Genomic DNA, 135,986 nt, shown 5'->3' with positions numbered 1-135,986 from the left:
AAGATCAATTTGAATTATTTAACTAAATAACAAAGAGAACATACATGTTACATACAGTATTGTTTATTATCTGGTAGAACCATATGCTGACCAGTGGTCTGTGCAAACTGGGTAATATTGTTCACGATTTAGATTTTGGCATATTGTGTAGAACCATTCCGTAGCTAAAACCACGTATTGAATATATTTTTCTCTTGATTTTTGTTTGTGGTTGTGATTTTGGTCCATTGCCATGTATCCATTTATCCTTGAATATTGATAGGATATTTTTTTCAGAAGTATTTGTTAATTTCAATTTCTTTAACAGGAACATTTATATCTTTTTCAATTGATTCAGTTTCATTTTCAGGTTCTCTGTCTTTAGTTTTACATGTTTCTTCTGTTGAATCTTCTTGAATTAACACTTGTGCTGGTGCAAAATTGGAACAATCAACTGTGTGAGGATCATAAGGATAAATCCCAGATTTTCTAAGTGCACTATGTAAATTGCTAGGTGAAAAAAAGTAAAATTACAAAAATACCGAACTCCGAGGAAAATTCTAAACGGAAATTCCTTAAGTAAATGGCAAATTCAAAAGCTCAAACACATCAAACGAATGGATAACAACTGTCATATTCCTGACTTAGTACATGCATTTTCTTATGTAGAAAATGGTGAATTAAACCTGGTTTTATAGCTAGCTAAACCCATCACTTGTATGACAGTCGCATAAAATTCCATTATATTTACAACGATGTGTGAACAAAACAAACCGACATAATAGATAAAAATGTCAAAAATAGGGGTACATCAGTCAACATTGCGTTATAATCTCAATTACTACAAAAACAAGCAAATATGTCAACAAAGACAAACAAAAAGGCATATCGACAAAGCACATTAGCTAAACGAAAGACAAGAATACAAAAATTTACCATAGCACAACAACACAATGACGGTATGTACAAGTACCGAGCCACGTCAAATGAATCACTACAAAATCAAGCAAATATGCCAACAAAGAAAAACAAAAAGGCATATTGACAGAGCACATTAGCAAAAACGAAAGAGAAGAATACAAAAATTAACCATAGCACAATAACACAATGACAGGATGTACAAGAACCGAGCCACGTCAAATGGATCTTACCAAAATAGAGTAAACAGTAAAAGTAATAATTTACAAAGACAAATAAAAGAATAATATAACACGTTATCAAGATACCCCTTCTGTGCTGACTGTTCTTGCGTTTGTTTGTACTGTATTCCTGTCACGTAGTGTTGTCAATTTAGCGGTATGTTTAACATTGCCATATAAGCGGGAGGTTTGTCTAGCCATAAAACCAGGTTCAACCCACCATTTTTTCTTAAAAAGTCCTGTACCAAGTCAGGAATATGGCAGTTGTTATCAGACAGTCCGTTTCTATGTATGTTGACGTTTGCTTTTGTTGTAGTTCAGTGTTTCTGTTGTTCCGTTGTTTTCCTCTTATAGTTGATGTGTTTCCCTCGGTTTAGTTTTTACCCGGATTTGTTTTTGCTTAATCGAATTATGACTACTGAACAGCGGTATACTACTGTTGCCTTTATTTACAAGCCAGACCACATATATTTTAACGTGTTATTGGTTGTGAACAGTTTTGCCGCACAAATTTGTGGCACTCATTATTGGAAATATTTTCAAAAGGTTTAAAGCATCCTACATCCATAGGTTTGAGAATGTGGCTTGTATGTGCAAGTAAGACGAACAAAATTATATTTTCATTTCCGGCCCATTCAATTAGTTCTAATAATATATCGGATTTATGTCAACCAAAAAGAATTAATACTAGGACATAGGATGTGCTGTGAAGTATGTATTTCAAAAGATGATTTTCCAGGTAATTGCGGAAAATATCAGTATTAGACCAGTCGCTTTCTAAAACATCACCGTCTGCACCTGATGACTTATTTTCAAGAAGTTCTTGTCTCATCCTGTTACCAGGAAATACAAAGAACGAAGCACTGTGGCCTTGTGCATTTCCACACCCTAAGACAAAGTTTTTGACCCCTGCGGTAATAGCTGGAGGTGTAGATCCTGTAGCTGCAATAACATATGGAGACTTATGGTTAGTGCATATTCTTTTTCATCAACTTTTTTCTGGTTTATCAAATAGATCATATTTTTCCAAAATTTTGAGAAGTTCAGTGTAATAGTTCTGTACATTGCCCTCAGATGTAGCTTTTGCACGCTGCATTTCAAGACTTCTAGGTTTGAGGATTTTTAAATCTAGTCAACGAGCCATGAAGTTTTTATACCACTTTGTAGATAGTGGATGTTCACTGTCCCTTAATCCTTTGTAAATGGCATAATTTGTTGCAATATCTATAACTTCTGACCTGCTGTAACCATATCCCACTCTAGCCATGAGCTTCTGATGATTAACAAGATCTGCTTCTTCTTCTTCGTTAGATGAGAGAGCTGGTTCTGACTTGACAGCTTCATGATTTACATAACCACTCAGTCTGTGCCGTAGAGTAGCCTCAGGTACTTCATATCTACGTGCGGCAGTCCGGATAGGAATGGCTTGTTATTTTACTAGCTGATATGCATTATTCATTTGTGTTAGTGAATAGTTTCTGTAAATATTATTTTTTAATCTCAATTTAGTTGTTACCTCTAATTTTATTAAAATTTAATACATAATTGTTCAAAATTTATGAAAGTGATATATATTCCAATATATTTGACCATAAAAGTAATATTAATAAAACAGCACTGATACAATAATGCAATAACAAATGCATACTCCATACATCGGATTGAAAAAATCGATAAACAATAGAAATTTATATTAGCGACAATCATATGTTCTACAATGATACCCGCTTAAATGTAAATACACATCACATGACAGTCACGTGACTTGAAAAACACAAAATGAGAAAGCATACGTCTATATACTTTTATTCACGAAAGTGGATATAGGACTGACAATCACTCCGGGAAAGGTAGGATGTTTTTGACCTTAATAAAATGGCGGAAATTGCTTAGTCTTGAACATTTTAAGTAATAATTACCTTTCTGAGCGGAGTTTTAGGTATCTTCGTTGTAGTCAGACGACCTTCACCATCATGTTATGAACAGCAAATGTTAATGACGTCATGATTTTTGTTTTAGAAATATAAAACCGAAAACTAACTCGGTGCGTCATTTCTGGTCCGCGTCAAAACAGGTACCAGGACGATATATATATACAAGTCTTAATTGAAAACAACGTTCAAACCTATGATTGCGTTGGATAAAAACCGCAATTTTTATACGTGTGCATGCAGAACAAATTTCTTGTTAGAGGGGTCTAAATACAGCACAAACAACATTTTCCAAAAGACCAAAAAAGTGAAAAAGTATATTTTAACAAAACGCACTAACAGGTCGAACAACAAATGTTCTTAAACCCTGCTGACTGCCATTGGCTGTTGCCAAATAAACGGATCACCGATGTAATAAATAGATCGTAATTATCAATTTAATACTAAACAGAAAACAATAAACTTGCGGAAAAGATGGTATACCGCAAACAAAAGGTGCAAAGGTATTTGTACACCATATCCGGATTTCGACAATTAATGTCTCTTCAGTGATGTTAGGAATCGAAACGGTATTTCGAAAGCCATACAATTTACCTCAATTTGGGATAGACTCTTGAATTTTGAGGAGTCAAAATAGGATTAACGGATCATATAAACCCGAAGGCAAATATAATACAAGCCACAACGAAAAAATATAAACAAGTCTAAATTGAAAACAACGTTCAAACCTATGATTGCGTTGGATAAAAACCGCAATTTTTATACGTGTGCATGCAAAACAAATTTCTTGTATATATATATATCTTTTTCCCGAATATAATCTAGAAAACTTTTGTTTATTCATTCATTCATTCAAATCTTTTCATTGCTTTTCAATACCATATTGTTGCAATAATGCAATAGAGAATGAAAACGGGGATTTTTTTCAATAAACAAACACGCGAAGGCGGTGTTCAGCGAAATGACGCCAGACTAAACTCCGAAACAAACAAATGAACCCAAAATAAAAAAAAAAAGACTAACAACGTTGGTTACATCCACTTCATTTGGTGGATAGTTGAGACGTCTCGTTGGCAATCATATCACATCTCCTTATTTTTATACAGAAGAAACTAAGCAAAATGGTAACGACTTATATAAATTAACAAAGTACACCTATCAGTTACTGATATCAGACCAGATTTAGACCTCAACTAAACTGATCGAAACATTATGTTTCATCATATGAAAATCAATCACAATCACTCTCGTCAGGGGTTTAGAATAATGCCATCATACTGTTATGCCCAAGAGTAGGAGTTAAGTTTGATAGGTTAATATGTATAATGTTTCATTCTTTTCTTGTGTTGCTCAGAGAGTTCATTTCTACTTTTATTTTCGTGTTCCGCTACTCTGAGCTGCACTGTTGCATATATATATTATGAACGAAAGGACTGTGAATATGAACACGTTCTATTTCAGGTATCGTGGCCGTATTATATTGTATTGTATGTATTATATTATTGTTTATGGGAAATAGTTAGGACAGGGTTCGTTCTCACTGTTTGACCAGGGGGTTACCTTGACATGTTCCGAGCTTTAATTTGACCTGTATATCGCTTGTCCCGTTTGTTCACCTGTTTTATCGATTTACGTTAAGGGTCTATATTGTAACCAGGGTATGTTTTCCCTAAGAGTTATCTTTGATAAGCCCATATCTCCTTTTTTTCTCTCGACAGTTGTACATTCCCATTTGTATTTGCGCCATTTTCTATATAAATGCCGTGGGAACTTCCGGTTATCTAGACCAATCAAAATTTACAGAGATGGCCTAGTTTCCAGAGCCCTTTACTATGTATATGTGATTTCACAACCAGTCACTACGTTAATTTGCCGGACACACTTATCCGTATAGTAACGGACACACTTTCTGTGTTCGCGGACTTCCGGAAGTATAAATACGGCTTTTGCAGACGATTCTGGCAGTTCACAGCTCACGGAACCTTTACCATTGTTTCAGTTCCATAAACCTTAACCAGAGTGGACCACCTGTGAACCTTTCAACTTAAAACCATTACCAGGTTAATAATCCCGATATATAAATATATTTTGACCTAACCATGTGACCTAGATCATTTACTACGAATACTACAACTTTTTCTATGTTTACGTACGACAATTAACGTCCAAGGGGGGTCCCTGTACTGTTTTTCGCTCTGGGGTATTTATTTATGATATATATTGATATTTTATGACTGATCAAATAGTCATTGTTGAAACTATAACTGTTTTTGTTATATTTCATCTTATTAAGAATAAGAAACCAGTGTCTAGACTGCTCAGTTAAACTACCAAGTTATTTGCAAGTTACCATTGCAGTTTCACAATTACCAGTGAAAGTTATTGATAGGCCTGCTACCAAGGTGTATCTTGTACCTCGTGTTTAATAATAATAAAATATACACTCACAAAAATATTAGCTTCGTGATGCTCGACCAGGGGCGTTACATTTGGTGGCAGCGATGGGATACGAATTATAAATCCAGTTTGTGATTATTTTTTTTTGACATAAAGTGAAACATAAAATTAAGTAAAAGTTTAAATTTGTATGCACTCTACTGACATAAAATGAGTGTAATAAGCACAGTTGGATCTGAAGTTTCAAGTGCTAGAGAATCACCAATTTTTAGTGGTTGAAGTTCCCATACAAATATGACCTCTCCTGAAATAGTGTCACCATCTGTGGTGCAACCACCTGATTTTAATACTATACAAACCAAATTTGATGTATTAACTGGTATTGTTAGCCATTTACACAAGGGTTTAAATGACCAAGCTGAAGAGAACCAAATACTCAAAAACCAATTTGATAATTATAATGAATCTATCAATAGAAAAATTGAAAACGTGTCATCACAATTTAACACCAGATTAAGTGACATGTCAAAAGAATTTGAAACAAAGTTAGAAAACCAATCTATGGAAATTAGCACAAAATTAGAAAATAATTTTGTGAACATTCATGGTAAAACGGGGAAACTCACTACAGCAATAGAAAAGCAAGCTGATTATATTTTAGAAAAGCTTTTCCCTTTAAAAGCCAGTTTTAGTGATAAACCATCTCCAAGTTCAAATATTGATACCACACATGTTGCTAGTTCTGGTCCTAGTGTGCATGAAATAAATAACCAAAATAAGTCAAACAACCAAAACATACAAAACCCTGAAAACCTAACGTCAGGTCATGTTGCTAGTGCCTTCGTACCTATTGAAAATACTAAGACCCCACCAAGTACAGGCATGTTTAGAAAATCAGTACCAGTTACATGTCCGCAGATTGACAAACCAATAAATGTTGCCTCTAGCTCAAGTGTTAGTTTGAATAACCATAATTCAGGAAATGTTGGCTACACCAAACCCAACAGTTATGACGGGAAATCAAACTGGTCAGATTATAAAGTGCATTTTGAGATCTTTGCACAATTGAATGGATGGTCTAGTGAAATTAAAGCTTTAAAATTAATTTCTTGCATGCAAAATGAAGCACTTGCGGCTATTGGAGATATAAGTACTAATTGTCCACCATCCTATAACGAGCTAATCAATACTCTAACATGAAGGTTTGCACCAGAAAACCAGACTGAACTGTACAAGACTCAAATTGACACAATAATTAGAAAAAGGGGGGAAAGTTTGCCTGAACTTGACCAGGACATTAAAAGACTTGTCCGTTTGGCTTACCCAAAAGCACTCCAAGAGCTTTTAGATAGTCTTGCTTACCGAAGCTTTAGACAAGTAATGAATGATTATGATCTTGCTTGGGCTCTTACTCAATCAAATATTGATGCTATTGATGATGCCCTTAATTTGGCTCTGAAATATGAAGCTTTTCATTCAAGCCATAGAAAACCAAATTTATGGAAACTTGCCGAGGTCAATGATGTTAATACCAATTATACTGCGCCAAAAACCCATTTTAAAGGGGGCCATTCAGGAAAAGGGGCATGCTATTATTGTGGGGAACCAAAAGGGATTGTAAAAAACGCATGACCGACAACAAACAATTTATTCAACAAATGAAAAGCGGCCAATATAATAACAAACAAGGTTTTAACCGACCCAATAACCAAACAAGAAGGGAAGTGTCTACAACAAATTCCTCAAACCAGGGAAACTGTTAGTCACTGGCAGAGAGGGTCACCTCCCAGCTGAACCGTGAATTCTTAAAATACCCAATATTTTAAAAGTGAAAACTCATGATCATGATGGGTTATTCATGAAAGCTGAAATTTGTAGTAGAATCATTCATTGTTTAATTGATACTGGGGCATCTATGAGTGTTTTTTAACCCCAAAATTTTTTGATAGTTTACCTGAGCAGTGTAAAACCAAGTTACAACAATATGAAAATGACTTGAAAATGGCAGATGGGCATAATGTTAGACCATTAGGCACAATTAAATTACCATTATTAATAGATAATCAGTACATAGACCAACTTTTTGTGGTTGCTGATATTGATATACCCGTTGTACTTGGGTATGATTTCATGTATAACAATCGCTATGTGATTGATGTACCAAATAAAAATCTTTTATTGAATAGTTAATCTGTGGACTGTCATTTAGAGAGTCAAATGTCTAAGAACAAGGGTGTCCTTGTTGCAAAATCTATTTGCACATTCAAGGGAGATAATTTACCTTACGTGTCATGAATGTGACTGATTTGCCCCAGACCTTATATATAAATACTTGTGCTGGTACAGCTGAAACTGTATGTTCAGAAAACATTCTGGGAAAAATAAATGCAGAGCCTGATTTAGTTTTACCTGAACATATGCAAGTTGTGATGGAAAAAAAGAAAAATAATCTTAAGGTGGATCAATACAAAATTGTAATAGACCTTTTGAATGAATACTCTGGAGCCTTTGCAATATCCAAAAATGACCTGGGTAGGACAGACATATTTCAACATAAAATTAATACAGGCGATGCTCATCCTGTAAAACAAAAGGAAGGAAGTTGATGACGAAATACAACGAATGCTTGAAGGGGGTATTGTACGTCATCCCCTGTCACCATGGAGCTCCCCAATTGTAGTTATTCGCAAGCGAGACCAGCCAATTCGCCTGTGTATAGATTTTCGCTTAGTGAACGATCTGTCTATTAAAGATAATTTTCCCTTGCCGAGAATAGAGGACTGCCTTGACGCTCTAAGGGGAACCAACGGTTCAGTACTCTCGATTTGGCTAGTGGCTATCACAAAGTAGGCATGGACCCCCAAGACGCGGCTAAACAGCTTTTGTTACCAGTAAAGGCCTTTTTGAATTTAATCGTATGCCTTTTGCTTTGTGTAACGCCGGTGCAACCTTTTCCAGACTTATGCAGTTTATTTTATCTGGGTTACAATGGGAAATATGTGTAGTCTACCTCGATGACATCATTATTTTTTTCTAAATCATTTGAGGAGCACATTACCAGGCTCCAAGAAGTTTTCGATAGAATTCAGTTGGGTTGAAAATTGCTCCTAAAAAGTGTTTTATTTTCCAAAAGAAAGTGTCATTTTTGGGACATGTTGTAAATGCAGAGGATATTTCACCAGATACCATTAAAATAGAGACCTATGCCAACCAATGTTAAGGAAGTTAGAAGTTTTCTTGGAACCTGCTCTTACTACAGAAAATTCATTAAAGATTTTTCAAAAATTGCTCGTCCCTTACATAGACATACAGAAAAGAATGTTATATTTAAATGGAATGCTGAATGTGAAACAGCATTCAATATTCTGAAAAAGGCCCTTATGACTAGCCCGATTTTAACATATCGTTTTATTGAAAAGGAATTTATTTTAGATACTGATGCCAGTGGCACAGGGGTTGGGGCAGTTTTATCCCAAATCAAGGATGACAACAAAGAATGTGTTATTGCTTATTACAGTCGTACTTTATCGAAAACTGAATGTCAATATTGTGTTACTACAAGGGAATTATTGGCTATTGTTTTAGCAGTGAAACATTTTCACCATTATTTGTTCGGGGTCAATTTCACAGTGAGAACTGACCATGGAGCCCTAAACTGGCTCAAGAATTTTAAGAACCCTGAAGGTCAACTAGCCCGTTAGCTAGAAATATTAGGAACCTATGTTTCATTATAAATCACCTTGCTAGTTTAAAGCATGGAAATGCTGATGGTCTATCTAGAAGGCCATGTGTAAATTGTAAACACTGTGATACAGAGATGTGATAGAAGTAAATTACCAAATATAAAATCCAGCAATAAGGTCAATTAATGTGTTGGATGAAAACGAAACTGAAGATACCCCTATTATTACCAATGTGTTTAACAATAAGACCCCTGAAGAAATTAAACAAGCCCAATTAGATGACCCTGTTATTTCTAAAATTTTGACTTGGAAAAAGTCATCGGAAAAACCAAAGTGGCCTGAAATTTCACATTTCAGCCAACATCATAAAACCTATTGGAGTCAATGGGATAGACTTATAATGTTTGATAGAATACTTTATAGAAAGTGGGAAAATACCACAACCAATGATGAAAATTTGCAATATGTTTTACCAAGTGCAGATAGAAACCGTGTGTTACTGCTGTTACATAATGATCAGTTAGGGGGCCATTTAGGGTTCAAACGTACTATAGCCAGAATTAGGCATAGGTTTTATTGGGCTGGGTATACCAATTTTGTAAAAAAAAAGATGGTGTAAGCGTTGCACTGACTGAGTGTCAGAAAAGGAACCAACCTTCCCATCATACAGTGGGACAAATGAAGACTTATATTGTTGGGGAACCTTTAGAAGGGATATCTATTGATATTTAAGGTCCAGTGACCCGAACCTATAAGAGCAACAAATATGTCATTGTAGTGACAGATCATTTTACCAGATATGCTGAAGCATATGGAGTACCTGATATTGAAGCCCAAACTGTAGCAGATAAATTGTTGGAAGAATTTATATGCCGTTATGGTCTCCCCCTACAAATACATACTAATGAGGGATCTCAATTTACCTCTGATCTGTTTATTCAATTGTGTAAGAAACTACATAATAACAAGACCAGAAATAGTCCATTTCATCCCCAAAGTTCAGGATTGGTGGAAAGATTAAATCGAACCATTGAAGACATGATAAGCAAATTTGTGGCTAAACACCAAAAGGACTGGGACCAATATTTACCGTACCTTATGATGGCCTATAGGTCATCAGTTCATGAAACCTTGGGAGAAAGACCATGTTTCATGATGATGGGCAGAGAAGTAAGGCTGCCTATAGATTTAATTTATTGGGGGTGGGTGGGGGGTTGGCTTGTGGAAGTAAAGCTAATAAATATAGTGTAACTAACTATGTTGAAAGTTAACAGACCAAATAGAAAAGGTCCATGAAGTGGTTCGAGACCGTCTTGTTAGTGCAAGTGAGCCACAAAAGAGACATTATGACCTCTCTTGTACTTTTCCCACATTTAAAGTAGGAGACGGACGGAGTACTCCTACATGACCCCAGGAAATATAAAGGACGTTCACCTAAATTTCAAATGCGGTGGTCCGGCCCCTTTACTGTTATTAAAGAGCTTTCAGATATTTTATATACAATTCAGGAAGGACTTAACGTTAAATTTAAAGTTGTTCATGTGAACAGACTAAAACATTTTCAAGGGAATATGAAAAAGTGGTATCAACCATTAGGGGAACCAGCCCAAAATACCAGACTTCTAGTCAAAAATAAATTAAACAGAGAACAGACAGACCATGACTGATATTATTACATTATAATATAGATATGTTTGTTATTACCAATAATTTGAGTGATATTCAATGTGTTATAAATTGTTATATTTATTGTTGTTAATAGTTCAATTACCTGAATATTAATGAAGTGAGGACCTTTAGTTTCGATTGAATAATGTATTTATTAATACCAAAAGTTATACTTGAGCTATATATATACATATATAAACAAAGCTAATAGTCATGAAACCAGTGACCAAAGGAAAATTAACACCATACAAAGTTGGTGCATTTTTAAAAACAAAAAAAAAGATTTATTATTCATATATGTGTATTGTACATGTACCTACATGTAGGGAGGTTTATACCTCGTTTTTAATAATTCACATTACCAGTGATTTTTTTGATTGATACAATATGTTGTATACATGTACATGTGTCAGGAAAAACCATTTATGTTATATTTGAAAAAGTTATAGTAACCAGAGTATGTTTTCCTGTGTGGGTTTATACATAGATAAGTCTAAATTGAAAACAACGTTCAAACCTATGATTGCTTTGGATAAAAAAACTGCAATTTTTATACGTGTGCATGCAAAACAAATTTCTTGGTAGAGGGGTCTAAATACAGCACAAACAACATTTTCCAAAAAACCAAAAAAGTGAAAAAGTATATTTAAACAAAACGCATTTGACTAACAGGTCTAACAACGGATGTTCTAAAACCCTGCTGACTGCCATTGGCGATTGCCAAATAAACAGATCACAAGATGTAACAAAATGGATCTTTATTATTCCGACCTGTTGGGTGTGGAGCCCTGCACTCCATCACCAATGAGGCAACTATTAAATGAGGAACCACCACCTGAAGCTGCCATTCCCTCAGATCAGCTATTTGCAAAATATCTTCATGACCTATCACCAGTAAATTCATCGGATACTTTTTCTATTGACCTTGAACCACAGGAACAAGCTGAATCATCTCTTAATTTGAACTCTACTCTATTTATTCAGGAACCAGCACCTTTAGATTTCATTTCAAGTACCACTGATGATCAGGAACCAGCTGAATCATCACTAAATTTAAACTCAACTGTACCGGTAAGCAACATTCAAGAACCAGCACCTTTAGATTTCACTACCACTATCACTGATAATCAAGAACCAGCAGAACTATCACCTACAGAAAATATTTGAGATTTGTCCATTACCAGGACCATTGCATCAACTTTAGACGTTACCACCTCATCCAACACAAAAGAATGTACAGAATGTCTATGAAAACTACTACTAAATTGAACCCAAAACCTGTTGAAATTCCTAGAAAACCGTTGACACCAATCATAGATTGCACTACACCGACAAATATTTGGAATGTAAAACCATTACCATTTGAGACAAATAATTATGAGCATTTATCCTGGACAACAGAGTATTTTTTGCTGGGGCCCCATCACAATATAATAACCACCTGTTAGCAAGTACCTTGAAGGAGAAAGTCAACCTCTGTAGAACTTCTCAGAAGGCGAGTTACCGGAGACAGCTTGTTCCAGTTGGTTTGAGAACCATCATAAAGGAAGAGAGATGTTATTTACTGGATGGTACCATTTTAGAATTGAAAGAAGTATGGACTTCCGACCAGCCAAAACCATCACAAACAGAAGAGTAAGGGTTTATTTTTTAGGGGTAGGTAAGTACTTGGTAAGTAGGTCTCCTATTAATTTTAGTTCGAGGACGAACCCTTTTCAACCCTGGGTGGGGGTTAGTGTTATGCCTAAGAGTAGGAGTTAACTTTGATAGGTTTATATGTACCATGTTTCATTCTTTTCCTGTGTTGCTCAGAGAGCTCATTTCTACTCTCACTTTTATTTTCGTGTTCCGCTACTCTGAGCTGCACTATTGCGTATATATTATGAACGAAAGGACTGTGAATATTAACACTTTCTATTTCAGGTATCGTGGCCGTATTATATTGTATTGTATGTATTATATTAATGTTTATGGGAAATAGTTAGGACATGGTTCGTTCTCACTGTTCGACCAGGGGGGGGGGGGGGGGGGGGGGGGGGTACCTTGACATGTTTACAGCTTTATCCTTTATCGATTTACGTTAAGGGTCTATATTGTAACCAGGGTATGTTTTCCCTTAGAGTTATCTTTGATAAGCCCATATCTCCCTTTTTCCCTCGACAGTTGTACATTCCCATTTGTATTTGCGCCATTTTCTATATTATTGCCGTGGGAACTTCCGGTTATCTAGACCAATCAAAATTTAGAGATGGCCTAGTTTCCAGAGCCCTTTACTATGTATATGTGATTTCACAACCAATCACTACGTTAATTTGCCAGACACACTTATCCGTATAGTAACGGACACACTTTCTGTGTCCGCGGACTTCCGGAAGTATAAATACGGCTGTTGCAGACGATTCTGGCAGTTCACAGCTCACGGAACCTTTACCATTGTTTCAGTTCCATAAACCTTAACCAGAGCGAACCACCTGTGAACCTTTCAACTTAAAACCATTACCAGGTTAATAACCCCGATATATATATATATATATTTATGACCTGACCAAGTGACCTAGATCATTTACTACGAATACTACAACTTTTCCTATGTTTACGTACGACGATTAACGTCCAAGGGGGGTCCCTGTACTGTTTTTTGCTCTGGGGTATTTATTTATGATATATATTGATATTTTATGACTGATCAAATAGTCGTTGTTGAAACTTATAACTGTTTTTGTTTTATTTCATCTTATTAAGAATTAGAAACCAGTGTCTAGACTGCTCAGTTTAGCTTCCATTGCAGTTTCACAATTACCAGTGAAAGTTATTGATAGGCCTGCTACCAAGGTGTATCTTGTACCTCGTGTTTAATATAATCAAATATACACACACAAAAATATTAGCTTCGTGATGCTCGACCAGGGGCGTTACAATACATTATACTAGAACATAACCCGTATCATGGCAGCAATTGGTTTTAGAATAAATGTGTTTAATTTTGGTTCAAAGCAAAGACCCTATGAGTGAATCAATATCAATTCCAAAAATGCCATTTTTAATGACTTGACAACAGTATCGTAACTATGTCCCTTGTGAATAAGTCTGTTTAAAATGTTTGGTTATCTTTTGATGTGAATAACGACAATTGTGTGCTTTGTATAGAATGTTATCATAAAAGATAGGATGTGAAATACCTAAACGTATAAGATGTCTGCACATTGAATTATATTTACGAATGATGTCCTTGTACCGCTCGTCCTGAATATGCATAAAATGTTTGCCACTGGACGTTAAGTAACCAATTAATCAATCAATCCTTGTTCCGTTGATAAATTTAGTGAAAGTTTTGAAAAGTTTGTGGTATCGAAACTCTGGTGTAATATTTTTTCAGTAATACAGATATTTCTTTCGTTAAAATCAAATACGTTGTTATATACACGAGCGATTCGAACAAGTTGTGAGGCTTTTGATGTTTTCTGGTCATAAATTTTACCAGAGAGATATTCTTAATAAGCATTTGAAATTAACTTGATGAAATTTACCTGTAAAAGTAAAAGTTAATCAGGTAGCTGGAACGTCTTGAAATTTTTTACCCCATAAACGATGAACAAGTAGAAATTTTAATCCCAATAACCAAAAGAGTGGGAACCACTATCACAGTGATCAGTCATGGTTAGTCTCTTTCTGTACTGTATTGTAATGCTACTAAAAATTCTATATTTATTTCAGTTCACCTACTAAGGTTGCACTTTGTAAATACAGCTGTTTTTCAAACCACGCCTCTTTTGGGGAGATATATAATATTCATAGATAATTAATCTTGTTTACTTACTGGTTCCCAGTGTTGATCTCTATGTTTTAAATCGTAGAGACATAACTTGGGAATGTTACCAGTAAATATACATATTCATATCGGTCAAATTGAAATATGTGGGAAACCTATAGGCAAGGAAGGGGTAGTACAGGATTTAAGTGTAAGTTTAAACTCTTAGAAGTTCCGTGCATATAAACGTTGAAAATATGCCCCACAGCCCTATATTTTGACCAGTGTTGATCTCTATGTTTTATCTCGTAGAGACATAACTTGGAAATGTTACCCGTAAATATACATATTCATATCGGTCAAATTGAAAGCTGTGGGAAACCTATAGTCAAGGAAGGGGTAGTACAGGATTTTAGTGTAAGTTTAAACTCTTAGAAGTTCGGGGCATATAAACGTTGAAAATATGCCGCACAGCCCTATATTTTGACCTTTGAAAAAAATAGTAGTGCATATGAACTTTACATTCTAGGATATAATTTTTTCAAAACTTCATAGTAAAAGTGGTACAGCTTTAGCCGTTAAAGGAGTTCCTATGGGAAATTGCATTGTCAATATTTACAGAAATGCAACCTATAGAGAGTCTTATTAGATAAACTACAATTTTCTATAATACAAACGATAGTATATTCACAGAGAGGATTACTGCTCTACTGAGCTACAATTGGTAGATTTCAGTTTAAGTAAAAACTCTGAAACCTGTCTTATGATCTTTTCTGATTTTGTTACACATACACCTGGACCACACTTTTCTGTGAAAAGATCTTTGATACCTTTACTACCATTCCTAGAAAAAGCAAACTTAAAGTGCTCTTAGCACAGTCCACTACTGGCAACAGTTCGTGCCATTCCTAATGAAAGTATCTCATTGTCGATCAACAACTTCAAAGAAGGCAAATTTTTATTCAATTCTTTCATAGAATTGAATTTGTCTGATATGACATATTCTGGTATATATATAATTTTTCAAAGTGAACATTCAATTCAATATTTTTATTTAAAAGTGTGCAAAGTGCATCAACATCTTCATCAGCCCTGTGGGCACCATATGATTTGCCCATAAATGTTTCAAACAAATTGTTCTGTGAATATGAATTCAGACCTGGATGGGAAATTTTAAATAATAGCAATGTGTCGATAAAACCTATCACAGTAGTCTTGAATTTATCAAGCAAATTACATTTCTGTAGTAAAGTGTACAATAACATACAGTCATAGGTTTGTACATTATGGCCTATCAAAACATTGTTCTTAGTTTTTTCAAGAAAAGAAATAAAGTCTATGAGGCAATTTTTGATACGAACAGCAAGCAACACATTTCCATTTGATAATAACTGCCCATTCTCAAATGTCATTCCAGTAATCTCTGCCGCCTTTGGTGTTATTTGGTGCTGGGGTAGAACAAATCTGGAAAAGGATTCTCTTGCACTCTTTGCTGCTAACTGTGTGATATGATCTACCTACAAAAGCAAAATTAATACAACCTTTTCCAGTTCATAGATGATTACATAAACATTACATGTATCAGTAGTTGTAAAACGTTTTGTATCAAAATAAGTTTACCAATATCACTACAAGTTGTATAGCAATTAGTAGTGATGCCATTAAGTTCATATAATCAACAAGTATTCTACGCAAGAATCACACATGCCTAACTACATTCATTGAATTTCAAGGTATATGCCATAACTACATTCGTTTTATTTCAAGGTACATGCCAGACTAAGTGTTCCTATATAGTGTAGAATGCTCAAAAATTTGTAAGTCCCATAACTCTCTGAGGAGTTGCGCTTACAAAGTGTTAGTAAAGTTTAGAATTTTCAAAAACATTAAAGTCCCATAACTCCAATAAAACGTGTTGAATCAGAATGGCAGGTGGAATAAGATCAAGTACATATGGTGACTAACAATCCTGCAAGATTTGAACGAAATCATATTATAGATCTCTAAGGAATTGACATCATAAAGTAACTGTGACTGACGGACAGACACAGAGCATCACTAGGTCCATCAATCGCGTTGTGGCCGGGACATTATTGTAATGCAAAAAATATTTTTCATTATAACATACTTAGCCCTGTAGCTTCTATATCAAAGATTTCTGTAACAGAATCATGCTTGGGTGAGGCTTCTATTCTTGAAGTTCTTGGAGGGGGTAATTCAGTTATGTTTTCTGAATCCAATCTAGATTCGTCCATGTCTATGCCCGACTGGTAGCTGATTTCTTCCCTCACTTCACAGCTTGATATATCTTGATTACTGAAAAAAATATTTTCGAAAAATCAACAACTATTGACAACTTTAAGTCCCTACTGTGATACAAAATTACAATAGGCTATTTGTTATCACCCTTAATCTCAAAAAAAGTATTTCTTATGAATATGTAATATAATTGAGTAATAGTTAATGGATTTTTCCCCTCAAAAAATGTGTATACAACACACTTATTACTTTTGTATTTCAGGTAATATAGCTATATTTCAACAAGATTGCTATTTCTAGCTGTATACATGTATATGTACCCCGCCATTGGGACAAACTATGAAAATGGCCTAAGTCCCATAACTCTTATAAAATTTGAATAATCAAAATAGGGGTGCAGTATGCATATCTACATATCATACCAATACATACTACCAAATATTAAAGCAATTATTTCAAGCTGTTTCAAAGGAGCTGCGTCCACAAGACATTACAGACAGCTACCTTTACAATGACCCTTCAACACTCCGTGACAGGGGGTAAAAAACATTTTGTTTCAAATAGCTGATGGCTGGGTTGGGTCATATTTTTTTTTTGGATAGAGTTCTCATAAACATCTATATCACTATCTTTAAAAAAAACATTAAACAGGCTCTTTTTATTTAAATCTTGCTTGTCAATGCATCTTTCAAATTTACCGTTCTGTCTTCAACTCTAATTTTTTCAGTTTAGCCTTCTTCGTGATTGCTATTGCCTTTCTCTTTTTGTACTGGAGATCTCACAGCGTGCTGACTTTTGATGTGTGCACACTTGGTGAAAGACCAGCTGTTCTATTTGCCTGTAATGTATATATATATATATATATAAATATATATATATATATATGTCACGATATCTCAGTAGCATGAGTTCGAATCCCGGCGAGGGAAGAACAAAACATTTGCGAAAGCAAATTTACAGATCTAACATTGTTGGGCTGATGTTTAGACGAGTTGTATATACAGAATGTACACAGCCATGTATCACCATCACTGCTGGTGATTCGATGGATTAATCTGTTGTAGAGTTGTCACTGGTTCAAACGTACTTATAAATATAATTATTTCTGTGACTGTATCTTGCATTAATTTGTAGGATCCTTTACAATAGATATTTCAGCTGATCTGTAACATTTCCATCTTCATGCCTTATATATCATGTACTGTATTACGACGCTAGATTAAAACTAAGGTAACACCCGGCCACCGAAAGCTTTATTTTTTGTAAAGCCTAGGTGGTCGTGTGGTCTAGCGCGTCGGATACAGTGCATGCGATTTGGTGTCACGATATCTCAGTAGCATGAGTTTGAATCCCGGCGAGGGAGGAACAAAAAATTTGCGAAAGCAAATTTACAGATCTAACATTGTTGGGCTGATGTTTAGACGAGTTGTATATAGATATATATATATAATTTTAAATAAGTCTAAATTGAAAACAACGTTCAAACCTATGATTGCGTTGGATAAAAAACCGCAATTTTATACGTGTGCATGCAAAACAAATTTCTTGGTAGAGGGGTCTAAATACAGCACAAACAACATTTTCCAAAAGACCAAAAGAGTGAAAAAGTATATTTTAACAAAACGCATTTGACTAACAGGTCGAACAACGGATGTTCTTAAACCCTGCAGACTGCCGTTGGCGATTGCCAAAAAAACGATTCACAAGATGTAACAAAATGAATCTTTATTATTAATTTAAAACCAAACAGAAAACAATACACTTGCGGAAAAGATGGTTTTATGTATATATAGCGTTTTGTTAAAATATACTTTTTCACTTTTTTGGTCTTTTGGAAAATGTTGTTTGTGCTGTATTTAGACCCCTCTACCAAGAAATTTGTTTTGCATGCACACGTATAAAAATTGCGGTTTTTATCCAACGCAATCATAGATTTGAACGTTGTTTTCAATTTAGACTTGTTTATATTTTTTCGTTTGGGCTTGTATTATATTTGCCTTCGGGTTTATATGATCCGTTTATCCTATTTCGACTCTTTCAAAATTCTCGAGTCTATCCTAAATTGAGGTAAATTATATGGCCTTCCAAATACCGTTTCGATTCCTAACATCACTGAAGAGACATTAATTGTCGAAACCCGGATATGGTGTACAAATTTTTGCACCCATGTTTGCGGTATACCATCTTTTCCGCAAGTTTATTGTTTTCTGTTTGGTAATAAATTATTATAAGATCCATTTTGCTACATCTGGTGATCCGTTTATTTGGCAATCGCCAATGGCAGTCAGCAGGGTTTAAGAACATCAGTTGTTCGACCTGCTAGTCAAATGCGTTTTGTTAAAATATACTTTTTCACTTTTTTGGTCTTTTGGAAAATGTTGTTTGTGCTGTATTTAGACCCCTCTACCAAGAAATTTGTTTTGCATGCACACGTATAAAAATTGCGGTTTTTATCCAACGCAATCATACGTTTGAACGTTGTTTTCAATTTAGACTTGTTTATACTTTTTCGTTTGGGCTTGTATTATATTTGCCTTCGGGTTTATATGATCCGTTTATCCTATTTCGACTCTTTCAAAATTCGAGAGTCTATCCTAAATTGAGGTAAATTATATGGCCTTCCAAATACCGTTTCGATTCCTAACATCACTGAAGAGACATTAATTGTCGAAACCCGGATATGGTGTACAAATTTTTGCACCCATGTTTGCGGTATACCATCTTTTCCGCAAGTTTATTGTTTTCTGTTTGGTAATAAATTATTATAAGATCCATTTTGCTACATCTGGTGATCCGTTTATTTGGCAATCGCCAATGGCAGTCAGCAGGGTTTAAGAACATCAGTTGTTCGACCTGCTAGTCAAATGTTAAAATATACTTTTTCACTTTTTTTGTCTTTTGGAAAATGTTGTTTGTGCTGTATTTAGACCCCTTTACCAAGAAATTTGTTTTGCATGCACACGTATAAAAATTGCGGTTTTTATCCAACGCAATCATAGGTTTGAACGTTGTTTTCAATTTAGACTTGTTTATATTTTTTCGTTTGGGCTTGTATTATATTTGCCTTCGGGTTTATATGATCCGTTTATCCTATTTCGACTCTTTCAAAATTCGAGAGTCTATCCTAAATTGAGGTAAATTATATGGCCTTCCAAATACCGTTTCGATTCCTAACATCACTGAAGAGACATTAATTGTCGAAATCCGGATATGGTGTACAAATTTTTGCACCCATGTTTGCGGTATACCATCTTTTCCGCAAGTTTATTGTTTTCTGTTTGGTAATAAATTATTATAAGATCCATTTTGCTACATCTGGTGATCCGTTTATTTGGCAATCGCCAATGGCAGTCAGCAGGGTTTAAGAACATCAGTTGTTCGACCTGCTAGTCAAATGCGTTTTGTTAAAATATACTTTTTCACTTTTTTTGTCTTTTGGAAAATGTTGTTTGTGCTGTATTTAGACCCCTCTACCAAGAAATTTGTTTTGCATGCACACGTATAAAAATTGCGGTTTTTATCCAACGCAATCATAGGTTTGAACGTTGTTTTCAATTTAGACTTGTTTATATATATTATATGTACAATCATTGGTACTGGTCAGTAAATTCCTTTCAATTTTATATGAAAAATTATACATATTTATATGTTTTACTATAATAATAATAATAATAATAAATTCTTTATTTAAAGAGGGTAAACTCAGTTAGTTACAATAAACTAATCTTCCCATAGGCCCTCACATACAAATTACAATACAATCAAAAACAGATATTTACACATAGTTAATTTACAGTCAAGTAGTTCAATTTAATATTGTTAACATAATAAGATATAAAGCTGTTCAAGATGTACATGTAGTAAAAAAATCAAATAAAAATTAAAAAAAACAAAAAATATACAAATACATTGTAGAAAACATAATCTTATCAGGACTGTGTTAAGTACTTCTTGATACTTTGTTTAAAAGTATAAGTGTTTTGAGCTTTACGCATTTTGTGTGGTAGTCCATTCCATAACACTGATCCAGAATAAACAAAAGATTTCTTAAATAGCTCAGCTTTTGGCTAAGGAACTATCAGGTTACCTTGAGTGACACCTCTCAAGGAGTAAGGATTATTATCTGATTTCAGTTTAAACTTTTGAACTCTTGTTATCCCTTCATTTTTACATTCACCCCAAATAATACAGCAGTAGCCAATTAGGGGCAGAATATACCCATTGTAATATGTTTTCCGTGCATTTATATCTAAAAATTTCTTTATTTTAGAAAGAAGGTATATTCTGGATGATACATTAGCACAAACTTGGTCAATTTGATTTCTCCAGTTAAGTGTGCTGTCAATTTTAACACCTAATAATTTTTCACATGAAGAATTTTGTAATACTTTAGAATTTATTATCAAGTTTTGTTGATAAGTCTGAATTGATATTTTCTGCTTTGTATTGAATGTATTATGCTTAGTTAACCAGTCATGAGCTATCTCCAATTGAATTGTGAACTGAATAAACATTTTATACAGGTTAAATCTAGTGTGAAAATATTGTTGTCCATTACAAGGCAATATATACTGATTTGAATGACATTACAATTATTTCAATAAAAAAATATGTTTTCTGTAACATGTTATGTAGTTTATTCTCCATTGCCAATATGAGTAATTTGAACTTGTAATCCAATATCATAAGAAAAAACATACACAAAATGATGAAAAAATAATAAAAATTCAATGGTAGTCAATATATAAATTGTCAAATTGTTTCATTTTGTCAAAGGAAAGGAATGAAATGGGAGCAAAATGTAATTCGTTGTATTTGGTTGGTGAACATTCTTTCAAACTTTAAAATAACTTATATATAGTGTTCAAGGTACATGTATGACAACGAGCCAACACTCATCAAATACTTTTGAAAAGAAATAATTAAATTTTGAAAACTAAAAATAGAAAAAAAGTTTTCTATCCCATTTCTCCCTAATTTTCCTTTGACAGAAATTACCAATTAATGAAAAAAAAAAGCAAAAACAAAAAAACAAAAAAAAAATAATGATAAAATGCCAAAATCAATATAAACAGCTGGGCCAGGAGCAAATATGGTACCCTGTTGTCCATGAAACGATTTTTGGCTGGTTTTATAGGAGAAAAATGTCAAATTTGAGTTTGGTTAGACAATTCTCAGACTAGTTCCAAAACAATTTTACCATTAAGACTGAGTTTACAACGGACAGACAGACATTGTATAACATAGTATGTCCTGTCAATAGATAGGAAAATAAAGAGTCTCCCAAACTAACATGAATTGTGATGATTTTGTTCTCTATGCCAAACTGCTCTTCCACCTAAGTAGCAGACCCATCTAAGAATCATGCAATTTGGGAAATAAGTGATTTAGTACCCATTTATTATTATATATATATATGTTATAGCTCCATATGTAGTTATACTAAAACAATTAAAATGTATCCTAAAGTGGCAGTTCTGCTTGATCATAGGACATATTTGACCTTTAAATATAAAATATAGATATTCTATTTGTATTTTATTACAAATTTGAGAGTTATCTCCCTTTATCCAAGTTTATTGAAATTATTTGTAGGCTATAAACCAATGTAATTCCTATTGCACAATTCTAAGCTGGAGAGGTACTTAATTTATGTTGAATATGTAGGCAAATTGCTTTTCAATTATGTACTGTTATTACTAAATTGATTGCTACAGCTGGCTTATGTATGAATTTAGTTTCAGTGGATCTAAACGCCTACTTTGTACATGTATTCATATGATTCAAGTAGAAACATATGAAAATACTTATAAATATATCAGTGTTCAGGCTTGTTTTGGAGACTAACAATAATTCAATGATCCATTCAATTTTGTTCTTACATCAACGAGGTATTTGTGACCTTTATTTTTTTTAACAACACTTGCTGCAACCCTATAGCCAAGACTTCCGGAACTACCATAATGTTTCGTTTTTGGTGCTTTTGAAGCCACTGTATTATTGAAGCTTTCATTGCCTTGGGTACTCTCAAGATGATCTAGCTTTTCAGACTGTGATATATAATTACTGAACAAGGTACTCAATGAGGCCTGCAGTTGTTGGTCTGTAAGAGGCTTACCATATGATAAAGAGCGAAATTTCATACCAGAGTCTTCAAAAGACTTGCACCAACCAGGATTGCAACTGGTTTGGTCACCAAAGGGGTATTTGGATAGTGCGAGTAAATTCTTCTCTATTTCTTCTGGTCTTCTTCTAGCTTGTGCAACCAAGAAATTAAAGCATTTTATCAAATAATAAATGATCTTTGTTGTAAGGCGAGAATGTTTATTTCTCAGAGCAAAAAGACTTTTTCCTAGGGTTTTCTTGATGTGATTGCTATCTAAAAGCTTTTTAATAGACTTGTGTGTGGCTATGGTTGTACCATCCTCATCTCCAACTATTGTCATAATATTTGTAACTTTTGCTCTTGCATCTGCTACCATCTGTACAACCATGTCAGATTCCATTGCTTTGGAACTTCCACTGTAATTCTTTCTACAAACATGCACTTTTGGTATCTTGTTCATCCTTCTGGCTGTTACACACATTCTGCATGTTCTTGATCTCAAACTGTAGTCTAAAATCATTCCTGTTCTAGTGCCAATCATTCAGCAGACCTGTACAATAATTCATACAATAAATCAATTCATTCAAATTGGAGAATAATTTACTTTTTATGAAAATAAAAGAAGAATGTGTCGGAAGGACATATATGCCCCCGCTTGAAAACCGTACAGGGGATCTGGCTGAAAATCAAACTTGATCTGTGTATTATGATTATAAGAATTGTTTTAAAATTTAAAAACATTTGGTCAAGTTAAAGTAAATGGACGGACATACAGACAGACGGATGTGTATAGTACAGCGGACTCATACAAAAAGACAAGGGTGACACTAAATGCCCCCTTGACTGAGCGACGGGGCATACTTATTTATATGAAAATGTTAATGTGGAGTAGTACTAGGAAAAACATCCCTCGGTGTATGTACTGTTCCCCATTGTTTCTGGTTATATTTGTATCTCTTGAAAACTTTGTAGTTTTCTTTTTTATAAATGTTTTTGTCTTTTAAAAGTAATAAAACACATGAAAATTCTCTACATTATCAATTTCTTTAACTTACCTGTGATACTATCATAAGATCTGCCACTACCTCTCTTTTGCCACCCTGCGTCAATTGCTACCGTTATGTCTTCATTTCCTCTACATCTTCAAGTAAAAATATCGGAAACTAATAACACACGGATACATTTATATCATTTTATGACAGCTTGGATCAATTATAATTATGGTTTAATACTCTATAAATAATCTTAAAAAAATATGTATTTAACCCACTATTAAAGAAATGTTTAAAACAGCCTTTTTATCTAAATCTAATTTGATTACACATTGATTTATACACATAATTTGGATGTGTACGTGTCTTTTAAAAGTTGCCTGCATATGATGTAAAACACTCTGAGACCCCATGTGTAGTGAATGTTACAGCCTGATGCTTGTAAAATATCCCATATAACTAGCCCTTTTGAGGGGTCCATGTGTAGACAGGCAAGTTGTAAGGCCAATTTACTCAAACTCTACACCTAGATTTAAGTCTGTAACTCTGTCAAGTGACAGTCAAAATTTGTCCCCCCTGTTTTCTCTGTGTCATTGTTTAACTTGTTCTTGTCCTAATTAGGCATGCAGGAAATGAGTGACTAGATATAAAAGAATCACCTATCAATATGAATTTCCATCAATGAGAAGACTAAATAATTTCTTTAATTAAAATTGAAGTATACTGTAAATTCTGAAATTATTGCATTGTTTTTATTATTGCGAAAAATGCGACATTTCTGTGACTGACAGGTGGTATGTTCAATGTTGATAAAAAAAACCATTTACTTGTCGTTCACCAAGACCAGTATGAATTGATGCTAAAAAATGTCAAAAAATAATTGAATTTATCAAAACTGGACTTTACTTTTGGTATAAATCTAAAGTTTTAACAGCCCCCAAAGGGACTGACCATTTAACCTGAAGGGGGACCTTGGCTTCCCCCTAAATTAATAATCTTTTCTCTTTTTCATATCTGACAAGGCATAGGGGGACAGTTTAAATCCAACAAAAATAAGTTTAACCAAACAGCATTATTATGCGCTTGTCCTATGTCAGAAGTATTGTGGTCATTAGTGTCTTTGTCTTATTAAGCCTTTTAGTTTTAAAATTAGATATTTTGATGGTTGAAAATATCTGGTCTACTCGGCTACCATCTTGACTTCCCAAATTTTGTCCATGCATAATTACTAATGTAATTAATATTATGATTCATGTACATGGACATTTATATAGAAGGCCCCAATGGCAAATATGAGGCTATCATAAATGGTTAACTTGCTTTCTTTTTACATCATATCTACATGTATATGATTATCTGACTGTATGCCGAAGTTTGGTCAACCCTTATACTAGTCTGCTTGCTTGAGACTAGTAAATTTTATCAAAAGTTCAGCTACATGTAGCAAATATAAACTTTTCTCTGAGACTGAAGCCACATATTTATGTACATGTATCTGAAGGCATTTTATTTTGTAACATGAACTTATCATTTAAACTAAAGTTTTTACAACCAATTTACTTCAAAGGGGGTTATGGTTTTCTGCCTGAGTCAGAAATTTTTTTTCGCACAAAGCGCGAACATTTTTTTTAGTTTTTCAATCAAATTACTTTTTTTAAAAATTAAGACTATAAGGTGAGGGGAAATCATGATTCAGAAAATATTTTTGGGTCATCTGCTTGACCACAATATTTTTTTCATCAAATTGGGGATCAGAATATTTTTTCGAGGAAAAAACTATTACATTGAGGGAATTGGGATGAGATATAAAGTTTAACAGTCACTGTGCTTAGTAAAAAATACCCATAATAAATTTTATGTTAGGCATATTTGAGAGAAAAAATAGGGATGGTAGCTACAGTGGAACAGGAAACGCACACATATTTTCTTTCAGCCTAATTTTCAATTTATAGACAGGGGCAAATCTTTGGTGTCTCACAAAGTTTTTTTCTGATTTAGGCATGACTTATTTTGTTCAACGAATCAAGGATTTATAAAGTTAGACATCTTTGAATGGATGCAATGATTATATTTACCTGTTGCTAACTTTGTATTTACATCCCATATTCTGTTGTGCTGTTTTCCTGTTGGTATAACATTGATGTTTTTACGACTTTGGTTGACACATAAAACTTTTAATACAGCAGCCAGGCCACACGTTGTTATGTTTAAACAATTCTGTAAAGAGAGTGGAAGACCACATTGTGTGCACGCGGCGAGATGATCTGCCAATACTCGAAGCTCTACGACCCTTCTTCCATTTCTCCAACTTTCGTCTGCTGTTATATTTACATTGCTTTCATCTACGACTTCTTCATGTATAAAATGTGACAAATCTGGTTGTTTAAATGAAGATAATGGGTGTGAAGTTACATATGAATGGTCTAATAATACTGTGCGAGCCGTTTGTCTGATTGTCTGACCTTTTCTAATGGACTCGATTTTCAGTTTCTGTTTACCAGACAGAAATCCCCGTCTAAACCTTCCCATCGAATAAAAATCTTATAAAAACAGCTACGATGTATAATAAAGTAAATTACTATCAAAATACATATAAAAGTTTGACGTAAAATGCTTAAAAAATGTAAAAATATACGGGTAAATGATCTGGTGACGAGTGTTGTTGGCCTACTTCGGGCGCTATCTATAGTTAATATAGTCAATATAGAGTTCACCAAAGTTCACTTTAGTTCGACTATAATGACGTCACCACCTAACTATTGTTCGACCCTGCCACTGCTCGGGTTTCTCCATTTTGTAAAATGGCCGACAATTGTGGCGAGACCATTTGTTTAAACTGAAAATGTTATTTTTGACTCCCAAAATTTTCATATAATTATCTAAAACACGACCAGATGCATTTTCTTGATGTTGTTGGTTGTTTTGACATTATGTAAGCTGAATAATATGATCCTCATCAGAAATATGGGTGATCGTATTGTGATATATTTCATTCGTGACGTCATTATGGTCGAGCCAAAGTTAATTTATTTTATTCGAGCGTCACTGTTAAGTATTTTCAAGACAAAACGTGCGTCTAGCGTACAAATTTTTAATCCTGGTATCTATTATAACTTTATTTGGAGAACTCTGGTTGACTATATTAACTATATCTAACGCCCGAAGTAGGGCTAGTCAACACCGCCATGTTTACAAAATATATACCCGGGAAATGCGTTTTGGCGAATTCATTAACTAGACATGCGCACTAATTCGACCTTAACTAAACTATGGTAAACGCTCGAAGTAGGCCGTTGTCGTCTGGTGTCAATTGTAAACAATTGCCGGAAATGCCGCGTAAATTATATTCGAATATTCTGTATTATTTTGACATTCAAAATTGTTTTGAAATCAAACGGTCACAAAAAATAAGGTTAGATATAATATCTGATAACTTTGAGTGAAATATATTTTATTAAATGTTATGTAACTTAAAAAGTATATTACGGCATTCATTCTCAACAACGGTGCGCGAACTGTGTCAAAATAAAGAGAAGCGAACATCCTTAAGGGTAATAATCAGACTTACCAAGGGTAGTAACGTCGTCATATCGAGGAGCGTTTGGTACATTGATTTTGTCATAGTTTGGTTAAGTTAGACATGGTTCAGTTATGTTACTTCCCAGAACGATTGCCTCAGTTCTTTACAAATGAGCAAAAAAAAAGCAAATAACATGTTTGAATCTATATTGTAAGTCAAACGATCTGAATTGAAATTGTTGTTTTAAGAAATTAACGCAGGATAACTGAAATATCGAAATTGATATGGCTTGGTTAAGCGATAGACATGGTTGAGTTAAGTGTCTAGAAATTCGTCATGCTTTTGGTCAAATTTGTCATGGTTTGGATCCAAATTAATTTATATTTGTTTCACTTTAATATTGATTGTTTGTTTGAAGGCGCTTGTGAAAAACGAAGATACACTATTTACCAATTGACTAAGAATAAAAAAGCCTTTTTAACCAAATTTGGTGGGAATGATAGGCAAACTTGGCCGTATATTTTATACATTTTTACTTTTGGTGTGTTCCTAAGATAAAATTTATATAGCCACTGCTCTTTTTAACTAACATTCGATAAAATAGATTACAGAAACAGAAAGCGTTGCTTTTGTTTCACCTAGACTCTTTTCTCCATATGTCCATGATGGGCTCTGCCGGGGATAATGCCAACTATACATCTGTTGTTTTTATTTGAACCAGATTATGTCTATGATGAATAAAAGGAGATGTGGGAGTTATATACCCATCATACAGTAACCCAATGACAAAACTAACTTAACGATATGGAGAGGGCACCATACAGTCTTCAACCCCCCATGGAACAAAATGTTAACATGGACAACAGTTAAAACTTTTTTTTTTTTTAACAACATAATAATTTTATTCATCAAATTTTGCTTGTTACATAAATCATCAAGATTCCAAGCTTCTCTTGACGTACCCTGTTATGATCCACTAACTACACAGGGAATAGTCAGCTGATTATATTAATTGACATACATTTTGTTTACAAAACATTATAATAACAATATTAGAAAAATTATTCATTGATTATGTTCCTTTTAATTGTTAGTAACATTGGACTTATTGTCTTATGTCCATTAATATTGGTATCTACTCTCTTAGTTTATTCATTGACAAAAATTCTGTAGACGTCTATGTTTTTTGTTTTCTGCTCAGATACATAGTATGACTTATATATTGAAAAACTAAGTATTGTAATTAAAAAATTTATTGAGTAATACTTGTTGACAACAGTTAAAACTTATCTTTTTTTAATAAACTATAAGTGAAATTATTTTGAACATTACTTTCAAATTTCCGAATTTAGATATATGAAATAACACAATTTCGAATTTAGATATATGAAATTACACAATTTCGAATTAGAGATTTTATGCTAAAACTTCATATAAATAGTGATAAAAGAGGGACGAAAGATATCAGAGGGACAGTCAAACTCATAGATCGAAAACAAACTGACAACGCCATGGCCAAAAATAAAAAGACAAACAGACAAATAATAGTACAGATGACACAACATAGAAAACTAAAGACTAAGCAACACGAACTTGATATAATGATATAATAATGTTGTTTGGTCATCAAAAGGGGGCGTACGATCAACTATTGAGTATATCATAGGGTATCAAAATTTGAGATAATTAATCAGAGGCTTTATTTGTAGAAAGACCCTATTACAATAATACAAGTGTTTCCTTGTTTTCTTTATTTTTGCAAGGCACAATAGGCTGTGCGTACGGAAATTATTGGTACGGCTACCGTCCCTATGAAAATTATTGGTACAGCGACGGCCATGCCTGCCGTGCAGCGTGCTACACCCCTGGAAATAGATCGATACAATGTCCATTTTTATCAATTATAATTACGAATGAATAAGAATGGTTATGTGTTTGTCATATTGTATAAGTGTATTGTGTAGTATCACTTTTAACCCGTTTAAGCATTTTTCTTTAATGCAATAAAGTTTCGATAATGTTAGAAAAAGCTCTGTCCGTCTAGTATTTAGAATGAGAAAATGTACATTATTAAATGTGATGAAAAAAATAATAATTTAAATTCCAAGATACACGTGTTATTTTGTTTAGTACAAGTACATTTAAACTGTGTACGACCTCATATTTGACCCGACTAGATGAGAAATCATCGTTTTTTAACAGCAGAGAACAGGATGGATGAAGATGAATTGAAATCTTTAAATTTATTTTTACTTATGTACGCAGAGGACACTGTTTTTTTAGCGATAACATAGATGATATGCAAAATATAATAAATGCTGTAAACTCTTCTTCAAAGGAATATGGTTTATATATTAATATGTCTAATAGATATAAGAAGATGTGGTATGAGTGTCAATGAGACAACTCTCTATCCAAGTCACAATTTGTAAAACTAAAGTAGTCGTGTTTAGAAATAGAGGTAGTGTAAAAGTCAAGAAAAATGTTTATTAAATAATAACCAACTTGATATATGTGACAATTTTGCATATTTAGGTAGCCTTATTAGTTATAATGGTAGCGTTTTACATACACAAGGTAGAAAGGCTGTCTTTGCTTTGTGTAGTAAAATTGTAGATGATTACGTCAACTGTGAAACGTTACTGTCCTTAATTGATACTTATTATCTAGCATTTTTAATTATAGATGTGAAGTGTAGGGTAATCATAAAGCTGATCATATAGAGAAAGTACATTTGTATTTTTTAAAACGAATTCTAAAGGTTCGAAAATACTGCTGTTAATGACATGGTTTACTGTGAATTGGGACGTTACCTATTGCATTATGAAAGACACAGAAGAATGATTCAGTTTTGGTTCAAATTATTCTTCTGTGTCTGTATACTAAAAGCATGTTATGAAGATATTTATATTAAAAACCCAACGACAAATTGAATTGGGAATGTTCAGTCAGAGATATTTTATGTAAATATGGTTTTCATGATGTATGACTAAAACAAAGCGTAAATAATGTTGATATATTTATACATGAGTTAAAACAACGAATGAAAGATACCTTTATTTTTAATGTTAATGCTTATCTTTAACAATTCATCTTAATGTATACTTTATAGACATATATATATGACACAGATATATTGCAATTGTATTTAGATAGACCTGTTAATCAAATATATATAAACCTTATATATGTAAATATCGTATCTCTGCCCATAGCCTCAATATAGAGACAAGCAGATATTACAATGAAAATAGAGAAAATAGATTATGTACTATGTGCAATAGCAATATTGTTGAAGATGAATACCATTTTATTTCAAAATGTAATAGGTATAGTGCTGTAAGAAAACAATATATTAAGAAATATCATTGGCAAAATCCATCCACTTTTAAATTCATACAGTTGTTATCAGTTCACAATGTGAAAGAACTTAATAATTTATGTACATTTTTGTACAATATCGAAAAAATCCGTAATATGTAGTTGTATTCCTTATTCATCACATGAATTTATTGTCATTTTCCGCCATATGTGTATCTGGTGAGTTTGACTGTCCCTCTGGTATCTTTCTTCCCTCTTTTGTATAATTATTGTTATTAGTACTACACTGATGCATTTAAAAATTAAAGTAAAACTGTATATTATATAAGCTGAATTCCTTCTGAATAAAGTATTATTATATTATTATTATTATGTCATGACTTGATAGATCTTACAAATGTTACTTAATTTCTATAATTTGTTTCTAATATTGTAGAATGTAATTTCACGTGTTTCATCCTGAAAAATAAAAAAAATTACAAACAAAAAATTGTCTATGTCACAATCCCGTCCTTTTGTCCTACATTATGATATCACTGAATCGACTTATCACATATTTCTTTCTAAGCATGATCAGAATGACGGGTGCTACTAGAGAAGCAGGATCTACTTAACCAATCGGAGGATACGACACAACAAAAGCATATGGCAGGGTTCTTGTTGCTTAGTCATTAGTTTTCTGTTATTTGTTTTTTCGTCGTTTTATTTTGGCTGTGGAATTGTCTGTTTTTCTGCGACTTTTGATTTTTTATTGTCCTTTTGGTATCTTTTGCACCCGTCTGTACATTCTGGAAAGAACTGATCGCAGCTGTTCATGACTAATGGGGACTGGATTCATTTCTTCTTCGACAAAAGCACTAAACCTTCGCTTGATATCATTCAGAAATTGCCCAGTGTTTGTGTCCTCTTTTTGATATTGTTAAATAAGCCACGAGAAAGGGCAAATTTACTGGTTATAACATATTTCTGAATCATTCATAACAAATGTAAGGCATGTCGTTTATACCAAAACAATTTCAATGGGCAATAGTTGCAACGTGCTACAGGGCTGAAACCATACCAGTATGGAAGCCCTGGCAAAATGGTGACAATCATACCAGTATCGAAGATCTGGCTAAAAATGGGTATCCCCTTCATAAATCATTGACACCGGTTGACGGCCTTTATTTGTGCCTGTCCTCCGATTAAATCAGAATGAAATATTGTTTAAAATCTATCATAATTCGATTAAAACACAGTCCACCAGGAGTGGTATCGACCCAGTGCTTGTAATGAAAATACTACTGTATGAATTTCGTGCGTCCATAGTTCACTTCTGGATTAACGTCCATCAGAGCTGCTAAAAATCCAAACTATACTGATATAGACGAAAATGAAAAATCCAGAGTAGGGTATCCCACATGTCCCAGTTAAAAAAATATGTTTATTTTACTAAGATTCGGAGGATATTTGTTAGGGTTTAAGAATGTGTTCTGTAGAAACTGTATACAATGAAATGTAGTATGAATATATGTATATTGACAACATAACAAATAAATAATCGCTTAAGAATTTAGAACTGTTTGACGTGGGAGTCGAAAGTTGGTATCCCCTATATAAAATTGTTTTCTTTCCAATTTAAAGAAACCATTTCAGATAACCTTGATAAAAGGTTGCTGCCGTCAACGACGCTATTAAACCAAGGGTTCATAATGGTAAAGTTGAAGTCATTCCTTTAAATGTTTTACGGCCTTTACGGAGAACCGGCGGCCTCTCCACCGGATGTTTGGTTTGGTTCGTCTTCTTCGGCTTTTGTTTTCTATGTATCGTTTTACATTGTTGTTTATGCTCATCTTTTTCAACTTTTTCTACGGCTTATGATTTTTATTTCCCTTTTGTATCTTAAGTCTATTTTTTTCTATCCTTAGTAATATTGTCTTCCGAAACTTGATACAATCATTAAATGGTATTTTAATTGGTATTGATTAGAAACATGGGATTTCAGAACTCCTGAGATAAGGGTATTGAAAGGGTTGACCACCAGTAAGAAAATGAATATATCACTAAATTACGGACGCCATTTTGTAGGCCTTATTCTGTTTTCACTATGAAACCATATCCTTTACAAATTTAGCAATTAAGAAAAAAGACAAAATAATAACCATTGGATTTCAGTTTAAACAATATTTTTCAGATAAATCATCACATAACTATCATTCATTTGAAATAAACAGCTAAGAATCAGAAACCAGCAAAACTGCTTTTACAAATTGAATTTGAGTTTCAAAGCTATTAGAAATGAGAGTCGAAAATGGGAATTCCTTATAGACTATTTCTTTTTTCAATTATCAGAGACCATTTGCATATCCTGATGAGTGTTTCCGATACTTCGTAAATGCATTATTGTCTAAAAGCTTTTAGTTATGTGATAACAGAAAATCTGTAGGAATCTAAAACTGTTGAACAGGTGTATACCAATAAAAATTAGAAAGCCTGATTGGACCTTCAAAATAATTTGCAGAAATATATACGAATATATCTAATTTTAATAAAAAATACACGAAAAATTACAAGAAATTCTGACTATTCGAGATGAGAGTGAAAAGGGGATATATCCTAAAATAAAATGAAATTTTTCTAAGCATCTGACTTAATCTATGGATCCTTAGGTGTGTTTTGGCCAGAATTCCAATACTATCAGATTATTATATTAAAAAAATGGCTATTGATTGAAACACGATTAAAAATTCCTGGGATTTCAGAAGTAGCGAAATTTGGGGACCGAAAGTTTTGAGGACCGTAATGATGGTTTCGTCAAACATTTGATAAAACTCGAACGGATTATTTTGCAAAAGTTTATAAAAGTTCCGACATGAATTTTCCTAGAACTTAGGAAATGTTATGAAGAATTATGAAATTATAAAGAAACTCAGGTTCCAAATCTCTCAGGCAAAGTTGACCATAGAGGGATTTGGCTATTAATTTTTGATCCTTGACATTAACGAATTTAATGAATTATGTCCTTGCTTGTCTTACTTTGATAACAAGAATAAACCCATCATCAAATAAAAACCAAGCGAAAGCCACTGATACAAACATGGCGTATTTCACTCTAACAACTTTGTTTTACAACACATTTGTTAAAATATAGAAAATATCATTTACTCATTTAACATACACATATTGTTTTTAAAGGATGCCGAGAGAATGGAAAGCCATTTCACAGTCGGACTGGATAAACTAGATATCATTGAGATGGGAGCCATCTCTGTGGGCCCCGCTGTGAATAATGTCTGCTAAAAAATTTGTATCTTTATCATTGGACATGGGGTTGTCAACTGAAACTAAAGTTTTTGACCTTGACCTTTGACATAGGAAGTTGTACATAAATTATGACACACCCTCTGGTGTTGGTTTATATACATGTCAAGTATAAATTCTGAAATCATAACGGTTCTTAAGATATAGAGCGGACACGATCTTTACCATAGGACATGGGGTTGTCAACTAAAACCAAAGTTTTTTACCTTGACCTTTGACCTAGGAAGTTGTACATACATTATGACACACACTCTGGTGTTGGTTTATATACATGTCAAGTATAAATTTTGAAATCATAACGGTTCTCAAGATATAGAGCGGACACGATCTTTACCATAGGACATGGGGTTGTCAACTAAAACCAAAGTTTTTGACCTTGACCTAGGAAGTTGTACATACATTATGACACACCCTCTGGTGTTTGTTAATATACATGTCAAGTATAAACCTTGAAATCATAACGGTTCTCTAGATATAGAGCGGACACAATTTGTTACGGACGGACGGACGGACGAACGAACGGACAGACGGACAGACAGACAGACGGACAGATTGATTACTATAGGGCGTCCGCCATTCGGCGGGGCCCTTATTATATCTAGTGAAAAAAAGATGTTTGATAATAATAGATTGGCATATACTAGTAATCGGATTTCTGGCGTAAACATTACTTTAGTGTGAGCACTCGAATCTTTGAAAATATAAGATGTGTCTGATAAAGATTTAGCAGATATAGTTACATTATGGTATAAATATGGAACGCAGGTCCAACTAATCTCCATTGGCTTTTTTTCAATGTTTCGGCCTTTAAGAATGCTTACCCCAGAAATTATTCGCTATCCCATGGTAGTACTATCTAATAGCTAATCATTAAAGCAGAATTTATAATCCCTAGCCAAGAAGAAGAGTTGGAAAGTGGGTACATCCAATGCGTATTTTATGGAATTTGGCTTTTTCAAAGTTTCGGACGAATTGTTTGGCCTTTAGAAATGCTACCTCAGAAATTCGATACTATCCCATTGTAGTACCATCCAATAGCATAGTCTATAATCCTTAGCCATAAGAAACTGCCGAAACAATTAGTTTGAAAATGGGTATCCCCAATGCATATTTCATAGAATTTGGCTTTTTTCCATGTTACGGACGAAATGTTTCGGCCTTAAAAAATGCCTACCCCTTTAAATTCTTTCCTATCCCATTGTAGTACTATACAATAGCTATTTATTAAAGCAGAGTCTATAATTCCTAGCCATAAAGAATGGCGGAGACAATGAGTTGGAAGTGGGTACTCCCAATGCGTATTTTAGAATTTGGCTTTTTTCAATGTTTCGGACGAATTTTTTCGGCCTTTAAAAATGCTTACCCCAGAAATTCCATACTATCACGTTATAGTACTATCCAATCGCTATTCATTAGATCAGAGTCTATAATCCCTAGCCATAAAAAACCGTCAAAACAATTAGTTTGAAAGTGGGTACCCGAAAAGCATATTTCATAGAATTTGGCCTTTTTCCATGTTTCGGTCGAAGTTTTCGGCCTTTAAAAATACTTACCCCAGAAATTCTTTTCGATCCCATTGTAGTACTATTCAATAGCTATCCATTAAAGCAGAGTCTATAATCCCTAGCCATAAAAAAACTGCCGAAACAATAAATTTGAATGTGGGTACCCCTAATGCATATTTCATAGAATTTGGCTTTTTTCTATATATGCAACGGACGAAATTATGCGGCCTTTAAAAATGCTTACCCCATAAATTTGATACTATCCCATTATTCTGGGTTTAAATAACCAATAATGAATTTCATCATTTTTTCATTGAATCATTAATCAGATGTTAACTTTACAGTTCTTATTTCTTCTTGTTCTTTATGGCATGTTAACAAAATTTCCCAAAAAATGTCTTTATATGTTGTCATATACTAATGCATAGCTAGATATTGAATATAAATATTTTCTGTAGATATAGATAATTGTTTTCATTTTCTTACATGTTTGAAGCAGGGATATACATCACTAATCTCTGGCAATCAGACATAAATATAACAAACTGATTTATGCAACATTTCCAGAGCATGATTCCATAGAATTTTTTTCTCAGTCATCATGATGTAAAACCGAGAAATTGTCCAAAACATCTAAAAACTGCGATTTAAACCTTCGACCACAGTTTTAAAAAATCTGCACTACTTTGGCACTCTATGACAGGCCTTAATCGAAGGGCTTTATATTTATCTTCAAAATAAGACCAAAATTAGCAGTAGGGTATTTCGGTCTAAAATTAGCCGTGAGGTATTTCGGTCCATTAACTTTTTTTAATCCACCGTACTATTAACTTTTATTTCTACTGACATTAAAAAAAGAAGAAAAGAGTACGGACATCCCTGCCGCATACCCATAAGTGGTCTAGAAGGGTCTGATATCCACCCGTTATTAAATAAAGAGCTATTCATATTTGTATACTAGGGTGTTATCCAATTTATAAAGGGTTTATTAAAACCAAAATATTTTCTGAGGTAAGATACATACAATTTCGTTTTAATGTGTCGTAAGCTTTCGAAAATCTATGAATGAAATAGCGCCTTCTATATTTAACTTATATGTATAATCTATTAGATTCTACAAATCTGTTTTTGATATCTTGTTTGATTAGCATACATGATTAGAATGAGATTATGTTTTATTCTTAATGCTAAACATTATGAAAATATTTTATATAATCACCATTTGAAATGCTATTTGTCTGTATAAATTTCAAGTTTTAACGGAGCAGTTTTTCTTATTTCAAAAATGACAGTTGTTTATTCTCAAATCTAAGATAAAAAAGTAAAGGTCCAAGAGAGTCCCAAAATTTTGTACAAAAGTTATTGCTTATTCCGTCAATTACTGGACTTTTGTTACGTTTAAAGTATTTACAGCAAAAGATATATTGAAGTTTACGACGACGGACGTCAAGTGATGTCGAAAGCTTATCTGGCCTTTTAGGCTAGGTTATTTAAAAAAGGTTAAGGGTAGTGGTAGATGCGGTATGATTGCCAATGAGACAATTTTCCATCAAAGTTCAAATGAAGTGGATGTAAGCAATTATAGGCAATCGTACGGCCTTCTACACTGAGAAAAACCCATACCGTATAGTCTGCTATAAAAGACCTCGACATAAATTATGTAAAATAATTCAATTTAGAAAATTAACGATTTCATTTATAACTGAACAGTTTACGAAGACAAAATATGACAGACATCAACCAACGACAACCACTGAACTACAGGCTCCTGATTTGAGATAGGCCCCAAAAGAATATATCGGGTTAATCATGTTTGCTTTGAAAAGTACTCAATATATCCAAGCAGATTTTGAAAGTTGGCAGGTGTTAACAACTTAAGTCTTCTCGGGAAAACTAAAATTTAAGCAACACTAACCCAACATGTTATAGTTGTTATCAGTTGAGTTCATTACATTGAAATATTTGAAAGTGGAACAAAATCCTTCATTACCTGATTTTTTTTCTGATGCTTCTTACGCTGTGCTGTTACTAAATTGTCCCTGGCCAGGGATCGGTTTTTTAGCACTGTCTTGTTAACATTTTAAACCCAGTCATTTCTGTATGTGCTTGACCCAAGTCGGGAACCACTGATTTGCTGCTGTTAACCATATTTGTTTGTCATCTATTATTTTAACCCAAAAAATTATGCTTGACAAAGTACGGCACCAGTTATTCGTTGCTGTTAATCATATATGTTTTTCATCTATTATTTTCATGACACCAAAAAATTAAAATATCACTTTAAAAATCATTGTAAATGTGTTGTCGCTGAAGTGTTTTCTTAATTTACCTACAGTAAAAAATACATTTCCATCCGTCCAATCCTATTATTCATTCCCTTGAAATTGAGCCAGATGGACTTTTTTTTCAAATCCCGTTTTTAATCACTTAAAATTTTGAAACTTAAGGCACTCGAGGTAATCATTGGGGACAATTCGACAAATTTACGACAATGACTGACATGAACAACTTCGTACTTTCGATCTGAATTCTGTCAACTGACATTAGATCGTACATTGATATCTTATTTATTTATTTTATTGACTCTTTATTAACGCAATAACATACTGAGATATTCTAACTATCGTTTTAAAACGCATGTTTCCCAAAAACCGCAATATGACTTGATTGTGTTAAATATCCGAACACATATTCGTGTATTTTGTCAAGCATCATTGAGTTGAAGTCTTACTCTCTGCGTTGATTCCTGAAATTAACATAAGATGCATTGTATAAATTAATGATGATTCAATTTATCATTATTTTAAAAATTTCGGATGCACAATTAAATTTCCAATTTGTGCACGTGCGGCGACTACTAATTACATAGTCAACGGGTTTTGTAGTGACCCGCATAATCCAGTTGTTTTATTCGGATTATAATTAAAATAACGCATGCGACCTACCACACTACTTTAAAAACATCCGGTTACAAGTAAATGAACAACATAAGATTGAAGATAATTGAGATGAAATCTAAATTTGACATCAATAAAAAGGAAGACATTAAAACATAATAACATAAACAATTATAACACTAACGATAGTGATTGTTTTTTAAGCCTGACTGTACATTTGTTTTATAAAATAACGCAGAGGCTATTTAACAAACTTGTAACCGATCATGTGTACAAATCGGTGTCAAGATGAGGCACGGATGTTATAAAATTGTAAAGGTAACTGTTCAATCATTTTACAGCCGGCAGTATAGGATTTCAGAAGACTTGAAAGTCTTCTTCCACCAAAAATTAGATGAAAAGGACCAGGAACATATAAATTGACAGTTAGATATATTGTTCCCAGAAAGGACTTAACTCAAAACATGTACACAAAGCAGAAAAACAACAAACAAACAAAATACAGAACGGACGTGGCAGGAAATATACATCCCCACAACAAAAAAGCTACAGATCTGAGAGTACTCGCAGTTACTGACAGCTAGTTCAAAGCCAATAACAATTTACCAATAATCATGTTCTCCCAGACTAAAGTAACAATCATTACACATCCAACGGATTTAGTGTAATGACGTCATAAACACTATCAACAGGACAGGATGTTTAAAAAAATAAAGATTTTACTTCTGTGTTGAATTGATAACCTTTAAGAATTTGTTTATTCAAAGGATCAATTTGTTTACATGGATCTTTTCTGAATTTACGGGCTTTACAAACAAACAAAAAACATGTTTAAGGTTTAGATCATGGTTATTTGGACTAATCATTCATTTGAATTTTTATTTACTTATAATCTACTCATGTACTTTATTGGTTTATTTTTCCGATGATCTTCAATTTCTTATTTGACTTATTCCTTACAAGCTTCTTACTTATTACTAGATGTGCCACCAATTCACAAGGAACTAGATGACAGCTTCAACTCCGTATAAAAGTATATGTCGGTTACTGTCTTAAACATGCAACCATTTATTTCCGTTTTGTTTTGTTTGTGTGGGATGTTTTTTGTTTTACTTATTTTTGTTGTTTTGTTTGTCCAGACATTTTCCGAAATGTTTTCCTTCGACCAACTTTGACGCATATTAAACAAAAAATGTCAACGTTTTACTATATTTTAATTACGGGGAAAACATTTGACAGGTTAACATCGCTATTATAAATGTATTAGATTGCTGACAAAAAAAAACATCGTGTATAAAATAATAATATAACATCTTCACACGCTTAAAACACATGTCTTATGTCTATCTCTAGATTCGCCTTCCGTGACAAGGTAACACTACGACTATTGAAGTTATATATTTATATTTTGTGTAATTGTCAGACTTATATACACATTGTCAATCGTACACAGTAACCAGAAAGAACAACCAATACACCAGTTCCGAGATACGGTAGTAAGTTATATCTGTCATTGGACTTTCATCACCATGTGACAAAAATGTAGGCATCGTCACTTTCAACACATGTTGACCGAATGGGTGAAAACGTTTGATGCTATACTGCACGAAATAATCGAGAAATAAAAATATTACAAGTTCGTCACCATCCTTTTAGTCGTACAGGACATAGAGTTTACGTACCTACGGAACATAAATTAATTCTAGACTATACTGCAGAATGACGATTCTGAAAATGCTTGAAAATTTAATAGGTGCAGGGAGACAGGCCCGCGTTCTATCTGGTAAATAATGTCATAAAGGGAGTGCGTAATTGAAGATCTTTTCCCGGTGAAAGACACGATTCGAGAAATAGCCTGTACGTTGTGTTTTAGCTCAGAACATCCTTGTCTCTGTAAGTTTTTCTATTAAGTCTTTCCGATTTGTGCCTGTCAGCTTTTGTTTTACTTCTTCAATGAGTTTATTTTCTTCGAGTTGATTATTAGATTTTTTAGTACAGTCAAGCGCACCAACATATCCTTCCCACATGAATCGACTCCATGCTACCCCTCTACTCTCTTCTAGGAGAACTGCTTTATAAAACAAATGCTCTGCTTTAATAAGATCACAAGGAAATGAACATAGCCGTAGAAACTTCGCACATTGGATGTGAAGTAATGGCAATGTAAGCCATGTGTATTTTTGAGTTTGCATTTGATTTATTTGAGCTTGCAGTTCTTCCACAAACGTCTTACCATATTCAAATGTAGTTCCTGCATTAGCTTTTTCCTGATTTGTAAATCTTAGTTCTAAAAACCACAATAAGATTCTCTTGCACATAGCGATGTGTCGATCATTTACCCTTGGAGATAGTTTGAGTATTCCAAAGTCAAAGTAATTATTTGATTTCTTCTGTATCATAGCTTCATAGAAAGCAATATCGTCATCAACCTCGTATGATGGATTGGTATCCTGGGTCCAGCGTTCCAACATCCTGCCACTCCTGTCACTCTCTAAGCATACAAAAACGTTTTTGAATTTATATTTCTTTTTCATTAATCTACAAAGACTGTTTGAAAATACCACCTCAGAGTGAGATGCTTTCCTTAGCGTTTCTGTAGCTTCATCTGTTGTTATATATCGTAGTTCATTCCATGCTCTACTATTGTTATGTAAAATGCGTTGGACGAGTTCATAAACAAACGTTTCAGAGATATCTTTTACCGAAAGTGCAAGTTTTTTTTTTAATAACTTTTCATAAAGACCATCAATATTCAAATAGTGGTATTTGAATTCTTCCTTGGTTTTTTCCGCCTCTTTTTTGAAAAGCTTCATGTCATCTAATTCATCACAGATAACATCTTTTTCACTCTCACTTCTTCTTTTGCTTTTGACAAACTCCAAAACAAAATTCTGATTGAATTTTAGTAAAAATGCTGTATCTAAAACTTGTTGTATATCATTCTCGGTAGGTGGTTCATGCACAAGAAAATCTGTTTTGTTCATTACAAGTTCAAGACATAAGCTTCTTGATTTTAATAAATATTTATGAGCAGATTCCACATCATTCCTCTGATATAATAGAGTTGACCCTATTGCACAGTGAAGATATGAAAGGTAGAACTTGACTTCCGGTGAATCTTTATTTTCATCAGGCAACTCAAGTTCATTCAGTAGTTTTTCTGCATGTGGTAGAAACTGAATATTTCTATCAAGTGTAACATCTGTTCTTGCATCTATGTCTATTTCAAAGCAAAACATTTTCAAAAGAAAGTAAATCCTTAATTGTCTTTTCCTTCTCGTCGATTTTTCATCTGCTTCTTTTTCATTATCAATTAAATTTAAAACGCACATCGTCAATTCATGAAATGTTAGAATATCGTAAGAAAAACTACTTTCGGCAAACTTTTCATCAATATCAATCATTCGTCGTACTGGTTTCTTTTCGGAATGACAAACTGAAAAGTTTGCAAATTGGTCCATTAGTATATCTATTTTCACTTTTCCTAAAGACTCATTGTCTTTTGTGGGACATGAATGATAATAACAAGCTTCCAATACTTCCTTTGATACGGAGCTGTATTGCAAATATGGTAGATATCCCACTATATCCCATAGATCACCTTGTTTTAGTTCGTGCAAATGCTCCTCAATGTGTTTTAAAGGTAGCAGTTGAGACTTTATAATACTTTTGCGATTATTCATTTCATGTGCTATAAACTTTTCTTTGGCATGTATTCCCGTTAAATCTTTAAATATCTCTATATAATTCTTGATCGTATGCTCTCGTCTTAATATGTACTGTTTTGCACTATCAACGACCAGAGGAATATTGCCAATAACCCTAATTAAATCTTTGATTTCGCTGTTTGATACTTCAACTGATTGGTTATTTTTAAACAGATCTAAAATTTCGTTAGTCTCCATTCCATTGAACGTAACTACTGGTGCCGTTTTAAAATGCGTGTGTATCTTTGAATTTACTGTTGCAACAATGATATGGAGTCCTTTAACCTTATCTTTCAGGGAGAAAACATGGGAAAGCGGATCATGATCATTTATTTCCATCACGTTGTCAATAAAAAACAAATACGAACACCCACGACGGCGATCGTGGTTTAAGAAGTTTCCAATGTGAGTGCACAGTAGTTCACAAAAGTTTTCATCCTGATTTTGAATACTTAATCTTAAGTTGGTTGCAAGATTTTTTAGTGAATCTATGAATGATTTGTTATCTCTTGCATTAATTTTGGCGATCACTGAATAGCTGTATCTCATCTTAGAACAAAAATAATATACTGCTTGTGTCTTGCCTGAACCCGAGAAACCTAAAAATGAAAAAAAGATTTATTTTCGGGCTCCTGGTTTCTGCACATGTACTATATAGTGATCCTATTTCAAACCGAAATATAGACCAAATCATATCTCTGTGCTAAATATTTGTTCGATAACGAAAATCTAATTGTAAAAGGATTTTGCACCATCGAATAACTGAAATATCTTACTCACTCTTTATGATGAAAGGAATGCAGAAAAGCGCATTAATTAATAAAGTGTTATGTTCCTAACCAGAACTGGGTCGATAAAACAGCTGGTGGACTCTTAATCTCGAGGGTATTTCAACTCAGTAGATTGTGCTTACATGAATTTTATGAAACTTTTCTTACATTCTCCATTGATAAATTTAAAAGATACTAACTCCCTCAAGCAAAAAGTAAAATAACAAAAATACCGAACAATAAGGAAAATTCAAGACGAAAAGTCCCTTATCAAATGGCGAAATCGTAAACTCAAACACATCAAACGAATGGCTTCCAAATGTTTCGGTTTGATCGTTCCGGGTGAAGGTAAATCCAGAAAAGCACGTCGGGCACATGACATTAATAAAGTGTCCACACTGTGCTGACTTCGTTACCAGGGGTGTGCTCATTACACAATAAAGAGCTGCGGCCTGAACGCCCGTCACTTTTGCAAAGAATAAAGTTTCATAACTGCTCAATGTCATATCAGAAATTTATAAAAAAAACTAAAGGGAGGTTATTTTAATAGAAATAAACCAGTCACCAAAGTTTCATGAAAACTACGCAAAGCACTTTTGAGTTATTGTCTGAAAATTGGAAAAGCACCCCTTTTTTATGAATAAAATCCCATAACTCGGAAACGTAAAATCTCAAATTTATAAAAATCGAAAGGAACCTTACGTTAATAGATATAAACAATTCACCAAAGTTTCATCAAAACTGCTCAAAGCATGTTTGAGTTATTGTGCGAAAACTGGAAAATCCCCATTTTTTAATAAATAAAACCCCATAACTCGGAAACGTAAATTTAAAGTTCATAAAAATCGAAAGGGAGCTCACATCAATATATATAAACAATTCACCAAAGTTTCATGCAAATTGGTTTAAGCGTTTTAATTAGACGACTATACTTCTACATGTTGACGACGGACGGACGGACGGACAGACGGACGGGCAACGGTATACCATAATACGTCCCGTAAACGGGCGTATAAAACCTGCTTCAACAGAGTTATGAGGATAAACAACTGAAATCGACATTACTAAAGATTAACGGTCACCATCACAAGTTTGTTTTACCAGTTCGATGTGTCGGTGTTTTAAGTCACTAGCTATATGTCATATATATTTAAATGCCAGTATAGTCGTCTGATCTGTAATTTTACCGATTTGTGACATTTTGTCTGTCTGTTGAATTTACATAGTGCGTGAAGCATACATAGCAGAAGACGCTTACCCTGAGGACGCACACGGTCTCGCTCCTTTTAGAGTTCATGCGATTCTTTCAGTTTTTTCTTCGTTACCTTGATTTGTCTCTTCCTAATCGATTTACTATATTTGAAAATCGGTAAACCAATGTCGTCTTAATTTATTTCATTTATGCCGAATGCTGTGGAAATGCTTGATTTAGCTTTGGTTTTTCTTTCATATGCGTTCTAGTTATAATTTTTACCACAGAATTTGGTTGTGTTTACTTTTCTGTAAATGATAAATGTATTAGATGAACGGCAATACCATGTAGTCAGTTCTTTTGAGGTTCAATTCAATTAAAATATTTACTTAATGTGCATAATATATTAATATTCTATTTCCTTTACTCTTGATTTAAAAGTCAATACGTATATAAAGTTTTATTATTCAATTCATAATAAATATATTAGTTGTAATAATAAATTTAACACCCTAAATTAAGGTTATTATTTATAGACATCATTCTTTTCCGAAAAAAATGGATGAGTGGCTATGCAATTCTTGAACAATTCTTTTCTAGAATTTCTGAGTTTTGAATGAATTTTTGATTGTTTTTATCATAAATCATAAGTGTGTCCTCCTTTACCTTCAAGAATAAGCAAAGTACTCTGACTTCTGCCTTTAAGTTCAGTTTCCATGTCATTTATTTGTTTTGTCGGCTGATAGTTTTGCATACACTGCATATCTGTTATTTGGCGAAATATATCTGGAATTAATCAATTTTAGTGATTTTACTCTAAAAAAAACCTTTAAAACAATGTCATGTAAATGTTCTGACAACATCAATAATAACTAGTTTCTTACATCACACACATTTCAAAACAATGGCCATACTTAGTGAGTAGTTAATCTTTTATGTTTCCGTACAAAAATAATCATTCTCCTTCGTTACTCTTGGGGAGGGGGTGGGGGTGATACGACTACAAAATATTCACCCCCACTGCACCCCAAATTACGGCACTTACATCCTACTTTGATATTGCACTTTGTAATGGTAATCATTTTTGTATCTTTTGTAACTTTTATAGAAGAGAGGCGAAAGATACAAAAGGAGTTGTGTCTTAAATATAGGTAATCTTCATCTCGACGGCACACTGACAATGTTACAAATAGGGGACGTAATCTGCGATAAAAGTATAGATACTGCAGAGCGGAGCGAGGCGAAAATGTTTTTGAACTATTTATGCTAAAAAATGATATATTTTCTAATCAAACGGGGATGGGGTGTACGCTTATGATATGCAAAGGTGGGGTATGGCGACGAAACCACCACCCCTGTGAATCCGTCACTGCTCTACAAAAGGGACATCATTTATTCATTTTGATTTAAACCAAACACGTATACGGTGGCAATTTGTACATTTGTTCTGAAAATAAAAAGTCGACGATCTCCTAAACTAGATTGTATCCTTGATGGCCTAACTGTCCAAAAAATATAAAAAAATTGTTTGGGAGAAGATTAAAATATATATAACATTTATTGGTAGTGACAAAAATGTTAGGCCCAATGAGGCTGTTTGACTATTTATACTTACTCCACCTAAATCGGTAACTCGTTTTGCTATTTACCAAAAATACATGAAATGAATAGTCAAGGTTCGTATATATCATATACCAACATACATCCATCCATCTAGATAAAAAAATATTGATTAGAAAAAATGAATTTTTAAGACTTTCCAATGTTTAAAAGTCAAACGAACTATATCATTAAAATTTCGTCAATAGACAGTCTGCTTGAATGTGATTCTGCCAGCTATAATTGATAATTATATCTATTTAACAATATTTTGTTTGCATTTTTTTATATATCGAAAAAACAAACTTCTCTGCACTGTATAATCAATTTAATTTTCCGGGTTTAAGATAATCAATTTATTTTATTTTATATTGGGACAATGACTATTAAACTTTCAGAAAAGTATGACTTTATATCAGAAAAAGATCGAATGTTAAAATTGTTGTAGCAATGCTTGTTTTTTTCAATGTTTTTTGCAATTTTTATCGCTGTTGTGTGGCAGTTTTGATCGATTTACACGGAGCTTCACCATTTTAAGGAAAACGCTTCAGCGCGTTTATCGTTATAATTATTTAATTGGTTTATTTAAATTTATACATGTGAAATGTTTTCGTAACCAAATCTTGAAGCAGAAACTGTATGTAGCACCATGTGTGTAAATCAAACCTTACATTCATCAACTTGTCATTCTTTCGAATGGCGGAATCCCGCTTGACAGTCTCCCAAATGACCCATAAAATAGAAAATCCGTACAGTTTTGTTCCCACACTGTGAATAGAGATACCACCTTATACTGGGGCTGCATTCAGGTGTTCCGAAAGTGTAAGAAGATCATGCTCCACAGCTGACCAGTAATGTGGCTACACATTTATTTTTTCATAAATCTAATGGTTCAGGATCATGTTCAATAAAATAAAACTGCTTACTGGTTTGCTGACTTAAAAAGTTTCACGAATTTGTGATTGAAAATGTGAAATAATTCAAATATCAAATGAAATTTAACTTCTCATCATTCCAACACATTTGTAAAAGGCAATTAGCTGTCAAATTCATGATCACCAATTAATGTTATGAAAGGATTAAGGACGTTATTAGAAACAATTAGAAATTGAAATAAAGTAGATCTTAGTAAAACAAAAATATATATTTCTAAATGTCAAATAATTCGTTGATATAGGAAAATAAAATAAGAAGAAAACACATAAAGAAAATAGCTCATGATTCGTAAGAATAACATACATTATCTTAGATGCAAGATAAGCAAAAATAGTACAAGTCAAGAACCTTAATTAACAAGTATGTAGCACGCGTATTCGAGTAACTGATATATATGATTGCTCTCGTGATATATATCTGATATAAAAATTATATTGAATAGTTTGACAAAAAGGGATGAAACAATCGGAAGTTTGACAAGTAAATATATATATATATATATATATATATGATAAAAAAAATAACATAAAATGATATTCTTAAAAATTGATTGCTAATCTTTTACTAAAATAAAAATCTTAAGAGAAAAGATATTTTTAGATTTCAAAATTTATGAAGTCATACCTAAAACTAAACGTGGACATGAACAATTACTTAAAGAGATATGTTTCAAATAAAAGGTATTTTTAATTAAATCCTTAAGGTATCTTTAACGAGGTCCTTTTAAACATCAAAATGAGTGAAATTGATCGTAATATTAGGAGTTCAAATATATGGTACCCCGTTATACATGATGAGGGAACATGTTTGTCGTCGCTACGAGTTCACCTTGTAAGGTATTGTAGCTCGAAGTTATACTAACTCTATTCAACCGCAAACGAACTCATCATGCGAAAGAGAAAATTCACATTAGCCGAGTCCTTGAGAGCGTTATGCTCCAATGGATACATTGGAATAGGGTACGGCTAAAGAGAATATGAAAGAGGCATAATCGAGAGATATAAACACATTTTTAGATAATAATCATGAGTGCTATACATTTTTTTTTTGCACGCGAGAGTAATCAAGAACTAGTTATTCTGAACAGTTTGCCTTCAGAAACAGGTTGAGATTTCTGAACAATCTGTCATATAAACACATAATTAGATTAATTTACATAACAGATCAGGATAATAATAACCTATATTCACAGATTTTATTACAATTCTAACACACAAAAAAGGAGAGTAAAAAAAATTAAATAAATTAAAAATTAAAAAAAATTAATAATAACAATGAAGTAAAAAAAAAATAAAAAAATAAAAAAATGTAAAAATTATATTAAACTGGTGGAATTCAAACAATCAAGTCCGATCTTCATATATATATATAAAAAAAAAAAGAAAGAAGAAAAAACATGATCAATATAAACTTTATAACAACCATGTTAAATTTGATTTACTATGATTTAAATGACTTAAAACAGAGAGAGTGAATATTTTCAGTACCTTACATATGGAGTACATAAGACACAGATCTCCATATGACTTATTGTCGCGAGTTGGAGTACATCCAGAGACAGATCTCTAATATTTCGCAGGTGGACTTCAGTTCCACAGAAGAGGATCGGCACCGGTTGATTGTTAAAATTTATTATTATTGTGCATGCATTATATATAGTTTTTATGTGTATGTGTTTATATTTGTGTTTCATGTATTGCTAGAAAATTTTAAAAAAAAATGAAATCAGGAGATTTCAAACTTAACAAGGGGGAAATGTTATGAAAGGATTTAGGACGTCATTAGAAACAATTAGAAATTGAAATAAAGTAGATCTTAGTAAAACAAAAATATATATTTCTAGTTTATTAAGATAGTTAAAAGTAAAAAGACAATATAAATGTCAAATCATTCGTTGATATAGGAAAATAAAATAAGAAGTAAACACATAAAGAAAATAGCTCATGATTCGTAAAAATAACATACATTATCTTAGATGCAAGATAAGCAAAAATAGTACAAGTCAAGAACCTTAATTAACAAGTATGTAGCACGCGTAAAGAAGGTTGTTAGGTCAACGGACAGATGTGTGGCGAATTGCTATTACATCTAACGTTATAATCATATTCACAGAATTGTAGATAAGCTTCAGCATCATGAATATTCAGTAATACATTAAGGGCACACAAGAATGTTATTAATGACCAATCAAAAAGCTGAAATAAGAAGACTGATGTATATAAGATAATAATTAAAATATAACAAATCTCAATTATCCTTTGTTCTAAAGATCAGAAATTGGAAATGAAACAAAATATTATTATATTTGATTTTAGAAATAATATTCCAGATGCTGTTCAAAAACAAATATATGCATTTTGCATATTATGAAGCAATAAATGTTTTAGCAACAAATTCCATCGTTTGCAAAAGAAGCTGAATTTTGGCTGGGGAACAAGAATGTCGGGTATAGAATAGAAACTATAAAAGCAAATATAAGTTTACTGCCCGTACTATCCTTGTTCCTACCAGCAAATTGAGTTGTCTTATTTATTTCATTAAAAAGGTAAGTTATAAACTGTTACTTAAAATTATTCAAAGAAAGAAATTAATTGCTATATAATTCAATAAATATAAATATAAATATATATATTCAGATATAACATGTTAGTCATTGCGTTTCATGAGGTTATTCACTCATGTATAACAAATAGAATGAACGTAGTTTACAAGGTAATTCAAGCAATATTTGAAATATGTAACAATATGTGTTATTGTCAACTGATAATGTTATTTATTGTTAATCTGTATGATTTATGCACTGTGATATTTTATGATCAAAAAGAAAAGAAAAGAATAATTAAACTATCCTTGTTCCTACCAGCAAACTGAGTTGTCTTTTTTATTTCATTAAAAAGGTCGGAAGGCGCGAGTCCCACTCTCGCTGCCAAGCCAGTTCATAACAACGACATGTAGTCCCCAGATGCCCAGACATCTTTTTACCTACAAGAACCATAGAACTTAACAAACGAGAGAAGGGAAATCACCATCATGTTTATCAATATAGAAGTCCTGAAGCACAATCATAGTCCCACCTTAAGTGTTCCCCCTGTGAAGTATACAACAAAAAGGACGATAAAACCCGTCACAACAACTGGTGGAGAACCCGACAACTGGTAGAGGACTCAAACCTTCTTTATAACAACAAAGGAAGAGACGATGCAAACGACCTTGAAGAAATTTTCAATACCACAGGTGGAGACAGAAATATATCAACCACGAGGAATAAAACGACTGCTGCTACAAGTTTAAAGTATCACAAAAATATTTCAGTAAACGGATAGTACTCAAACAGAAGACAAACAGTACCCTAAACCAATTCACCAAAATTAACCTATGTGATGTTAGGAACAATATCATAACAGCCAATCGCCACTAGACTGAGCAACATGAACCCCACCAAAAACTGTGGATGAACTCAGGTGCTCCGGAAGGGTAAGCAGATCCAACGCCACATGTGGCACCCGTCGTCGTGTTGTTCATGTAAGTACAGACCCGGTAATAAGTCTAATTAGGTAGGAAACATTCAAGCAGTTCGTTTCCCTTTAAGAAAGTGATGACCTATGTTCCGTCATTCTTTGCATATAATCATCATAAGACATATCATCCGCGTTATCAACATTACCATCATTATTTGGTGTATATATATCAAGTCATCAATATGTTTTAGAATAAAGTAGGATCTGAAAAACTACCGAACAGTTTCTGTTTAGGTGGTGGTGATGATATGCTATTTGGTTTATTGTTTTATGAGCTGGACCTATAACTGTTGAAGACGATTTTAAAAGTGATGCATTTGAAAATACCTTTGCATTGATATTTATGAATATCTGTTTCTCATATGTTTCAACTTCACAAAACGTAAAGTTCTATTTCCAAAATAACGACTGGTTGGTGACAATTTGCATGTTTTGTGGCATCTCATCTCTTTCTATCTACGATGAGCTAGTATGTATTTCTGTGCCAATTACCTCTCGTCGCAGTAACAGCAACTGAATTAGTCCTCCTTTGATAATGGACTTTCCGTTTTGAATTTTTCTTGGAGTTCGGTAATTTTGTTATTTTACTTTTTTTCAACAATTAAACTCGAAAAAACAAACATTTGAAAAAAAATAAACTTGAGAGCTACAATGATTGCTCAAGTCATTACATACAAATTCTTCGCAAATCAGAGCAACCCCATATAATATTAAAGGCCTAACGTCACAGTACCCAAATTGCACCTATTTAGCAAAAATAGCAGTTTTCTTAGAGACTAAACAAGTTATATTTTATGATTTGACATTATACACGGCTTTAAACATAGGTAAATATATTCAAATATACAGTCAGGAGCCTCTGGCCTTTGTCAGTCTTGTATTTTTTTTTAATCTTAGTTCATTTATATGTTTTGGAGTTTAGTGTGACGTCCATTTTCACTGAACTAGTACACAATTTTATTTAGGGGCCAGCTGAGGACCACCTCCGGGTGCTGAATTTTCTCGCTGCGTTGAAGACCCATTGGTGGCCTTCGGCTGTTGTCTGCTCTTTGGTCGGGATGTTGTCTCTTTGACATATTCCCCATTTCCATTTTCAATTTTATCATTGATAATTTAGGTGCTTAATGTCTATTGCTTTTATGTTATGTTAGTTGTTTTTGTGCCTCCAACCGATCTTTCAGTTAAGCCAATTGCAACTGATTTCTTTGTTAGTTCTTATGTTGTTCGGTGGCCAAGTGGTCTAAGTAGTCACACTACTGTATCACTAGCCTGTCAACTTTGAGGTTGGGATTTCGAATCCAGCACGTGCAAGGTGCACTTAACTCCAATCTTAATTGACTTGGAATTTCAGTTGTCCTACTGAAGGTCGGTGGTTCTCTCCGGATCCAACTTCCTCCACCAGTAAAAACTGACCGCCACGGAATAGCACAATAGTGTTTAAAGAGGCGTTAAAACACCAATCAATCAATCAATCAATCAATCAATTGAATGTTGAATATTGAAAAAATAAAAAGAATAAAAAAAAATTTGAATGTTGAAACCAAATATTAAATGTTGAAAACGAATGTTGAATTCTGAATAACGAATGTTAAATTTAGAAAAACGTATGTTGATTATCGAAATCGAATGTTCAATGTTGAAATCGGATGCTGAAAAAAAAATTAAATGTTGAAAACGAATATTGAATGTTGAAATCGGATATTGAAAAAAAAAAAATGATTTTTTTTTTTCATGAGACGTTTTTTTTCTAATGTTGAATTTTTCTAATGTTGAATGCTTAATGTTGAATATTGAACCAACTTGACATCCGATAGACTGGATAAGAGATTATAACATTTTTGGGTTGTTTTTTTTTTGTATGTCTGCGTTTGTTGTTAATAATACAGCAATAAATAATAGTTTGTTGCTATTTGAATACTTTATGTACAAATGTAAATGAAAGATGTAAGATGTAAGAACATATTGCCCATAAAATATCCTAGGATATGATAATTAAAGTACTGGATTAGTATAGAACAATACTCTGTTTCTAAACTCTTGCATTAAAGTAAGAATAATTCAAAAGTGGCAATTGTTAGAAGAAGCATTTAATTAACCAAACATCATTTAAAATATCTTTTCTAATATCCTTATAACTTGATATAAGAAGATGTGGTATGAGTGACAATGAGACAACTCTCCATCCAAGTCACAATTTGTAAAAGTAATCCATTATAAGTCAAAGTACGGCCTTCAACACGGAGCCTTGGCTCACACCGAACAGCAAGCTATAAAGGGTCCCAAAAATGACTAGTTTAATTGTACAAGTGTTACGTAATCTTAAGATATTGTGCTTATTATTGTATTATGTAATTTCACCTGTTTCATTTTGAAAAATAAAAAAAAACAATTGTTTTCGACTTCAATAAAAAATATTATAACAAGTATTTACTTGTTTCCCTTATACTTGTATCCCTAATAGTCAATTGAAATACAGGAATTTAGTCATTTTCTTCTCAAGATATTTTAAATCAATTAATTAATTTTTAAAAAGCCCATGCTCCCAACAAAAGATGAATGGTTGGGGCATTAGAATATTTTGAAAAAGCATCTTTAAAATTACAAATTTACCTGTCATTGTTTTAAGCTTGTCCCTGTTTTCCCTCTGCTTTGAAAGTGTTCTTTTTTTCATATCTGCAAATGATGGATGTAAAAAAAATATAAATGAATTGTTTATAAGTTCAATTTGATTTTCTTTTTCACATGCAAATCGTTTTAAGGCTTATTTCGATAATTTTCAAATGAATTGAAATTAACCAAATAAGCAGAAGATTATTCCAGTGTACTTTTCTTAAACCGGTGTTTGTATTTGCCTTTTAAAATGAACTTTTATGCGTACCCTAAATCATACGTTAATTGAAAAATATTGTGACTTAGTGAAATTCACCTTAGTGATGAATTTTACGGAAATCATATTTTATTTTAATCAATCAATTATAAAAGACACACTACCTTATACATACATACCTATCGAATCAAGTTGGAAAATGTAATTCTTATCCTCAGGCAGCTTTTAAGTTTTAAATTTTCAAATTTGATAATCGAAACTGGAGAAATATAGTATCGCAAGAAATGCGGAAGTTGAATCGTTGTATTCAAAAACATTTTGCTGTCCATTCCAACTATCTGCAAACTTATCGTGTTATTCTGTGTGACGTCATTTTGAATGGTCGCTCTATATAGTGACGATACAATAGCCAAATAAAAAAACATTATAATGGAATTTTGACCAATTACGCAACCAAGATCAGGCAAATCACAAGTTGTGTGACCATTGATCGTCTTTTCAAAGTTAGACGTATATAATAAGATAATATTGATATGACTGTATGGCTATACAAATGAGAAGATGTAATCGATTGCCACATTTGATTGAGACAATTCTCCACCAGAGACCAAATGACATAGAAGTCAACAACTATAGGTCACCGGATGGCCTTCAACAATGAGCAAAGCCCATACTGCATAGTCAGCTATAAAAAGCCTGACGTGAAATGACAAATGTGAAAAAACTCATACGAGAAAACTAACGGCCAGATTTATGTACAAAACTATGAACGAAAAGAAATATGATATACAGAAAAAAACGACAACCACTGATATACAGGTTCCTGACTTGGGACAGAAACATACACAATGTGACGGCGTTTAACTAGTTTGAAGGCGCCATTCCTCCCATCTGACATGGGATAATGATGTAACAGTACAACAGTACAACATAAGAACAAACTATAAAAATCACTTGAAAAGGGCTTAACTCATCAAATCGATACAAAGCAGGAAGATATCTAACAAAAACACAGACCGGACGTGGCAGGGTATTTATACATCCCCACAACAAAAAAGACTCTTAATACAGATCTGAGAGTACTTGCAGTTTCTAACAGCTAGTTCAAAGCCAATAACAACTAATAAAAAAAAATCATGCATTTGAGACTAAAATATCAATCAATACACATCAAACATCCAACGGATTTAGTGCAAAGACGTCATTAACAATCAGAGAAAAACATGACCTTGTGCAATGCCAAGATACAGGTATCGACAGATTGTAGAGCCATGAATGTGCATATGTATATAAAAATAATATTTAGTTTGATTTTAATTTGCTGATAACAAAATCAATATTAATACCGATAACAACAATATTCAAATATCTAATTACAGTGTTGAATTAGTAACCTTTTCAAATAAGTTTATTTAAAGGATCGATAAGTTTAACGGGATAGTATCTTATTTTCTGTTCTCGGTTAACGACATCTCCGTACAAATTAGGATGCGCTATCCCGTTTGAAATAAGTTTTCTACAGGCACAGCCAAACTTTCAAACCAATTCTTTCTATCTATGGAAGAAGTTAGTAAAGGATTTAAGTAATTGTAGTAACGAAATCCCTGCCTAATAATTTATCAGTAATAAATAGATTACTTTTATTGAATTTAAAACGTAAAAACAGTCACGGGAATAGCGAACGAGTTGTGCCGAAACGTACATAAATGTTATCAAGAAGAAAATTAACAGCTTCAAAAAGAGGGACGAAAGATACCAGAGGGACAGTCAAACTCACAGATCGAAAACAAACTGACAACGCCATGGCCAAAAAAAAAGAGACAAACAGACAAATAAAGTACAGATGACACAACATAGAAAACTAAAGACTAAGAAACACAAACCCCATCAAAAACTGGGGGTGATCTCGTTTATCATCATTTACGGCAGATAAAAATAGCTGATTTGCAAAGCATTCCATCTACATATAGATATATATATATATATAACTAGTGGCAAATATAACCTTCATATCAGGATCAGGACATGTTAGTGCGATATGCTGCATATCAACTCTTCGCTTGGTTTGTCTAGTTTGTGTCTTATTCCTGCTCTTCCTGGTTTGAGTATTGTTACTCAAAACTTTTTGCATACATTCGAAAATAATACGGCCGCAAATAGCAGAACAAAATGGTTGAGACATACCAGGTAGTCCAACTACAGAAAGATATGAAAACTACAGTAACAGGTTACTGTACTATCTCAAGAACTTTAAAGACAGTTCAAGTAATAGGATACATGTTCCTGTATTTATAAAGCAGATAGGACAACTTTTGTCATACATATACATAAAAAATGATAAAGGCAATGCAAGGTCGATAGTTTTTTTTTTGTGTATAAAGTATTAATGTATTTACAAAAAAAATGAGAAATTAGCGCTCTCTTGTATTACAATTTAATTTATCTCTCTCCCTATTTCATTTACCAACTAATTACTCACCAATACGGAAACATGCTGAATATTCCATTCTGTTTCTACACCATAACGCAAATACAAAAATTGTAACTGAAAAGTATGCATTTCTGTTAAAAAACATATGCTTTATTTATCATAAATGTTGTTTTACTACAGTCATACGATTAAACTTACATTTTCGGTTGGTGTAAATATTATATTATCGGAAATAGTGAGGAGTTCGGAATTGAATTATATCTGGAATTGGTATAGTAAGATTAAAACATCTCAGAGGTGCTTTCCAACTACAGTCGTATCTTGGTCCAGTATCGAGTATGCTCTTTTTTGTAGTAATGATGAAAGTCGAATGGTGAACTTTTTCGAAGAACCACAGATTATAGGTGAAAATCAATACTATATCTATGCATAAGAGTTAGTAAACTTGATCTTGAAAAAGGACCAGCCTTTGTAAATAAATTTCATACATTAGTAGCTGCTGAATAGCAGTGGCGTCAGTAAAGCTGTAGCATAAAACCTTAGTTGAAGAATAGAGCTTTGGCATCAGCTTTAAACAGTGGGCCATTTTTAGAGCATTGGCTTTAGAGCATTGGCTTGACCTTCAACCAGTTGTCCATTTTCAGACCATTGGATTCAGCTTGATGCATTGACCTATTTTAAAATCATTGGCCTTAAAGAGCAATTAGGAACATTTAATGTAAGAAAAGCAGTACAACAGACAAAAAGCAGAGAAATAATGCATCTTTCTTGGCACCCATTGTTCATCGCTATAATCTTTGCTACCTTGGGGACCAGAAACCATTGAGCCCTTGGTGTCCGTCGTTAATATTAAGGTGACTAAACCAATTTTTCATTCGATTTCAAAACTGTATCCGGAGAAATAACTGTGGTACGTATTTAGAACATTACCTAGACCTGTACCCCCGGTACGTGACACTATGCAGAACAAAACTAGAATTGTTTAAAATTGCTATTGAGTTAATGTTCAAATAGATATAGGAAGATGTGGTATGAATGCCAATGCGACAACTCTCCATCCAAGTCACAATTTGTAAAAGTAAACAATTATAGGTCAAAGTACGGCCTTCAACACGGAGCCTTGGCTCACACCGTACAGCAAGCAATAAAGGGCCCCAAAAATGACTAGTGTAAAACCATTCAAACAGGAAAACCAACGGTCTAATCTATATAAAAAAACAAGAAAAGAGAAACACTTATGAACCACATCAACAAACGACAACCACTGAACATCAGGTTCCTGACTTAGGACAGGTGCAAACAAATGCAGCGGGTTTAAACGTTTTGATAGGCGCTAACCTTCACCCTAACCTGAACAATAGTGTAACATTCAAAGCCTGGATTGTAGATATTTTATTTAATAGTTCAAAGATGTGAAGGGCACTTGAGGCACGACAAAGAGGTAAAGTCAAAAACAAATGTCCATGTATATCATGATAATCAAGGTCAAAAATCAGTACTGGGATTAAATATAAGACTAAACAATGTATTTTCTTTTCTCTAAACAATATAGCAGCATTATCTACATGAAAATGTTTTTATGTGCTAAAATTAATGTTGGAGACAATTTAATACAATATTTAAATTTTTGCATTGTGTTTTCATAATTTGCATCGTAGTACTTCGTAAACCGACGAGAAACAATTTTACTATTATAGACAATCCATAGCTTTACTCCGCGTTAATTTAGTTTTGCTACGAATATCCTTTTCTACCAATATTTAGAACAAAACTCAAAATATGTCAAAATTCATGAAATCACAGTTTGTAACAATTTTAATGCATTTAAGATTTTGTCACATCTTCAGTAATCAGCCCCATGCTGTTCGAACGTAGAATAAACTCAGAACGCTGTGGTACTTTTAAATTTAATAAATGGAGGAAAAAAGTTTTAATAAGATTCTTGTATGAATTAAAACTTTGTTCTAGCTTATTCACCGTGTCCAAAGCCACTTATTTGGACTGAGATCAGCATTAAACGAAGATTTTGTATCTTCTGTTTGAAAACAAAAAATATATATAACGGAGTTATCCAAATATTCTTAGGAATTATCACTACAGGATAAAAAAAAACATACTTGCGAAATACAATGTCAGAAGCTTCAAATTTAAATGCAATAATTTTCTGCTTGAATGAGCTAAATTTACAAACTAAGTAAACAGTGTCCTCTATGAAAAGTGCCTTCGCGTTCTCGGTGTACTGTGACTTCCATTTCGCAATACCAAATAACAACAATACATTCAGTTTGGTATGTTTATTTTGATTTTTATACTGATTCTTCATTTTTAATAACATGACGTATTACAAAATGAATTTGACATACATTAATTGTATATTAACATAAACATAATAATTAAACCTTAGTGTTTGGGTGTATTGTCTAATGTTCGATGGCGTTCCAAGACTTTTTACAATTTAGTTTCAAAATATTTTTACAAATGCCAAAACATGAATTAAATCCCTTTTTAAAATTATATTTATTTGATATCAAAGAAGCATGGTTTCCTAATATTGCTGTATATTTTTGCATGTAATGAATATGCATTGTCGGTTTAGTTTGCAAGTGTGCTGTTACTTCGCATTAATTTCAGTCCAGTGTACTGCGACTTCTTGAGTTTGAATGTCCCTTTGGTATATTTCGCCTCTCTTATGGTACAAAGCGATGTGAATGTACTGTGACTTCATGTATTAAATAAACTCATCATAGATAGCAGGATTCAAATTTTGTACGCCAGACGCGCGTTTCGTCTACAAAAGACTTATCAGTGACGCTCGAATAAAAAAATTTAATTTTAGTCCCTTAAAATTGTTCCAATGTTAGCACATCCCAGCCTATGATTTATTATATGGGTTGCTCCCATTTGGACCTTTACTAGTTTTACGAAGAATTTGTATTTAATGACTTGTAGCAATCATTGTACCTCTCAAGTTTATTTTTTTTTCAAATGTTTGTTTTGTCGAGTCGACTGTGTAAAGGACAAATCTTGTTGTCGTTACTGTGATGAGAGCACAGAAAGACATATATTAAATTTGGCTATTTGGTTTATTTGGCGCCAGCAATGAAAGTGCCAAAATTAAACACACGAAAATAACGCAAACACTATACATTTAAACGCCAAAATCGCGTACCGGTATGACAATATTGTAATGTTACTTGTTGGGAATACTAAACAAGTACATGTAGTATACATGAAAAGTGTTCATAATGCAGGAATACAAGTTCCCTCCAGTGTTTCTTTCTAAATAAAAAGTGAGTAGCTTTTCAGTATATTGTCGTCAGTTTGTAGAAAGTTTTGACCAAGACGGAACTATGTCTTCCAAGTCGATTTTGCAATTTTTAATGCCAAAGCCACATGATTTATTTATTGAAGCGTCAAATGTTGATAAACGGATTAATGACCTCTGTAACGAGGAACTCGAGAAAGTGTATACCTGTACGCAAAGTACAAACGGGACGAAAAAAGAGAATTATCAAATTTTATCACCGGCTGATCGGGTAGAAGCTGGGAAATACGCATCTCAACATTCTACGCCACACACATTAGCTTATTTCAAATGCAGAATTAATTTGAAGGCAGCCAATTAGGAAGTCACATGAATATATTTTTTGGTTAACGCAAAAAAAAAAATGTACTCCATGAAATTTGCTATCTGATAAAAAAAACCTACAAAAAATATCATACTATCATTCAAATGAATGTTGTGTGTTTATTATTTAATTTAACGATGAATAAATGCAACAGTAGTATACCACTGTTCAATAGTCATAAATCGATTAAGCAAAAACAAATCCGGGTCACAAACCAAAATTGAGGGAAACACATCAAGTATAAGAGGAAAACAACGGAATAACAGAAACACTGAACTGCTACATAAACAAACGCCAACATACATAGAAACGGGCTATTTGATAACAACTACCATATTACTGACTTAGAACAGGACATTTTAAGAAAAAATGGTGGGTTGAACCTGGTTGTATGGCTAGCCAAACCTCCCGCTTATATGTCAATGTTAAAAATACCGCTAAAATGACAACATTACATGACAGGAATACAGTACAAATAAACAAAAGGACACTCAGAACAGAGGAATGCTCAAAAAGATAATATAATAGAACTTTACAACATGTCAACCACAGAATAACAACGAACACCTTCCACGCACAGTACACCACAATAGACCATTACAAGAATATTTATATAGAATTATGTTATTAATAGTCTAATTAATTGTATTTTTTAACCATGTCGGTTTTTCTAATAAATGAAAACTGTGTAAAAACAAATAAATCCTGTGCATATAGTTGCTTTAATCTAAAAATCATATAAATTAACTAGTTGATTAATTATCTTAACTTTTACATACATATAGAAAATAAAAATAAAATTCAAACCACAAACGATAAGACATAACACAACATCGAACAAGACTTACAAAAGACACATCATAACTAAATACATGAATGTTGGATGTATAAATACCGAGAAGTGAAAAAAAAATATTTTTAACGTCGAACCGGTTTGTGTTATCATCGGCGCCATCTTGTTTACATTGGTTACCAATGTAGTTCAGTCAACGACGTCTATCGAACTATCGAAAAATAAATAACTTCAAGAGCCACTACTGGAAGCCCTCTCGACTAATCGTATTAACATATTCCCTAATATGCAAATCATATAAGAATTATTTGGTAAGGAATTAGATAATAAAGTACAATATTTAATGTTCAGTTCAGCATATAGTTTCGTATTGAAATGCAATAACATTTAATGGTGAACACTATCTCAGGCCAGACAAGGGTTATTTCAAGTTAGAGAGAGTTCAAGGATTCCATTTTCTTAATAGTAAGTTGTATCTTGAATGTATGATGGTAAATGAGGTCTTAAATGAAAGTCAAAAATTCTGATATTTTATCTGAAGGATGGTCATTGGCAGAATCTACTGGTCTATATAAAGAAGATAAACACATCCCGGCTTTGATTTTTCATGTTTTACACATTCAAATGTTTCTTCGTCTATATCACCCTCTTCAAACATGATTTTCAAGTCTGTGGTGACCTTATTGTTGAATTTAGGAGTTGTTCAGAGTCTTATTTCTTATTAAATATCTAATCAGAATATTGACGTTCTGCCGCGTGAATATAATTACATTTGTCCATGAAGACAACAGTGCTACCTTTATCTGCTGGTTTCATTATAAGCAACCGCACAGACGATACATTGTTGAATGTTTGGGAACATGCGGTAAACAGATGTGTTACGTCGGATTGAATTTTGCCAATAATCTATATTTATATATAAATTAAATCATATATATATTCTCAAGTGGCATATTTACTGGATTTAGGAATCCATGAACTTTTTATCTGAATCTTGGAATTTCGACATTTTTTTATTTTTCATACGAGTCGAGATCACTTATGTCCCCTTGAGTGTAAATTTTAATATTGTTCTTGTTAGAAAATTGTTCCTTGATTCTGAAAGATCTTGCTAATTTGTCATGGTCATCTTCCAATAGTAAATATATCAATTCGCGACGTGGGACAAAAAGCAAGGCCGTTTAACAAGACTTTAGCAACGGAAGACACTTTGACAACAGTGTTTGTAGAGCTTTTACAAATTTTCTTTATTCTCTTGAATCTGCAATTTCGGGATTTTTTTACCGGCTGTGTAGGTACGATTGGTAGTTGAAGTAATCTTCTGTCGTGTAATAGTGTCTAAAAGTTCGCTATCTCGTTTAACTTTTTAAAATGTTTTCATTTCCAACTCATTCGGTATTCAAGAGCTTGCAACTGCTACACAGACTTTGTAAAACGTCACCAGTGTCTGAGCAGAAAGTTGATGAACAAGGTTGATGTCAAAGAACGTCTCGTCCTTTTTCTAAAAAAGTTCATCGGAAGATACCAAGACCTTGTTGATAAATATTCCGTATCAACTTCAAAAATAATACACGTAGGTCTTGAAGTATAGATTCTAGGTACTGACGTTGTTTATCATCTTAATAACGTGTTATAGTATTCTTTTATTTGTCTTTGTAAATTATTACTTTTACTGTTTAGTCTATTTTTGGTAATATCCATTTGACGTGTCTCGGTAATTATATATCCCGTCATTGTGTTACAATGTATTGTGCTAAGGTAAATTTTTGTATTCTTGTCTTTCGTTTTTGCTAATGTGCTTTGACTATATGCCTTTTGTTTTCTTTGTTACATATTTGTTTGTTTTTGTAGTGATTAAGATTATAACACAATGTTGACTGCTGTACCCCCTTTTTTTTTTACATTTTTAAGTATTATGCCTGTTTGTTTTGTTCAAACATCGTTGTAAAAATACTGTGAAAGTACTTTTATTCGTGGGGAACCAATTTTCGTGGTTTTCGTGGGTGACCTTATCCACGAATTTTAGTGTCTAACGAAATATAACAACTGGAGTCCAAATCAAAACATGGAAAGATCCCCTTGTAAGCTTGACTGCCGGTATAATCTAGAGAATACATCGAAAATCGGCATGCTGATATCGGGTTAATGAGTGTCATCAGTACTGATTACACATGTGCAACAATTTAAATGGGGAGCAAGAAGGTGAACTGTGGTTTATTTGTATCAATAATACCGCTTAAGTCGACGCTAGGGGCCATCTTGACCTTGTTGTAGGGTATGAATGATTCGTTCATTGTTGAAGACACTACATCAACTGTCAAGATGAAGAACAGGAATAAAAGCCCTGTTCATTGATAATTTTCTATGTTTTCTATGTATTGTGTGCGATTTTGTCCCATGTACATTTACTCCATATCTTTTCATTTTCTATTACTTTGCATTTCCTTCAATCGAGAAAACTTGTAAGCATAGATCAGTCAGTTTCTTTCCGAAAGCAGTTATTTTATTTCATATTTGTTGAATGTTGTTAGTTTTTAAAGACGAACAATTAAGTGAAAATGAACACCTTATTTTGCAATGACCACAAATCATTATAAAATAACATAATGATGTGTATTATAAATAATCTTCGTTTCTGATGGTTTCAATTTTCACTCTATTTGGGTTTTTTCTTCTTTAGTAAACTATAATATACGAATTTAAAAACCCACGAACATTTAACTTTTGCTCAAACCACGAAAATTGATACCCACGAATTAAAGTACTTTCACAGTAATGGAATTTTATGCAACTGTCATAAAAGTCAGAGGTTTAGCTAGCTATAAAACCAGGTTTAATCCACAATTTTCTACAATATAGTCAGGAATATGACAGTTGTTATCCATTCGTTTGATGTTTTTGAACTTTTGATTTTGCCATTTTGTTTAGGGACTTTCCGTTTAGAATTTTCCTCGGAGTTCGGTATATTTGTTATTTTACTTTTTGATGTAATTTCCCTCGATTTCCGCGTTTTTATTGCTGTTCTTCATCTCAATGTCACAGTGAGGCCTTGTCACGGAACAAAAAAACGCTCATCTCACTGCAAATTTGAGAGGACACCTAGCACCGGCATCCTGTGTGCCTTATACTTTATGACTAACTAAACGTATGTGTATTCAAGTAATAAGGTATTCCTTTAATTCCCCGCCCCCACTCAATAAGTGCAACAATAGTTGTTCTATTATTATGAAGTGTTTCCAACAGACGCTTATTTATAAATATAAAACATCATTTTTTTGTCTTTTGTCATAAAAAATTAAATACTACTGACTTATGTCTTATTTTCCAGAATGTGACCTACCGAATTTGACTTATTACCTGGTTTGTAATTACATGAGCAACACAACGGGTGCCACATGTCGAGCAGGGTCTGCGTGAGCACCTGATATCACCCCTGTTTTTGGTTGGGTTCGTGTTGCTCAGTCTCTAGTTTTCTATTTAGGGTTTTGTGTGCTGTTTTCTGTCATTCGGTCTTTTTTTTGCCATGGTGTTCTCAATTTATTTTCGACTTATGAGTTTGAACGTCCTTTTGGTATCTTTCGGCTCATTTTTATTGTAGTCTTTTATGCACTTTAATATTATTTCATCCTTTTTTTATAACCTTAATTAAAATTGTTTTAAAAATGTGAAAACTCTGTTAATGACATTTACTTCTTAGTCAAGGGTTTTGCAACTTTTTTTGGAGTCGACGACATAGCGAAAAATAAAATAATGATAGAATGCTAAAAATTGATGCTAGATTTCGCCTGCCGGTAGGGCTGTTTATCAAAGTTGAATATCAGATTGTCTAGTCACCTCAGAAAAATCTAGTATAGTGGATGTACCTCTGTATAAAGGTTAGACAAGATAATACTGTTTCCAGTTCTTATTGAAATACATTTACCTGTAACTGACAGCATCAGACATAAAGGAATATAGTACGTCAAATGTGTATGTCGGTTCATCAAAGGTCCTGTAATGAAATAAAAAATAATAATTTAGTTTAGATATTCTATAAGGTGTGAATTTTTCGTTCTCTTTTTCAGTGATATATAGTTAGCGATGTAGTTGAAACTCAGTTTTTCATTTCGTATCCGTTTATAGTGGATATGTTCTTCTCTATTATTCGTTTATCTTAATAGCCTTAAAAAGTTGTAGAAGAATTGTAAGTGTCTTGTTAATAAGCTTCTCAAAAGAAATGGTAATGCAATAAATTGTTCGCCCATATATGATTCCTAACTGATATAGTAACGTACATTAGACAAAAATAATCAATAATATTTTGACTAAATCTTGTTATTTAATAAAGATTGGCTGGAAAAGCTTACGGACCCAAACATTTATTTTAAAGGACTTTCTGGGGTGGAGGCGTTGGGTAACTAGATGTAACACGACTGGTTGAAGCGGCTGGAGATGCCTACGATAGACAATAAGTAGACCTAGTCACTTACCTGTGAACACTCGCTTTAACTTCACTGGTACAATTAGACACAACTCCTATGCAGTAGTGAACAATTCAATTATTTAAGGATGTAAAACATGAAATTTTACAGCTAAGGCGTTAGTTGTCAGTTCCATGACTCTCACTGAAGTCAAACATACTTATTTGGCTAGGTTACAACTCCATGATAGAAACGGGGTTATAGAATAACCATTTAACAAACATATAATTACCACTTAAAGAAAAAAAAATAATATAGCGGATAAAAGACATATAAATAGGTAAAATAGAGGCGAAAGATACCAAAGAGACATTCAAACTCATAAGTGGAAAATGAACTGAAAACGTCATGGCTACAGACAAACAACAGTACACAAAACACAAAACACAACATAGAATACTAAAGACTGAGCAACACGAACCCCACCATAAATTGGGGGTGATCTCAGGTGCTCCGGAAAGGGAAAGCAGATCCAGCTTCACATGTGGCACCCGTCGTGTAAATCCTAAATAATTCATAAAAATAATTTGACAACAAGAACGCATTTACTTGAAAATATGCAATAACACATTTTCAAGGGGTTCTTATCTAGTTTGAAAGTGAATAAAAAGTATAATGACGTTCACATATGGAAAATGAACGGATTCAATATAAGAGAAATGAAAATTTATAGCCGAGGTTGTTTATCTGTGAAAGTCCGTAAATGTCCACAATGAACACAAAACCTTTTTAAATAGTTCAAAATAAAGATACACAATTTTCACACATTCAGCGCTATCATATAGCACTTTTTCCATTATTTTCAAAATACTATTTTTACAGTGGCATTTAAAACTCTTCATTCCAGTCGAACTAATTTGCAGAATTGAATTGACTTTTTGATTGCATTAATTGTTACTATTCCCGTACTGATTATGCATAGATTATTTGCAATAGACGATAAGAATAAAAAAGCAACCAATTGATCGATAAATAAGTGTATCACAAAATGATACTTATAACTGAATTGTTACACTTGTGGGACAAGGTGACCTGAAATTGCCTATTCTTTAGAAGCACATGCCTTCACGTTCGGTTTTTCGGAGGTCTTCGTGTTGTCCATTCTCGATTACTTTTGTCTATTTTTCAGCGTCTTCTTTTAACAAGAATTCCATATGTTGATCTCCAAACGATTGGTGAAGCCGCTCAGATAAAGAGGAAGCCTCAAAGACACTAGTTACGAACCAATCACATTCCACACACGAGGCGGGGAGGCTTGCAAGAGGCAGTCAAGAATAAATATTGAAGAAAATAGGACAATGAAGAAAATCGTTACCGTAGGGTTTTTTTTTCCAGTTTTTTTTAGTTATTTAGACATAATACAAACCTTGAGTAATGGAAATAATTATTTCAAAACTGTAAATAAATCCGTTTCACTAACAATCAAAATATCTTTAGCACGCTTAGGGGTGATATTGATTCAAACTAAACCCTATAAGTAAAGCGGCTAAAAGTAGATTTTATATCTTAAGGACTTTTCCCCTAACAGTTGGTAAATTTTCTTTGTGTTAAATGCCTTGACTGTAATAACAGCAGACGCAGTAACTATACGAGTGGCTTACTGATATAAAGTATTTGTACAACTGTAATTCAAATCCACGTAATGAGACAGTTGATTCCTGTTTTAACTTCAAGATGTATGGCAAACAAATATTGGGATAGGGGAACATATCTTAAACTTCTATCGATGTCATTAATAATCAAGAAATAATAGGTATGGTAAACGCAAAAACTGTAATCAACGTATTAAACATCGTATAAATTATACATCTGTTATCTATAATAAAAAATAATGGTCGACATCAAGTATTATGCAAACTGGGTCATGTAGCAATAAGTAAATTATATGCTATTTTTCAGGAGTGTGATAAAATTAAATTTTTAGTCCGTTTTATGAATACACCAGTATTATTACAGCCTTTTGTCATCACAGGCTGTTTCCTAGTATCGATAAACCTGAAAATCATAAACGGCATTTTCTTAAATTAAAATATAAATAGAGGTATTGATTTTATTAACTTATCTAGTATATTCAATGACTCTACCATCCATAGTCAAATACCTCCATATTTTGATAATACAGAACCACCTATTATTTCGTATTCTTATAAAAAAAAAACCAGCTGAAGTTTAATTTATAATTATACGTCAGTTACTTCAGACGTCAATATATAAAATAATGCTCCTTCCACTTGAAACTGTGAAACATCTAGTTTTAGATATGTTCCCTATGGTCATGTCATTACAGGAGACCTAAACATCGTCGAAGACCGTGAGGTCAAAACTTTTCTTAAGAAAGGACCTAAATATCGTCCTCCATCTATAATAGATTGGAAACAGTGTCGTCAGGTCATTAAATACACTGTGTCTGTCTACTGTAAAAATTGGTGTAAACGTGATAATTTCTGATAAAAAATCTCTAGACAGCTATTTGAATAAAATTATGAATACTGTTGATATTCGTATATCTCATTTTGAAAACAATTCTGAAATCAATAATATGGTCCATGATATACCCATTTCTAGAATAAAAAATAAACTCCAAGTACTCGCAAAGCGGTTTGTGTTCGTGCCGGCAGACAAAGCAGTCAATAATGTAGTGGTGTGACGCATATACTACACGGAAGTTCTACAAAACGAAATTATCAATTCGTCTACATTCAGGTCCGTACGCTCTACAGAGAGTCAAATTGTAAACAAGCATATCACTGCCACTATCCAGCTTTGAATAAGCCTCTTCCGAACATTTGAAAGTCCCGACTATGTACTGGTTACCTAAATTACACAAAAAAGCATTTGAATTCCATTTCATCTCCGCATCGAGTAAGTGTTCTATTACTAATCTGTCAGTGCTTCTAACTTTCTTTTGAAAAATCTCATTGCCAATTTTTTTGCTGTAACTCGTTTAAAGCCTTTTTCTGTAACGAGAAAGGAAATTATGCTAGATACACTTACTGGAAATATGGTGATGTGATTGAAGCTTGAAATTTTCTCCTGGACAACATATATGTACGTTTCGGCGATAAAGTGTATCGACAGATAGAAGGTATTCCTATGGGCACTAACTGCGACCCTTTAATAGTAGATTTATTCCTGTATCGCTATGAGTCTCAGTTTATGACCAAACTCAGTAAAGACACGTCATTGTTACATTTGGTTGATACATTCAACAATACCTACCGGTATCTTGATGATATTTTTTCTTTAAATAATCCAGAGTTCTCTAAATATACAACCGAAATTTACCCAAAGGAACTTACTTTAAATAAATCTAACATAAACAGCAGTAGTTGTCCTTTTTCTAGATTTAGACATTTCAATTTCTGAAGGGAAACTCCATGCTAAAATTTACGACAAAAGAGACGATTTTTCATTCCCTATTGTTAATTTTTCTTTTTTAGACGTCGATGTTCCTTTGGCTCCATAAACGGTGTTTATATATCCCAACTCGTTCGTTATGTCCGTGTGTGTGGTGATGTCATTGATTTTAACGAACGTAATGAATGTACCACTGGTAAATTATTAAGTCAGGGATTTCGTTACCATAAATTACTAAAAAAAAATTACTAAGTTCTTTCATAGATACAAAGATTTGATTAGTAAATTTGGCTGTACTTGTAGAAAACTTATTAAAAACGGTATTTCAATTCCTAAATTTGACGGTAATATTGTACTAAAAGCGCGGAAATCACTATGTGATCCGTGTAAACTCATTGAACCTTTAAACAAACTTATTAGTAACAGTTATCTTACCAATGTTGTAATTAGATCTTTGAATATAGTTTACATTGGCACAAATATCGATTTTGTCATCAGTAAATTTAAACATAACTAAATTTGTATTCTTTTGAAACGGATTTTTTGGGATGAATAAATACACATCCACGTTCATTTTCTATATAGAGATTACTCTATATATAACATTATACATATTTATTAAAAGGTTAACTCCTAACTATCCTACTGCCTGTCGATACTTTTATTTTGGCATTGCCCAAGTCATGTCTTCTTTGACTGTCCATGACGTTAAAACACTAAATCCCTGGGATGTGATTTAGTTGATTTTAGTCTCTGATGCATGATTTTTTATTATTAATTGTTTTTGGCTTTTAACTAGCTTTCAGTAGCTGCAAGTACTCTCAAATCGTATTTTCGTGTTAATTTGACCTGTTGATACAATTTGTAATGCATTTTTGTTATTTAATGTTTACCTATTTAGTGTTATATCTCGTCTCACTACTTTTAATATAATACCACCTTTGATAAGTGTTTGGTATGACGATAAATTTTCACTTCTGTCCTCGTACTATGAACAACAAAATTATTTATTTTGTATAAAAAATATTTCCGTACTTCATGTATACCTTACAACATAATTATTTTTATTTACCTGTGTACGTTATTTTGTTTGGCGGACGTTAAGCAACCAACAATCAATCAAATTTTTATTTGGCGGCATTTTATCCAAGGTTATGGTTGTCTTTCTGATATTGTTTTACATCTAACCCCCCTTGTTTTATTAATTTTGTGTTTACATTATGTCATAGATAAAATTTGTTCGTTCAGTGTATGTTCACTTGTTTTTTGTTAATATGTCTTTTGATTGAGTTAAGCCATTTCAATTGATATTTCATTGTGTGTCTTACTATGTTCTGATGTTACACTATTGTTTCAGGTGAGGGTGAAGGTTGGCGCCTATTAAAACGTTTAAACCCGTTGCATTTGTTTGTACTTGCCCAAAGTCAGGAACCTGATGTTCAGTGGTTGTCGTTTGTTGATGTGGTTAATAAGTGTTTCTCGTTTCTCGTTTTTATATAGATGAAACCGTTGGTTTTCCTGTTTGAATGGTTTTACACTAGTCATTTGTTGTGCCCTTTATAGCTTGCTGTTCGGTGTGAGCCAAGGCTCCGTGTTGAAGGCCATACTTTGACCTATAATGGTTTTTACCTTTACAAATTGTGATTTGGATGGAGAGTTGTCTCATTGGCACTCATACCATATCTTCTTATATCTAAGATTAAAAAATGTAAAAATGACCAACAAAGATAATTCAAAAGCGAGAAAAACTTACCGGTTTCATTCAAATCGAATTCTTCTGGAGAAGAGTTACTAGATGATAATACACCATACCTTTGAAAATGAAAAGTATTTCATTAATCCTATATAACAAGAGAATCCTTAGAGTCTGAATCACTCACTTGTCAAAATTCACATTATTTTGCTCATCATTTTGGGTGTTTAAAATTTCTAGGTATATATTATATAATAGTTTTTGTGATAAGAGTAAAACAACTTTAAAAAAAAAAACTTTTATTGCCGATTGTTTCGCTTTTTACAGTTGAGACCATGGTTAATTACTCGAAAAGAAGTCAAAAGCGTCATTTAAGGGTATAAAAGCCATCCAATGGTTCCAGTCATTCAGCATTTTAGTTTATCCTGTATTGCTGATCATTTTGCCACTTACAATGTTTACCTATCTATTATAATCGCGATACTGTAATAAGCAAATTAATTTTTGAGACCATGGTCAATAACTCAAAAAAAGTCAAAATCGTATTTTAAGGGCAATAACTCATTAAACAAATCCAATGGAATTCCTCGTTTGAGCGGTTATGTAGATCCTCTATTGCTGATCATTTTGCTATATCCAATTGTTCTACCTATGTTATATAATTTCGAGATTGTATCCAAAAACTCGAAAACTAGTCAAAATTCGTATGTTAAACTCATATTATGAGGCATTCAATAGTTTCGATAGTATTCTTTGTTGCTTGTTATTTTTTTTTTTTTGGTGGTGGGGGGCGGGGGGGGGGGGGGGGCTGTTTATGGTTTCTATGTATCTAATACAGTTTTCGAGAAAATAAAAGAAAAGCAAACAAAAACAGAAACTTCGTCAATGTAAAAAAGCGTCTTTCAAGGAAAACGGATATGAATACTTTAGTAAATCTAAGTAAAGGACCCGTTTTCGAGCATATATATATATACATATATTATATATTTTTAAGTACAATAAAGTTAACTGATAAATATCGTGGATATTGCAAGTGGATAAATTTACATTATAAGGATACCATAAATTACTAAAATAGCAATAGAACAGACCATTTCAACCACCACCAGCACAAAGGGCTAAACCTTTTATGTTATATACCATCCCCTTTTCCTAAAGCTATCTAGACCATATGTCATAGACAAAACGCAATGTTGACATCTTCAGACGTATACCCCATAACTTCCTTTGTTAATATTTATCATAACTCATATCAATAATGTGAAATCTTATTAAATTCCAATTTCCCGTAGTGTTTCGAATAATTCATTATATTACAAATAAACATATCCTTGATATTTCATATCAACGTAGTTCTTAGTGCTACCCTCGGGGATGACAAAACACCTTTTTGAAGGTAAAAAAAATGGGTGTTTGCAAACCCAAAAACAAGCAATTAACTTTACATCCAATTCCTCGAGTAGGGATAGTACCTCGCTCTTTGAGGGTTAAAGAACCATTAAAACAACTCTTTGAAATGTCAGAAAGTGTTAATTTTACATGGCAAAATTGCTGCCGCTTTGAAAAATATACTTCATGAATCTTCAATTTGGCGTCCCGACGACTGTAAGGAATAAGTAACAGTGTTTCTTTAAATATATTACTATCATTTTAAAAAAAAAGAGACACAAAAGGGATGTTCAAACTACTAGTAATAAGTCGAATACAAACTGACAATGCCATGGATAAAATAATAAACAACCAAAAAGACAAACACAGTCTACAAAACACAACATAGAAAAACTAAGGACTGAGCAGTACAAACCCCCACCAAAAACCGGGTGTGATCTAATGTGATGCGGAAGGGTAAGCAAATCCTGCAAATCTACAAAACCTGCGATACGTATAATTCGGAGAGTCACATTCGAGGAAACAAGGTCGAATTGTGGTTACGATAATTGGAACATATCTGTCATTTTTTTATAAAACAGATCAACATACTCGTGATGGCGTTCATAAAATTTTCGAAGGGATGATAATAACGGGGAGATAAATACTCCATATCCATCCGTTGCAGGAATGTTGCTACATAGCAATAGAAAGTTCACAATCGGAAAGCAGTCACAATACTTTTTGTCGTAATGGAAATATACTCTATATGCAGGTGTTGCTGGAAGGTTGCTACATAGAAATGGCAGTCATTATCCCTTTTGTCGTAATGGAAATGCCTATTGTTTGTTAAAAAACACTTCCTCTGAACGCAGCAAATATGTTGTCAATGAAGAAATGAAGCATCTTGTCAATTCCAGATAATTTTTATTTTGAATCAGAATGGTTATTTACAAACTACAGTTTATCCCTCCCTAAATCAAAATATTTTTTAATCTACATTGATTATTCTTTTTATGAAACAAAACAGCATTAATTCCTTCAATTTATCTTTTAGTTTAGAATGTGGAAGAAAAGTCTTATGTTTTTATACTATTGGAAGAGGAAAGAGACTTAGATTGTATGTAAGTATAATAGATCTTTTGAATTGTTTACAATCCACATCTGCTTCACATCGCCCCTAAAGTTCCACAATGACTCTAAAGCCCGACTTTGATTGCTGACAAAACTTATATTAATAATTTTAAAAGAAGTTTCGTAGAGCACGTATAAGACACACCAATATAACGTTGTTTTAAGTACACTTATGTAATTTAGGTATCCAATATGGTGAAAGACGATCCAGTAAAGATCGATGTAGCATGTGTTGTATTTATAGACCCATTAAGTTTTTAATTCTAATTTGTGTCAACGACGTCACAGTCTTAACCCATTAGAAAAGAGAATCTACATCTACTTTTTGCGTTTAACCAATTGCCTGTCATAATCCTCAACTGAATCCATCAGTTCTTTGAAGATGTGTTTCAAATTGATTGTTTTACGTGTATGATATTTTGGGTCTGTAAATAACATATTTTGAAGAGAATTGTTATTGACAATTTTCCGGTAACCAGGTATAACGTGGCCAGCCGGATTATATATGAAATGGGAACTAGCACAGGTGCAAACGGGAGTTTTAGACTTGACGTCGTCAATACTGAGATCCCGCAACACGTGTTTGTAATTGAAAATTTTAGTCGCAATTGGTTTGGTATAGGTATAATAGATGATGTGTACGGACTGATCTTTAAAGTAGGGAGCTATTTTGGAGTCAACTGATTTATGATGAATGACATCGGCATAGAGACTTTTAGCTGCAAAAAAAAAGTTTTATAAAGAATTTTTTTCTCATTGGCAATACCCGAGATGATACTTGTAAGTTTGTATTGATTAGAATGGGGATTGTCAACATCTGTTTCCAAACAAAAATATTTTTTCAGGGGTATTTTTTAAAGCTGCACGGGGATTTGATGAATACGGTTTCTGTTTTAATAAGATAATTTATAGAAACAAGATGGAGAGTAGGCGATGTATATTGACGATTAACATGACTGCGTCTACGTCGAGGATCGGAGTTGATAATATTCACCACATTCACAGAGCTACAAGAACGACTAGGTAGAATACCTAAACCGCCAAATTTGACATTACATTCATATGGTGTCGCATTATTTAATTTAGGCATCCAGTAGTCTTCCGTTTGTCTACGGAGAGGTGTGGCTGTTTGTTAGTCCTGTTGTATATTTTTTCGATTATCCAAACTGGCTTAGAAAGGATTAAATGATCTGACTGATGAAAATGCTGGTACACAATGTCATTTGCATTGTTTTTAATGTCTGATCCATGGCCGCAAATACGTTTGATAAGCCTTCCTGTCGTTTCACCGACATATGTCAATCCGCAAAGGTTACACTCTAAAAGAGCGTCGAAAGATACTAAAGGGACATTCAAAATCATAAGTCGAAAATAAACTGACAACGCCATGGCTAAAAAAGAAAAAGAACAAAAAACACAACATAGAAAACCAAAGACAAAAAACACGAACCCACCAAAAAATTGGGGAAATCTCAGGTGTTCCAGAAGGGTAAGCAGATCCTACTTCATACGGGGAACCCGTCGTGTTGCTCATGTTTGTACATACCTCGAAATAGGTCTAATTAGGCAAATCACATTAAGGGAAAAAGGGACATGATTGTAGTTACGACACTTGGAACATGTCCGCTGTCATCTGGAAAACGGATATTCCATAACGGTCAACCAGCTAGTGATGGCGTCCGTAAAATATACGAAAAAAGTAAAATAACAAAAATACCGAACTTCGAGGAAAATTCAAAACAGAAAGTCCCGAAGGGATGACTTCAACTTCACCACTTGGAACTCTTGGTTTAATAGCTTCGTTGTAAGCATCAACACTCTATCAAGAAAATCATGTTAGGAAATTCAAGCCCTGGAATATTGTACCAACTGGGAAATATATACTCCGTATGCAGGTGCTGCAGAAATGCCGAAATAGAAAGTTCACAATTGGGAAGCTGAAATCATCTCTTTTGTCGTAAAGTTTTGTTTTCAACCGATATATATATGTTGGACTCTAATCTATGGCGGGTTCCAGATCTATGGCAGATTCCTAATCTATGGTAAATACGACGTCATGCCATCCCAAATCTATGGTAGTTTTTTTTAGAATCCTAATCTATGGCAACTTTTTAGTTTCCTAATCTATGGCATTTTTTTTAGTTTTCTTATCTATGGCGGATTTCTAGATTTCAAATCTATGACAGATTTTCTGCAAAGGTCGGACCAGTCAGTACATATCTGACCACTGATTTCGAGGTCGAAATGTCCAAAGGTAGCAAAAGAGCTGCTTTTAAGTAAAAACCAGTATAAGAAAAACAAACTAGGACTATTACTAGGAAGCATATCCATAACCGTTTGTAAAATGAACACAGACTTTAGGGTTGAAATCATGTGCCCCGGAAGAATAATTATTTCCTGCTCTGTGCATAGTACCTGTTTGACGCTTTATTTAACCAAGTCCCTTAACAACACAAAAGTAGTTTGAATTTTTAACTAATATCTATTTGAGCGTTGAATAATATAAATCTTGTTGGACTGATGACGATTTAAGTCCTTTAACAAACAATGACTCGCCTCAAACACGTGACTCTCTAAAAAAAATCCTTATTTCTCCAACAGTACAGTTATTCGACATATTTATAGCGGTAAACGATATTAATATCAACTAGAAATCTATGTCATATTTATTTTTTCCAAATCTCAAGAAAGATTATTTGCTACAATAGTACAGGTAGTCACTGTTATATAGCTGACAAAATACTTTATTGTTGAGTTACTTCTTACAGAAAATTAAAGAGATCAAAAATAGCATAAAAACACAAAACAGCAAACCAAAATGCACGGTAAAAGCTCGTACAATTAAGGGTGATGCCAACACCAGCAACACGAGAAGAGGAAAACAAGAGTAGAAACAAACACAATTCTGAATTATAATTTATCTATTAATTTGGATCCTTGCAAACTTGCTTTTCGATCTTTTTCTTTTCCTTTTGTATAACAAAACCTTCGTCGTCAGCGGCAGCTTCGACGTTACATGACGTTATTTAATTGTGACGGAAAATTACCTAGTATCTAAATCTGCCATAGATTTGGAGAAAACAAAATACTGCCATAGATTTGTGATTTGTTTGGCGTTTGTGACATCATATTTACCATAGTTTAGGAATTTGCAGAAATTTGCCATAGATCTGGAACCCACCATAGATTTGAGAACTACATATATATAGACGATATTTGTTGATTTTCAATTGCAATTTATATCATCGCAGCTCCTTGTATAGTCAGAATTTTTATGTTTATTTGCTAGTAAACTGTGTATCTGTTATTAAAAGTTTACATGTTTTGCAGTTTTTGGTATTACATTTAGAGTACTGTTGTTCAGAGTCTTTAATGTCTACAACATCTTATAGTAGAATTGTATACAACCGGCTGTGAATATTATTGCTATAAGTAAGATGATCTCAAATAATGGTTTGGATGACATCAATTTTAGCAATATGTATTTCAACCGCACATTTGTGCAGAAAACAATAGCTGATTTCTTTAAAGATGAAAACTGCACTTTCAACTACAAGAGGGAATTATACACACAGGAATGGAAAATCTAAACTTCCCGATCATCCATATACAAATATAGTCCAGCTGGTTATATTATAACTAGAGACCTTGTAATCGCAAATAATGAAGTCCATCAACTTGAAAAATTTCGAGTTACTGATGAATGTAGTTGAGGAATATGCTTATTTAATTGTGTAAAGCGAGAGCAAGATGAATTAAATCTGGACACTTTATCTGAATGGATCAAATTTCTTCGATCATGCATTCAGAAGCGCATTCAAATTCTTTGATGTACGTTTCACACGGCTTTCTAACCTTTTTAAGAAGCGCGAAGTTGTGGATGCTTCATCCTTTCTTTACGAAAAATAGGTTGTTGTTCCAATATAAAATCTTTATTTGGAATGTCTCACTATAGATCTTTGAATTCAAAGCAAAGCATGGAATCCAAAATATAGCCCTACATCCTACATAAAAGAGGAGATTTTAGAAAATCAAAAATCTGTCCTTATCTCCGTCGGTATTAACATAAAAAAAAGAAGATGAACAACTCCTATCGTAACACTGGATACCTTAACTACACAAAAACCATTCTAAAGAAAAATACATAGTCTGGTCGTGAAAATGTTCTACTCGGTATATTTCTAAAGTTTTTATTGTTATCATTTTTACAGTTAAAGATGGCCTTCAGAATTACTGTGATGGCGTACATTAAACGAGCGGCGTCCATCAGACGTGGATTTTAAAAAAAAAATCAAGAACTACTTCAAAGTCCGCATTCAAAGTCTCTATAATTTTACTGTACTATCAAAACCTTTGATTTTTCTAAGCTTTATAGTATTACTCGCCATGCTCAGTTTAAATATCAACTACATCTTCCCATGAAACAGGTATTTTTAATTTTTTTTCTCACAAAAACGGGAAATCTAGATACAAGACTCACACTGATTCCAGCAACAAATACACCGAAGATGATATATCAAAATATTTAATTTCTAATCTAGAACATAAATGAGTGATATTTAGCAGACTGTCGGTATTCTTATGGTACAAATTGTGCATTACTTCATAAATCTGTCGGTCGCTTAAATGGACTCGTCAAATTATATGCAATTGTTCCCTTTGTGGGCCTAATTTCATTAAGTTTGAATTGGTCAATTTACTGATTTCTGTTCCCTTATGGAATTAATTTAAAAACTTACCTTTCAATTATGTAATTTTTATATGCCTTCACTGGGAATCGAACCCAATCTTGAAATCTGTTATGTGTGACTGACATCAACACGTCGACGAAACCTCTCGGCTACCAATGGGTTGCAATTTAAATGTCTAGTTTATATATATAAATGAACATATGATACACATCGGTACAACGGACACACATGGCTTGTACCTTTATGTATACATAATAGACAATCGTATAGTATAAGTTGGTAGCCGCGAGGTTAACATGGTAAATATCAATGAGTTAAAGAGTCAATTTAAAGGTAGAGACTTGCCGGTTTAGGTTCGAATCCCTGTATTCTCTTAGTTGTCCCTTTTCTCTAGATTTTCCATTTTTCTTATTTTGTATGTTACTGTGGATAGTTTTGTAACAATAGCGACATTATAATTTCCCATTTATTTTTGGATTATCATTGGCTATTTCACTTAATTGAAAAGAAAATGATTACATACAATTTGTTATTTTTTTTCCTATAAATAAAGTATGCTTTCATCTGTTTTACTACATATCTTTACAAATGTTTTAATGCGAGTAAATCATGATGTGTCAAGAATTAGGCTTCTTGATAGAATTTTTCGGTAGCATACTTATTATATGTACTAAGAAATATGTTTTGAATATGTCTTATATATTTTGTAAATTACGTATGATATTCAGATGTCTGATAATTTAAAGACAAAGGTGTTATGTTAATATATTTGTATTTCTCTAACCAATTAATTGTGAACTTAGATTTATTAATGCATCGTTGAACATGATAACATGGTTATTTAGACTCACTTACAATACCTTCTAATTAAGAAAAGGCTCAAATTGTGAAAAGATATCAACACAATAGTTTATGTTAGAGATACAATGAATAAGCGTTGATTCATGAAAAACAAACCATTTGGCCTCTTTCGAAAAATCAACCCGGACGATACCAAGTTTCAATAAAATATGCTTCAAGGCATGAAATAATGACCTGTGGAAGGTCATTAGTTTCCCTGGTGAAAAGGCAAACTATAATTTACTTAAACATTTAATTCGTTTGATAGTAATCGTGTTGTTGACAATAGGGGTTTACTTTTTAATGTTCCGTCTTTGATAGGTTTAAGACAGAAACTATTCATTCCTGCGTTTATTAGACTGAAATACAAATTTTGTCGTTGACGCACATTTTAACTTTCGAAACAAATAATGTGAAGATTTGTTAATTTATCGCTACAATACAGGGGCATTATATTATGAATTAAATAATACAAAACTATCCACAAAACCTTTAAAACAAGCCAGTTCTTAACTTTTTTCAAATATGGTGTACCTTTCACTCTATCAGATATTCTTATTTTCTATTTTTTTATAAAATAAAGTAAATACAGCCACTTACTATATAATGGGGGGGGGGTGATTATATTGAATCCTGATTCTAAGTTTTACAAAATTATATTGCCATTCAAAAGAAAATTATTCTGAATAATTCGTTAAAAAAAGAAAGAAAAAATCTGTTTTTCGTCGATAAAAATGTCATCAAAAAAGAAGAAAAAAGAAGAAAAAAAACCTGGCATCCCCCTCTCATCAACTATTTTATTTTAGTAGAATAAATTACTTACTAAGTAATTATCATTTTTCATCCACTGTTTATACAGTTCATTTGTGTCTTGCTTCATGCACTTGTAACAGTAATATTTTTATTGGATAATGATTTCTGAAGTTTATATCTAGATTAATTACTGTTTATATCAAGATTAATTACTGAGTTTTAATTCACATTATAAATGAGCCGTAGGACGTATTAAAACCTGAACGCATCAGAAAAGAATATCCCACTATAGGCTGCACTTTGTAAATACAGCTGTTTCACAAGCCACGCCTCTTTTAGGGAGATATATAATATTCATAGATATTTTGTCTTGTTTACCTACTGGTTCCAAGATTTCTATGTTTCATCTCTTAGAGACATAACTTGGGAATGTTACCATTATATAAACGCATGGTAGCGGCGATTATTGAATTCTGAGGAAGGCCCAAAGTGAAGGTAGGGGTAGTACAGAATAGTATAAGTTTAAACTCTTAGAAGTTCGGGGCATATAAGTGTTGAAAATATGCCGTACAGCCCTATGTTTTGACCTTTGAATAAAATAGTAGTGCATATCAACTTTCCGTCCTAGGATATAATTTTTTTACGAAACTTCATAGTAAAAGTGGCACAGTTTTAGCCGCAAAGGGAGTTCCTAATGGAAATTGCATTGTCTTTATTTACGAAGTGCAACCTATATTGGGTGGAAAAAAAACATATAGAGTTTTACCAAATCTGGTTTATCTCAGAGATTTTAATAAAATTAACTCAAATTTAAAGTTTTATAAATATTTCATGAAGTTTGAGAAAAATCCTGGGCCTTAACTATGATGACTAAGCAAAAATTTACAGTTTACAGTATGCATAGTTTACTTAAAGCCCTGAATGCAAAATAAATTTATTATATATGCATATTTGTAATCTAAATTGTTTAGAAGTGCTTATATTTACTCTTCGCAGTCATTGAAACTCATAGATCCTTGATGAATATTGTTGTTAGTGTGTTTTTGTCCTATCGATAACCCAAAAGTAAGCCGTAACACCTGAATGTGTTTTTTTGTGACTGCGGCATAAAGAATACAAGCTAGGAATACAAAAATACCTCAATAAAACTAACAATATTGTGATCTATCCTAAATATGTACTAAATATTCCATATTCACAGACGCAGCAGAATAATTTAGCAAATGTGAGGCCCCAGTGACAAAAAAACAGAGAAAAATGCCTACCCCTGGGTCATAAAACAGATAATTTAACCTGTAAATGCGAAGATTTTATTATTTTAAAGGTCTTTCGTATAGAAAACAATAAATGTGCTTGGAAGTTATGCAAAAAACAGATGTTAGCAGTCAGTTCTATAAAAGTTTTATTGAATTCATACATCAGACTAGTAACTTCATACATACAACTTTTGAAAATATTGCTTTGTTTTAACACTTCTAGTTCATATATTAGCTAAATTATGTTAGATATACGGTTAGAGATGATATTGTTTTGGTAAGATTTCTCAACTGTCCATTTGAGGCCGAAATTGTGAACTTTTATTGACAAATAGGCATACACTGTTCGGTGTGAGCCAAGGCTCCGTGTTGAAGACCGTACTTTGACCTATAATGGTTTACTTTTATAAATTTTGACTTGGATGGAGAGTTGTCTCATTGGCACTCATACCACATCTTCTTATATCTATATACAGTAAGATGTGGACTGGAGACAGAGGCAGGATTGGATACTTTTTGTAATCTTGAATGTTGGAATGATTAACTACTAAACTTTACATTTATAGTCTTCTGAAATGCTTTCAATTTGTTATCAGAATAGTTTCGAACAAATTCTAGACATTTAATGTCAGAAAACATGCACATAGGGTAAGCTGACAATAATTAAAGTCTTGTTTTCAAATTCTTTAAAAATTGAAACAAGGGTGGGAGTATAAAATGTACTATAAAAGAAAAGTTAGAATATATGCAGTGATTCCTTTAAGGCTGTAATTCTGATAAATAAGTATTGTTGTGAGAAAAAGTGTTTTTCAAGAGTTTTCTATTTGAATAAATGTTAGAATAGGTTGCACTTTGCAAATACAGCTGTTTCACAAGCCACGCCTTTGTTGGGGAGATATATAATATTCATAGATATTTTGTTTTGTTTACCTACTGGTTCCCAGATATGATTTCATCTCATAGAGACATAACTTGGGAATGTTACCAGTATAAAAACACATGGTAGCGGCGATTATTGAATTCTGAGGAAGGCCCAAAGTGAAGGTAGTGGTAGTACAGAATTTTCGTATAAGTTTAAACCCTTAGAAGTTCAGGGCATATAAATGTTGAAAATATGCCGCACAGCTTGACCTTTGAATAAAATAGTAGTGCATATCAATTTTCCGTTCTAGGATATAATTTTTTACGAAACTTCATAGTAAAAGTGGAACAGTTTTAGCTGCAAAGGGAGTTCCTATGGGAAATTGCATTGTCTATATTTACAGAAGTGCAACCTTTAGTGTGGTCGGTAAAATAGGATGCAAATCCTGCAAATCTTGCAGAAACTAATATTTGTTTGACGATATATAAGTCAGATAATGCATATTTTCTCCCTCCGGTCGGTCTTTCATTTGCTCAATTCTGACACCCCTCGGTGTGTTATACGACAAGAAAAACCTTTAAATATGCATTATCTATAACATAACCAACATTTCAATGATTGCTTACATCTCATATACCCGTGTGAACATGAGAATATTGACACACATGGACGACTTCATCAATGACAAACCTGATAATTTCAAATTTTCAGTGGATTGAATCAACTCACTAGCGACATAGGAATTTTACCGAGTATGGCCTTTTTTCGATTAGCCAAGTCAATTTAGCTCTAAAATCACTCACCCTCCAACTAATTGCAACACAAGGTTTTTTAGTGCAAATTATAATATAGACTTGTACTAACAACATACTGAAACTATACATTGATATAATTTGCGGAAAAGGTTATTTTTGGGTGAAATATGTGGTTTTTAGAGAAAAAATGCTGAAAACTGGAAAAGAAGAAAAATTGTTATCTATGGTTACATTTTTAGACCTAAAGCTTGTTGAAGACAGGAAACCTTATCTTAATAGACTATTGTGTAGTCCTCTAGTTATTATTATTCATAATGAAGTAATTTTGAGGTGAAATGAGTGATTTTTAGTGAAAAAACGTTGAAAACTGGAAACGTAGAAGATCTCCGTTGTTAATGGTTAATATTTTTGAAATTTGATCTATATAGAAAAAAGAACATACTATTTTATGTTTATTTTGTGAAGTCCTTGAGTTATCAATATTAATATTTTGGTAATTTTGGTTGAATATATGTTTTAAGACAGATAACCCGAAAACTGGAAATGAAAAAATCTCGGTTATTGATGGTTAAAACTTTCGAATTGGGATCTAAATAGAAAATGCTATCTGATGTTTATCTTAAGAAGTCCTATAGTTATTAGTATTTACAAAAATTGTAATTCTTGTGTAAATTGTGATTTGTAGAGAAAAATTGTGAAAAATAGAAATAAAAAGCTCGGTTATTCATGGTTAAAACTTTTAACATATGATCTTTATAGACAGACTATATTATCTTATGTTTATATGCGTATGTATTACGCTTATTATCAATATCAATAATAATCAATTTGTTGTGTGAAATATTTTGTTTTACAAACTAATTACAAAACAAGAATGTGTCCATAGTACATGGATACCCCACCCGCACTATCATTTTCTATGTTCAGTGGACCGTTTGGATCAAAACTCTAATTTGGCATTAAAATTAGAAAGACCATATCATAGGGAACATGTGTTCTAAGTTTCAAGTTGATTGGACTTCAACTTCATCAAAAACTACCTTGACCAAAAACTTTAACAAAAAAACTTTATTCTGAAGCGGGACAGACGGACGAACGAACGGACGCATAGACCGAAAAACATAATCCCCCTAAGTGAGGGGCATAAAAAATGAAAATTTCAAAATCTTGGTTATTTCCAGTTTGAATTTTAAAAACAAACAGGGAATGTGTCAAAGAGAAAACAAGGCCACTATAATGGGTCTTTAACATAGCAAGTTAATCCGGCACACGGAGGTAGGTATTCAGCTGACCCCTTAATTATTTTGTACACTTGTTCAGCGAAATGGACACCACCTTAAAGGCCTCAAGTCGGTTTCACAAAAAAATTTACGACTAAGATTGATCGTAAGTCATGGACAATTCAGTATACTTACGATTAATTTTAATCGTAAATTTTTTGTCAAATCGACTCCTGAACTCCAATACATACAAATGAACCAAAATTATCAACAACAAAAAACACACACAAGACAAACAAAGGCTATATCTTGAGGTTCCTGACTTGGGATAGGTGCAATAATGTGGCTGGGGTAAAACATATTGTGTGAGAACTCAACCCTCCCCTAGTTTCTCTAGACAATGTAGAATAAATATACACACAGTAAAACTCAGTTTTAAAGAAGTGCATTTTGTGGAAGTTTGAAATTTTTATCTTGTTTCTGTTATGTATTTATAGTAATTATACGTGTAGGTATGATAAACAAAAAAAATTGATTGTGTTCAAAAATAACTATAAATCAGAGTGGTTACTGACTTTGATTTTGTCATGTTAATTGTTGGAAGAGTTATTTTTCTAGTGTCCGTGCATCGTCATTGATTGTAGTCCTTTTTTTTTTGTTTATTTTTTCATTAGCTACTTTTTCAACATTTGAATTGTATAAAGTCATAGTTAAACACAGACTAATTCTATTTAGCAAGCTCTATCAATATCCAAGTTTAATTTCAGATATATAAGCTTTTTAAGTTTGATAATATTTACTAGTTCACTGAATTAGCATGAAATATAGATCTGATATTGTTTAAGGCAATTTCAAGGGAATCTTTGTCAATCGATGATTATAAGAGCTTGAATTTAAATAGTAATTGTACCAACGTTGTCCAATTTTTGATGTTGAAAATGAGATAAGCACTGTTGAATGAATTGATGGGATCACTTCCTGGAGGAAGTATTAATAGTAACAGCACCTTATGTGTGTACCCAGTAAGGTCAAACCTGTACGTGGTGGTCTGAAACATCATCCAAATGATAATGAAAAAGAACTAACATGGGTTGTCTGCTTTATGAAAATATTATGGTCAAAGATATATATATATATAAAGAAAAGCATTACAAAGTTCCTTCTTTAAGATATCTCATTGAATTAATTTAATAAAAGGTAATCAGCGTTGGCCTAAGAACTGTACAAAAGTGGACGACTTATGGCCAGAGCTAGCGTTTAGATAGTCATGTCTAATCTGAAATTATGTGTGTTGGTTTTTGTTAGTCGTTTGGGTTGCTTTCTCGTTGACTTTTAAAACCTCAAATCTCTCTTTATTCATGGTTATACTCTATTATAGAAATATCAATGTTAAAGACGCCGTTTTCTGCTTCCGGAATGTGCTGACCTGTATTCAACTCATTTAAACGAAACTAAAAAAATATTAAAAAAAATACACCTCATGCCTAGAGTATAAATATTTAGCTTTTAAGGTCCACTAAACTCTATCAGTGATTTCTTAAGTATGTTTGATCGCTTGCCAGTGAAACCATAATTTATTGTAAAATCTCCTCACTTTAAAAACATAAGAAGATGTTGTATGATTGCAAATTAGAAAACTTTCCACAAGAGATAAAAATGATGTGGGTGTGGATGTTAACAAACTATAATAGCTCATCGTTAAAATATAAAACTGTTAAGACAATAAATGGAAAAACAAATACGACAGACAGCAAACAATAACCACCAAATAATAAAGGGCCACTTTCTTTAGATAATCATATTAATAGTGTGCAGCGTTAACCATGTTTGCGAGCACTCAACCCTCCCATAATCAGGAACAGTTTTGAAATAGCAAACAACATAAGAACAAATTGTAAAACTCAGTTTTTTTTCTGTTAAAGATCGATGGAATTTTTTACTAAAGAATAAAGAATGTCATGTGGCTCCTTGTTATCCAATAAGAGAAGCTAATTCTTAACCGATATGAAATAAAACCAATTACCAAAAAGACACTGAGTTCTAATAGCTAGTTCAAAGCTAATTACAGTTGATGAATAAATACTGTTGGCACCGACTAAAATATAAATCAGTACACATCCGATTAGCAACCAAAGTGAAAAGTGGATTCAGTGTTACAGCCAAAGCTTTATTTATATGGTGAGTGAGTACTGAGATCGTCGTTAATTACATGAGTAGCTATTTGCTTCGAGGAGCTTGAAATTTTTATTTGTGAAAAAATATTTAACATACAATCATTTAACACTCATCATTCTTAGTTTTTTTTATGAAAAACATTGTTGGATTCTACATCTTAACATGTTTGTTCCAGAAGGAAAATGAAAATAAAAATATTGGTTTCTTTATAAAGTTGTGGAGAAAAAATACATTAATGACTTTGAATTTCAAAAATTAAGTCTTGCATTAACATTTTTTTTTTATAAAGGACAAAACTTGTGTTTCGAGAACCCCTCCCCCCAACAAACTAGAGGCTCTAAAGAGCCTGTGTCGCTCACCTTGGTCTATGTGCATATTAAACAAAGGACACAGATGGATTCATGACAAAATTGTGTTTTGGTGATGGTGATGTGTTTGTAGATCTTACTTTACTGAATATTCTTGCTCCTTACTATTATCTCTATCTATAATGAACTTGGCCCGGTAGTTACAGTGGAAAATACTTTTAAAAATTTACCAAAATTTACAAAATTTATGAAAATTGTAAAAAATTGACTATAAAGGGAAATAACTCCTTAAGGGGTCAATTGACAATTTTGGTCACGTTGCCTTATTTGTAGATCTTACTTTGCTGAACATTATTTCTGTTTACAGTTTATCTCTATCTATAATAATATTCAAGATAATAACCAAAAAAGGCAAAATTTCCTTAAAATTACCAATTCAGGGGCAGCAACCCAACAACGGGTTGCCTGATTGGTCTGAAAATTTCAGGGCAGATAGATCTTGACCTAATGAACAATTTTAACTCATCAGATTTGCTCTAAATGCTTTGGTTTCAGAGATATGAGCCAAAAACTGCATTTTACCCTATGTACTATTTTTTAGCCATGTCGGCCATCTTGGTTCGCGGGCGGGGTCATTGGACACATTTTTTAAACTAGATACCCTAATGATGATTGTGGACAAGTTTGGTTAAATTTGTCTTCGTAGTTTCAGAGGAGAAGATTTTTGTAAAAGATTACAAAAATTTACGAAAAATGGTTAAAAATTGACTATAAAGGGCAATAACTCCTTAAGGGGTCAACTGACCATTTTGGTCAAGTTGACTTATTTGTAGATCTTACTTTGCTGAACATTATTGCTGTTTACAGTTAACTCTATCTTTAATAATATTCAAGATAATAACCAAAAACTGCAAAATTTCCTTAAAATTTCCAATTCAGGGGCAGCAACCCAACAACGGATTGTCCGATTCATCTGAAAAATTCAGGGCAGATAGATCTTGACCTGATAAAAAATTTTACCCCACGTCAGATTTGCTCTAAATGCTTTGGTTTCAGAGATATAAGCCAAAATCTACATTTTACCCCTATGTTCTATTTTTAGCCATGGCGGCCATCTTGGTTGGTTGGCCGGATCATCGGACACATTTTTTAAACTAGATACCCCAATAATGATTGTGGCCAAGTTTGGTGAAATTTGGCCCAGTAGTTTCAGAGGAGAAGATTTTTGTAAAAGTTTACGGACGACGGACGCAGGACGACGGACGACGGACGCAAAGTGATGAGAAAAGCTCACTTGACCTTTCAGGTCAGGTGAGCTAAAAATTAACTTCAGTGCCTTTAACACACAGGCAGAAGAATTCTTTCAAATACCGAGTAAGATTGTGACTAAGTTGGTTAATCTAATTCAGTACAGTGTTCCATTTATAGGTTACATACCAACACTGTGGTGGAGAATTAGATTCTTGGATTGTGAAATAACAGAACACCATCGCGGTCTATATCTTTATTCAAATATACAAATTTTGAGACAAGAAACTGATGCATTTGTAATATTATTCTTTTAAATTGAGATAATTATGTATTGTATTGTATAATTTCAACTGTTTTAAAAAATACTGAACATTTTTTGTATAAATTAATTTTTTTCAACTTTGGCAAATAAGGGGAAGCAACTCATATAACCTTACTTTTACTACAAAACATTTTGATTAATTACACCACTTTCCGCAAAATATATTTTTGTATAGTTTTAGTATGTTGTTCATAGATAGTAACAGACTTGTTTTTCAGAGAAAAACTTTGTGTTGCAATTAGTTGCAGGTTGTTCACTAAATTGACTAGACTAGATTGTGACATTTTGACTTAGTGTATATTCGCATGGTTGATGATGCATGCATAGAGTGTGGATTCGCATGGTTAATGATGCATGCATGGCAGGAGACTCATATCCTGTGGACGAACCCGGTCTTGCTTCCTTTGGACTTCATGCGATTCCCTCGGTTTTTGTTTGTTGCCTTGATTTGTCTCTTCTTAATTGATAATTTGAAAATTAGTTAACTACCGTCATTTGAATTCAGCAGGATTTTCTTTCTTAAAGCTTTAAATAACATTAAGAAAGGTTTTCTTAAATGTGTCTTTGTATTCCATGGCAGAGGAAACTTATCAGAAAATGAATTGATAGATGGGGACCCCCGACCAAAAAAATCAATTTATTTACTTGTGGTTCTAGCCTTTATTCAGTGTAAACAAAACAACATGTTGTATGATTAAACGTGTCATGTTCAAAGAATAAAACATCAGCAGGTTTTTATGAAATATGAATTGTCAGCATTTGCTCCTTATTGACGGACTCAATACGAGCAATTAAAGTGATGATCCTTTGCTGTTGGTTTATCAAGTGTGTGTAGCAATTCTGTGTCATAATAAAATTATGCACTTTATGATTTCTTCTATAATATAAATGCATTTCCTGCTTTTAAAAACTGTCTCTCTAATTAAGTGTTCCTTTTGTCAAAAAGCCGATGAATAACTCAAAAAGAAATTAGTTTTGTTATGTTCCCCGCCAGTACCAAATTAGTTCTATCAAAACTTTTGATTTTATATGACTTTTTGTTTTTCTTTGTTGATATATTTGTTTGTGTTCATAGTGATTATGATTATAATACAATGCTGTACCCTTATTTTTGACATTTTTACCTATTATGTCTGTTTGTTTTGTTCACACATCGTTGTCAATATAATGGAATTTTATGCGACTGTCATACAAGTGAGAGGTTGAGCTAGCTATAAAACCAGGATTAATCCACCATTTTCTACATAAGAAAATACCTGTACCAAGTCAGGAATATGACAGTTGTTATCCATTCGTTTGATATGTTTGAGCTTTTGATTTTGCCTTTTGATTAAGGACTTTCCGTTTTGAATTTTCCTCAGAGTTCGGTACTTTTTGTTATTTTACTTTTTTCTTTACACTTTTTTCACTTTCATCTCAAATGCCGCCGTTTTGAATAGTATATAAGGTAAGTACTCCGAGATTATTTCCATTCTGCGCTTTGTTGATTCTGTGTTTATTTTTACCTCATTCATTCTTTTTCCGTATTCTGATCACCTTGTTCGTATCGATGCTATAGATAATTAGTTATCAAAGGTACCAGGATTATAATTTAATACGCCAGACGCGCGTTTCGTCTTCCTAAGACTCATCAGTTACGCTCAGATCTAAATAGTTATAAAGCCAAACCAGTACAAAGTTGAAGAGCATTGAGGACCCAAAATTCCAAAAGGTTGTGCCAAATACGACTAAGGTAATCTATTCCTGGGATAAGAAAATCCTTAGATTTACGAAAAATTTAAAGTTTTGTCAACAGGAAATTTACTAAAATGACCATATAATTCATATTTATGTCAACACCGAAGTGCTGACTACTGGGCTGGTGATACCCTCGGGGACGAAACGTCCACCAGCAGTGGCATCGACACAGTGGTATAAACAGTTATCAAAGGTACCAGGATTATAATTTAATACGCCTAATCTTCCTAAGACTCATCAGTGACGCTCAGATCTAAATAGTTATAAAGCCAAACCGGTACAAAGTTGAAGAGCATTGAGGATCCAAAATTCCAAAAAGTTGTGCCAAATACGGCTAAGGTAATCAATTCCTAGGATAAGTCTTATTATTCACTATGTACCAAACATCTGCTGTTTATATTAATTGTTATATATTTTACTTTTTCAAGTACAATTGGATAAAATCAAAGCAACTTAAAATTCCCCAGATCTGCATTCAAACCCGGTCGAAAAATAAATATCGCAAGTAAGACATCGTCTTATACAAAATTACATGCGGAAAATATGAAAAAAATGGTCCCAGAGCCTTAAACAATCCCTTGGTAAAAATATGCAATTTCGATATATTCATATTTTTATAATGAACAATATTCGAGTTTTACCGAAGAGACATTCGTGGTCGAAATGCGCATATGGTGCGGTGAAATTTACTCAACTGGGTCGATACCTCCGCTGTTGGACTGTTTGTCCCCAAGGGTACCCTAGCCCAGTAGCTAGTACTTCGGCTTTGACATTGTAAACGAATATTGTGTTCTTGAAATTTGCTATTATGAATAATCGGAAATCATTTGAAATTCAGGTAATATCTCTCTTGTATAGATATAAGATGTGGTACAAAACCGATCATTTTTATGAGTGATGTCATCTCATAAAGTCATATAAATAAAATTTAAAGAAATAGCAAAAAGTAGAATTTCTGGCTTGCGAGTCAAACTCGATTTCTCATATACAGGGTCGGCATGTATTATTAAAATAACAATTTCTGTCTTCACATTGTACTAATCGATATAACAGCATTAATGAGACCAGCTTTTGATTGGATTGCATAGATCAAAATCCTTCCTTGTTGCTCCGCTCTAATGAAACCAAATATCCCCTGTTGATAAAACACACTGCAGAAATAATTGTGTTAATATTTACTTTATAACTTGTCTTACCTTGACTTTTCTAAAAGTGGACAGTTAAATGTCTTCAAAGTTCTGTTTACACAATGATAATCTAAAAAAGGTAAGTTAAAATATTATTTTTTATACTTCTTTGAAATTTAACGTAATGAAGTCGCTTTTTTAATTAAGTGAAAACTTTCCAGAAACCAGGTAAAAGTAAAAAATATCAAATGATCGATCATAGGGATCTAAAAAGAGCTTTGGATATTCATTATCTTATTGTGAATATTGGAAAGACATTTTCCTTTCTCAAAACCAATTTGCTAAAATGTTCAACCCAATTAATTTCTACAAATTGATTAACTGGTATGTTTTTTAAAGCGCATTGTTGAAGTGAAAGTTTGTGAGTATGAATCAATGACAATGTTATTTCCCTTCATATCTAATACCAGTGATTGAATGACTGTCTCGTGAATTGGAAAAGATTTGAACACATACTATAATATAAGGGGTACTGTTATTTTTCATAAATTACTTTGATATTAGAACATCTATCATAAATAACATTTTATAAGTTAGATCTAAACATTACCGTTTGTTTTATAAAAAAGAAGTTATTGTGAACGTATATTTTTTTGTTATAGTAATTAAGGATCTTTTTATATAAAAGGCAGACAATACACAATGGAATCTTTGTGCTTTATAACCCGGATTTGTTTTTATCTCTATCGATTTATGAGTTTCGAACAGCGGTATACTACTGTTGCCTTTTTTTTTATAGATTTGATTATTTCCCTTTAATTAATGTTTTCATTTTTTCTTCTTTTAAAATTTCACTTATTTAACAAATGAATTTCAGAATACGTTAAAATTGTTAAATAACAATTGAAACAATGTTCTTTATCAATTTGTGCTTACAGTTTCAAATATTTTATTGTCATAACAGATGAAATAAAATACGTTCTCTTGGTAGCGGCCTATCCTCGAGTGAGAGAGGTTGTGGGTTCGATTCCAGCTCGGATAAAATCTACGAATTTTAAACTTTGTATTTACTGCTTCTCCACTAAGCCCGCAGCTTAACGGATTAAAACCACGACTGTCGTCTAGGAATCAGAATAATGCGTTCTGGTAAGAAGACTGTTACTCGTGAATCCGTATCAGCTTATCGGTCTAGAAAAAGAAAAACAGGATTTATATGTATTTCGCATGTACATGTTCTCATCCTAAGTATTTGTTTAATTTGCTGCTGGACGTTAAACGACCATCAATAATAGCATATGTCATACAAAGGATTCAGATCGATGGTAAGAACGATTTTTTTTGCAATACACTTGCTTCATACTTACATTTTTTCACAATTAGCAATGAGCTAAAATATATATTACTACTTGATCAGTTTGTAGGAGACTGACCCAATCTGTAACTTTTAGCAAATTGATATTGAAACAGGACATAGACTTCCGAATTTGCAAGGTAATTACATAACAATAATTTCTGTGTAGGGTGTCATGTTTTAATATTAGCATGTTTTATAGCTCGTTATCAGTGATACATAGATTACTAGTCTGGTATCTTTGATGTGTTTTAAATTATTACTAGATTACTTTCATTGACATCTATAACGTAACTACAGACACGGGCGTAATGAAAGAGTTTGCATGAATTAACACCGTTGGCCTAAACAAGAAAATTAACCTTAAAGAACGAAACAATGTCCCTTTTGGTGTAATACCACCATTGATTTTCCCCTATTAGTCTTTGTTAAATTTGCACTTTTCAAAAAATTGTGCAGAATTTATCTTTGTTTCAAATAAAGAAATACTTGGCATGAGTAAAGTTTGATCCTGTCCAGTACTATAGAAAAAAATTTCACATAACATTTCATTGCATATAAGAAAATAACCATCACTGGAAGTTAACCAATCAAATTTTCCCCCTTTTTTAACCTGTATACAAGCTTTAGTAACCATGTAACCTCAAGTTTCCAAAATATTCTATAGAAACCCCAAATAAAAAAATAATGGTGCTTTGAAATACCCAAGATATATGTTTATGACCCAGAAATGTTTTACTGCAATGAAATGTAGGATCAATTACCTACAACTGTCAAATTCAAGGGAATATTTTTTTTCGACCTATTTTCGTATGCAACCGGATGTGACGTACTATGATTTGGTGGTATTACACCTTAAGAAGACTTTTTTGTTAAATAAACTGAATGTGACTTTTTTCCTTTGTTATACTGGTTATTTCAAGCATTCCTGTCAAGTTTTGTCATAATCAGTTCAATAGTTTGAGAAAAATCTAGTATAATGTAAGACGACATCTACAGCGATTCGAGCTAAATTTCTTCGAAAAATCCAAACCAAGCCGCATCATGATAGAATATAGTGTGGACCAATAAATGATCAAATATTTATCTCATCTGCCTACAAACAGTTGAATATGATACAAAAGATGACTTTAGGATGATAAATACTACCAATGGACCTCTTTGTCTTCCTTATAAGGTCTCTTTTGGTCCATTTATACCTCTCATTTCCTCAAAATTTCTACTTTATAGGCCAATAAATAAACATTTTGGGGTAACTTTCACTCATTTATGATAGAAATGTTATAATAAATGATTAATTGAAGTATTCAAGCTGAATGAACTATCCGTATAAAAGTTTACTCTCTCCAAGGAGGTTTCAATAAGTCCTTACGTAAAACTTAAATTTACGCCGCGTTCCAGAGAGGGACATAAAAAGCTTCTCTTTTGGTGAATAATTTGTTGTTACTGCTTTAAAAATAATTTCATTTACTTAAAACTATATATTTATTAAAGTATTTCTTAGGAAAATTTTCTAGTATAGCAGAATATAAGAAAAAAGGAGAAAAAGCTCCCCAAAACTCTAAGTATGGCTTATTCTGTCAACTAATATTCATGGTAAAGTCCTATTTCAAGGAAATTTTCTCATAAAATGTGTTTTGGAGACTCAATCCACTCAGAATATTTCATTATTAGTAATATTTCACTTAAATAGCAAGAAATTTTAACACATGAGAGTACTCACAAGGTCAAAGGTGCATGTACAGCTTCCCATATTAGGTGTAATACCACCATTGATTTTCCCCTATTAGTCTTTGTTAAATTTGCACTTTTCAAAAAATTGTGCAGAATTTATCTTTGTTTCAAATAAAGAAATACTTGGCATGAGTAAAGTTTGATCCTGTCCAGTACTATAGAAAAAAATTTCACATAACATTTCATTGCATATAAGAAAATAACCATCACTGGAAGTTAACCAATCAAATTTTCCCCCTTTTTTAACCTGTATACAAGCTTTAGTAACCATGTAACCTCAAGTTTCCAAAATATTCTATAGAAACCCCAAATAAAAAAATAATGGTGCTTTGAAATACCCAAGATATATGTTTATGACCCAGAAATGTTTTACTGCAATGAAATGTAGGATCAATTACCTACAACTGTCAAATTCAAGGGAATATTTTTTTTCGACCTATTTTCGTATGCAACCGGATGTGACGTACTATGATTTGGTGGTATTACACCTTAAGAAGACTTTTTTGTTAAATAAACTGAATGTGACTTTTTTCCTTTGTTATACTGGTTATTTCAAGCATTCCTGTCAAGTTTTGTCATAATCAGTTCAATAGTTTGAGAAAAATCTAGTATAATGTAAGACGACATCTACAGCGATTCGAGCTAAATTTCTTCGAAAAATCCAAACCAAGCCGCATCATGATAGAATATAGTGTGGACCAATAAATGATCAAATATTTATCTCATCTGCCTACAAACAGTTGAATATGATACAAAAGATGACTTTAGGATGATAAATACTACCAATGGACCTCTTTGTCTTCCTTATAAGGTCTCTTTTGGTCCATTTATACCTCTCATTTCCTCAAAATTTCTACTTTATAGGCCAATAAATAAACATTTTGGGGTAACTTTCACTCATTTATGATAGAAATGTTATAATAAATGATTAATTGAAGTATTCAAGCTGAATGAACTATCCGTATAAAAGTTTACTCTCTCCAAGGAGGTTTCAATAAGTCCTTACGTAAAACTTAAATTTACGCCGCGTTCCAGAGAGGGACATAAAAAGCTTCTCTTTTGGTGAATAATTTGTTGTTACTGCTTTAAAAATAATTTCATTTACTTAAAACTATATATTTATTAAAGTATTTCTTAGGAAAATTTTCTAGTATAGCAGAATATAAGAAAAAAGGAGAAAAAGCTCCCCAAAACTCTAAGTATGGCTTATTCTGTCAACTAATATTCATGGTAAAGTCCTATTTCAAGGAAATTTTCTCATAAAATGTGTTTTGGAGACTCAATCCACTCAGAATATTTCATTATTAGTAATATTTCACTTAAATAGCAAGAAATTTTAACACATGAGAGTACTCACAAGGTCAAAGGTGCATGTACAGCTTCCCATATTAGGTGTAATACCACCATTGATTTTCCCCTATTAGTCTTTGTTAAATTTGCACTTTTCAAAAAATTGTGCAGAATTTATCTTTGTTTCAAATAAAGAAATACTTGGCATGAGTAAAGTTTGATCCTGTCCAGTACTATAGAAAAAATTTCACATAACATTTCATTGCATATAAGAAAATAACCATCACTGGAAGTTAACCAATCAAATTTTCCCCCTTTTTTAACCTGTATACAAGCTTTAGTAACCATGTAACCTCAAGTTTCCAAAATATTCTATAGAAACCCCAAATAAAAAAATAATGGTGCTTTGAAATACCCAAGATATATGTTTATGACCCAGAAATGTTTTACTGCAATGAAATGTAGGATCAATTACCTACAACTGTCAAATTCAAGGGAATATTTTTTTTCGACCTATTTTCGTATGCAACCGGATGTGACGTACTATGATTTGGTGGTATTACACCTAAAGTCGTTAATTTGTGTATAGAGTTTCCCTTGTAAAAATATCTTAAAATATGAAGTTACAGTTATTGATGTGTATCTTATTTATAAGAATTAAAAGTAAGTTCCACTGAAATGTTGCTACAAAAAAAAGGAAAAGTTTACAATTGGGATGCTGAACTAGTCTCTTTTGTTGTCCTTTGTTGTAAAGTTTTGTTCCCAACCGACCCTCATTGTAAATTTCTAGAGAGCATCTTAAACTAGCATTCCCCTTAGTGAACTTTTAGTTTCTTTAAGTCCCGCCCACACAATTAAAGTGATATACCTAAAACCATGAACCTAAGAAAACGCGTTAGATAATCCTTAGGTATAAGTACCGTTGAGGTACCTTACATTTTAGAAGATAAGAAAAAAAATGGATAAAATGTAAGCGGTTTTGCAGAAAATTGAAACATAATCTACCATTGGAGCAATACATATCAGTTTCAATAATATTTCGTTCATATATTGCTTAATATTAACGCACATACTAAAGAACCCAGATCGGCGTAAAAGAAGCTAAAAATTTATAACGTCGCAATCACAGCACAAAATGAGGCTAGGAACAAGAATTTGTGGAGCAAGTCAAACACTTAATATGTCACAAAACTAAGGCTTTAAATATTCCCCAAGCGGAGATGTCCTACGAAGATCACAACTCAATTCTAACATATTCTAATCATTCAATGCTAGATCATGTAGTTGGGTATTTTTGTTATACTTTTTTTATATAGAAATTAATGTGACAATATGATGGGCTTCAAAATATATATATATATATATTTATATATTTATATATATATATTTATATTCTTAATATGTTTAATAAAATTCATTGAATAAAATAACACAGGGAAATATCTATCAAGAAAATTATACAAATAAGATTTAGACTGATGGTTTTAATTCAAGGTTAAAATTATATGTACACATGTAGGCCATATGCTGACATGTTATAATAACAATTAGTTAATGAACTGGACATATGCAAGATTCACAACTATAAATTGTCCAGATTGGTAAAAACATGTCAATTAAAGTCAGCTTGATAGATATTCATCTGTGTATCTTTAGGATAAAAACTATTATTGTCAAAGTAATAGAAATTTTGATAAACTGTTATATTCAAATGAAATTGTATATAAACTATTGCTTGTACTGTTAAAAGGGGAGACCGTCCTTTATGGACACTGGTCCAGACCGGCTTGAATAAATTGTTGTTCCAAATAACCTTGTGTTGTGTTACACAGTGGTTATTTTTGGTTAACCGTGACCAAAGGATGCTAAGGTAAAGTGGCTATTTTTGATACTCTTTATTTTTAATTTCTTCTCGAAATGGCGGGACAAGAATTTAATGTAGGGTTAGTTTTTCAAAATTTAGTAACAAAAGTTCAAAGTCTTACTCAAAGGGTATTTAAAAAGGGCATTAATTCGATTGAAATCTTTGATGGTTCAAAATCGGAAAAAAATAGGAATGAAAATTTACAAGATGTAAGCACACTTTTTCGTGCTCAAAAAGTTAACTTGGATTAACTCATCAAAAGAGAAATGTTTTGTTGAAATAATGTTGATTTTAGAAGCGAAAATGTAGATATTTATTTTTTTATGATTCAATGGTGAAGGGTTTTCTTTATTGATATTTTTTATGTAATCATTTATAAGGGTGAAGGACTTTAACAGGTATTTGATTTTATAAGTCAATATAAAAGACACATTTTAATTATAATGACAAAACGTTTTTATATGCTGTCTATTAAAAGACAGAAAAGATATTATTTAAAACACTTGAATACTATTATTTGAGAATTAATTCACAATAAGTAAAAAAAAATCTTAAGATGCTTGTTATATTTAGAGTATTTAACTGCGTGAATAATGATAAGATATCTCGATTTGGAATATATATGAGTTGTTTTCTGAAGATACAATCCGAAATTATAGAATATACGCGCCTGTATACACTAATATAAGAAAGTTTCATTTAAGAACCTTTTGGCGACGAAGTAAAGGGTATTTCTGCGATGTTATAACCATATGGTTGTTTAAATATGGTTGACGCAGTTGGGTAAGTGCGTAAGCACATTTGTTTAGAGAAACAAAACATTCTATGTTATTTAGAATCCAAACCTTTTTATCGCACAATTAATAAGGCATACGTTGCTAAGCCATGAAAATGGTGCATGTGGTTAGGTAGATTAATCACGGTTACTATAGTAACAAATTTTCTATGAAAGAGAAAACCAACCCTTATTGTGGTATTTTTCAAGAATGGCGGACCTATCTTCAGAAAATAGCGCATAAATGATAAAAATTGATACAATTATATTTTTCACTCTTCATTACACTTAGGGTTTTAAGTTTTAAAGTATTTCACGGTAAATGAAATATAGGATAATATATTTTTTGAAGGAAGATTTGAAAATCATGTATAATCAATAATGCGTAAATGAAATGCATGACTAGTATAAAAAATAGATAAAAAATATAAGGGTTTTTTTAATGAAAATGATTTTATAATAAAGCATTGGTAAGGTTTGTAAACACGGATTACAATCTTAATAGAGGTTTCTCAACATCTTACGAACGGACGAAAATCGTCTTAACTTGACGTAACTTGCCGTAACGAGAAAAGAGGGAGCACTCATTTATTGAATGATTTTGGACTATCGGATGTGCACTTCCTTTCATTAAGATATGCATGCAGGGTTCTTTTAAACCATTTTGAGTTGTGGACATATTATTATATTGAATGCGAGTTCTATCTGATGTGTATTTAGTGACTTAGTGTCCTTTTTTGTTGAGATTGGAGATGAATATTTTTGAAATTTATCTAGACTCAGATCAAAGGTAAAAAGTCCTGCGCATAAAAGAGGTAAATTTAATCTAGGAGTGAACGACTCTAGAAAAAAATCGGTTTTTAATTTGAAAAAAAAAATCCTTGGGTCCGAGATAACTTTGTTGCCTCAAAGCTATAAAATCCAAATGGTCAGTTCTTCACCTTACATAATTATTATTGAACTATTTTCTACCTATATTGGCAAGAAAATGAATAAAGGGAAATACTGAAATAGATATTTGAGAAAAAAAAGTTCACTTGAAAAGATATTCTGTAATGTATTGTTGATTTTTGTTTTATTTTCAAGGCCTTTCTTATCCTTTTAGTCTATGTTTTTATTATCGTACACTTATTAGTATATTAGTATAATTTAAATTGTTTTTAATATCTATATTACAATCAGTTCTATTGGTGCTGTAGCACTCATACTTTCCATTAGAATACACACAACTATACTTATTATATATTACTTACAATATAACTGACTCCCCCTAAAAACTTTTAAAATACATATAAATAAATCGCGGTTTTAACGACATATATATCAAAGATACATAAAAAATACCGCATTTTCTTGCTGTTAGGAGTGGTTCCCAATATTTATTATTGAATACTATCGAATAAATGTGGAGATAAATGAAGAAATTAAACTGTTTTAAACCACATCATATCTCTTTTTGCGTTTTTATTCAATATGTACATATATTTATCGAAGTTGTTTTACACTTATACATGTATTAATATTAATCAGAATATATGAAAAATGGGTTATGGTTAACGAGTTTTTGTGTATGACCTTTCTTGCCACCTTTGATTTGTTTATGAAGTGACCGAATTTTATTTCTCTGTGACTTTCAAAATTCAATCTTTATCATTTGTCAACAATTATTAAGGATAGGAAAAGATTAGTCTACTTTGTTTGAACTATAAGAACTAGCTAACGCCATATGCACTGCTGATATATTAGTCTGTGTGGCCTATAAATCCACGCAAAACATCTCTATAATACAGTGATCTGCTGGTCTCACGCAGATATAGAGTTGTGGTTTTTAAAGTCCAGCGCGCTAAGGTGTAAAGTCTAGCGCTGTAGATCTAAAGTCGAGCGCTAGAGATGTTAAAGTCACATGAAACGAGTGACTGGTGAAAAATAATGTTTATCCAATTCTTGAACCAATGCATGTATATATCATAAACTTAGTCTTCTGTACACGATTTTATCATTTTTTACGCAAACATATCGTATAATCGTCAATTTTTTTTTCTCTCTGTCTGTTATGATGTGAAAATATGGCAGCTACTTAATTGTCGTGTTTTGAAGCCGTAGTTTACCGATTGTCACCTTATAGTAAACAATCAACAAAGAAGCATGGATATTGAGCACGTGTATAACATGTACAATCAGATAATAGTTCATTTTAATGACAGATCCATGCGTATTGCGATCACCGGAATTTTACGAGGAGGGTCACGCTAAGGTCACTTGCATATGGACAATATGTCGGCGAATTGCTTCCTGGAAGCAAGCAATTAAAAAAAAGTAAACTTCTTCTAAATGTGGACAATTTTAAAAAATTTCTTCAGAAAAAGTATATGATAATATATAATGAAAACTATCCATTTAGTTATAAAAACATATGCATCATTTTTTTTTTAATTTGAGGTTTCATATGACTTAAAGTCCAGAGTTGGAGATTTAAATGTAAAGGTTGTGTCCTCTCAACCACTTTTCAATCCTTTATCAGATGTTAATATCGTCGTGAAATGCATGGAATACTCGCCACTGAACGTTTTATAAAAAAACATCCAACAATCATTCAGTCAAATGCAAACCAAATGCGCAGATTTTTTTTAACAACGACTATCAAAAACATTGTTCTTTTTAAATGGATAAGGGAGATAAATCGAACGTATATTCGACATGTAAATAAACGAAACTCAACGTAAGGTTACGCAACATTCAACAACACAAAACCAATTGGAACACTAATGTTTAACCACAACAATAAATTACAAGGTTGCAAAATGAATATTAAATTGTTTACTGTTGTCTTTAAACAGGCTGCAATATCGGTAGACAATTTTACTGCATAAAATTACAGCTCCCTAACGATACGTTCGTCGAGTTTCGTCCGTTCGTAAGATGTTGAGAAACCTCTAATAAGACAAATAATTTAGGACTTAAATATATGGAAATAAGTATCATATGATTAATCGTTATAAACAATAACGCGATACATCTTCTAACGAATATAGTATAACTTTTATTGCTGATTAAAAAAAAAAACGAGAACAGAGGGTCATAAGGTCATCTATAATAACTTCCGGTTTAAGTGAGATGACAAATGATAACAGTTCTGATAGATATAGTTAAGAAAGTAGCCAGAATATGGGTGTTGATGAAATTAGAATACCAAAGAAAAATAAACGAAAAAATATTAAGTTTGAAAGAAAGACCAATTAATGTTAAACTTTCTCTCAAACATTTCTTGTTATTTTAATAAAATGCGCGACTAACAAGACGTAGTAGTAGACTTCGCATAATTAGCTTGGTTATTTATGAAATATGTGTATATGGAATATTAATTTTGTGTAAATAATATACTTTTATTAGAATTAATCATATTCAATGAGATTTTAATTGTCGCTTCAGATAGAAAAAAAATTATTGATTGTTTAGAATTCGTATTAATATCAGTAATCTCTTAATCACAGCTTTGTTTATGAAAAAGGAAGGAAAGTGTTGGTTGAATGTCAAAACTTATTTAAAACCTTTTCAGTGTTGTCAAACCTTATTTAAAACCTTTTCAGTGTCTGCGAGAGCGAAGAATATATTAAAAGGTTGTTTTTGGGGGTTAATTGCTACACAGTAAAAACAAATAATTATATAACTTAGTAAAAAAAAACAACTTAAATTTAATATAGAAACCATTTTGTATTTTTTCGAGTTTTTATATTCTAGTTAAGTAAATAACATATTGATATTTTCATTTACCAAATTAAGGCAATAAGAACATATTGAGGACGACTTTGAACTATCAAATTTAGTAAATGCATTTTATTTTGTTGCTATATTTATAGGTATTTTGTTATTAATATTCAAAAGTTTAAGTGTAGGTGTTTAGCCATTTGCGAATTGAATAATAGAGAGGTTCAAATAGTCGCAAGATATCTTGGTGGCGATCAAGTGGTGTCAACTAATGTTGAGGGCGATGGTATTGCCTCCAGAGATTGTAACTTAGCTTCTGCATCACAATTAGAACCAGCTACTAAGAACCATTATTCAGTACTCAAATGACGATTGGACAAGAACACTGGATATTGGCTTTGATTATTGGACACAACGCTGACGTTTAGATGTAAATAAAACTATACGATCACATAACTTTATATTGGTAGAGGGAATCATTCTACAACATCACAGGTAGATTAGCCTGAATTGTTTCAGCCGGTGATAACTGAGCAACCTAGTCAGGGACTCTGAATCAACAGGGTAGGTAAGCTAGGTCAGTTAGGAGTAATATCAACGACTAATGGTGGATCACATGGAGGTCGGAGAATATCAACAACTGATGGTGGATCATATGGAGGTCGGAGTTCTCAACGACTGATGGTGGATCACATGGAGGTTGGAGTATATCAACGACTGATGGTGGATCTCATGGAGGTCGGAGTATATCAACGATAGTCGGAGTAGTTGCAGTACTTCTGAATGACGGGAATTGGCGTTGCAGATAAACAAACGGATTGTTGGAGTTGACAACGACGATCGGAGGAGCAGTTCACCGGAGTCGGGGTTATGAAGACAGTCCGCAGTTGATGGTTGCGCCTTTTTCTAGAATTAAGAAGTTCCGATATTTGATGTTACGAGGAGTGTTATGATAGAACTATAATTCAACTTAGTTATTCACAAAAAGACAGTATGAACTATACATTGCTGGACATTTAGATGTTGTTGAACTTTTGAAATGATTTTGTTTATGAATATTGTTGGTTTTTATTTGGAATTTGCAAGCGTTCATATTGTCACCGATTTTAACTAAAATATAAAATTATATTTCTTAAGAAAGGGAGGAATGTGACAATATGATGGGCTTCAAAATATATATATATATATATTTATATATTTATATATATATATTTATATTCTTAATATGTTTAATAAAATTCATTGAATAAAATAACACAGGGAAATATCTATCAAGAAAATTATACAAATAAGATTTAGACTGATGGTTTTAATTCAAGGTTAAAATTATATGTACACATGTAGGCCATATGCTGACATGTTATAATAACAATTAGTTAATGAACTGGACATATGCAAGATTCACAACTATAAATTGTCCAGATTGGTAAAAACATGTCAATTAAAGTCAGCTTGATAGATATTCATCTGTGTATCTTTAGGATAAAAACTATTATTGTCAAAGTAATAGAAATTTTGATAAACTGTTATATTCAAATGAAATTGTATATAAACTATTGCTTGTACTGTTAAAAGGGGAGACCGTCCTTTATGGACACTGGTCCAGACCGGCTTGAATAAATTGTTGTTCCAAATAACCTTGTGTTGTGTTACATTAAATATCAAAACTACTATAACATTAAGTAAAGTTAACTAAATATTTCTTCTTGATTCTTAGTAATATATGTAACAGGGATACTTGAAGGAATGCTGTACATCAAGTATTTTGTTTAACAGCAAGGTACACAATGAAGGAATCATACGAGTGTTAACAACAGATGTTCAATGCGCTTCTGAATGCATGAACGAACAGCTTTGATCCATTCAGATAAAGAGTCTAGTTTCTGGTTCATCTTGCTGACCTTTTACCCTTTTTTCTTGCATAGTTCTCATCTGTATCTACCAGTTATCTAGAGTTCTTCAAGTTGATGGGCTATGGAATGGGACATTTCTGGCTTTTGGCTAATAACTCTCTAAGTTTTTCATTGTTTACGATGTAAAGGTCACCAGTTATAATCTGACCAGCAAAACTATATTTGTATTTGGATGATGCACAATATCAATCGGGAGGTTTGGATTTTACATCTCTATGGGTAAAGGTCTTTAATACCCTCTTGTGGTTAACAATTTTGGAAATAATAGGTTTGGTGTAGGTAAATGTAATGACAGTTGTAGTTTTATCTTTTAATCAGTTATTGCTTTCTGCACAGATTTTTGTAGGAAAATATTGTTAATAGTGATGGCATCCAAACCCTTATTTGAAAACTCTACATCAAAAAACTACATTTTTCATCATCTTTGGAAAAAGCTGTTACTGATTTGAATAGCTTGTTGTTTGCAATGGCCATATTTATTGCAACCAATCTATATAGCCCATTTTACCAATTTTCAATAATTTTCATAGATAAATATTGAAATTTAAATTTTCTTGTTTTCTATATGGGCTAAGAAAGGCATTCAGCCGTCAGACCTCTCTCTGACTGCAGTTGAGTTGATAAAAATGTATTGGTATCATCAATAGACAATAATTTCACAATCGTATATCAAATTTCTATTGCAAAAAGTTGTAAGAAGAGCGTTAACAATAACGTTATAAACCTCAATGAACAAACCTTGGTTAAGTGTATAACCTACTGGACAGGTGTTGGAATAACATGAACAATCCTCTTTCACAGGCGAACATTTACAAGGATCTATTGGTTTTATTATATAGTTGTATCCTTTGGTATAATCACAGCGACATGTTCTGTCTGTATTTGATGTTGCATTATCAGCAATAACTTGGCCTTCTTCTTTACAATTAGACTTTAGCAAATTACATTCAGCGCTATCGTTAGACAAAACTGGGCTAGGTGAATATCGAGGATTCTGACAGTCTTCGGCATGCAAATTTCCGCTGTAAACTATGCGTAAACCTTAGAAATAGAACATAATAACATTTGAAGATATGAAATAACGCTCCTTTTACAATACCTACATTTGAATGGCATGTATAGTGTGTGTGTGTGTTTGTGTCAGTGGTTTTACACAACTGCCCCATGTTAGAGATATGGTTAAACACGTTTGAACCCTCCACATTATGTAAGTGCCTCCCTCATGCCGGAGCTTGTAGCCAATGGTTGATGTTGATTTCTGGTTTCAATTATCGTTTGTCATTTAATTGTACTTACTTCAATCTAGCCTTTAGCTGTTCATTTTGAATTGTTGCACAAAAGGCTATAAAAAGGTCTTTTATTGCTTACAACACGGTATTGGTTTTGCTAATAATTTAAGGCAAAATGATTATTTGCAGTCGTTTACATAAGCTCATCGTAGATACCAGGATTAGAATTTGGTACATACACCAGACACGAGTTGCGTCTACAATAGACTCATCAGTGACGCTCGAATTAAAAAAAAGTTGAAAAGGCCAAATAAAGTACATCCTCGTGCTTTGCTGTTATTGTGGAAAAAGATTGCTCTGACGTCTGAATGCCTTTTTAGGATTTTCTGGGCCCATAAGACGTCAAAACGCAGTCCATATAGAAACCATCGAAATTTCTGACCCAGACTTGGTTTGGCAGAAATCTGTCTCGGAATTGTAGTAGACTCATTTTGGAATTATATGCGACTGTCAAGTGAGAAGTTGAACTAGCTATAAAACCAGGCTTCATCCATCATTTTCTACATAAGGAAATGCCGGTATGTTAGGAATATGACAATTGTTTTCCCTTCGTGATGTGTTTGTGCTCTTGGTTTTGTCATTGGATAAAGGACTTTTCGTTTTGAATTTTCCTTGGAGTTCGGTATTTTTGCTATTTTATTTTTTTCAACTAGATAATCATACATCATTCTATACCTTGTTTTTCCTCACTTATATTTTCCTTTTATACACGTATTTTAACGTGTATCTTACACGAAGTCTTTGTCTATATAAAGTTTCTATTATTAGCTTTGTCCTTTAACTTTGAACAAATGTACACTTACCAAATCCAAACATTGAGTAACTTAACCAATGTATTAATCATTTATTTTCTACTATTTGGGATGGCAAACCTGACAAAATCGAAAAAACAAACGATGTCTCATATTTGAATTGGGAATAGTAGTAGAATACTATGACAAATGTAAAGTTATAAGACTATATGCGATTTAATATTACATGCAGTTTTTATATAATTACATAAATGTAAAGGGCGTACCCATGCTGGAACCCCTTGCTTTAACTAATAGAATAATTAAAACAAGTAAAATTTTAAGTAAGAAAGATATCCTCCCAATCAAGACTGTTTGTTTTTTCAATCAATATTCTTTATTTATAAGGTTTTTCAAATGATTCAAAGAAGCAATGATATGTATTTGTCTCGATTTTGCAAATGTAACTATGGACTAATTACTGTAATTGTAACATATAATATTGGTACATGTAATTTTGAAAATAAAAACGTTTAGAAAAAAGATTTCACTTGACTGCATTATTTCATTGAACTTTGGGAGTAAACTTATGATTTTGACCATGGTGACCAGTTTATATATAACAAAACATCCCCCTTTATCTAATCTATCGTTAGCAAACGTCGCGTATGCCAACATTTTTGCATTAATTAGCCCCATGATTTAAGTAATGTGAGGAACTAACGCAATATTGCATTATATTAGTGAACGTTTAGGTAAGTCGCTGATCTTCAGGGTAAATTAAATTAAAGCTTTCGTTTTGCTACAAGGGCGATACGTGAATAAAAGGTACATAATTGTAAATAAATTTTAAAAAATAGAATGATGTATGATTTATCTTTTTACAAGCGATTTCGAGAAAGATATCTACCACTATAAGTCTAGATCGGCAATTCCTATATATACTATGTGTTGGTGTCCAACGGCCGCATCAAAAAGCATAAGTCCAACCAAACAGACCACACAATGGCCATACATTAAAAACGACAAAACTTGTTCCCTGTCTAAATTTCTCATCAAGAAATATTTTGTGTTTCTCTGATCGTTTTTTTTTTTTTTTTTTTAGTCTCCACAAAACACTCTACTAAAGACCAAAAGACATACAAGTTAGCAACTATATGTCACCATACGGCCTTCAACAATAAGCAAATCCCAAACACATAGAAAACTATAGAATACCCCGAAATGACCAATATGAACAATTCAAACAAGAAAAAAAAACAGTCTGATATATGTACAAAACAATAAACGAAAAACAAATATGAAATACAGCAACAACCGACAACTCCTGACTTAAAACAGGCACATACAGAATGAGATAGGATTAAGCAATTTTGCAGCCGATCAACCCTCCCTTAACCTGGGACAGTGGTGTAACAGCACACTATACGGACAAACTATACAAATCATTTGAAAAGGGCTGAACTTATCAGAACGATACAAAGCACAAAACAAAAAAAACAACACTAAAGACACACAGTACAAATATAAGAGTACTTGCAGTTATTGTAAGCAGTTCAAAGCCAATGACAACTAATGAAAAGTTCATTTATCCAAGACTAGAGAATCAATCAGTACATTTCTAACATCCAATGAGAGGCGAAAGATACCGAAGGGAAATTCAATCTCATAAGTCGAAAACAAATTGACAATGCAATGGCAAAAAGCGAAAAACGACCCAATGACAAACAACAGTATACAAAACACAACATGAGCAACATGAATACCATCAAAGAACGGGACAGATATCCATAAAGGTCACCCAACTAATGATGGCGTCTGTAAAATTTTCGAAGTAGGGTTTCAACTTCACCTCTTGGAACTCTTGATTTAATAGCTTACTTGTTAGCAGCAACCCTCTATCAAAGAAATCATGATAGGAAATGCAAGGTCTGGAACATAGTATCAACTGGGAGAAATATTCGCATATGCAGGCGCTGCTGGAATGATGCTTCATACAAAGGAAAAATTCACAATTGGAATGCATATCTTTTGTTGTAAAGTTTTGTTATCAACCGACCCTAATTGCCAATTTTTAGATGGAAGTCAAGATATGAGGTAGACGTAAACGTATATATTGTATCTTTTATTTCAAGTTCGATGCGATAGATGTGTTCGCCATAAACACCAAAGTCATAATTATTTAGTGAGAGGATAATGCTAGCTCCTTTCGTTCTTTCTGATAAGCTCCTGTATGAAATCAGTCTCATATGAATAAGGGAAGAAGTCGACAAGAAAGGGAGCACAGTTTGTTTCCATTGGAATGCCGATTGGTTGTTGAAAACACATCCTCCACACGTAACACATAATTTGTAAATCAAGATATCAAGCATCTTGATAATGTCGGTTTCAGAGAATTTTTTGTTTGAATCAGAGTGATTTTACCAATGTACGAGTTATCCCTCCTTCAGACAAGATACTTGTTTCTACGTTGGCCATGTTTTAATGAAATAAAGCATGAACAATTCTTTATAATTTTTCATTTAGTTAGAATGGGAAATACATGTAAAGGGTAGAAAAGTCAAATGTTTTTAAACTATTGCAAGAGGAAAGAGACTTAGGTTGTATGTATTCCATAAAATTGAGAATGGAAACGGGGAATGAGTCAAAGAGACAACAACCCGACCAAAGATCAGAAAACAGCCGAAGGCCACCAATGGGTTTTCAACACAGCGAGAAAATCTTCAGCTGACCCCTAAACAAAAATGTGTACTAGTTCAGCGAAAATAGATGCACACTTAACTCCGACACATATAAATGAACCAAAATTAAAAGAAAAACATACAAGACTTACAAAGGCAAGAGGTCCATGACTTGGGACAGGCGCAAAAATGAGGCGGGATTAAACATATGTGTGAGATCTCAACTCTCGCCCTTTACATCTAGACTATGTAAGATAAAAAAAACACACAGCAATACCCACAGTAAAACTCAGTTTAAAAGAAGGCCGAGTCGGATGTTAGAATAGGTAACAGAAGAAACTAAGTAAAATGACAATGATCAACATAAATTAACAAAGGACTACTAGCAGCCTTTTTTGTTATTGCACTGACAAATGTTTTAGTATATATATCCGCATTTGATTCACGCTTTCCTGAGAGTTAGTTTCACAGTGGCTTTGAAGCTAGGCTTTAATGCTGATAAAACTGATGTAAATAATTTAGAAAGCAGTTTCGTTGAGAACTTAGATGACCCAGCAATATAGCATTGTGTGTAAGGTCAGCTGCATGTGCTTTATCTCCCTTATTGCAAAGAAAAGTATCTAGAAACCTACATTTGTAGAATCAGTATGAATTCAGCTCTTGGTTGGGTTCGTGATGTTTAGTCTTTGGTTTCCTATGTTGTTCTGTGTACTGTTATTTGTCTGTTTGTTTTTTTTTTCTTTTTTAGCCATGGCGTTGTCAGTTTATTTTCGACTTATGAGTTTGAATGTCCCGTTGGTATCCTTCTCCTCTCTTTTTATATGACACCGGAAGTGTCCTTTTCTTTAACAGGAAGTTGTTATAATCTCCCTTATTTCAAGTGGAAATATTTCCCCATTATGCATACAGCAATTGACACTGGACGTTAAGTAAGCAGCAATTAATCAACCAATCAAGTGAAAATACAGAGAAATCTATTGTGGGAATCGATGTTAAAGGGGCATTAGCTACGAGATATAAAAAAAATATGATTTGTTTTGTTCAATCATTAATGAAAGTGAAATAGTGAAATAATAATTCGCTTTTAGCAGCCAGTTTGCTTCAATTTTGTCAAAATAAGCTGAGAAACATCGCTGTTGAATTATTCACTTGCAAGTGAATAATTCGAACTGATTGAATACGTGTTCATGTGACCTCCAATTTAACCCCTTAGCTAGAGAAGGATTTCGCATGATTAGACGTGTTCAGTTATTAAAAGGAAAAGAATGTCAACATGAAAGTGAAACTAGGGTAAACTATTTGATTGACTGATTCGATCCACAAAAAAATCATTCTTATACAGGTATAAAAGATAATTAACATACATTTTTATCCTATAATATGAAATCAAATAGACCTAGAAAAATCCAATTGCACGAGTTCTCTTTCTATTTATATCTGCATTTATGCCTATATAGGGTTCTATGACCGTCGGCAGTCTTCGGAGGTCACCTCGATGGTTAATTAGATGGCGTCTAGGCTAAAAATACACATTTAATGCTGATTCATATTATCGAGCCTATGCATTGTAAATTGTTTATTTTAGATTTTTTTTAATTTGGATACACGTTTTAGTATGATTTACATCAAATATGAAAATGTGATTCAAATCGGTGATCATGAATTTGACAGCTAATGTCCTTTAAGTAAACAATTATCTGACACCGAAAGTAACTTTATTATCTCACTTTTTCCCATATGAAACTACCATAAACTTAAAATTTAATGTCTAATTTCAACTGAAATGCCACTTCATACGGGAAGCAACTATTTCTGTCTTTTTAAATATCAACAAATTTGAATAGCAATCTATCTTTTTCCGCAATCTGTTAGTTTTTTTTTTGGTTTTTTTGGGGTTTTTTTTTTTTTGCTGTTTCGTTTTTTTTTGTTTTTTTTTGCAACATGATCATAAGATGACATAGGTACAGTAAACGACAATCGATTGCAAAGACAGTTTGCAAAAATTACTATCTATTGTATAGTCAATTCAAATCAATTGACTACTGCTGTAGTATCAATCAATTGTTGTGTATAATATCGTCAAATATATTGCCTATATCCATGTTAAAATGAGCATAGAGCATGACATGAAGGAATTGTTTCTTAATCAGCATTTCGGGGACTTTGCTAAAATCTATATTTTCAACAGTATTGGTTTATAAGTTATGTATTATGAAGATAAAGAGTATACATTTTATCCATCTGCCATTAGATATTCTAGATACAGATTAGGTATTCATTGATTTAAAAACTGTAAAATTGTACGGTTATATAACAAGAAAATGATTTTTATTATTGCACTTTGAATTTATCTCTATTTTACATTAATAAATAAACAACTTTATCTGTTTGTGTAATTTAAGTCCTTAAGAACTAAGTTTAGCTGTTAACCAGGGAAAGATAAACATATTCAAAAACTACAATAAAGGCGTACGTAGTTCTCATAAATGTACGTCTTTGCTTTTGACAAATAGACTTCATAAAGATGGTATTTTGTAGGACCTCTGCAATTAAAATAGAAATAATTCTGTGCATAGGGCTCACCAAAAATTAAACAAACTATTTGATTTACTAAGTAAATACATATACTGTAATATTAAAACTTATTTTAAAATCGTCAATCCTGTGTCAAGATGGCGCCAAAGATTGCCGTTAAGTTTTGCTTTACAGCGTGACGTAAAGAAATTTGCTGCAAGTAGCAACACGTTTCTCATTTTGTATATAGATAAGATTGGTTTAAGTTGTTTCACACTGGTTCTTTTAGGGCCCTTTATAGCTTGCTGTTCGGTGTGAGCCAAGGCTATGTGTTGAAGGCTGTCCTTGCAAAAAACGCGTACTAAGTATAATATTTTCAAGTAAAATTTTATGAAAACCGTTTTACAATAATTATTTCCACCTATGTTGACAAAGGAACAAGTCTTTTTGGATTACACTTAGCCCAAGCCTTCCATTGGCAACGATCAAGTGGTTGTATGTTTTTATTAAGTTGATTGAGTTGATATTTAGTAATCAATCTCTTATTGAGTTGATTAAGATGATATTGTATATTCTATTGTATCTATTATAACGATCTAGGGTTTGTACTTTTTAGTTAGTTGATAGAGTTGAAAACTGGTTATCAATCGTGATCAATCGTATCAATCGATGTTTTAAAGTCAATTGTTATTGTATCAATCGATTGTCGAATACTGTACCTTAATGCATAAGATATTTGGTATATGATATTAAAAATGTTTAACCTAACATTTTTCTGACAATAGTCACAGAACAATATGGTTTAAAAAAGAAAAATCGCGTCAGCTCTGCAACCAACAATATATTTTTTTAAATATTGTATTTGATATTTTAATGAGAAAACTTTAAGTCTAAATTTGGAAATTTAAATCAAGGTAAAAAGTTGAGATCATGTTCTAAGTGTTGTCTTTTGCTTGTTGTCGCATCTGCTCCGAAAGAGTAAAAGGTAAAAAGGTAAACGCTTTACTTTAAAGTTTTCGGGATGTTGAGATGAAGATATTGAACATTTGGTTGGAAGTGATTCTATGACATCTTATAAACGTTATTTATTTTGAAACGGACGCATGATAAAGTCATTAAGTCTTTCGTTTAATGTTAAGAAGTATTGCATCTGACCTGGAAAACTGTCAACCTTGAGCAAACTGAATGCAGTTCGTCTTTACATTTACTTCAGGGAAAAGTGCCTTCCATTCCTATATTTTCAGAATGAGTGTAAAATTAACTATCTTGTGAAGTTGATATCTGTTAACAGGAAGTTGATAATTTTCTTCCTATTTTCACTCAAGAGACCTAGATACGATATGTTTGTGGAATAAGGTAACATTACCTTTTATATGACACCGAAAGTTAATGCAAACTATTTTATAAGTTACCGTGTATAAATTTTATACCGAAGAAGTGGATATAATATTGTTTCAATGTGATAAATACTAAACGTACGTATTCTGAACAATTGACATTAACATTGTCATCTAACTACTCTGCAAAATATGTTAGCCAAAGTTCTGAGGAGAAAAAACCGTCATTATTCATCCACATATAAATGAATATCGGTAATTACATTCAAATGAACACTGTAGATATTTTTGCCAAACAATGGGTTCTATCTGTGCGGTTGCTTAAAACTTTTCGTATCCCAATTACAAATTTGTTTTTGTTCCCACAGACTTATTCCCAAACAATGTCGTGTGTGTGTTAATCAGAATGAAATTACTGCTACTGCCATATTCTTTACTTAACCTCTTTTTGAATTACAAATACAACACTGCATCAGCAATCGAAACCGGGCATAGGGTTTTTCATGAAATTACCGATTCTAAAGGATGTGTGAATCAGATGTGTATGCTGAAAAGTTCCAAAAAATCTGTTCAAACTAGTTGTGTTCTGCGGTTAAAGTCAATAATTGACACTTTAACCTTTTTAATTGATCAGAAAATAAATTGCAAACAAATTAAGTACTTTTATGAATATAGCTTTAAATCAAATTGGACAAAGTTTTTTTTTAATTCCCGATTTCCATATTCAAAGATTATTAACGTTAAATGCTTACCTGATTTGTATGGTTTTGAAGATAAACAGTATTCACTATATTGTCTGTGAAATGTATCGAATAAACAATGATATTGCGTTTTATTTGCACAAAACACTTCTGCCCTCCTTCTCCATAGAGCTCTTTCTGGACAAACATGCATGATTGCTAATGACTGCAACATATCCACTAAAAGAATCTGTAATATTCATTAAATACAACTTACGTCAGTGCATTTAACGATGATGGCTTAGCATGGGTTACTCCACTGTGTAGCATTACCACCGGATATAGGTACCACCTAAGCGGTGGAAAAAACAAATGTGAAGTCAGGTAAGGTCATTTTTTTCTTATTTTCATTATATTCTAAGTTTTTCTGACAAGTAAAGTTTTGTGATATTGATTCCTAATAATGTAGCTACTATTTAGGGCTGATTATGATCCTTAATTGGCTTTCTCTCTCTTTAAATCGTCAGAATCTGACAGGGTGGTACCTCGTCAACAAAAAATGTGACGTTTTCGTAAACCACAGGTTTATCATATTTAAGATTGAACAACACTGAATTTCGAAAAAAACATTCTTTTACACAGAGAAGCGGAAACTGTACGGTGAATTGTTGTTTACTGTACGGAGATTAGAATAGGTACTTTTTGCTATCATTGTTTCTTTGCTTCGGGGTGCCTTTATTCGATGGTAATGCTACACGGTGGAACCGATAATATTTTTATATTCCATAGTTTAAAATACTGAAACTTTTGATTGGATGATGAAATGTCACTGAAGACGAATCATTGTGGGATCTTTAAAGATTTCACACGAGCGACAAAAAATTTAACGGAACACATTGAAAGTTCTGATTGTTATATGAGATTGAATAAAAATCAGTTCAAAGAATTTATAATTATAATATCTGTAAAATAGATACCAAAGTGCATGCCAGATACAATCGAGAAGACTCATCACTTTATTTGGATAAAGCTTTACAAATCTATGAAATCTTTTTACTTTCGTACAAACTTGATAGTATTGTAAATTTGGAATTTTTGGTCCTCAATGTTCTTCAACTTCGTACTTTATTTGGACTTTTTAATCTTTGATTCGAGTCGATTTAGACAAAACGTGCGTCTGGCCTTCAAAATCTTAATCCTGGCATATATGATGAGTTATCCATTAAAAAGGCGCGTAACACTACCATTATGGAAAGAAAAATTAACTAACAAAAATGCAAGGTCGTTTCGTATGTCATAATTCCTAATGCTAATCTTTAAAAGGAGACAATTACAATAAATTCTATCAGCTGTGCTACAAAAAGACAATGATTACAATTTACGTTGGACATATCTCAATTAATACGTTACGCCAGGTGACGTTCCCACTTACGGACTCCGTTGACAGGGGTGTGTTCCTTACGTAAAAGCTGTACAAACAGAGTAATGGAGCAACCATTTAACTTCAAGGGGGGAGGGGGTATGGTTTTTGTCTGAATCAGAAATTGTTTGTTTGTCATCTGCTTGACCACAGTATATTTTCTCATCAAATTGGGGATCAGAATATTGTTTCAGGAAAAAACCATAATCCCCCTTGAAGTTAAATGGTCGTTCCCTTATGAAGTGTCTTTACTCAATAGCGACATGATGTTGTGGCCTTAGATCTTTAGATACCAATATTGTCATCTGATCTGTAATTTTACCGATCGTGTCCTATTCCCGACTGTGATATATTTTTCTGAGTGTGAATTCTCATGGGTGGTGATGCATTCTTTTAATGAAATGTTTACCCTGTCGACACATCCGGTCTCGCATTTTTCGGGGTTCATTCGATTCCCTCAGTTCTGTATGTTACCTTTATTTGTCTCTTCTTAATTGATTAAAGTTTATGAGATTTGAACAACGGAAAACCATTGTTTCCTCAAATTGTAACAGTAAAAAACCTATCTGCAATATGCGATAAAAAGGGGCACTTTTAGTTCTGACTGAAAATATTTAAACAAGTAATCATTGCTTGTCATGTTAAGATAAAACTTTTTTTATGTTTTAATGTCAGTCAACTGTGAAAGACTGAACTGCATAATGATCGTAGCTAATCTTAGACTTTCAAAGTTATTTCAACAATTCAAATATGAAAAAATTATTGTATTTTAAAATATACGGGATACAGATATAAAAAGGAGATATATCAGTTTCCTCATGTAATTTAAGGAGCCAATGCATATTGGGATCCTTTTGATTTTCTGTAACAGTTTCAATACAGTACAGTCGTTTTTAAACATGCTTCGCATTGATAGTTGTCTCAGTGGCAATCATACCACATATTCTTATTTTTATATTCTCAATGATTTTGTGGTAAAAGTAAAAGTCATGACCGCACTAGAAAATGTATACGTAATCTCAGTTTTGAATATATAATACCTGTTCATACGCATGCCATATTGAAATAGGATATTATAAAATCCGAGTTATATTTGAATTATCATATTGAAATTGAAACCAGTTTGCATTTACAATTATATTTGTTATATACTAAAATCAGATGTTAGTTGAAATCGACACAATGAACCACAATGCTATGTGGGCTATTACGAGTTTACTATCACTTAATAACATGTGGAAAAGGTTAAAAAGGGGTTATTTTGTATTGTTTCTAGAAATCTCATATTTGATTTTTTGTTCATCTACTGTAATATATGAAATGTAAATAACATAATCTTCATTCGCATGCTCAGATGTTAAAAGTGTTGCTCACAAGCTTCAGCATGCGACTTGTCAAAGAATACATTTTGTTTATGTTATGCACTGTAACAGTTGCATTCATTCCGCATGAAATTGATAAAGAAGTGTCCATTGAACAGTAATTTCAATTGAACTCTTTCAAACTAATTATTAAAGTACTAAAGGATTACATGATACTATTTGCCAATGGAATTTTTTTATCCTGTATACTTTACAGCGTATGTCTTTCATAATGCAAAGAGAATTTATAAAACTTGATATCGAGCAAAACTGGCTACGAAGCACCATGATGTTCATAATAAACACCGAGTCTTTCTACACTGGTTGTGTTGACTTTTAGACTTGACATGTTATTTAAGTAATTACATTAAAATTAGTCGAATTCAGTATTTTCAATAATTTTTTTATATAGATAGACTGGGACACCTGGTTATTGTTAAAGACTTAATGCTGCACTCCAGTTGTCGTTTGGATATTTTTGTCGTTTAGTTGCTGTCTCATTGACATATATGCCACACCTCTTTCAATTTTAAGTTAAAAACATTTAAAAGTACACCATACACTCGTAAACGTGTATATACAGAAAAAGTAAGGGAAAATTACTACGTACAAAAGGAAAAAAATAGACAAAGAATTGCGCTTTCATTGTTGTTATTCATCTCACAGCTGGACTTTGTAAATATGTTGTGACTCCAGAAGTAGAAAAAACCCAATAACTTAGGATTGATGAATTGAATAATATTCTCATACACTAATAAAACAATTACTGAGACAAAAAGTATTTACAATGATAGTGCAACTTTCATTGCCTGTTGTAACACCAGAAAACATTTTCTGATAATCTATGAAGGTGTTTTTTGTTTTTGTTTTTTACAAAGTGCCCTTTATAGAGATTTATTGACCTTCGCAATGACAGAAGCAGGCTTAATATAATACAATATATTCTGTGCCAAAGAAAAAGATTTTTGAATATATTTTACAATTATTGAATATTCGCTTCCCCTATTTTACGAAGAACTGAAAAGTTCCGGATTTTCCCGTTTAAAAATCTGAATGCAAGTGCAACTAATAAGATTTTTAGTTTTTGTATCGTTTGTTTGTTGTCTTGTGAACGAACTTTTTAAAATCTTTGTTTATTTATCAATAGTACTAGTGACTAGGGTCCAAGTGTTTCGAACATTATTTTCATAGGACAGAAACAATTATTCGTCAATCTGAGCAGAGAACTAATACTTTATTTAAATGAGCCTTAAATGTAACCACATAAGAAGAAAAAGAAAGATGACATGTTTTTTTTTCAGAAATCTGTTAAAAATTCCGTTGTATGTCAGTAAAAACACGTGTTATCCGAGAATTGTAAACACGTAGTACTAGAAGTCAACCGTCATTCACCGGAATGGTCAATTACCCAGGTAAAACATTTTAAGTATTATGTAAACAAACTATTATATTGGCGGGAACATTAGTATGCTAAATTATGCATACCTGTATAAGGTAGTGTACCCGACCTGTCATAGGAAAGAATACAATATGTCTAGGTTAGTCTATAAAAAGGTATATACTATGAAATTTAGAGCGAGGGGCTTGCCCCGAGCTCTTAATTTCATAGTATATACCTTTTCATAGACTATCCAATTTAGCACATATTTACAACTCGAGTAATCTTTTAATTGGTCTATTGATAGTTTATTTTGGCTGACTACTTGTATCACAGGTGTATGTAAAACGGAGCTCATTAACGAAGTTTTGTAAATCTACTCACTAGTATCATTGTAAAATATGTGATTTCAAAAGGCCCTTGACTCCAGAATGAAAAGATGGTAGCTGCTGGTGTAAGTATGTATATTGATATAAAGTGGTGTTTCACTATACATGTTCTTCTTACATGGTAAGATGACCAAATAAATTGACCAAAAGAAGGCAATAATTAAATTGCAGTGGAAGCTTTACATGTTTTGAAAACATTTCTTAATTTCACTAAAAACTAAAGCTACAATAAATTTGAAACATATAGATAGTTTGTCCCCATAGATATAGTCTAGCAGATAGGCATTAAAAAGCAACTATCAATAGATCAGAGATTATAGGTTTTGTGTGTTTTTTTGTTTTTTTTTATTATTTCAAAGTAAAAACTAAAAGATTTATCAGAATATGTTTATATATATAATTGGCACATTATCTTCAGACATAATCACAATTTTTCAATTCATGACATCGTCCTGAACATGCATGAAATATTTGCCACTGGAAATTAAGCAACCGATAATCAATAAATCAATCAATTCATGACGAAATAGATCACCTTCCTTAAGAAAGTTTAAAAAATTATCACCAAGTTGCTTTAATTTCCCTTCACAAGGTTTCATAGTACACACTTTTTTGTGTACAAAGTAATTGCATGGATGATACATTATTACATTATCATAATTTTAAGATATCGTTGTACTCTAATCAAGGAATAAAGAACCATATGTATTACCCTTTATTTAAATGAAAGAAATAGCAATTATCAAAAACATTTTTTAGATCCAAAGATTTTAATAGCAGGATATTTAAAAATCAACGTGAAAACTAATTACAAACTATTTAATTTAATTTGGAACACAGCATTTTATTTCAAAACAGCCAGCGGTAATTTTTGATTTAAATATCTTCATTATGATACAATGAAATCTTACCCTTGTGGTCATTCATGTGTAGTTACTTAGTACACGGGAAAAGTATGTACTATGAAAATTAGAAGGCAAATATAAGCAATTTGATTGGACGAGAAGTTGTAAGTATGTGCTAAACTACGGTGAAATATTCTTACCTGAGTTATACTTAGAACAAGTACTGATTTCATTTCTTATCACGATCATATCATCAACACCACTGACAAAGAAAAAAACATATGTTTAGCTCACATGAGTTGACAGTATTCTTTTAAGAAATATCGAATAACACAAACATTATAGAATTGTGACTAATACGAGTGCACTTTACCTTATGTAATTATGATTTTGTAAAATATACAAATGATTAATGGTATCAAAGCTGAACGTTAATACACAATTTTTACAACAAGTAACTAAAGCATTGGAAAATATATGAATGTATAATGTATAAGTGAAAGGCAAATATCTCACCATTTGAGTAGAATTACTGGTACCAGGAGAGAAGAAAGGGGGATAAAAGATCTCGTTTAGTTATGTATATATATATGCTTAACTTGGTGTTGATTTCTCTTGAATTATAAAAGATCATTTTCCCATCGAACGAATTTGTTCAATTTGTAATATTTTACCTATGGTTGCAATCAAAAGAATGTCTAGGCTTTCTAATCTTATATCCCTCATGTTATATTTGATTTATAAACACGAAAAAGAAATTGCACAAACTATGCTGAAGAACCAAAATATAACTAAAAAAACAATAGCCCAATCTAAAAATACAGAGATACGGTATGAGTATGTTTTGAAGTTCATTGATATCAATCAGTACATGATTTTGACGGACAAGAGTCGGTCAAGAGCTATGCTGACAGATAGCAACATCATATTTCTGTTGATTGGTTACTATTTTGTCTACATATTTTAATTAAACACTTACATGTTTTTTGAAAATCAAGTACTTATTTCCACAATTTAAATTATGATTGTTCAAACAATGTTAACAGCGACAAGGAATTTGTTCGATATTGTTCTTCCGGGACTCAACATGTTATTTGTATAACCTCAACTTGTTTTTATTATTTATAATAATTTCAATTGAAACTATTCAGTTTTGTTATAGATGAGTGACAAAACAGGTAGATTTTTAACTTGAAAGGACAGCCCTACTTACAGGCTAAATCATGGACCAATGTTTACGGTAATGTATGGCACGGTCGTAGCATGAAATTAAATGGCGCAGTTACCTTGTTTGAGGTTAAAGGTTGAAAAACGAAGATATGAATGTTTTAGGAAGAGTTTCTATGTGACAGATTAGTCAGTATAGTTTATCATTTTTATGAAAATGACGTCAATTTAAAATTCTCAGTTTCTTGTCGAAATACTTGATAATGATAGACACAATATTGTTTACAGTTATGTAGGGTATGACAGTAATAACATATAAAAAAACGAATATAAATGCTTTAACCCCTTCACGTTAGTACCGCTGAGTCAAGTTTTAAGGCAACTAGTTTGCGTTAAGTACCTGTCTTTGTAAAAATCATGCAGAGGGTGATTCATGACATGTCACAGCAGTATTTTTTTTTGGCCCTATATCATAAGAACTTTGGTAGATAAGTAAAATTCTGTCTTTATTTTCCCTGTATATTGCCCGTAGCCATGGTAAACATCAAAACAACATTTTGCCTGAATATGTGAAAAAAGACCCTTTTGAAAATTTAAAATAAGGGAATTTAAAGTCCCATGGAAATTTAGTTAATCAATAAAAACAGTAAGGGTTTTTACATTGTTAATAAACAAAACCCCAAACTATTCAAAAACGTTAAAATTTTGAATTTACCAAATAGTTTGTTTCCATAGCAACCATTTAAATATGTGTTAAAATTCGAAAATGAAAAATTTCAAAAACTCCTAAATTTTAAATGTGTTTATCTACCAAGACCAACAATACCATGACATTTCATTGACAAATTTTGAAAGACAACATTCTATATATTCATAAAATAAAAAGAAAGTCGTGTGTTTTTTTTTTCTTTAAAAAAATAATTTTAGTCAAAAATTGTCAATTTTCACCAAAATTCAGATTGCCAAACAGATGAATAATCAAACATTTTGAACTTAAAAAGCTAAAGCATTCCATTTATATGTGCATTTCTGACACAAATTTAGTAATTATAAATGAGAATATATTATTGATAGAGATATGTTGGTAGAGAATGAAACTTTTCTCCCTGGGCATTGCCCCCCCTTTTTTTTGAAAAAAAATCTTTTTTTTCAAAATTATATTTATCAAAAACTAAAAGAAAGATGGTATTAAATTCTGAACAATTTTGAGCATTGAAGCATGAAATTTCTTCAAAGGGTTAGTACCTCCTTCCCCATTTTTAGATATTAGATTTTTTTCAGAAATGGGGAATGTGTCAAAGAGACAACAATCCAACCAAACAACAGAAAACAGCCGAAAGGCTGATGACTGAATGAAGGATTGCTGCGTCCCTAAATACATTAAATACACTTGTTTTGTGCAAATTGAAATTTTTAGATGCTATTTCATGGTCTTGAAAATTAGCCTCTGTCGAAGTTTTATTTCAGTCTATGTCAAAAAAACTTAGTCTCAGACTGTCTTTAAATTTTAACTCTAAACAAGAGGCTCTTAAGAGCCTGAATCGATCACCTGTAATTTTTTGGTTAAATCTTTCATCAATGATTATTTGTTCTTTTCAATATATGTCAATGAGTGGCTTAAAAATTCCATTTACAGCTGATTTCAATGAGTGTGTAGCTAAAGGTAATATCTTTGGTTAGCTTGCTTGCTAGCTGAACCGTGAAGTCATTGTTAGGTAAGGTATACTACCCTTCATTCGAAGTAGCCAGTCCTACAGACAGATAGGTTGGTTTTCTGTCGGACTAGTCAACTCTTAAAGGAGGGTAGTTTACCTAAACCTTACAATGACTTCACGGTTCAGCTAGTAAGCAAGCTAACCAAAGATATTACCTTTGCCTACACACTCATTGAAATCGGCTGTAAATGGTCTTTGTATCTGTCATATTTTCTTCAAAAGCAAAAAAATGCATTTTACCCTTATGTTCCATTTTAGCCATAGTGGCTATGTTTCTTGAATTACAAGGAAATAAAATACAAAATTTATACTAAATACTCCCAAGTTTGGCTGAAACTGATTCAGCAGTTTCAGGAGAAGATTTTTTAAAGTAAGCAAACTAGACGAACAAATTGTGAAAAAAATCTTTAAAGGGCAATAACTCCTTAAGGGGTCAATTGACAATTTTGCTCATTAAACTTATTTGAAGATCTTACTTTGCTGAACTTTTTTGCTGTTTATAATATTCAAGATAATAACCAAAAACTGCAAAATTTCCTTATAATTACCAATTTAGTGGCAGCAACCCAACAATGGGTTGTTAGATTCATCTGAAAATTTTAGGGCTGATAGAACTTGACCTAATGAACATGTTTACCTACATCAGATTTGCTCTAAATGCTTCATAATCTGAAATCACATGAACACGAAACGGAGCTACGCCGGATGCGTCGACAGAGTAAGCGTCTACTGCTATGTATGCATAAAAATCTTCTCAATCAAGAATAAGACACTATCGGTTAGTTTTTTTTTGTTGTTTTTTGTTTTTATCTTAGAAGACATCTCTTGTATTTAAAGATCTAAGACCGCAAAAAATGTCGCTAGTGAACTTATACACAGACACATCGTATTAATCAACCAATTCGTGGTGGTAATCGTAAAAGCTATGTGGTGTCGATTTCAATAGTTTTTCATACTTACTTTGTTAAAGCATTTTTAGTGAAAGGAGAACATCCCGTTAAGGAAGTTTGTATTATGTGTACAGGCACGAGCGTAAAGTATTCCTTTGTTATATTTAGCTATAAAATAAAAAGACGCAGTCTAATTACAAACAAGCCAACTATCCAGCAGAATTCAAATAACGTAAATATCACCAATTGTAGGTCCCCGTATGATTATGAGGAAAATCAATACCGTATAGTCAACTATAAAAGGCCTGATTTATAAACAAAGCAATAAATGAAAAAAAATTATGATTAACAGAGGCAAAAGACATCCGCAAAATTGCATGCGCCTGGCTTTGGACAAGCACAAACCAAATCTAGCGGGGTTTAACTTGTTTGCAAGAGTCCAACCCTTCTCTAACATTGGACAGTGGTGTAACAATACGTTATTAGAACAAAATGAAAACATCAGTTAAAAACGGCATGACTCATCTGATCGACATCAACCATAAAAATAACTAAGAAATAGACTAAAGACATAAAGCACCGCTCTAAGAGTACTCGCAGTTACTAGAAACTAGTTCAAAGCCAAGTAAAACTAATCAATAAATCATGTTTCCCAGACTACAATAGTAATCAATACACATCCAGTGAAAAAAGTAAGGACGTTATAAACAGGATGAGAAAACACTACGGTAACCTTGTATAACGCCAAAATATAAATTTTGACAGGATGTAGAACCACTAGTGTTCCTAATTATGCAGAAATACATAGTTTTGTATTGTTTCCAAAAGTCAAATAACAAAAATACCGAACTCCGAGGAAAATTGAAAACGGAAAGTCCCTAATCAAATGGCAAAATCAAAAGCTCAAACTCATCAAACGAATGGATAACAACTGTCATATGCCTGACTTGGTACAAACATTTTCTTATGTAGAAAATGGTGGATTAAACCTGGTCTTATAGCTAGCTAAACCTCTCACTTGTATGACAGTCGCATAAAATTCCATTATATTGACAACGATGTGTGAACAAATCAAACAGACATAATAGGTAAAAAAGTCAAAAATAGGCAGCTCAAAATAGGGGTGCAATAGTCAACATTGTGTTTTAATCTTAATCACTATAAAAACAAACAAATATGTCAACAAAGAAAAACAAAAACGCATATAAATTATTGATAACAAATGCAATGCTAGAATCGATAAAAACAGCATTCAAAGTTAAATTATAGCGAACGAGTAAGGATATGACTTTTCGGATGTTTATTTGGCGAGAGATGATTTTCCAACATGCATCATGGTGTCTCGATTTCAAATTCACGCTACGAAAATTAAGAGGGCTAAATTTTTATTTAAATATTTTTTCACAATAATTAATTTATTAATTCATACGGACATTATAAACAGGTGTGTGCTCCAAACATCAAAACGTTTTCAACAGAGTTATAAAGAAGAACGACAAAAGTCGACATAACACAAATATTAAGGTCACCATCAACATCACAAGCGACATGTTTTTATGGTCTTATATTTTAAGATACAAGAATCGTTGCCTTATATGTTGATTAACCAATTATGTCCTATTCCTGATGGTGACATTTCTTAAGATTCGCATAGAAACCTTCATCTTGATTACGCGCATTCAAAACGAAGTAAAGTATTTACAGAGTATCAAAATCTGAGGTCCAATTAGCTAAAAGAAAATTTTGCCACTGTCAAATAACACACATTAAAGTAAGAAGACACTAAGCTTCCTTAAAAGAAATGTATGCAAAAGAAAAAATCAATACGATAAGATAAACAAAATAATTGCAGAGGGAGATAGAAAGCTACAGGCAATTCCTCGGGCGAGTGATTAGATATGATACAAAAAATGTAGTGCATTGCCGCATGTTCCCATGCCTGTCCAAAATCGGAATTCCGAACGTCATTATCAGGGGTTGACTTATGTCATATAATAATCTTTGTTTTAAAAATTTCGTGTTGATGTCGAATCTTTGATTTGATTTTGATTTTTGGTGTTTTAACGCCACTTTTAAGCACCGCTTTTGTGCTATTTCGTGGCGGCCAGTTTTTATTGGTGGAGGAAGCCGGAGTGCCCGGAGAAAACCACCGACCTTCGATAGGAAAACTGACAATCCTAGTCAATTAAGATTGGAGTCGAGTGCACCCGCACGAGCGGGGTTCGAACTCACAACCTCAGTGTTGACTGGCTAGTGATTACAGTAGTAACTACTTAGACCACTCGGCCACCGAGGCCCTCCTCGAATCTTTGAATGCATAATTATAAATTATCGATGTTTTTTTCAAAGAGAGAATGTTTCTCAGGTGCAATCTCATTGAAGGGCGATAGCCCTGATTTGAGATGAGGCTGAAAACATCTTCGAGTTTGAAAGACTATGACATCGTTAATATTTACATTGACAACGGCTCGTGCGCTCTTAGTTTCTAGCGATAATTTGCTATCTCAGGCGAGTAGCATGATATTAAAAAGTATCACAAAAAACAAAAAAAAATCAAAGGAAAAATACACACAATAGCGATAAGATCAATTTATCATCAACGGTTTAGAGCTTGTCATGGTGAAAATATTGTTGAAGACAGTTAGTTGACCTAGATGTTTTTTTTCTTCTCTCATTTGTGTATTTTTGATTTTTTAAAAAGAAATCAATAGAAAACTAAGCATACAAATAAGCAGTGATCTACAAGAACCGCACACAATTCAAATCTCCGGAAATGGTAAACAGCTCATTCTCCAACAATTCTTCAAAATACTCATAATTTTTGTACATGTACGGGAGAAACAATCAGATGAAACGGAAATATTAAGTTTTGCTCCGACTAGGCTTTTAAGTTTGGGTCTCCTATTCTTAAATAACATAATATGAAATATACGTGATTCTAAATAAGTGGTCCAACAAGGGGCAACATGAAATTGTTATGATAAACAAGTTCAAACGAACAATACCATTAGAAATGTCTGATACATATAATATAAAGAAGAGAAAAAGAAAACCAAATCATACACGTAAATAAAAATTGTGCAAATTTGTGTTTTTCATTTATACAGGTAAATCTTAAGATCAGGACATTCGACGACATCAACAGTCATAACAGATGAACTTTGTTTCGAAAATCCGTGTTCATATAAATCTGTTTGAAAATGGAGTTCAATCTGTTTCTTTTTTCTATGAGTAATGAAATGTCGGTGAGACCAAAAACCAAACTATAATAACGATCTGAAAATTTAAAACATTTCTAGTGAAACTTAACGAATTAGACATATCACCGGGTTTTGTCAACACGACGGGTGCCACATGTAGAGCAGGTTTATCATACCCTCCTGCCGAACCAGATACCACCTTTAATTTTTTTAAAGGGTTCTCAATCCTCCTCTTGCTTTAGTTTTAAGTTTTGTTCTTTGTGCTTTTTAATGTTTTAATGTCTGTGTTGTTAACACCAGAATCAGTCTTATATATCCTTTTTTGTAAAGAATTTCAAAATCTAAGTTTTAAGGATTAGAAAATACACCTGGGTAATAGATATTTCCAATCAGCTATTGTATGATGCACAATCATTTAATATAACTTACCGATTTATTTTATAGGAGTTTCACATGTGGAGCAGAATCTGATTACCTTTCTGGAGCACCGGAGATCACCCCGGTAATTGGGGATTCTTGTCGCTAAGTCTTCAGTTTTCTATGTTGTGTTTGTAGACTGTTGTTTGTCTTTTTTTTTCTTTTTTTGCCATGGCATTGTCAGTTAGTTTTCGACTTATTTTTTGCCTATCTATTTGGTATCTTCCGTCTGACTTGTGCATACATATAATTTAATTGAAAAGATATATATATATACCCAAAGCGACAGAAACTTTAACTTTAACAAAATTTATAAAAGTCCAACTAAAATGAATTTATTTGTGAACTATATTATATTGTGTCATAGATCAAAATTATTCGTTCAGTGTATGTTTACTTGTTTTTGTTAATATGTCTTTTTGATTGAGTTAAGCAATTTCAATTGATATTTTATAGTTTGCCTTTCTATGTTGTAATGTTACACTACTATTTCAGGTTAGGGTGAAGGTTGGTGTCTGTTTAAACGTTTAAACCCGCTGCATTCGTTTGTACCTGTCCTAAGTCAGGAACCTGTTGTTCAGTCGTTGTCGTTTGTTGATGTGGTTCATAAGTGTTTCTCGTTTCACGTTTTTTATATAGAATAGACCGTTGGTTTTCCTTTTTAAATTGTTTTACACTAGTCATTTTGGGGCCCTTTATAGCTTGCAGTTCGGGGTGAGCCAAGACTCCATGTTAAAGGCCGTACTTTGACCTACAATTGTTTACTTTTTACACATTGTGACTTAAATGGAGAGTTGTCTCATTGGCACTCAAACAACATCTTCTTATTCCTATATAAGCAGTTCGAATTTTATTTTTAGTTTTGGTTGACTGTTATGGAATAAGCTGTTTCACGGATGACGACGGATATGTTCCAATTGTCGGAACAGCAATCCTATCTCCTTTTTCACGAATGTGACCTTCCGAATTAGACTTGCACTGAGTTTGTACTTGTATGAGCAACACGACGGTTGTCACATTTGGAGCATGATCTGCTTACCCTTCTGGAGCACTTGAGATCACCACTGGTCTATGGTGGAGTTCGTGTTGCTCAGTCTTTAGTTTTCTATGTTGTGTTTTGTATACTTCTTTTTGTCTTTTTCTTTCTTTTGTCATGGCGTTGTCAGATTATTTTCGACTTATGCGTTTGAATATCCCTACAGTATATTTCGCCTCATTTTTTCAAAAGTATAAATGCATGGATGCTTTAAGGTTTTACCAACATGTGCTATTTAAGATACTAAATCATATTTCAGACCTCATAGAAGTTGACCATCATATAGATCGGACAATGGTACATTGCGATGGACTTCTTTAAATGTTGGCTTCAATGCTATAAAGTACTTAATTAAGTTACACGGGCGCAGACATTTTTAAAGGGAATATGACCTAGAGATAACACATAGGTTTTCTGCGATTGGTTGTTATATCATTTGCATATTTTCTTTAGGAAAGCATTTTTTTTATTTTTATCAATACTTTAGGAAATTTTCTGCGACATGGCTTTGTATAACCAAAAACAACACAAGAAAAAATCACTTATATAGTAGATTTCGCGCTCCTATTAGAGACCGGTAGTTTTTCCTTAAAGAGTTTATTGAAAGCACCTTTTAAAAAAATAATTCCTAAAAATAGCATTATCGGCTATGTTGCCATCATTTGGTACTTTGCATTCTCAAGGATAATAGACAATACCTTCCGTTCAGAATGCTCTATGGAGTTTTTTACTTCCTTATTTACAAACATTACAGAAAAGATAACGATCATGCCACAAATTATTCAACCAAATAACGTAGGACTCATAACAACAAAATAATGATACATGATGATTTAGATTTCTACTATCTCTGTAATTTTATATTGTCGTTAGGTGAATTGCAGAATTATGGGAAAACAAAGTTTTATCATAGAGACAATGCAAATAACTTTTTTTATATAAATTTGTGTATCCGAAGTGCTTTTTTTTTATCTGTCTGCATAAGCAATGTTCAACGTCAAACATATTTTAATTTTCTTGTTGTTATGATATAAAAGAACACAAAAAAAATCTTTATTTTCTATGGCAACACAGGTGGTTTCCTAATATTCCTGGACGACTAGGACACTACAAAATTATTATGACAAAGGCCAAGTTCGCCTTTTATAGGAATAGCCTTTGTTGATTTGGTGAATATGTGTTGGTTTAAAAAAAAACAAAAGCACATACATCATACATGAATGCAACAGGCATTAAAAGTATCAATAATATATTAAAGAATATATAACTAAAACTATTCAAAAAGAAGATATTATTTTCAATACGTAATGTTTGATTTCATCTTTGGCTATAATATATTAGACATTGAACATTCCTAATGAAGAGATATCTAGAAAAGATAATCGGACGCATATTTTGTTAATGGTTTTGAACTGACATTGGTGTATATTTAAGACCCAAACAATGCGTCGCCTCCTTCTGTAGATAGGTTTTATTCTTGATTTTCTTTTGTAAAAAAATCTAAACTATAGATTTATGGCAGAGGTAGTATATACTTACTGCTTTGCGTCCATGTATTCAGGGCTGGGGTCAGACGAAACAACTAAATTAAATAATTCTGCTACATGTATAAAAAGACTTAAAAAGAGAATCATTTCTCCGAATGCAATAACCTAACGACGAGAGAAGTTCAATGAAAAAAATGAGTCTTACAGTGTTTCTGGTAACGAGTCAAAAGTGGAAGGAGCGACATTATTTTGGAAGAATTGAACAGAAAAACAAAAATATGGATACAGAATGATGCATCAAAAATAAACACATTAATAAAAATTTGCTGTTGCATTGATAGATTAGAAAAAGTAATTATCAATAATTGTATAAAAAAATCTACTATAAACATATATTTTTAAACAAAACAATCATTATTTTGAATTATTTCGTATCTTATTTTGCTCCTTTCCCCCTTTTTTTACGCAGTACAATGTGCTTTGGTCACTGCATGTTAACCGACTTATACGCCCCACAAAATCTCAAACACATTGCTTTTTCACCAAAATTGAAATGGAATGTTTTGTTTCTCTTTAAATTCAATATGGGATCTTCCAACCAAAAATGCCCTATTGTTTTGTCTCCCTTCCCCACAAACTTTTAACAGATTACATTTTTTTTACTTGGCTCAGATTAGATTCCGTTATCTGACTTGATGATATGCTTGTCTTAGTGGGTAAAAAGGATAAGATATTGTCTTGCTAGTCGAAGCTCCTGGGCATTTTTTCAATAATCAAACTAGCGTTATCTCGTCTTCTTCTTCTCCCTAAAACATAAAAAATGAATTATTTTTATAACCATTCTTAAACACATATTTTAAATTTTCTCTATGATTTTTAATTATATATCTCTTTAATATTTAAAAACAGTATGGTCACCTAAGGAATGAAGAATAGTATCTTCATCATGATGATCCATTATTATAGCTTTTGCATTGCATCTAGCTATAGTTTTATAATCGTTTTTCTTGAAAAATCATATCATTGATTGATACAGTTAGTGTTCATAATGATGTTTACTCCAGCAGTCAACAGTATTCAGAAACAATAAATGCGAAACAAATATTTACCATACTACTTTCAATTAGATTGCAAAAAATACAACTTAACCTCTGTACTTTTAATTAGAAAAATAGGCAGTAAGCTCTTGTTGCCTCTTTCATTGATTTCTTTTGCCTAATCAAAAAAGATGTATTTTTGGCAAAAGCCATGGGAAGTTAGTTTATAATTTTATGAATGTATGTTTATATTTCTTTCCAGGTAAGACAGAATTTAACAACTGCTTTCGCAAAGACAATGACCAAGACCATTTTTACACGTTCAATAAATGTTATCAAATGAGCTCCTTTAATGATAAACCTAGAGAATCTAAGTACTAAATTAATCCTTCATCTTGAAAAAACACTCATTAAGTGGCAAATGTTAAAAGTATTCTCTCATATTTCAATGATATGTGTATAACAAATTCTAGAGGATTTCTTGCAATTCATAATCGACCACAATTACACGGAAGGATGAGGTTGATTCAAATATGCATTCTTCAAGAAAAGTGAGAACAAGTACTACAGTATTGAAACCAGACAAGGATGGAAATTTGTGACAAAATCCAGAAATACGTCGATGAACCTTCGACTCCTCATTGAACGCTAAATGGACCATTTGTAAGCAAACCCGGAGGTTTTGAATGTTGCTCTCGAAAAAACACGGACACAATAAAACCAAAATTGTAAGTGAACTACAAGGAAATTGTGCGTCGTTTGTGCTCAAAACACGTAAAGTATTCACATTAGATTAGCAATCATGAATAAAATCATGAATAAAACTATGATACTCGCGAAATAGAAGTAAATCGATCTGATCGCATGTTATATCACTCGATATAAAACTGATCTACACTCGAAAAAAGCGAACCGATTCACCTGAGAAAAAAACCGATCTCTGCCGGACACTATACCTACCCCGTGTGTCACAGCTTTTTGAATATTTATTAATATGAATGTCATCTAGATGAAGAGTTACTCATCGAGTACTCGTTGGCTTTCGCTCGGAAAAATATATACAAAATGGAAACCCAAATTATACCAGTTTTATGTATCGTGGGTCGTTGTCTTATTGACGTTAAACTGGCAACATCATTATCTAGGACTAGAGGTTGCACTTGTGTAAAACCAGCAATGCAATTTTTCATAGGAACTGCATAAAATGCATATGCAGTCACACTTCATTCAGGAAGTTTTGAGGAGAATGTTATATTTCCCTGGAAAGGAGACATGCACTACTTTTTTTTTGCACCAATAAAACATATAGCTGTGCGGCATATTTTCAAGTTTTACTGGCCTCCATGTATAAACATTGCAGGATCGCACTGAATTTTTCCATTAAATTTGACTCAACACCCAATTGTCTTCCAGTCCTCCTGAAAAATAAGTTAAATAAATAGACATTTTTATTTATATCCATTTAATTCTCCAATCAAGTCTTAATTAAAAAAAAATAGTTTGCATCCATGGCAACAACTATGTAAACAGTAGCAGTATTGATATGCATATTCAATTTCTCCCCAAAAGAGGCGTAACTTGCAAATCACACGTGATTTACAAAGTGCAACCTTTACTGTACTTTCAAACCCCTTTTAGGGTGAAAATTTTCTTATATTCTTGTTGTTATTTATGTAAGTAATAGAAAATACTAAGTTACAATGGTAGTTTATTCATTATTATTTTTTTTAGTAATTCTAGTAACTATACCCAGTTTGCGGCAAGGTGTGTTTTTTTCCTTTTCACTAGCTTTTTTTTTGTATGCAATATATTATTTTTTTTGTCTTCTTAATAAACTAATTATATATTTGTGTTTTTCTTGTGCCTTGATGTAATAGCAATTTGAATCATGGTTAGTTTTTCTACAATCTGTCTATTTTGTAGAAATTTTGTCTTCTTTATGTACTATACCATAAAATGCATAAAAAGTTGTCATACAAGCTTCCAAAAAATATCCCTATAACAAAAACATACACCTTATCTTTCCTTTCTGTTTATGTTATAGCACACAAGCCTGTCAGCACTGATAAAAATATAAAATGAAGAGAGGTCAAATTAAATGAACTTGTCAAATTAAAAAATAATGTAATTGGCCATCATGATGATTTTTATATGATTTATATAAAAATCTTACATCTGGGGTCACCTTCAGTACCATCAGAGATAAACAAAAAACTTAGTCATTCATGATTGTTTAGTTGTAAGGTCCTATATTTGATGTTTAAATATTGAAATACTGGAATAAAGTGCATTTCAAACAATTCTTACAATAACAATGGGTCTAATCCCATGGCGTCTAAGGAAATACACATTTCAGAAAGGAAACAAGCCATATAAGGGGAAAAAATACAAAAATAAGACTTTACCTGATGAAAAAGGCAAATTTGTGAGACTACCAAAAGACTTGTATGACTTAGTGACTTAATCTGTTCATAAAAGGAATGTTCAAGTAATTCCTGCCTCTACAAAGTCAGCTCGCTTTCTAAGGCCGAAGCCTCCGACAAAAACAGACTTTGAAAATGTGCTGAAAATGAAACAAAAACAGGGTAAGAATTTTTTGTTATTAAGCTTTCAAAAATAATTAAACTTGCTTAAAAAAGCCACTTATTAACAACTATGAAGAAATAGGCATGTTTCTTATATGCCAATTCTTAAAATGTGACATCTGAAGAAAATGCAAGCTAGGATTATACTTATTTTAAAATTTCTAGTCCTATATATATTTTTACAATCTAAATTGTGCATGGTTTTTATATATTTAATATATAAAAACACAGACAAAGAAAAAAATATTCACTTTTGAAAGTAACTTTTGTCAAAAAGCTTATTTAAAGAAAACACCATTGTAAGGGAGGTAATTCAAAATAGAATTATTTTCACATTTTCCAAACATTAGTTTTTGACCAAGAAAAACTAATTCATTTCAATTTTGGCAACATTTTTCAACTTCAGGTCAGAGAAAAATAGTTTTCGACTCCTTCGCATCAATGAACTGGAAAAGATGTGGAATGAGGTTTTCATAGAACACAAACAAAAATCCCCTATGTGCACTGGTTTCATACCATGGGATTTAAGTGCAGAGCAGCAAAGAGGAGCTGCCTGGAGAGAAAAGGCAAGCTGCAATAAGTGTTCTTACCATTCCAAAATGTTCAACCTGTACAATGAGAGGATCACTAAGAAACGTGGTCGTCGAACAGCAGCTATTAATATATCCATACAAGTCGCACTTAATCACATAGCTATCAGCACAACTGGTCTACAGAAATTATTTCTTGGTTCTAATATACCAGCTCCTTCCACTTCAAGTATGCAACACAGTGCTAATGTTGTTTCTGAAATTATAGAAGAGTACAATCAAAAGGATTTGGCTCAGAAAAGAAAATTATTAAAGGAAATAAACATATTGAGAGGCGATAATCCTAATATTATTAACATTCAGGCCGACGGAATGTATAATAACCCTATTTATTCCGGAATGGGTAAAACACCATTTCAACCAGCTACTCAATGTACATACAACATGTTAGAAAAAAATACTTATACGCACAGTATTGTAAGCACAAGACAAGTTTCTAAGCTATGCTCAAATAAGAGTGAACATAACACAAAAACAAAAGTTAAATCTCACATGGGTCACTGTTCCGCAAACATTGAAATGCATGACAGCATAGGAAGTGAGGAGCGATGGGCTAAAGACTGCTTGTTAGACCTGAAAAATGATGGTCTTGAAGTTCAAGAAATTACTACTGACCCTGACAGCAGTGCATTTAGGGCTGCAGAGTCTCTTTTTAAAGCTGGTACTACCAATACTCAACCAAGACATGTGTTCGCAAATCATAGACATTTTATTAAAAAAATGTCAGGTCTGAAGGAAATAATGACGGCACGATTAGTTTCAGAGAAAGATAAAATGCTAAAAAGGTTTGCATCAGATATGGCAGCACGTTGTCAGGCAGAATACAATGCTGCCTTTGAAAGATTCAATATGGACTCGGTACGGATAAAAGTTCACCTATCATACGCATGTCATGCTATAGTTTCTTGATATCAGGGAGATCATAATGGGTGTACAAAATATTCCCTTGTTTGTTCAAATAGGAATAGTTTGAAGACATGGACTGAAAAATCAGCTTATCTTAAAAATAACTTCAAATTAAATAAATCAGAGAACACAGCAGCATTGTTACGTGAATGCGTAAAATATCGACTTGGACCTACCATGCTAAACCGTACATGCAAAAACACTTACACACAAAAAGCTGATGCAACTAACCGTGCAATACGGGCAACTGTACCTAGCAATGTAACATTTACCAAAAACTACAAAGGAAGGGTACATACAGCTATACACAATGTAAATAATGGCCCTGGAGAATCCATCGTTAAACTCTGTAAAGCGGCTGGGGATCCCATTGAACCAGGAAGTCGTGCTGCACGAGGTCTGAAAAATATTCAACGACACAATGAAAAACATAAATTATACAAAAACAGTCAAAGCGGTACACAGACCAGAGATGCTAAAAAAAGCATGAACTCTATGAAATATATGATGAATATCAAGAGGAAGAAGACTATGAGAAAAACAAACTTTTATCGACAAAACGGCTGGCCGCATAACATGCTCAAGAGTATTCGTTTGCCAAAAAACTCAGATCAAGACATGTTAAAAATAAATAAATTACCTGCATCAGATAAGACAATACGGTAAATGACTTTTTGTACACTGTTTTATCCGTCTACAGAAAATTCTATCTATGTTTATACTGTGCGGCTCTAAAATCAGGTGATCTGGATTTATACATTTAGGGTTATGGCAAAGGTGTGAAATATCTAAATGATCACCGTTTGGAGAGTAACGGGGAAGATTTTCTTTTAATATTCTTTTATCTAGCATATAAGATAATCTGTGAGCTCTTTCAAGAGTTCTAGTGCCATCAGGCCAATTAACAACTTTTTTCCCATAGACCCCATGCCCCAAAGCTCCTATCCACACTGTACAGTCATAATTTCCATAATTGTTTTCACTTTTTTTAGACAAAGCTAAAGCCAATGCATTCCAAAATGATTCCATGTTGTTTCTGCAAAATGAAAACCCAAAAGGGGTCCAACATTTGGTTCCCAGGGAGGCTGAGTGATGAATTCCCATTATTTACCTTATAGGTTGCACTTGTGTAAAACCAGCAATGCAATTTTTCATAGGAACTGCATAAAATGCATATGCAGTCACACTTCATTCAGGAAGTTTTGAGGAGAATGTTATATTTCCCTGGAAAAGAGACATGCACTACTTTTTTTTTGCACCAATAAAAACATATAGCTGTGCGGCATATTTTCAAGTTTTACTTGCCTCCATGTATAAACATTGCAGGATCGCACTGAATTTTTCCATTAAATTTGACTCAACACCCAAATGTCTTCCAGTCCTCCTGAAAAATAAGTTAAATAAATAGACATTTTTATTTATATCCATTTAATTCTCCAATCAAGTCTTAATTAAATAAAATAGTTTGCATCCATGGCAACAACTATGTAAACAGTAGCAGTATTGATATGCATATTCAATTTCTCCCCAAAAGAGGCGTAACTTGCAAATCACACGTGATTTACAAAGTGCAACCTAGAATTTTATACCATAATCAATACTAGTAGCTAATTTAAGTCATGTTCAAATTATGTAAACAACAAGTTTGTCAATCAAGAACTTAATAAATACCTATTAAAAATTATTACAAAGTCAAACCAGATCAAACAACAGTCTTTGGTAATTGTAAAGTAAACGCATTGAATGATTAACAGAGGGGTGATAATTAGAACTTACTGATGCGTTTTGGTTATTCTTTGAAGGTCATCTCAGGCTAAACTAATTTATTCTTATTTAGAAATAATATCTTGTCAACTAATACTGGCCAGAGTCGGTTTCTCAGCTTTGTAATTTAACTAACAGCTCTTGCATACTAAAAGTTTGCTCTGACAGCACGGCTAAATGCGTAAGCCTAGGAAAACAACTTTCGAGCATATCCCACTTCTTTTCGGCGGAATTTTAAATGACAATTAAGCGCTAACATTCGAGACGTATTCTAATGTTGGTTAATCAAAGATCACTATTTAATTTCTAGAGAGGCGCTCTCAGTAGAATTGAATATCATCTAAAGAAGGCAACAACATTCTAACAGGAAACCGATTAGTTTAGTATCATATTGGCATTCGATTCTCGGTACTACCGAGCGATAATCGAGTATTCGTTGATATTCCTAGTAATAACAAACTGCAATTAAGTAAAAGATAAAGTCTCTAGCTATAAAACAGGTTATAAAAACCGTTAAACAATTCTCTATAAAATATTTTATGTTTTTTTTTATATGTGATATGATCTTTCTTTGGTAAATTTTGAACTTTCTGCATTTTACCCAAATATTTTGGTTATTTTGAATTCGGAAATTGAAACAGCTTTTATTAATGTAACGATTAATTAAATATGTAAACGGAAGTACATTTTGACAACAATTAAAACAATATATGGATATTCCGTTGTGAATAAAACTTCCTTATATATTAATTTGTTCTATGTATGAAAGAAATAATAATCAATTGTGAAGCATGGGATATATTATTTCTATTTTAATTTTTTTCTTACTACGCTTTCCACAAAAGACAAAAGAACTTCAAGACAAACAGAAAAATGTATGCAGGTAAAGTATACTTGACATTTGATTAATTGGTGGAATTTTTAAAATTATAGTGTGCACTCAAATGGCAACAGAACGTTCAAATTTTACCGGGCAGCCTTGTTAATAATCATTCGTTATAGAACTTCCAATATTTGAAGGACATCAAAGCGATACTGATTGCAAAGATCCCAAAATATTAGATAAGGCTTCTGATTCTTTCTACCTAATAGAGCATTGCGCAATATTCACCGTAACATGTGAATTGCGAACAAACATGTCATAAAAGTAATGCTTTGTCATTTTAAAAGGAAGTGGACTTTAATAAAGGTGTTTTATTTTAAACTGTAACATGATTGACAATTTTTGTTCAATACTTAAATACTCTCATTGTGCCTCGAAAGTATCATAATACAGTCCTTAGATATATCGCATGACAACCTTAACACTATTATATAGGACCATCCAGTATAGATACAGTAGAATTGGCTTACCTTTTCGGGCACCTGAGATCACCCCCCGGTGTTTTGGTGGGGTTCGTGTTTGTCTTTTGATCGTTTTTCTTTTTGCAATGGTAATATTAGCTTGTTTTCCCCTTATGAGTTTAAACAATGGTATTATTTTTCTGTTTTCCCCTTATGAGTTTGAATATCCCTTTGGTATCTTTCGTTTCTCTTTTATGATAATTTCTAACCTGTCTTGAAATCTGTCAGGAGCTGTCAGGACAACTGTTATATAACCGTCTGTAGAACAGGTTTGACAGAAGCTGTTTTTAAAATTCTATGACAGTTTGGACAGTTCAAATTTAAAAGAATTATGACAGTTCTAACCTTACTTTTTGGACAGTTTACCCTAGAACCAGTTTAGACAGATCTTTCTCAAGAATAGTTTTGGACTGCTCTATCTATTTATATAGTTATTTGTTTGTTTTATTCATATGTTTTTTGATCTTGTCAGTATCATTTATTTTTTTATTTTGACCTGATGATACTAAACCACATATATATCATTACATAGAATTATAACTTCATTTGTATACCTACATGAATTTATTTCATTTAAGATCGAGGGGTCTCTTATTCGAAGATACAACCCGCACGATACCAGGTTTTAAAGAAATGTGCTTCAAGGCATACAATAATGACCTGTATAAGGTCATTATTTACCCTAATGAAAATGCAAACTACAGTTTATTCAAACAATTAATTCATTTGATAGTAATCGTGTGCTGTTGCCAATTCGACTTTCATTGTACAATTTCGGGGACTGACCAGCAGAGGTATCGACCCAGTGCTGTAAAAATGAAAACAACACGTTATAAATTTCATGCGTCGAAGCGCTTTTCTGGGTTCACCTTCATCAAGAACGCTCAAACCGAATATTTGAAAGCAAAGAATGTATAACTACCTAAACAGTTGAGAGTTATATGACCAAAAAGGAAAGGACATAACAAAAATAGCCAAATTTATCTAAGGTCAACTTTTCCTGATGGAGTTGAAACCTGAGTTTATTATGATTTCAAAATTTATTAACGGACAATTTTAAAAAAGTTTGTTATAAATCATGTCTGTACCGAAGTAGTGTCTACTGAGCGGACGATACTCTCGGAGACTGATAGTCCAACAGCAGAGGTATCGACCCAGTTTCTTTGCAAACTTGTCATAAGGCTTTCAAAACAAGTCAAATGTGATCACAGTTATCTGTAAAGCCTTGTTGATTTACACCGTATTAGAAATCGTAATATGGCCTATTGATTGCCATTTTTCGTGTTATTACGGTAGTGGTCTCTCTTTGTGTCAGTTTGTGATTGCTTTACATTTATATATACCCTTTCTTATACAGTATCAAATTACCAAATAATTTCATTTTTTATAAGTAGGGGGAATTTAATATTTTCTATCCTGACTCAATTTTGAAGAA

General features: G+C 32.6%; 1 protein-coding gene across 1 annotated transcript; it reads right to left on the bottom strand.

Annotated features, from left to right (window-relative positions):
* Nucleotides 1-39,643: 39,643 nt before the first annotated feature.
* On the bottom strand, nucleotides 39,644-117,520 carry LOC127735651 (uncharacterized). Its single transcript, XM_052245896.1, has 11 exons — nucleotides 117,393-117,520; nucleotides 116,614-116,675; nucleotides 111,093-111,270; nucleotides 102,527-102,829; nucleotides 89,226-89,286; nucleotides 69,418-69,476; nucleotides 63,770-63,838; nucleotides 55,474-55,539; nucleotides 52,778-52,840; nucleotides 44,781-44,900; nucleotides 39,644-42,751 (listed from the first exon to the last, which is right to left on the bottom strand). Exons 2-11 carry the CDS (start codon nucleotides 116,644-116,646, stop codon nucleotides 40,320-40,322), a joined length of 3,384 nt encoding a protein of 1,127 aa, XP_052101856.1. The 5' UTR covers nucleotides 116,647-116,675; nucleotides 117,393-117,520; the 3' UTR covers nucleotides 39,644-40,319.
* Nucleotides 117,521-135,986: the final 18,466 nt, after the last annotated feature.

Source organism: Mytilus californianus, unplaced genomic scaffold (assembly GCF_021869535.1).
Source record: "Mytilus californianus isolate M0D057914Y unplaced genomic scaffold, xbMytCali1.0.p SCAF_1, whole genome shotgun sequence".
Lineage (NCBI taxonomy): Eukaryota > Metazoa > Mollusca > Bivalvia > Mytilida > Mytilidae > Mytilus > Mytilus californianus.
This window is presented reverse-complemented; position numbering and strand designations above follow the sequence as displayed.

Bases quoted from the DNA above. Each gene is read 5' to 3' on its own strand.
- LOC127735651 (XM_052245896.1), bottom strand. From the start codon at position 116,646: ATGAAATCAGTACTTGTTCTAAGTATAACTCAG. The intron at 111,271-116,613 runs GTAAGAATATTT...TGAATATTACAG, and splicing joins TTGTTCTAAGTATAACTCAG to ATTCTTTTAGTGGATATGTT. The intron at 102,830-111,092 runs GTAAGCATTTAA...TCTATTTCTAAG, and splicing joins TTCAAAACCATACAAATCAG to GTTTACGCATAGTTTACAGC.